Source organism: Taudactylus pleione, unplaced genomic scaffold, assembly GCF_031769625.1.
Source record: "Taudactylus pleione unplaced genomic scaffold, aTauple2 ptg001846l, whole genome shotgun sequence".
Lineage (NCBI taxonomy): Eukaryota > Metazoa > Chordata > Amphibia > Anura > Myobatrachidae > Taudactylus > Taudactylus pleione.
The window spans coordinates 6,070-129,703 of NW_028286243.1; the positions used below are offsets into that span (position 1 = coordinate 6,070).

Sequence of the window (123,634 nt, forward strand, 5' to 3'; positions counted from 1 at the left end):
TCAATCGTTCATTATATCTGCTAATGGATAGGCCCTGAACGATGACAGATGCACACTCCCGCGGCCGATAAATCGCATCTATCATCTCTCCAACATGTTGGTCAATTATCGCATTTAGCTGTACGATATTAGCAATATCGTGCAGTTTATATTCGGTAAACGGCGAAAGATATTAGCAGCAGCTACAGAGAAAAAAATCCACTCCCTGAATGATGTCATGCGATAACGTTCGTTTGCCAAAGTCTGTCATGTACATGACAGATATCGTTCTCAAGGGATATCTTTTGTCTTTCATCGCTCAGAAATACATCTGCTAATGGATAGGCCCCTTTAGTGCACACTAACTAATGCACCTGGATTTGCAGAGGGGCACAAATGGACTTCATTTTGTACTATGGCTTTCTACACCCATCCAAAAATAGTATCAAGTCTACTATCCCCATGTTGCAGAGAAGCAATCACACACACTCCAATGAATGTACTGACACCGAGAGAAACATGATGTCCTCTTATGATTGATGTAAGCCATATAAGAGAGTCTAATCATAGCAATATTTCATGATAAAACAGTGATAAAATGGTCAAGGGTTGACTTTGGTGCACCACTTCCACCTCTCTGCTGACCTAGGTGCACATGTAACTTTCCGAGGCATGTCACAGGAACGGAGAGGAGGTATATGCCTTCAGGTGTCACTTTTATATGTTCAGTGCAGTTGATCATTGAGCCAGTCCTTCTCACGTAAGCTATACGAAGCTCCCACATAATTGCCACCCAGTATAACTTAATCAGTATAAATGCACAAAGTCCAGCAAAGAGCGTATATTACTATAACAATCGCTATGGCACGCTGGCACTTTCTGAGAAATTCTAATATTCACCTAAAGGCTCATTTACCAGTTCACAAAGGAACCACCAACATCCCTAGTCCCTTGTGAATAAATAGGTTGAATATTGCTTTTGCCCTCAAACTGGCCACCTACACTGTATGGAAATGACTTGTATTTTATTTATAAACCACCTCCTATATTATATTGGAAATCAGATGGTAATACGTTAATTATCAGCCTGGACACACTGTACCTGGGTTCTAAAGACACCAGTTACATAAGCACAGCAGGCTAGGAGCGATAACACTGCCATAGATTAAAATCAATACAAGCCACTGGCAAATGACTGTGATAAAGCACTCTCTAACACAGCGCGGCTTTTTAATATTTTAACATTATTCGCCTCTCTGGGGGAAACGTTGGCTCTTTGTCCTGATTTTAAAAAGGTTAAGATATGGGCAGATGGTCCATTACTTTCTTTTTGTGCTCAATGCAAATTAGGGTTTCAAATCGGGTCCCCAAATAACCATAATGTAACACATTTTAATTCCAAGGCACAGAGCAAGCCTGTAACTGGGTTTATCCCATGCTATAAATCGTGCAGTGCTTTAGGCCTCTGAATATTAATGCAGAAAAGCAATTAAAAGTAATTTTTTTTAGGAACACAGGCAAATTGCTTAATTGTCAGTGCAGTTTGTTTGCAAAGCTGATCTACAGTGGCAGAAAGCACTTGGTGGAAATTTATGGTCAGTGGAGACAGGATCCCTGATACAAAGCCTTCTGGGTAAAAGTCTCCACACTGCTAAGGTTGGTGGCGCAACACAGAATGAGTACTCAGACGTACCTGGCCATCTGCTTATAGGCTTCCTCAGCCACGGCAAATATATGAGGATCCATGTCGCCCATGTTTTGCCCGCTGTACGCGTAAATGACATCTTCGCCATAAATTTGCAACTGTTCATATGGGTTAATGGCAACTAGCACAATACCTAAAAGGGAAGGATGATATCAGTATAAAAAGACTGAGCAACACCTGCGACATTTATATCACTTCTACCATGAATATTTATAATCACAAACGAGAGCAAAGATGCCAATGTGTTGGGCATTACTAAATTAATGTGGTCAGGAATTATGGCTATATGCTGCAAAAGTTGCCAGGGGCTGCTGGCACATGCTGGGTACGGTTGGCACATGTAGGACAAACCCACCTAAAACATTTTGCTCAGCATGCCTCCGTTTTTTATATATATATATATATATATATATATATATATATATATAAGCTGGCTGCTGTCTTGGATAACCGAGCAAATTTGCGCAGCTTGTGTGCCAGAGGATCTATTACTGGTCGGTAAAATACTAAGGACCACAATGAATGCGAAACAATAGCGGGTGTCATTGTTTTCATAGGTACGGCCACTGGGTGAACATCCACGATGTGACAATACCAAGACCTAGATGCTAACAAAATGGCCGCTCGCATTTAAATCTATAAACAAAACTACGTAGGGAAAGGGAAGTTCCACAAACACACCCTGGGTCATTTGTGAAGAGTATTGCTCAGTAGAATTTTCTGTAGCTGGAACCAGCCATATGGAAATGAATCTGTAATGGAGATTCTGTTATGAGAGTTATCTCTCTGTAAAATAACATTCAGCTGCCTGGAGGGACTGGGCCATGAGACAAAGGCTCACTTACCACAGTATGTGTAGATGTGATTTGATTCTAAGAAGCGGACTTTGAGGTTGTGGAGCACAGCCGGCTCGTGGAGATAACTGAGAGCTGTCAGGTCATTTTCTCCCACCAGAATGTCAGGATTACGCAGGTGAGGCAATGGGCGGGTGGCTGGATCCACAGGAAACTCCAACACCTGAAAACAGATTACATACTGTACATTAGAAAACACAGGACCTGATTCAGACCTGCTCGCGAGCACCGAGCACTCGCAAGCGGGTCGATGTTGCCCAAGTGCGCATGCGTACGACGGAGGCTGCTCCGTCGTGCGCATGCGCGAGACCCGAATAACGACGGGGTAGCCGTCGTTATGGGTCTCGCACCAAAGGGGGCGTGCTGTCGATGGTAAGTGAAAGCGCGCCCCCTTTGGTGGGCATGCCGGGGGCGTGGCTGCCCAGACGGAGGCGTTCCCATGGGAACGCCTACCGTCTGGGTCCGGCCCCACTGACATCACTAGTGATGTCAGTGGGAGTGTTTTTTGGCTCTGATAGAGCCAAAAGCACTCTGGGCTTGCGGCCAACGAGACCCTACCGCAAGGGTCTCGTCGCAAGCCCGATGTCGCGATGGTCTTGACCATCGCGACCATCTTTTTGGCCGCTCGCATAAGCTGTGGGTGGTCACCCACAGCTATGCGAGCGGCCAGGAGGCCTCTCCAATTTCAGGTAGGACGGCCCTGATTCAGAGTGAGTGCTCTTGTCAGAGCGTCCGGCTCTGAATCAGGCCCACAGTCTCCATGTATTTTACTGTACAATTAATTACCTACTATTTGCATGACATTGAACTAATTCAATGTTCATTTTGGATCCACACTTTGGGGGCCATATCCTTCACTCTGATGCAGCTCTAAGCAGAATTATGTCCAATACATAAAATCCCTTCAAGCCATTCTATTATTTGGCTGCCCTACAGAAAGGTGCAGCTTATCACTAAAATGTTTTACATCTGATTGGTACAAAGCCAGTCAGAGAAACAGTGGGAGATAAGGATGGGAAGTCAGACAGAAGCCAAAATCTTTATTGGTCTCAATGGCCCAGTAGTGCGACATTGCCTTCACAAAGTAGCTTCAGTGCTCCAGTATTGCTACTGTCTATGAATAAACCAGTAGGTTGGATCATAAATAAATCAATATTGGTTCTGGTCACAAAATGGCTGCCCCAACAAGTGAAGTTATATGCTGCATCCAGCAAATAAGCCTATTCCACCGCGTGAAAAAGTCACACTAACTGCTGTAAGATTTTATTTCACATGTATTCCCAATTACAAATGATGGGGGACTGGTTGAATTTAAATAAAACTACAAATTACCCATTCATGGTTAATAAACTCTGGTCTGTAGTAATAACCAACAATTCATGTCTGGATAGCAGCATCTCAACATTAAATTTCCAAAGTTAATCATTGTCATTAGTAGTTTAGTCACTGTTCAGTCAAGCTCTGAGTTGCAAGCCGTGTTTCTTCTTCTTCTTTACTCCCTTTGAAATACAGTGTTTAGTTAGTCACATGCACTTTGCATATTTCACTGGAAGATCGATTGTATTCTTCTGTTATATGCCTTGATTCAGAACCTGTTGCTCAGCTTTTAATATTGATCAATCTTTCTTAAAATTACCCTGTTACTTGCATCTAAAACTTAGTCTTATTTCCTTATTTAGTGACTTCATATTTACTGATCTTAAACGCCTTTCCGGTGTCACTTTCCATGTTATCATGTATGAGTTTCATTGTATGCTGGTGTTCATCTGTAAGCCTGGTTTTTACAAAGTGTAGTATTAATTCTGCTTCATATCTTGTTATTATGAATCAGGTAGACTACACAGAAGTATAGCTACTGTACAACCAGAGCCGGTCTGGCCACCTGAAAATACCTGCATGTAAAGAGAGGGGGGGCTGTACTGCAAGGTGCTAGCAATGCCGGGGACAGTTCGCGTCACGAGTCCTCACACTGTCAGTTCCTGCGTCTTTTGCATGTATTGCTTCAGCGACTATATGCACAAGCCAATACAAGCCCTTCTAGGGTGTACAAGCAAGTGTCTGAATGTGCATGGGCTGAGAGGCCAACTTTGAGCATCTTTAGATGCACAAATACCGATTGTTGCATCTAACTTGGAACAGCCACATTCTAGTTGCAGATTCCCCGTCATAGTATGGCCTCCAATGTGAGCAATTATATGCCTGAGTTCCCAACCACTTCAGTGACACGTCTGTAACTCCCATAGCACGTCCATAAGATGGACCATCTCCATGTGTCCACATAGCCATCTCACTGACACCTACAGAAAAGCCAAATACATTTATAAGACATTTGTGAGAACGTGCATCTAAATCACAAGTGCGCACGGACTCTGGATGCATCCACAGTGCAACTTAGACACATGCTCAGTGAAAAATAATCTCTCAACTAAGACCAACATTGACATTGTGTGCGACTCAGAATCAGGCCCCTTATGTCCTTCTTTATGGAATCTAGAATTCCACTTGGCAAATCTCAATTGGTATAGTTTTTATTTAAATATAAACAGTTTACTTGTCCTAATAGATTGGAACTTTCATGCAGCTTCTGTAATGCAATCCACATGCCCTTTGCTGGAGTCTCGCATATTTATACTGTTAATGGTACTAAGGGCCTCATTCAGAGGCGGTCGGAGGATGCAAGCGGTCGCTCAGAAACTGGGCGGCCACTTGCATCCTGACCGCCCGCCTCTGTTGCGGTCGTTAGGCTGTGGGTTAAAACCCACAGCTCTAACAACCGCTAGGGTGATGGTCGCGATGGTCAGAGACCATCGCGACCATCGGGGCTTACGACGAGACCCTAGGGTAGGGCCTCACTTGTCGTAAGCCCCGGAGAGCTTCTGGCTCTGTCAGATCCGGAAGCTCTCCACTGACATCACTAGTGATGTCAGTGGGGCCTCCCCCCAATGGTAGGTGTTCCCATGGGATCGCCTCCGTTTGGGCTGCCACCCCCCCGGCCCGCCTTCCAAACGGGGCGAGCTGTCAATCAACATCGACAGCTCGCCCCCTTTGGATCGAGACCCGCTACGACCAGCGCTGTCGGTCGTAGCGGGTCTCACGCATGCGCACGACGGCGCCGGCGCCATCGTGCACATGCTCTGTGGGGGGCCATCGACCCGGTCCGAGCGCATCGGTGCTAACGACCGGGTCTGAATGACCCCCTAAAAGCACTAACCACACAATTAATTCTAAGACCTGACACTACATTTCCAATATACTTTGTATGTGTCTTTACATATTAGCGTCTCTCAGTGCAGGGATTATGGTTTTGATCCAATCAGAGTTCTATGTGGCAGTTGTACATTCTACCCGCATTTGTGTGAGTTGCTTTAAAGTAGGTGCGCCAGTTTACTTCCACACTATAAAGACATACTGGTAGTTTAACTAGTTTCTGACATAAATTAGCCTGTGTGTGTCTGTGGTATGTATGTAGATTGTAAGCTCCTCTTGGGCAGCGACTCATGTGAGCAATTACATATTTGCAATAAAGCGCTGCGTAATATGTATTCACTATATAAATAATGGTGAATATATTCAGACTCATGTGCAGGAGTTACCACCACTTGATAACCCAAGTCCAGTATAAATCTGCTCTGTGAAATGCAGCCTGGAGTCTGTTTATTTAACAGTTTCTGCAAGTTTCCAAAAGCAAAGCCAGATTACACAGTGCAGAAATAAGAATTTCCTGCAAGAGCCCAGGGACAGATCATTATGATTTATTTGCTGCAGTTTATCTACATTGCAGGAACAGAAGGACTCTCTGACACTGAGATGTCTATGTATCAAAGGTATAGTCCTAGACTGACAGTCTTCCTGTTCCCTTTCGCTGATGTGCTGAGTTTAAGGGAAGATAATACACCTCAAGGGCACGCGGGATACATTCTGACAACCTAATTAATGAAGTATGAAATAGAGACCAACTACAAATGTGCTGTGATATCACAGTCACTGTTAATCAGAATATTGTTATTTATAGGCTCATAACGGTATTTTATTTGTAAGGTGTACAATGATTCACACAAATAAAGACAAATTCTTGCCATGAGAGAAGTTTTAGCTGTGATAGCTGCTGCCGACATCACAGGTAATAAGCTTGGCCTAGGGTAAGACAGGCATCATGTGCCTCAATGTCGTCACTGGTTCCGAACGCATTGGTTGGCTGCATTTTTAGAAATATTAGTTCAGGATCGGATAAGCATTCATTTATAGAGTTCAAACTCCCCTTAAAATAGATATATCTCTATCTATCTACCAAGTATGTATAATGAACATGTGTGGGGGGTGGAGAGCAATATGGGGGAGGTTCAATTAGCTACGAGATTTACCATGAGCCTTTAGCCCTTGGGTTTAGAGCCTGGACCTATTCAATTGCTGCACCCCAAGGGGATGCAGTAAGGATGCCGGCGGACGGGATACCGAACATCAATATACAGACACCGAAATCCCGACGCCCGTCAGAATGCCGACACCGCCATCCCAAAGAGATCAAGATACAGAAATCGGCATCCCAACCGCCAGCATCTTGATGTTAAGTATGCGGGTTAGGGCTAGGCCGGAGATGGGGGGGGGGGTTTAGAGACCTCCCGGGGTGGGTTAGGGTTATGCCCCGACTGCGGAGGGTTAGGTGCAGGTAGGGGGGGGTCAGGCACCACCAAGGGGGGAGGTTAGGGTTAGGCACCACCCGGGGAGAATTAGGTTTAGGGTGTGGGAAGGGGGGGTTAGGTTTAGGCACCACAGACGGGAGATCAGGGTTAGGCACCACCAGGGGGAGGGTTAGGCTACTTACTGGCCCCTGTTGGGTTCCTGAACATCGGGATGCCGCTGTCAGTCTTCTGACCGCCGGCATCCCGACTGCCGGTCAATGGTATGTATTCCCGCCCCAAGTGTGCACTTAACGTGGATTTCTGTTCACACCCTCCTGAGGTTCGAACAGAAATCTGTGTTAAGTGGACCCTCGGGGCTTACGGAGCGCAATTATTGCATAGCTCAGGGTACTTAAACCGGATCGTGGGACATAAGGCACTTAAACCGGGAGTGAAAAAGCCCACTGTAAGTCTTGCAGCTAAATGAATTCCCCTCTACTTGTTTAATAGTGGCTCTGACTCATCGCTCACAGCAAGGGGGGGGCCCTGATTCGCTAGGGAAGTGGGCGGGATCAGGAGGTGTGACCTACAGTCCTTGGAGTGTGGGAGAACTCCCCAGACTTTCCCAAACATCTAGGGAGGGTTCACAAATATGTTACAGACACATATCTTCACACCTTTTATCCAGGATTCCCTTATTCAAGTCTGTTGCAGAGCGTGTCTAACATGTTTTCAGACTGTGCATGCGTCACAACAAAGCGTACGTAAGTATGGGTGATACAGAGTCAAACACATCTCCACTTGAGACTGAAGAGGTGTAAGCCTGCTGGCAAGGGTGGGAGTGCGGGGTAAGACACAGGACATTTTTAAATGTGTTTTGGTAACTTATAAGCGTAGGCTCCAACGTAAATAAAAATCACTAAATAACACAACAGCGATGGACTCAAGGTAACCTCATCAGATAAGTCCCTAACACTATGGGGGGGTTCAGGTTTATTTTTAATTTTCTAACACTTTCAACACTAAGCAGCCACTTCCACTTACCTAACACCTCAACACTTCACTGCTATTTTTTGTTTTATTTTGTGTGATGCCCTGGGGTGGGTTGGCCGGGATTATTTTGGGGTATCCCACGCCCCAGACATGAACCCCCATAGTGTTAGGGACTTACCCGATGAGGTTACCTTGACGCTGGTGGGTAAGCTCATAATTTTGTCCAAATTTATGCCAAAACCTCACATATTATGTATATTTATTAATGGTTGTATGGTGGATCTGGTCTCTCCTTTTTTTTTCTCTATGTTGTAGTGTTGTCTCAGCTAGGTAGCACGTAACATTATAAAGAGCTAGGGTGTGCAGTCCAGGCCCCCTTCCCCAAAAAATATTGAATATATTATGTGTATGTATACACATGAAGGCCGAGACTTCTTCAATCTGGACTAGCACCCCGCCCACCTGCTTCTGATGTTTTTAATTAGGGACCCATCATTTAATGACTGCACAGTGTATATAGCAAAGCCACAGGTAAGACCTATATGCATTTAGTACTATGTAGCAACTGAAGGCCCCCATACATCAGAGACTGATTGCAGCAATCGTGCAATTTGCAATCGATTGTGTATAAAAAGCTTTCCCTTTTTCAATCGATTGTGGCAATTCTGCAATCGATTGAAAAAACAAGAGATATGGTAAGAACTTACCTTTGTTATCTCTGTTTCTACGAAGTCCATAGGGTCCACAGGGTGACCTTGGGGGGTATAGCTGGATCCTGGATCCTCGGGCACCACAGAGTTAAAGCTTTCAGCTGCTCCCAGGATGCACTTGGGTCCAACCTCCCCTATACCCCGCCCCCGAGCCACAGGCACCTCAGTTGGTAAGCAGCCCAGGCCGGAGGAGGAGACGAAACAGAGAGAAGGAAGACTGGAACACACAAGAACCATACTCACAGAAATGGGAGACGGAAAACCGGTGACCAGTCACAGAGCCCATATGAAGCCAGGTGCGTCAGGGCGGGTGCCCTGTGGACCCTATGGACTTCGTAGAAACAGAGATAACAAAGGTAAGTTCTTACCATATCTCTTGTTCTCTACTTCAGGGTCCATAGGGGTCCACAGGGTGACCTTGGGGATGTCCCAAAGCAGTCCAACTAAGGGCGGGGACGCTCCTGTGCTGATAGGAGAACCCGGCGCCCAAAGGATGCATCCTGAGAGGCAAAGGTGTCAAACGCATAGAACCTCAAAAAGGTCTGAATGGAAGACCAGGTGGCCGCCTTACAGAGCTGAACAGCAGAGGCGCCACGGCTAGCAGCCCAAGAAGGGCCCACAGACCGAGTGGAATGAGCCTTAACAGAGGCTGGAACAGGTAAACCCTCCTGCATATAAGCCTCAATAATAACAGAACGAAGCCAACGGGCTAGAGTCTGTTTGTTGGCAGGCCAACCCCTCTTGTGAAAACCAAAGAGGATAAACAAAGAATCCGACTTCCTCACAGTACTAGTCCGGTCCACATAAACCTGGAGTGCACGGACAACGTCTAAGGAAGCCTTCCCAGCCGAAAGATCAGGCGACTGAAAGGCTGGTACAACAATTTCCTGATTAATGTGGAACCTGGAAACCACCTTAAGCAGGAACTCAGGACGAGTGCGAAGCACCACTCTGTCCTGATGAAAAATCAGAAAAGGGGGACGACAAGAAAGCGCCCCCAAATCTGAAACCCTCCTGGCAGAAGCAATTGCCAAGAGGAAAACAGTTTTAAAAGTTAGCCACTTGAGCTCCACTGACTCCAAGGGCTCAAAAGGCGGACCCTGTAAGGCCCGAAGAACCACCGCCAAATCCCACGGGGCCACAGGTGGCACAAAGAGAGGCTGGATTCTCAAAACTCCCTGGAAAAAGGTGTGTACGTCCGGCATAGCAGCGATCCTGCGCTGGAACCACACCGACAGAGCAGACACATGCACCTTCAGCGAAGAAAGACGTAATCCTAAGTCCAAACCCGACTGAAGGAAAGCCAGAATACGAGAAACCAGGAACACCTGGGGATCATAGTTTCTGGCCTCGCACCACTGAAAGAAAGTGTGCCACACTCTGTGATAGATCCTCGCGGAAGCAGGCTTGCGCGCCCTCAGCATGGTGGTAATAACGGAGCTAGAAAAGCCCCGAGACCTCAGGACGGCTGTCTCAAGAGCCACGCCATCAAAGATAGTCGACCCAGATCCGGGTGAAGACAGGGCCCCTGAGACAACAGGTCCCGCCGTTGAGGTAGGAGGTACGGAGCGTCGATGGACAGGCTCCGCAGATCGGAGTACCACGGCCTTCTGGGCCACGCTGGGGCCACCAGGATCAGTGTGCCTCCGTCCTGTTTGAACTTGCGCAGGACCCGAGGCAGCAGAGACATCGGAGGGAACAAGTAAGCCAGTTGAAACAGCCATTTCACCGACAGCGCGTCTATCAGACTTGCGCCTGCGTCCCTTGTCCTTGACCCGTACACAGGCAGCTTGTGATTGTGACGGGACGCCATCAGGTCCAGCTCTGGCAGCCCCCACTTGCCCACGAGTAGTTGGAATACCTCTGGATGAAGCGACCATTCCACGGGATACACGTCGTAACGGCTGAGGAAGTCTGCCTCCCAATTGAGGACTCCTGGGATGAAAACTGCCGAGAGAGCTGGAAGATAGCGCTCCGCCCAAGCCAGGACGCGGGACACCTCCGACATCGCAGCTCGACTGCGAGTCCCTCCCTGGTGATTGATGTACGCCACCGTGGTGGCGTTGTCTGACTGCACCTGAACGGCCCTTCCGTGAAGAGCGGTGCCGGACAACTGCAGGGCTCTGTATACTGCCCGCAGTTCCAGGATGTTGATGGGAAGAAGCGCTTCCTCCGCCGACCAACGACCCTGAAGTGACAAGGAGCCTGTCACCGCCCCCCAACCCCGGAGACTGGCATCTGTCGTGAGCAGAACCCATTCCGGGATCCAAAAGGGGCGCCCCTCTAGGAGATGAGCCGTCTGCAGCCACCAGGCTAGGGACAGACGCACCTCCGAGGACAACACCAGCATCTGAGAGCGGATCCTGTGTGGCAATCCGTTCCATTCCGAAAGAATCAGCCCCTGCAGGGGCCTGGAATGGAACTGGGCAAACTCCACCATGTCGAATGCCGACACCATGGACCCCAAAACTCTCATCGCTGAGTGCACCGACACTCTGCCACTGCTCAGACAACTGTGAATCCGCAGCTGTAAGGAGGAGACCTTCTCTGGAGTCAGAAAAATCCGTTGCTGACGAGAGTCCAGCAGGGCCCCCAAATGAACCATCCGCTGTGATGGGATGAGGGAGGACTTCTTCCAGTTGATCAACCAGCCGTGCGCCTGTAGACAAGCGACCGTCAGGTGGAGATGCTGGATCAGTACCTCCGGGGAGCTTGCCAGCAAGAGGAGGTCGTCTAGATACGGTAGCAACCGTATTCCCTGGCTCCGAAGATGAGCCGCCATGACCGCCATCACCTTGGTAAATACCCTTGGTGCCGTGGAGAGACCAAAGGGTAGAGCCCTGAATTGGTAGTGGTTGTGGAGAATAGCAAACCGCAGAAACCGTTGGTGCGATGTTGCTATAGGCACATGGAGGTAGGCGTCCTGGATATCCAGGGAGACCATATAGTGCCCCGGTTCCATCGCCAGAATGATGGAACGCAAAGTTTCCATCCTGAATTTGGGAACCCTGAGAAACCTGTTCAGGGAATTCAAATTGAGGATGGGGCGATGAGCGCCATTGGGTTTCTGCACCAGAAACAGCGTAGAGTAATACCCCATCCCACGTTGAGACTGTGGCACGGGTATAATGACCCCCGTCGTCAACAAGGCCTCTATGGCTTCCTGAACCTGCAAGGCCTTGGTTTTGTCCTGAGAAGAACTTGTGCAAAAAAACTGGCCAGGCGGCCTGTGCCGAAAAGACAGGGCGTACCCCTGGGAGACCACTTCTCGCACCCAGGCATCCGTGGTGGTATTGTGCCAGCACTGGGCGAATTGAAGAAGTCGGCCTCCCACTCTGGGGTCCCCCAGAGGGAGGCCCGTCCCATCACGCAGAAGGCTTATCTTCTTGCTTGGAAGAAGGGCGCCTAGCACTCCAGGCTTGCTTCTTTGGCTTTGAGGTGGTCTTGGGTGCAGACTGCCTCGGGAAGGACTGACCCTTTGCCTTGCCCTGAACCCGAAAGGAACGAAAGGCCGAGCTCCGGACCTTAGCAGGTGTAGTAGCTGAAGGGAGGAAGGCTGACTTGGATTTTGCCAGGGTATCTACTATTTTGTCCAGGTCCGGACCAAATAGTAATTCTCCATTAAAAGGTAAGGCCTCCAAGCCTTTCTTTGAATCCGCGTCTGCTCTCCAAGACCGCAACCACAAGGATCTATGAGCAGATCTTCTCCAATGTAGGAGGCGGCATCTCTCATCTGTCCTAACAACGCCCTCTGGACGTCCGGAGCTTCATCCGTAAACGTGTCCTCCAAGGCGTTGGCCCACCCCTCAATGGCCTTGGCCACCCAGGAGATGGCCATGGACGGCCGGGCTACAGCCCCTGAGAGAGAATAAATAGACTTTAGACAAGTCTCCACCTTCCTGTCCGTAGGATCCTTCAGCGAGGATATAGACGGCAATGGCAATGATGAGGCGTGTTACATGGGAATCGACTGCAGGCGGAGTTTCCCATTTCTTACAATGCGCTTCCGGGAATGGATAATTGGACGCCAAGCGTTTCTGTGGCAGGAAACGCTTACTGGGTGTCTGCCAGGCCACCGCCATGTGATCAGTCAACTGATCAGACAAGGGGAACGCTGCAGAAGTAACCTTAGCTTTTTTAAAACTAGGATACCTCGACTTGGGAGCGGGTGCCTCATCCTCAATCAGAAGAATGGCCCGCACCGCCTTAACCAGAGCCCGCACATTGATGGAAGACTTAGTGTCTACCTCCTGGACTGAGGCATCTGAGGCTGAGTCATCCTGCACCTCACCATCATCCGAGGACCCCTCAGAATCCGAAAGATGCGCAGCCTGCGCCATGACTGAGCGTTTAGACGCCCTGGAGGGCACGTCACTGCGCAACATCGACTGAAAAGCCGAAGATGCTGCCGCCAAATCTTGGACAGTGTGGGAAAGCGCATCCACCCAGGGTGGAGGAGCTGCCACAGGACCCTGAAACGGCACCACAGCCTGCTGTGCCACAGGGGTGGACTGAATATACATTGGCAACCCCGTATAGGGACCAACAGGCTGAGACCCCGGGGGAGTCTGCAATAATTGTGGGACACCCGGGGAATGGGGGATGGCAGGCAGAGGCAACGCCCTAGTAGGGGCGGCAGTCGGGACCAACAGACGGTCCGCGATGGACACCAGCACCTGGGAAAACATCGCCCATGGTGGCTCCTGCGACATGGGAGGTTTAGACATACCAGGGAGCGCCTGGCACCGTCCGCACAGGCCGTCCTGTTACAAATCTTCCCTATCCACTCCTGCAGAACAACGCCTGCAGGAGAACAATACCGGAGCCCCGGAGTGCTCAATCTCCTCCTCAGACATGACTTAGGAAGAAAACGTGCGCACTCACCAGTGTGCTGAACAACAGCCCACAATATGGTACTGTGTAGCACACAACTGTATGTGACGGACCTCACAAATAAGTGATCTATATAGGTGAGGTCAGTAGAAACACCCTTCCCCCGCACACCTGTAGGGCTTGTAGGAGAAGGAAAGGGATAGGTATAAGCTGACAGTAAGTAGAAAAAAGACACAGACAGGCAGCACTAGCAAAAGTCACATACCATGCAGGAAGATATACTCACTGCACCTTTCCACTACAATCAACCTCCCAGATTCAGTGTCTGGGAGGGCTATAGTGCTGTGTACACTGTCCTTTTGCAGGGGAGAGGTACACAGGGGGACCGGTCCGCGTGCTCCCTGAAGATCTGCGCTGCCAGTAAGAAAATGGCCGCTGGAGACCTCAGAGGAGGAGTGGCCCGAGTAATCTGCAGCTCAGCGACGCCAGACTCCGAGGTGAAAGGCGCGCTGAGCTGAGGGGAGGAGCCGCTAGACAGGGAAGGCTTCCTCCCCTGGCTAGCATATTTAACCCCCAAGGTTGCGGCATCCCGCTTGCCGCTTAATTTACCCTGGTGGTCTAGTGGTCTGGCGGGGTATGCCTCCGATGGAGGGGGGGCCCACCGCCACCGCTAGCGCCCCCGGTCTGTCCCCTAGACCGGGGGCATGGGACTGCATTTACAAGGAATCCGCGCACCGCCAGCGGTGCGCGGCTTACCTTAATCTCCCCGGCGTCTTCCGGCAGCAGTCCCGGGGGAAGCCAGAGTCCGGCTAGTACAGACTCTGGCTTCCCCCGCCGCGATCCCCAGTTCAGTGCTGGCGTCGCGGCACCAGCAGGGAGAAGGAGCGGCAGCGTGGGCGTCAGTACAGACAGCCCAGCGCTGCCGCTCTGGAGAAAAAAACTCTAGTCAAAAAAATAAATAAATTTAACTAAGTTAAAAAAGCTTTAGGGGGCTGCACCTGCAGCCCCCCCCCCAGCAGGGTGACCCGACACCGGCCGGGCACCATCTTAAACTGAGGTGCCTGTGGCTCGGGGGCGGGGTATAGGGGAGGTTGGACCCAAGTGCATCCTGGGAGCAGCTGAAAGCTTTAACTCCGTGGTGCCCGAGGATCCAGGATCCAGTTATACCCCCAAGGTCACCCTGTGGACCCCTATGGACCCTGAAGTAGAAAGGGAAAGCTTTTTATACACAATCGATTGCAAATTGCACGATTGCTGCAATCAGTCTCTGATGTATGGGGGCCTTCAGTTATGGGGTGAATTTTGGGGTGTGGGGCCCCTTGAACTGCTCTGGTTGGACTTCTTTGGGACATCACTTAACATTTATTTTTTAACACTTTATATCACTCTGTTTTTTTTTTTATTTATGTTACATTTGACACATTTATTTTTCATTTTGTCTAACACTTTCAAGACTAAAAGCAGCCACTTTCACTTACCTAACACCTCAACACTTCACTGCTATTTTTTGTTTTATTTTGTGTGATGCCCTGGGGTGGTTTGGCTGGGATTATTTGGGGGTGTCCCACGCCCCAGACATGAACCCCCATAGTGTTAGGGACTTACCCGATGAGGTTACCTTGACGCTGGTGAGTAAGCTCACAATTTTGTCCAAATTTATGCCAAAACCTCGCATATTATGTGTAATTATTAATGGTCTCTCCTTTTTTTTCCGTAAGGGCAGTGCCAGAAGCATTTACTGAATTTTATAGGGAATAATGGAGAGGACATATGCTGGATACATTTAACAGGGCTTTCAGAAATTGTATTAATGAGGGTCAGTGTCCCTTCTACATCTGTGTAACCGCAGGAGCCGTCTTTTCACTAGAGGTATTAGAAATGACTCAAATTAAAAGTGAACATTGATTAAACCACAGGTTCTCAAACTCGGTCCTCAGGACCCCAAACAGAGCATGTCTTCAAGGTCTCCTCACAGCATCAAAAAAGTGAAATAATTAGCTCCACCTGTGGATCTTTTCAAATGTGTCAGTGAGTAATGACTACACCTGTGCACCTGCTGTGTGACCTGCAAAACGTGACCTGTGTGGGGTTCTGAGGACCGAGTTTGAGAACCTCTGGATTAAACCAACCATCAGAGTACATTAAGTATGATTCATTGTCAAAAAGGGGTTATCTAACAATATTAAATCTTTAAGCAAATTCCTTAAGACCATATCCAACATCAACCCATCCCAATTCCCCTCCTTTGCACTATTTAACCAAGAGTGTCCTGTTTTTTTTTTTGTTTTGTTTTTTAGAGGGTCTTGTCTCCCTCGTTGATTCTCTCTCTTATCTTTCTGGAGAAATGAGCATGGAAGTCTCCTCTGATAATGACCCATCTAGAGCACCCAACGAGGAACCAGTGAGAGCACTGAGGCAATACAAATAAACTGCAACAAACTTAGTAGATTAATCTACTTATGAATGTAGTTGGTAAGATCCAAAGTGCAGTCCTCCTCAATTACAATCCAACAGGGGTCCAAGATCATTGTATGCGGTAAATGTAGGATAACTGTATCGCTTGTCGAGGTCATGGGAGAATACACTTTTAAACTTATCCAGGACGATTTTCAAAACAGGCTCCTATGACTGAGCTAGTTTTAATTTCCTTCAGTACAGTATACGCATACTAACGAATGCTAGTGAATGTTATTTCCAACTTTGAAAATGCACAGAAAGTTGTCCTTTCTTTTACATTGCTTTTTTTAATTTTTTTTTACCTTAAGTCTTAAATCTTCATTCCTGACAACCACACCTGAAAGGAAGCAGAGAGAGCTGCAGGAAAGCATCGGACTATGGAACGGGGGATTAATCCAGTGTTGTATCTGAACAAACAGGTTTTCCAAGTCTTCCAGCTTAAAGTCATAGTCACATTCTTTCCCAAGTCTTTAACTGTGTCAGTTAGCATATATATCATCATGTAGCACTTCAGAACCACGTCATCGCTTGTGTAGTCAACTTGGCTGTTGTAGGTTCTTCAAGCAAGACTCAAACTCACAAAAGGAAAGATTGCCAGGCCATTGAGATGTATATATTTTACCGACAGATGCACTAACAGCTTCCTCTGGTACTTGCTCAATGTTTGTGCATGATGCTATATTGGTTAATGACAGCACTTGAAAAAAAAACTCTTCCAGATTGAGACTGTGATGAGCAATTGAAGGCCGCAGACCTAGGGGCATCCGTCCAGGGCCGCAGCCAAAATGGTCGCTTGAAAATTAATCATTTTAGGATAAATCGGTTGAGGGCAAGGGGCTAGCCTATTTTTTTTCCTTTACTAGCGATTCTACCTACATCTACACTTTTGCAAGGTTCGGACACCCTTTTATACAAAAATAAATCAATGATAAATAGTATTTGAAATAAATATGTGAGGTAAATTAAAAGTGAATGTCATGAAAAGACCATATACAAACAACAGCACCGCTCTTCATAATTATTGGAACTGTGCACAAGATCCCCATGTTCCCAGGAGATAATCGGTAATAACAGAGAAACTTCTATTTAGTGTCCTGTCAATTAATTAGGAGTAGATCTTGAGAACACAGATTGATCAGCTCACAGATAGACAATTTCCCAGTTTACCTGTGCACTTAATGTTGGCATTTCACAAGATGCATTATCCTGAATAAAAGTCTAGAAGTATAAGCGTCACTGTTATTACTTTGTACAACCAATCCCATCTATCATTCCTGTATATTATAATTTGGTGTCGCACCACCTGGATCACTTAGAAGTTAGAACACATTATTAATGAGTTGCACCCTCTTTTTTTTGTAGCACTTTAATGGATACTTCCCCAAGATTTCAATGACCTTACATTACTGACATGTCATCTCAGTATAAGGGGTAAATTTACTAAGATGGGAGTTCTATTGAGAAGCGATGTTGCCCATAGCAACCAATCAGATTCTACTTCTCATTTATCTAGCACCTTCTAGAAGATAATACCTTGAATCTGATTGGTTGCTATGGGCAACATCACTTCTTAATAGAACTCCCATCTTAGTAAATTTACTCCTAAGCATTTATTCTCTGGACACCTGAGGTTTGTGATATCACTCTTAATGGTGACTATAATGAGACCCTAATGGTGCATACACACGGTCAGATTTTTCCTTCAGATATGAACGATAACGATTTAAAAATCGTTCAGTCGTTCATATCTGGAGGAAAATCGTTCATATCTGACATGCCTGAACGATGGACGATCAACGATGCACGTTCCCGATGGTCAGATAACGATTTCTGACATCTGATGTGTTTGCAGTCAGACTTGGACGATTCCATTCATTTTAATGCAGTCAAAAATCGTTCAAAACTTTGGTAAAATCGTTCAAATCGTTTAATCGTTCAATCATTCATCTGACAAATCTGACAAGTCTGACAAATCTGACCGTGTGTATGCTCCATAAGGACCTGTGAAACTGAGGGATGGGCATGATATGGTCAGGTGTAACCCCCCTTCCTCCAAGTTATAAACTGGTAGATGATAGAACAGATCATTTTAGAAATCACTGAATAAAGGTCAACTCCCCTTAAAAAACAAAACGCCTGATTGCTGATGACTCCGTCACCACTGCCAAGGGATTTCATAGAGGAGTATCTCCGTGCTGTGGAATGCAGATTATAATGGTCTATCCACAGTTCACTGAACTGGAGCCACTTCTAGAGAGTAACTGACGCATTCCACATTATGGAGATACCCAGTCTTTGAATATCCTCCCCTGATAAGGGATGTAGGAACAGCAATGGTGAATGTAGTGTTTAGTAGACGTTAGCAGTCATCCGATAAATAGAAAAAGTCTGAATCTTTGAAGAGGTCACAGTTGGGATCATTTGAGAATATTTCAGATCCCCCCCCAAAAAAAAAAAAACAATGTTCTTTTTCTCTGCCACGATGTCCGCATTATTTTACAACAATTTACTTACCGATTCATCTTCGAGTTTTAGATGCAGACTTTTATCCCCTTCTTTGTAATCCTTGATAATTTCTGCTGATCTCCAAACTTCATCTTGGTCAGGGATCCAGACCCGGGTATACTAGAAAACATCAACCGAAAACATGAATATCAAGCTTTCATTCTTGCTGCAAATATGACAAATAGATACAAAACGTAAAAATAAATAAGTAAAAAGGTAGCAAATGCAGGAAGATACAATGTCAATTTATTTAGATACACTGCATTATTGGCGGCTGGATGGATGATTTATTGATTGCTTTTCTAGTTCTCATTATCACAACCTATAATAATAGCTTCCACATATATAATTAGATATTTGTAAATCATTGTAATTTGTATGATCTTCACTTCATCCACATCCAAGGGCCAAATTCAGTTCGCTGTGGTTATTGGAAAATTGACCGCATCTTAGCTTAACACTGTTACCACGCAGTAAGTAAACCCACTCAATTACAAAACGCTTATCCTGGGGGTCGTGCATTAATTCTGCTTGGTGCAGCCGCATTAATAATGGGGAAAAGTGGGAAAAAACATTGGATGACAGTATAAAAGGTTGTTAGTGGCCAAAAACAAAGTATTTGGAGTAATGGTTGATTTATGCATATGTTACTATCAGTGGAAGTTCTTATTTTTCAGCATCTTATGCCTGTAAAGTCATTTTAAGCTACTTAGGAAAAAAAGAAAATTCAATAATACATGTAACTCCCAGCTGCAAGCTTAAAAACACCTTTACCATCAATTACCATTATTTTACTTTTTGCCAAATGTCAACCCAAAAATTAATATGTTGCTATTGGCCAAACTATTCTATTTTAAAAATTATGTCATCATTGGGAGCCTGAGGCGCCTCAGAAGTTCCGAACCAAGGGTCTGATTCAGACCCGCTCGCATGCAAAAAGGGGCCGGCCATGTAAAATCCCTGATCGCAATGCAAGGCTCAAGGACGCCCTTTTTGTCTTTGCGAGCGTCGACGAAGCGATCGCAAACTAGCTTAATACCGCCCCCTCTACTCTCGCAGAACACGTCATCTCCAGGAAGTGTATAAGAACATCGAGAACCATCGGAAGCCCTCGCAAGGCTTAAGGTAGCCCTAGGCGCCCGCAAGTTCTGCGAGTACTCCAGTCAAAAATCAAGCTAGGTGACGTGTACAATGACGTGTCTTTGTAATTATGGACGGCCATTAAGTGCCGTTTTGACTCCCCCCATTTACAAGTACCTTCCCCTGTTACCACCCACAAACGGCACATTCTGTCACTCAAATCTCAGAATTCACTTCCTGCTCGCAGTCCGTTCGAGCGATCGAAGAGTGATCGCAAAGATACGGCCGCACATGCGCAAAATGGACCCGACGCATGCGAGGTAGCAAAACATCGACAGCGTACGAGCGAACGGATGCTTACGTCCGGGTCTGAATCAGTCCCCAAGTCTCAACATTTTTACCTTAAAATAGGGATTTGCCCCTACTTTCACCTGCTCAGGGGCTGCAAACAAAAACCTGCATTAAATCCCACTGAGAAGTGAGTTAAAAAAGAAAGTAAAGGCCCCCATACATCAGCAATTGCAAATTGCACGATTGCTGCAATCAATCGATTGTGTATAAAAATCTTTCCCTTTTTCAATCGATTGTGGCAATTCTGCAATCGATTGAAAAAGGGAAAGATTTTTATACACAATCGATTGCAAATTGCACGATTGCTGTAATCAATTGCTAATGTATGGGGGCCTTCAGTTGCGGCTGCTCGCGGTAATGGTTAATGTGGCTTCAGCCCTAAGTGTTAAGTTACAGCAAACTGTCAAGTGCTGCATCAACACGGCTGAAAGGCACGTCAGGAAAGGTCATCAACAAATCACTATAACAAATGCAGGAAATAAAATTGTGGCAGGTTTACCAGATGTCGTTGGTTGCATTTCTGTAACCTCCCATGTGCTAGATACGCGATGAAGGATAGGGGCTCTCGGAACAAGTGCACATGTGCAGAGCTAAAAAGCAGCAAAGTCCATTAGCAAAATGGGCTTGTGAGTAATTCTGCGTCAGCCTCTTGATTGGTTGCTATGGGTAACATCACTGCTTCCCCATGCACCGTATTCATACACGCTCAGGCACAGTATGTCTGTAGTATTCGGCCCAGGAGTCTCTACTGTGTCGCTTTACAAATTCAGGAGCCCTCATCATTGAGCCGCTCGAGCGTCACAAGTCCAGGTGCCATAGGATTACAGTGATTGGGATTGGTGAATTGTGACACGTATATAATGCTTACTTTTAGACAAGAACACAAATTACAGCCTCCCTTTCCCATTCATTATCAGTATATGATCTCTGCCTGTGCACAATGTATCTCTCCTCATTTCCGTGCCGAGAACAATTAATTCTGGGCTCGATTCAGAGATGTACGCAATGCTGTTGTTTATGATTTGAGCGATTATTTGTAAACTGCGCATGCGTCAAGGTACATTACCGTAGTCGTACGCAGCGCGTGACAGTCAGTGAGCATTTGGAGGAGGTAACGGGGAGTGTCGGCAAAGAAAGCAGGATTATCACGACCGTTTCGCTGGCATGTCATAGGCTCACTCAAATGCGATAATCGAATAATCTGCGGCTGATGCTGCATCTTTGTACGCAGATGCTTGTTTTTTGCAAAGCCTACGGTGGGCGGCTCAATGCATCTCCCGGTTCCTGCCGCATTTGCATAATTTAGCATAACATCTGCATACACATTGGCAGCAGCGGTGGCGTTAGCTTAGAACTCTCAATCAGGCCCTCGGTAGTGTCTGCCACTTATCTGAGAGATGATAATATGGTCCCAGTGATACGTTACAAACAAATGACAAGAAATAGGTGTTTTCCAAGAACTTGCAGAATAATAATAAAATTTAAAAAAAAACGATTTAAGTAAATATTTCTATTTCCACCCAGTAATTTGTAAAATAAATAAAAAAAGGAAGAATATACAATATTAAAGCTGTCTATCGGATAATGTATGGACTCATTCAAAGAGACGTGGCCTTTTGTTCCAAATTCTAAACAAAGCGACTTCTGAGAACTCCTTGACGCACAGCCTACTCCATTACACATACCATGGCCTTTTCTTCTTTGTGAGTGAAAGTGGATTTCGATGTACAGCAAGGATGTAATGGGATACAATGTATCCGGTCATTGCCAGTGGCATCAAGGAATCTCAGATCTTTGTTACACCCCGGCTACAAAAAGCCCCGATACTTGTAAAGAGGACGCGTAGTATGCACACCGTGTAGTATACTAGCCAGGAAATGCTGTAACACTGCAATACGTTCAGGAAACATTCACTCTGAACACCAAACAATTTCAGTCAATTAAGTTTGATAACATGACCTAATGATGGACCAGTGCGGTTGAACAGGAGCGCCACCCAATATAGGGCGCACCCCTCCCATCGGCCTCCTAGCACTGATTGGATGCCGCACGCATGCCCACGGCATCCATTCAGCTACGCAGGGACCGCCGCGCTCTGCTTAGCAAAGCAGAGTTGCGGATGTGGGGGTCCCCAACCTCCTGACCGCCTGCGGGACACATTGTGCCACAGGCAGTCGGGAGGTTGAGGTGCCCATTGCCGCAGTTATGCTTTGCTAAGCACGGTGTCCATTCAGTGCAGGGAGACGGCTGGGGGCAGCCCAGCTGCTGACTGATGCGAAACAGAAGGCGTGCCATACGGGCAAGCCCCTAAGTAATGTCATCTAGGGGGTGTGGATGAGGCATGGAGAGTAACGGGTGCCGTCCTGTTCTTGCACAGGGCGCGGCTCCTCCTTGAGCCGGCCCTGATTTACAGATCACTATCGGGGTGACTAGTGCACAATACAACCCATGAGTTCTGGTGGCTAGTATACATTACAGACAGGGCTGGATTAACAATATGTGGAGCTGCAGCTCCCAGCCTCCCATGAAAACAGGCCCACAGGATCCCCTGCAGAGCACAGTGACAGTGTTGACAAGAACAGGTTTTCATGTCACCACCAACAGCCCAGCACATTATCCTCCTAACCGGCCACAGCATCGTCCACATGCCCCTCTTCCCCCCGAATCGATCACCGAGGCCACCCAAAGCTCCACCCCTACTTGCAGCAAACTCCGCTTCCTGGTTGCCCTAAGCTTCGCCCCTGGTCTTCCGAAGCTGTGTTCCCAGTGTGGAGCCCCCTTGTCACTCTAAGCTCCGCCTCTTATCACGGTTAGCCCCATCCCTGGCCATATGTCACTGTGTCACCAGTGTGCTAGTCTCTGTGGTCTCGCTAAGCTCTGTCCCTGGTCACCTGGCAAAAAATGTGCCACTATTGTGGGAGTCCCCTGGTCCACTGGCAAAACCCTCCTGACAGCCATCTGGGAGCAGCAGTACCTGGCTACCCTGGACCTTGGACCAAGTACAGCATTGTAACTCTGCAACCCAGGAGGGGTGAGTGGTATATTTTTCCCTACTTGGTTGTATTCCTAGTAGTTGTCTGCAATGCAGGCAGCATATTGTGAGGCCTGATTCAGAGATGTACAGAATCCCGCTGGTTTATGTACATCTCGGATGTTTGTGGGTCTGCGCAAGTGCAGAACGAGTCCTGCGTGATCACTCGCAGTCGTCCCCCCACAGTCGCAGCATGATTGACATGCTGTGGCATTTGGGGTACTGAGTGGGGGTGGCAACCTGGACCGTTCTACAAAACAGGGGCATGTCGTCTCATTTTGTAGGTCTGCTGATGCCAGGCTCTGTGTCCAAGAACGCAGAAGTCCTGGCCCCGGCAGAGGAGTTCTAGTGGCCAGTCTAAGTAAGCTTTGGCTTACTCATATGGCCGATGTATGCAACCATTGCGACCAATGATCACGATGGTGATCCGATGCTGCGTATTCGGATACAGCACCCTTCCTGCTATATTACAATATTTGAACATCACTGCTGCATCCAAAGACGCAACAGGAATGCTCACTGCTTACATCTCTGAATCCGGCCCTCCGGTCACTATAGCATAGAGATACAGTACACCGCACTTTACATATACTGTACATTTGGGACCTGTGAGAAGCGTATAATTCACCAATAGGATGCTACAGGAGCTTCTAAACACTGTCTCACCCCATTGAGTGTGTGGACTTTTCCCTTTTTTAACTATATTTTTAAAAAATTTTATTTGATTATTTTTTATGAATGTTATATATCATTGTGTCGTAAGTGTGTAATTTGTATACCAGTATTAGGCCATCCGAAACATACATTTCTATTTTTTATTTCCCTTTAAGATCTACAATTACTTCTATGGGTCATATTTACTAATTATCAGGTTTCAGACCCAATAACTTATCATCACTATTTGCGGTAATAAGAAATTAACTTTCCCCCAAATGTACAAAAAAAAATCACAAGCAGGGGACAGGGGCTCCAAAAAGGGGCTCGACCCTGCGATGTGTAAAGAAGGGAAATGATCACACAAAAATAATTATTTCCCTTCTATATCCGGGGCCGTCCTGCGCATGCACTGTCAGCAGACCACGCATGTGCGGAGGCCATTTCCAAGGTGGCCTCTCCCTGTAATTTTTGGCCATAGGATACTATAGGATAAAGCCATCTGGAGATGCCGTTATCCTATCGGGGCAAGCTCCAGAATGTGAAAGGTAAATCGGACAGCTTCACAGCCACATAGAAACAGATCGGGCCTGCAACTGCTGTCGGAATTGGAAGGACCGCAGCAGATATTGAAGATACCTGCTGCGTCCCCTCCTTCATACATTCAAGGGATCCTTAATATTTGTGGGTAGCTCAAAAAAAACTGGTGTTTTCAAGGAATATTCTCCAAATATTATTTGATAAATAAGCCCCTACATCCTTTAATGAACTACTCATAATTTACCTATGCAGTGCCCCCAGTAGTGGTCCCCCCTATGTAGTTTAAGTTTAGAGCATATCCCTCTAAAATTCTACTTTATTAGCAGAAGTAGTTCTGGTTATGTGCTAGGAACAAGGGCTCAATTCAGACCCACTCGCTAGATGTGTTCGCACGCAGTGAAAGTAAGCAAATCCGCGATAGCACGGCAAGGCATTAGTACGCCCATTATGTCTTGGCCTGCGATCGCGCTGTGTATGCAGACGCCCACCAGCCTGTCTTAACACGCCCACTTTCCCACGTCATCTCCAGGATGTGTATGCAACCATCGATAACATCGAGTACCATCGGAAGCGATCGCCGCACTTGTGGTTGCCCATACCCTACCGTAAGCACTGCAAGTGCTTCAGTATATAAAACAACCATGTGACGTGTACTATGACGCTGCGTCTTAATTATGCACGTCTCTGAAATTGCGTTAAGACGCTCAGGCCCGCCTGCATTCACACCACCACTCCCCCGTTTCCATCGACCATCCCGTCACCGCCCACAAACGGTTTCTCCTGTCACTCATTCTAGCAAGCCGTCTATGGGCAGTGAGCGAACGCTTCCTGATCGCATGGACTAGTTCACGCACTGCAATGCATACGCAATCGCAGATTGCAAACATCATCTGGCTGCGTGCGAACGCAGCCTAGCGAGCGGGTCTGAATCAGGCCCTTAGATTACTCTACAATGCTGACGTTTGTATTCAAGCAAACCAAAGGCGACTACTATCCAATGGGTGGAGGGCAGAGGGTGGGGGTGCCAAGCTGAGACTTTGCCTCGGGTGACAGAAAGCCTAGCTTCATCCATGTTTGCATGTTTGTGTATATGTAATATATATATTTCAGTTCCAGGCCCTTGTGGACATTCATTTGGCACTGATTACAGACTTCCCTGGTGACAAGTGTACAATACAACTCATGAGTTCTGGTGGCTAGTAGACATTACAGGCCAGTGGCGTAACTAGGGCATTTGGAGGCCAGGGGCGTGGCTACTGGAAAATGGGGGAGTGTCAAATAGGCACCACCGTTTCTCGTCACTCTGGGAACTTTCCTTTCCATTCCATATGCACCTTAATGCCCCCAGTAGTAGTGCCCCTCTTGCAATGCCCACTGTAGTAGTGCCCCTTATGTAATGTCCCCAGTAGCAGTGCCCCCTGAAACAGTGCACCCTTATACAGTGCCCCCAGTAGTACCACATATACAGTGCCCCTTATACAGTGCCACTAGTAGTTATCACCCTATGCAGTGCCCCCAGTAGTGCCCCCTATACGGTGTCCCCAGTAGTGGTCCCCCCTATACAGTGCCCCTTATACAGTACTCCTAGTGGTCCCCCTTATATAGTGCCCCCAGTAGTGGTCCCCCCATGCAGTGCCCCTTATACAGTGCCCCCAGTAGTGGTCCCCCTATGCAGTGCTCCCAGTAGTGCCCCTTACACAGTGCCCCCAATAGTGGTCCCCCCTATGCAGTGCTCCCAGTAGTGCCCCTTATACAGTGCCCCCAATAGTGGTCCCCCCTATGCAGTGCTCCCAGTAGTGCCCCCAGAAGTGGTCCCCCTATACAGTGCCCCCAGTAGTGGTCCCCCCTATACAATGCCCCTTATACAGTGCTCCCAGTAGTGGTTCCCCCTATACAATGCCCCTTATACAGTGCTCCCAGTAGTGGTTCCCCTTATACAGTGCCCCCAGTAGTGGTCCCCCCCTATGCAGTGCCAACAGTAGTGGTCCTCCCTATGCAGTGCTTCCAGGAGTGGCCCTTATATAGGGCCCCCAGAAGTGGTCCCCCCTATACCGTGCTCCCAGTAGTGGTCCCCCTTATACAGTGCCCCCAGTAGTGGTCCCCCCTATAAGTGCCCCTTATTCAGTGCTCCCAGTAGTGGCCCCCCTTATACAGTGCCCCCAGTAGTGGTCCTCCCTATGCAGTGCTTCCAGTAGTGCCCCCAGAAGTGGTCCCCCCTATACCGTGCCCCTTATACAGTGGTCCCGGTAGTGGCCCCCCTTATACAGTGCCCCCAGTAGTGGTCCTCCCTATGCAGTGCCCCTTATACAGTGCCCCCCAGAAGTGCTCTGCCTATGCAGTGCCCCTTATAAAATGCCCCCAGTAGTAGTCCCCCCTATGCAGTGCTCCCAGCAGTGCCCCTTATATATTGCCCCCAGTAGTGGTCCCCCCTATACAGTGGTAACCCTATGCAGTGCCAGAGCCCCTTACATATAGGACAAAGACACACACACACATACAAAAAAACACTTACCTGAATTGCCACTCCTGCGCCCACCGCTGCCCACTCCTCTGTCCTCCCAGCCGCTCTGCACTATGGGAGAGACGACATGACGTTTCTCCCATCACCTACGGCGGGAGCTGGAAGGTGGAGCTCATGAGTGAGCTCCAGACCGGCTCCGGTAGTGGGCACAACAGCCGATGAAAGTCAGACTCTCATTGGCTGCCAAAACAAACACACCACCGCTGGGTAGTACGAGTACTACCCAGCGCCGGTGTTTGTTACTGTGTAGTTCGGACCTCAGTGTCCTGGACCGAGGCTGGCGCCCAGGTCACGTGCCCTGCTCGACCCCCCTAGATACGCCACTGTTACAGACTTCACTGGTGGCTAGTGTGCAATACAACTCACATATTCTGGCAGCAAGCATACATTATAGACTTCCCTGGTGGCTAGTGAGCAAACAACCCACGAGTTCTGACTGTTGAATAATACAACCCAAGAGTTCTGACTGTACACTAGCCAGCAGACCTCCCTGGTGGATAGTGTACAATCCAGATTCATTTTCTGGAGGCTATTTAACAATATAGCCTTCCTAGTAGCTAGCATACAATACTATGGAGTCTATTTACTAAGCAGTGTTAGGAGACAGAGTGAAAAGTGATAAGGTGCCAGCCAATCAGCTCCCAACTGTCATCTCACAGGCTGTGTTTGAAAAATGACAGTTGGGAGATGATTGGCTGGCACCTTATCACTTTTCACTCTGTCTCCTAACACTGCTTAGTAAATAGACCCCTATGCCTTTAAATGCAAAATAAAAATGTGGGTTCAATACCCAGGGGACAACCAAACAGTGTTGCCTCGAATGACAATGAAAAGATAACTCTGCCTGGCAGATATAAAGTTCATGGTGAAAAACCCAGAAGACAAACAAAAAAGGTAAAACATTGCATTTAGTAAATGGAATGGAAATGGTGGAAAATTCCTTTATGTTGAGACATATTTTCAATGCTGAAGTCCTTCAAGTACTGTAGAAAGAAGTGTCTAGGAGACAGCATGGATCAGTGCATTTATCAATTAATGATCTGCAGAAACCAGCAGGTATGGGTCTCTTATTTCACAAATAGAGAGCAATTCATACAGAAGGTCAAATGTTATTAACCTCTAAATCTATACGACACCAACCAGCCAATTCCGCTGTCAAAACAACATGCACAGAAATAAAAGTAACTTGAATATTATACAAAGTTAATAAAAGGAATGGGGCGGTTAGCTATCCCAAAGGATGACATAAAACAGGTTGGCTAGTGAGTTGCAGAGGAAGAGAGATAGAGCTAATAAACAGCGTGAAGTCCTGAGGAAGCCGCATTAATAATGTACATTGTATCCAGCTGCTGGCATCCAACCTGGCACTTTCAGGAAACTCAATGCGCTTGTAACAAAATAAATACATAATCCGCAGCGGACCTACACACTGGGCTATGGCAGTAAGGAGCCCCCGCCATAGGCTGCTATCACACATTTACTAGACATCACTTCCTAGGTCACTGTAAGGATTCATATATTCAATAAATTGATTTTAAATAATCGTTCCTTTAATCTTTACTGATGGCTATCCCCCTCACTTGTGATACGTACGGTACATTATCATAATGTGCTCTATAATGTGACTGTAATGTGCTTTACTGCCACAATACAGCATATTAGAACATGCACTCTGTTAAAGCGTAAGGGAGGGTGCGGGAAACTGAAAATGGGTGATTCTGTGAGCATTTCACAGCCAGGGCTTGTGAGATGTATCACCTTGGATTATTGTTGGACATGGTGTCTGTTTTCAGGACATACGTGCTAAAGTATGGTGAAAATACTGGTCATTACTCTGGGGGGTCCGCTCATTACATACAGAACAGTACCCCCCCATAAGCTATAAGCCAGCATAAACTGAAAAACATTCCATAAAACTCATGAGAATCTTATTAAAATACCTATCGCTTCCCTCCAATCTGCATGAGTGGGTAAATTTGCCACCCCAAGCTCCCCTCTAGCCATGTACTAGGGCCACGTGTGTACCATGCCTGACAACTGCGCAATTCAGGAGAAACCCTGTGAGCGCTTCAGTTTCCCTTGTTCTCCAGGTTCATATGCTCCATTACCTTTTGTCCAATCAGATTCCAGCTAACAATTTTTGGAGAAGCTTCCTAAAGCAACCAATCAGCTTCTAGCTATTGGCAACTTCTCCACTTGTCCTTTTTAGAAGAGAGAGCGTTGATAATTTAAATACTATGGGGGAGAATGATCAAACCTTTTAATAAGGAGAAGTGGATGTGTTCCTTATAGCAACCAATCAGATTCTAGTAATTTATTTAGCATATTTTTATAAAATATCTATAATCCGACTGGTTGCTATGGGCAATACCTCCACCTTCCATCTTTAGAAGGTTTGACTTTGACAAATGTCCACCTATGTGAACCAATACAGCAGTCTCAAATGAGCATAAGGTTAGGTCTAGAGTGGGGTGCTGCAAGGTACCTCTGACGTCACACCCACGTGACCCGCGACCAAAGGGGGAGGGGAAAGGATCCGAACGGGGGACCAAAAGTGTCCCCCTCATGGGCTCGCTTCGCTCGCCACAAAAATATATTCCCAGCTATGCCCACGTGGATGGTAACAATGGAGCAGTCCGGCCCTTCTGCAGAGGTCACGTGGCTGCGACGTCAGAGAGGTCCCTTCTCCAACTAGGATCTAGCAGCAACCATGAGCATAATCAGGAAGGGGGTGGAATTGGACACCACCCCCTGCGTTCTCCTCCCATCATCTCTCCCCAGCTCTTCCTCTCTGGCTCTGCCAGTGCCTCTTCTCTGAGGCAGTCCTAATGTTCTTGCCGCCAGCACCAGGGTCTTGCATCAGCATCTCGTGACCATCCCTGATGCACCGAAAACCCAGGGAGGAGAGGAAGAGCTGCCCTCAACACGCTGCGGTTCTAGCATGGACAAAGTATTCAGGAGAGCAGACATGATCTGGGGAGAATTACTTCAGGGTGGCATGACTAGTGACAATCTATATGTAGCCCCCTGATATACATGGTCTACCTCTCCCTGCCACCCATTGCCTCCCCCAGTCACCCACTGCCCCCACAGTCACTCTCTGCCCCCCACTGCCTCCTCAGTCACCCTATCCCCCTGTCTCCCCCAGGCACCCACCATCTCCCTCGTCACCCTCTGACTCTCCCTGCCACCCACTGCTTCCCCCAGTCACCCACTGCCCCCAACGCCTCCATAGTCACTCACCATCTCCCTAGTCACCATCTGCCTCTACCTGCCACCCACTGCTTCCCCAAGTCACCCACTGCCTCCCAGTCAACCACTGCCCCCCACTGCCTCCACAGTCACCCTCTGCCCCCCACCGCCTCCACAGTTACCCTCTGCCTCCACAGTCACCCAATCCCCCTCTGCCTCCGGCTACCTCCCCCAATCAAGCATCATCTCCCTAGTCACCCTCTGCCACACCCAAAATCTTTACAGGGGGGTATAAACTTAACATTCGTAGGAATGCATAAAAAAAAAGCACATGTGGTGTGTAAGAAATGAAGTGATCACATTAGCGGTCACTTCAGTTCTCGTTTTGTGCTGCCGCAGTGCTACTATGCATATGTGGTCTGCTGACCGCGCATGTGTGGCGCCCATTCTGCGGTAACTTGCTGGGGTGCTGTAATAATTTTTACTGTCAGACGGGACCCAGGGCAAAAAAGTATTGAGAACCCCTGCGGCAGAGTTTCAAAACACCTGATAACACCACATACCAGGTTTGTCACAAGTCCTGTAAGAAAAAGACGACATTCTGACACATTGACAAATAAAATGACCACAATACTATGGACACACAGCTGCTCCAAGCTCCTGTAATTCCACATGTAACACTAACTGCAGGGAACAGTCGCACTGTAATTACACTTTTCACACTACCAGGGAATTATCTGCTGTTACTAAGTGCTTTATTTAGCGGCTATGTCATGGATATGCAAACAAACAACAACCAATTAGTGTGGGATTACATGTGCCGCTACCTACACACTCATTACAGGAGCCAATAAAAGGACACACATCAGCACCCTCTATTTATGAGTGGGGTGCTCCCTTGCCAATGGTGGAAGAATTCTGCACAGGAAATGTAATCCCAGCGAACACAGATACAGTAGCTCAACGTCATGCATCTGGCAATCACTGGCAACAATATATTGTGCTATATTCAGCCTTTCCACGCAGAACAAGATAATATAGGAAGGATTCAGCACTCACAGGATATGGGTAGAGATATAAAAGTACTAGAATTTTCAATAAAAGCCCCACCCCAAACTTAAAATATAGCCTAGAGTTGAAGCTCTAGATAAAGATAATACAGTTACGCCTATTGGTGGTACGTTTCCCCCGATTTACTGGTTCCCTCTGAATTTATCTAGTGGCAAAAAGCTTATTCTTTTGCAGTTTCTGTTTAAAACAAAGCCATCGGTGGTACCAGCACTCCCAGTAGACAGCTTTTAAAAATAATAGTGCAACTACATTTGCACTACAATAAGTGTCGATACAGATTGTTAGCTGATAACAATAGGACAATGATAATTATTACATTTTTATACATTTTTACGTTTTGGGTGATTTCCATGTAAATTTAATTCAATCAGCATTTTGACACATCAGGGGAGAGGCACGCAAGTGACATAACTTCTTTAAAAATAAACAAAAAAAACATTCAACTACCTAAGGAAGTCCATTAACTATTTGTTTACTAAATATAGGCGTACAGCTCACCAGGAACAAGTGACATCATTAACTGTACAACCTATAGGCTAACCAGGATCCAGAGACATCATGGGTTTCCAGATAGCTGTAACCCCGTGACATCACTAATAGCACAGCCTGCTTATCAGCTCATCAGAAACCAGTGATATCACTAAAAGGAAAGCTTTTGTAATAATCTTCCAAAGAATTTGCCCATTGTAAAACCCTTCTTTAAAATTGCATCATTTTGTAAGGAGTCAGTTCAAATTTTATCTACATTCTCCTAATGCTTTTGGATATAGGGAGAGAGAACGTCTTTGGCAAATGAACACAATCTCACTGACAAAACAGTACAGATGGTGTAATGGTTAGCGTTACTGCCTCACAGCAATGAGGTCATGGGTTCAATTCCCACCATGGCCCTAACTGTGTGGAGTTTGTATATTCTCCCTGTGCTTGCGTGGGTTTCCTCCGGGTTCTCCGGTTTCCTCCCACACTCCAAAAATATACTGGTAGGCTAATTGGTTCCCCACAAAAATTAACCCTAGTGTGTGTGCGGATGTGGTAGGGAATATAGATTGTAAGCTCCACTGGGGCAGGGACTGATGTGAATGGCCAAATACTCTCTCTGTAAAGCGCTGCGGAATATGTGTGCGCTGTATAAATAACTGATAATAATAATACATTCCGAAGGTCCATTTTCTGCTTTCACAGTTAGCCCTAAAGACTGCATGCTAATAAAGGACTATACTAGTTCCCTTTTGGTCACTGTTAATGAATATTACCGTAAATTAAACATCTCATAAAAGTGCTGTGATCGCCTTACGAGTCTTGTCATCTGAACTCTATCTTTACAATGGAAGTTAAGCTGTTTGCAGTGAAAGTATCTGTGATAGACGAGGAGCGTTAATGAGGTGTAATTAGATCTCCTTTTACAGCTTGAATTAAAATGAACAATTATTATTTTTCTGTGATTTTTCAGGCTGGCTGTGAGGGTAATGGAGGCAGACTGAAGGCAAAGTATGAGCTAGTCCAGGAAACTGACACTTTCACTTACTCTTTGAACAGCACAGAAATAATATGGTTTGGTTAATTGCTTGCCTTCCCCCTAACAGCGCACAGACAGAGAACCTGAAAAGTGTACTAGAAAAAAATAGAAGAAAAAGTCAAACTGAGCATTGGGTTAGTAGTAAATACAATTACAATAGATACAATAAAAAAAGGACGCCATCAGTCAAACATTTCCAGGGAAAAAAACCTTAAGACATGGGATCAAAGGAAATTAGTGACAGTTAGCAGTGAAACTTTTCTTATGTCATCTAAGTGAGTTATACCACTTTACACCTAAATTCCGGGTCTGACCCGGATTTGGAACAGTGATCCAATCCGGATCAGACCTGGAATTTAGCCGTCGCCAACCCAGGATATTCCCGAGTCAGCGCCGTTTACACTGTAGCCGGGTCTGCAGAGACCCGGCTTTTCCGGCGTTGAAGTGAACGCTTGGAGATAACATCAGCTCCAAGCGCCACTGAAGCCGGACCAATCAGCCGGCATGAGGAGCGCTCCAGGTCAGCGTTACCCGGATCGCGCCGTTCACACTGCAGGCTTTCACGGGTTACTCCCGTGTTAAACCCTGCTAGTTACCTGGGTTGGATTGCGTGTCACTCGGCCCGGGAATCCAACCCTGTCCCCTTTTACACCAAGGAGCTACCTGGGTTAACCCTGCAATAACCCGGGTTTTAGCTCCGGTGTAAAAGGGGTATAAGACACAAATTACAGACATGGAAAACTTAACACAGTTGGGACTGAATTACTGTACAATTTCCTTAGTTACTTAAGAACTTGCATTTAATATTATTTATGGCTAAACACAATGAAATTCATCTGAAATCTCCCTTTCCCTGCCATTGCAGGGCACTCTCACTCGTCCCCCGCCCAGGCAGGGCACTCTCCACTGTCCCCACCTCGGCAGGGCACTCTCCCCAGACCCCACCCCAGCTGTGCACTCTGCCCAGTTCCCACCTCTGCTGTACATTCTCCCCAGTCTCCGCCCCTGCTGTGCACTCTCCCCGGTCCCCACCCCTGCTGTGCACTCTCCCCAGTTCCCGCCTCTGCTGTACACTCTCCCCAGTCTCCGCCCCTGCTGTGCACTCTCCCCGGTCCCCACCCCTGCTGTACACTCTCCCAACCCAAGTTCCCAGACTGTTCTAGTATCACTGTAGAGTCTCAGGTCGCTCAGAGGGGGATGTATTGCTATGCAGGGGAAACAATCTGTTCAGGGGTGAAACACTGCATCACCTGCCTCCTAGTTCAGGGCCACGTTCTGCTTTTAGAAGAGCAGAACAAAATCCTTTTCTGAACATATGTAGGTCTGGAACATTTGCACAGAATCCTGTACTATGGACCCCTTCTTCCTTCCAGACCTTGTAACACGATGTCCATTGTTGTTTATGATGCTAGGTAGGTGTGTGTGTATTCTGGTTTAGATCACTGATTACTCATCTGTAGCAAAGAGCTTGCACTTAACTACTGTATGATGCAAGAGTAACATAACCAGCAACTGCTGGGCTATACATTGGTATAATTTACCCCAACTTAATGCATCTCGTCAAGCACCTGCCACAGATTTGAATATTAATTTAAAATACTGGTTGCAATTCCAGGTTATTACTGCAGATAGGGTCCCAGACTATAACAAAAAAGGGTATGTGGTATAGGGTTTCCATTATTCTGGGAGTTTCTTAGCTGATGCTTCTCCGGGTTACAGAAAATTACATTGAACAAGAGAACAGCGACCGGTGGAAATGACATTTGCGCTGCCGATAGCTGCACTCCTCGCTTCACCTGAAATTAGGTTTTTAATAGGAGCCATTTGAAAAGAACAGAACACTGCTCTTCAATACAGAACACTAACATTACATGTTTTACAGAACGCTAAAAGCTGTTACATAATGGGTTGCAGGAAAAAAAACAACATTTAATTCAAATGGATTTAATGTGCTCTGCCTGAGACCAAGCATAATATGATTAACAATCTCATGGCGGTGACTATCTTATGTGAATAAATGAACCAAACTTGAAGAACTTCACGTTTACCTGAAATCATTTTTCATTAATGAATATGGCAAGTGCTTATAACAAGCTATTTCTCAGAATACCCACTTAGTAAAAGTCTTGAGTTTGCAAATTTGGACAAGTACAATTCTCCACGTCCTAATCTTATTTCATGTAACGCTGTCATTCTATAATAAATATAATGTGTAGCACAACAAATGCAGCAGATAAACCCATGGGGGGTTCTGAAGTAGAACTGTTACGTTCCATAATGATCTATGTTCTAAATATTCTTGTAGTATAAGGAAAGCTGAAGAGTAGGCAACGTTTGGCTCTCCAGTTGTTGTGAAACTACAAAACCCAGCATGCTTTACTGGCTGATCGGTGCCCGGATATGCTGGGACTTGTAGTTTCACAACAGCTGGCAAGCTATAGGTTGTCCAGGCCTGCTGTAGAACAAGGGTAGGCAACGTCTGACACTCCAGCTGGTCTGGAACTACACATCCCAGCACGCCCTGACACTTTTTAGTAAGCCCTAACAGCAAAACTGAGACAGGTAATGCTGGGATGTTAGTTGCATAGCGGCTGGGGGAGGGGGGACCACACCTTGCCTAACCCTGCTGTAGAAAATGTGTGACTCTATAGGTTCTAGACACTGATTCTAGTTGCAGCACTGATTAGAATAGTTTATACTCAAGAGCATCAGTTACACAGCACTGTACAGTTCCAGTCCAAAGAAAACACATTGTCAGAAGCCAATTAACCTACCAGTATGTTTTTGAAGTGTTGAAGGAAACCAGCGCATCTGGCAAAAGCCCAGAAAAACACTGGGAGAACATAAAAACTCCACACAGAAAGGTCCCTGGTCTGAAACTAACCCATGACCAAAGCACTGAGGCAGCAATGCCACTTACTTCCATGGAGCCCTTAATGTATCACTTATACCCCAAAACTGGAAGCACCACATATGAACCATTGAGGTATGATACATTGTTCGGTGTTGACCGGACATGGCATCGCAGGTATGTTATTTCTATCTCTCTGCTCCATTACAGAGAGCGGAACCTTCTTCCACATCTTTAAGACATATTCCTATTGGGATCCAGGTGAAGGAGCCAGGACTGCAGTCATGTGAGCTGCTGTGAAATCACTGCCCATACCCCTGTATATCAATCAACCAAACAGCTTTCACTCAAGCTCTCCTGTCTTAGATAGAGAAGCACCTCCCTCTTAGAATGATGATCTGTTGCAAAAAGAAGGCACTGCAGAGGCACGACACCAAGACTTACATCATCACAGCCCCACCCTCACTGTATGATGGCGTAATTTGCGTCCTCCAGGATGACACAAAATTTGTTATCACAGCTCTGTCCTGCCCACTTTAGAAGGAAAATGAGTGATCTGGGAAGGTGGGCCTACTCCCTGACACTCAGCAAGGATGATTTAATTAGCCCTCTAGTTAGTTCATGTATATTATTCAGCTCAGTAATACATGGCATATGTATAGGCACCCTGGAGTCCATACATGCCTACCCTCCCGGTTTTCGCGGGAGGCTCCCGATTTTTCGGGTAACCCCCCGCAACCCCGGAACGGTAGGCATTTCTCCCACATTCTGCCCAATTCCTAGTGAAGTGGGCAGAATGAGGAGAATACCCGCTGCGATCGCGGGTCTCCGTGTAGAGGGCTGGGCTTAAAACATGACTCTACATGAATCACATCATTTGGCCCCGCCCCTATGCAAATTATAGCCAATCGCGACAATTTTGCCACGAGGGGGCGGGGCTTAATGACGCTAATCGTCAGGCCCCGCCCCCCATTGCCTCCCTCCTGCTTCTCTTACCCGGGCTTCTCCCGGGAAGAGATCTTTAAAGGTAGGCAACTCTGCCCTGGACATTGATGATTTTGAACACGCATAGTACATGTATATGTTCAACTGTCAAATCCCGTTTGTCACAGAGTTCTAGCCTCAATATTATTTCTTCTATTTTACCAATAAGACAAAAACTATCCATAAAGGTTAAGCTACCCATATTGTTGCCTGTTAACACCACACACATGATTTTACAATTAAACCATACTTGACTAACTCTCCCTGAAGGGTATATTACTAAAGTGTGAGTTTTTAGAAGTGGAGATGTTGACCATAGCAACGAATCAGATTCCACTTAATATTTATCTATCACCTTCTAGAAGATAATAGCTAGAATCTGATTGGTTGCTATGGGCAACATTTCCACTTCTAAAAACTCACACTTCAGTAAATATACCCCTGAATGTCAGGAGAAGTCCCTGAAATAGTGCAGAGCTCTCCGATTCCCTGAAGAGTCTATCAATCTCCCTGATGCCAAGGTGGGTGTGAGCAACACAGTGATGACATTACTCTCCGCCCACCACGGAACAAACACCAGGGGAGACGAATACGGAAGATGTGTGCTACAGGGAAATGGCCGCCACTCTCCAGTACACGGATGCCTACAAGAGTGGCTGTGTGCCCAAGGATGTGTGATGAATTACAGGCACCTGGTGGATTGGAGAGTGTCAAAGGGGGTCATTTAGGTGTCTATTCATGTACATTGGTGGTAGTGATAGATTTTTTTTATCGTTACTTTTCGTCCACTTAGTATGTGTTATGGCTGCCTGTTTAGCAGCTATTCATGTACTGCAGGCAGTTTTGCATGGTGTGTTGCCATATTGTGGCTTGATGCGATCTTCAATCATTTTTGGTTTCGTTTCCCTTAGTGTAGTATTGCAGTTTTTGTGATTATCTGCACATGCGCCTACATGCTCTTAATTTCAGTTTACTTTCCCCGTTTGCGCATGTGTGGGCGTCCCTTCCGAGGAGTTACTGGGCAATCCTTCATATCAAAACAGTACGTTAACAAGCCCACTGACAAACACAAGCGCTGAATAGATACAGCCGGCTAGCAAGCCGCAGTGGTGGCAATGCCAAAAAAAACTAAAGCAAAGCCCTTTACCGCAAAACAGGGCTTTTCTCTGATCATGAAAAAGACCCCTTAATGTCACGACCAGAGCTGTTATACCTGGCGAATTGCAGTCTCTACCTGTGCGGGTGATGTCGCGCAGTCCTACCGGTGGGGGGTGCTGGAATTTGGAGGTTGGCACGAGGTGCGCGTGGATGTCCTAAGGGTACAGTCCATGTGGTGACAGGTGAGACTGGCAGTGCTACGGCGCTGGGGATTGCTGGGAGCCGCCATCTTGGTTTTGGTCATGTGACCTGAATGGGCCAATCAGGTTAGAGCATTTTGTGTGAATTCTCAGCAGCCTATCATGCACATTCCCATGGTACTCAAGGGTGTTCAGCACGCCCTCCAGTTGCCAGAGCAACGTGTACACAGCGCAACCTGTGAGTGAGTTCTCTGTGCTCCTTAGCTCTGTGTGATTATTGCAGTCCCAGCAGTGCTCCGTTTCCTGCTCTGTCTACACCTCAGGCTGTTCCCGGATACCCACATCTACCCGGCTATATACCATTACTCACCCCACTGTTTGTGAATCCACCAGCTCTCTGGATTCAGAGCCCACTCCAGTACTACAGTCCTCCGTTCACCTCCATTGGACCTTTCGTTTCTCTGCCAGAACCCGTTCGCAGCTTCATTATTGGACTTTGTTTTTTCTGACAGACATTTGTTTTCAGCGTCACATCACTTGGACTTGTTTATTTTCTGCCAGTTTTATATATCTATTACCATTTCATGAATAATAATACTCCTATTAAACCTGCTGCATTCCAATACTACAAACCCGTTCCTGTTTCTTCTCCTGCATCCACCCCGAGTTCAAAAAATAATCCAGACCAGACACTTACATCTGAGATGTTAGAAAATAGCAGAGTACATTGCATTTGGGGCCTGATTCGCACGTAGCCTGCCGATGTTTGCAATCTGCGCATAAAAACATGCGATCGCCCTTTGTACACAGACGCCTTGCTTGATTGAGTGACAGGACGAGCAGTTTGTGGGTGGTAACAGGTTGGTCGATGAAAAGTGGTGGTGCGAACGCAGGCGTGTCTCTGCGTCTTAACGCCGTATTCAGAGGCGTGCATAATTAAGACGCAGCGTCAGAATACACATCACATGGCTGAATTACACACTGAAGCACTCGCAGTGCTTGCAGTAGGGTATGGCCGCCACAAGTGCTGCGTATGGATCCGATGTTACGTGATGTTACCGATTGTTGCATACACTTCCTGGAGATGACGTGTATTGCTAAGGGAAGTGGGCGTCTAAATACACACCATGATTGAAAGCCAAGACATAGTGGGCGTGCTAATGCCTTGCCATGCGATCGCGGGATTTACATACTTTGGCTGCGTGCGAGCACATCTAGCGAGCGGGTCTGATTTGGGCCCTTGGTGCAGAACTATGTAACTGCTTCCGGGCTCATTTTCAGCCGTGCGCATAGGTGTTGCTTTCGCAATCTCCCTGAAATGCTTTTTCAATATTAAAAAAGTATGAACTAAACTTCATATGTTCTAAAACCTTAATGAGGACAGTTGCTCAGAACACAATATCATGGGAAATCCATTAGTTGATAGAAGGTCTTTTTCCTCTAAGATTGAGGACCTGATTCAGACCTGCTCGCTCGCCCTGCAAAGACAGCCCAGAGGAATGAGTGACAGGAGAGGCCGTTTGTGGGAGGTAACAGGGGCAGGGCAGTAGTAAACGGGGGAGTGGAGTTGCGGACGCGGGCATTCCTAACGTTTTTAACCGCCGTTTCAGAGGCGTGCATAATTAACAGACAGCGTCATAGGACACGTCTCTTGCTAGAAATATACACTGAAGTGCTTGCAGTGCTTGTGGCAGGGTATAGCCAACCTCAAGCGCTGCGATCGCAACCGATGGTGCTCAATGTACCAATGGTTTCATGCACTTCCTGGAGATGACTTACGCCAGTGGGAGTCTTTAGACTGGCTGGTGGGCGTCTACAAACAAAAAGTGATCGCTCGCCAAAACAAAGTGGGAGTGCTTATGACTTCCCCTGCGAGCGGCTGCCTTGGTGTCACTTAGCCGAATTTCCATACGCTCGGAGCGAGCGATCGCATCTAGCGAGCGGGTCTGAATGAGCTCCTGAGGCCGAAAAAGTTTTAATAGCAATGAGTCTGAGATACAAAGAGAACATATGAATACTTTTTATTGTGAAATAAAACAATAACATACTGTTACCTCACAGTTATTGATGACAAGGTCTAGGGGTATATTTACTAAAGTGAGAGTTTCTAGAAATTGAGATGTTGCCCATAGCAACCAATCAGATTCTAGCTATTATATTCTAGAAGGTGCTAATTAAATGTTAAGTAGAATCAGATTGGTTGCTATGGGCAACATCTCCATTTCTGAAAACTCACGTTAGTAAATAAACCCCTTAGTGTTCTTACTATAGAATGCATTCTTGTTGAGCAAGTATAATAGTGATTGTTCTCTAATAGAAACTGGAAGACTTTTGTATACACGTCGGTGCACCTACTTGTATGGTTAGCGCATTTCAAGGTGGATGTCAAATTCTGTATCGGACAGAAAAATATGAGATATGGTAAGAACTTACCTTTGTTATCTCTATTTCTACGAAGTCCATAGGGTTCCACAGGATACCTTGGGGTATAGGTGATGACGTCAGGCATCGGGCACCATAGAGTTAAGTTTTCAGCCTCCCAGGATGCACTAGGGTCCCCCTCCTATACCCCTCCCCCGAGCCAAGGCATCTCAGTTACGTACCAAGCCATAGGCCGGAGGAGGAGAAGGAAGAGAGAGAAAAAAGATCTGGACACACACAAGAATCACATTCTCACCAGAGGGAGACGGAATAACCGGTGACCAGAGTAAACTCTATCTGCATCGTCATCACCTATACCCCAAGGTATCCTGTAGAACCCTATGGACTTCGTAGAAATAGAGATAACAAAGGTAAGTTCTTACCATATCTCATATTTTCTACATCAGGGTCCATAGGGTATCCACAGGATACCTTGGGGATGTCCCAAAGCAATATCCTTTAAGGGTGGGGACGCTCCTGTGCTGAAAGGAGAATCCGCCGCCCGAAGGAAGCATCCTGAGAGGCAAAGGTGTCAAACGCGTAATACCTCACAGGTATGGACCGAGGACCAAGTGGCAGCCTTGCAGATCTGGACTGCAGAGGCACCACGTCGAGCAGCCCACGAAGGACCCACAGACCTAGTGGAATGAGCCCTCACAGAGGAAGGAACCGGACGGCCTTCATGATGATAAGCTTCTGAAATGGCCATACGAATCCAGCCTGCCAAAGTCTGCTTTGAAACAGACCAACCCTTTTTACGGAAGCCATAGAGGACAAACAAGGCGTCCGACTTCCTAAACGAAGAAGTGCGGTCAACATAAATCCTTAAGGCCCGCACAACATCCAAAGTGGCCTCACCCACTGAAAGATCAGGTGAGTTAAAAGCCGGCACAACGATTTCCTCGTTGATGTGAAAACTGGAAACAACTTTAGGAAGGAAACCAGAACAAGTGCGCAGCACCGCCCTGTTCCCATGAAAAATCAGAAAAGGAGGTCTACAGGAGAGAGCCCCTAAATCAGAAACACGTCTGGCCGAAGCAATGGCCAGAAGGAAAATTGTTTTAGCTGTCAGCCATTTGAGGTCCACCGAGCCCAGTGGTTCAAACGGCGGTCCCTGGAGAGCCCTCAGGACCACAGCCAAATCCCAAGGCGTCACCGGTGGAACAAAAGGTGGCTGAATTCTGAGAACACCTTGCATAAAGGTTCGCACATCAGGGATTGCAGCAATCCTACGATGGAACCAGACGGACAGGGCAGACACCTGTACCTTCAGAGACGCAAGGCGAAGCCCATGGTCCAGTCCCGCCTGTAGGAAAGCTAACACTCTAGACAGACGGAACTCACAAGGAGCATAACCTCTCGGCCGACACCACTGGAAGAACGTATGCCACACACGATGGTATATCCTTGCAGAGGATGGTTTCCGAGCCCTTAGCATTGTTTGCACTACAGAGCTGGAAAAACCCCTGGACCTTAACATGGCCGTCTAAACAGCCACGCCGTCAAAGACAGCAGAGTCAGGTCCGGGTGAAGACAAGGACCCTGTGACAGGAGGTCAGGGCGTAACGGCAACCGCAGAGGAATGTCCACGGACAGTCCCTGGAGGTCTGAGAACCAGTGCCTCCGGGGCCACGCGGGAGCTATCAACAGGAGCGTCCCTTCCTGTTTGAATTTCCGTATTACCCGTGGAAGAAGGGAAAACGGAGGAAACAGATAAGCAAACCGGAACGTCCACCGGACGGACAGAGCATCCACCAGAGACGCCTTTTCGTCTCTTGTGAGAGACCCGTACACCGGCAACTTGTTGTTGTGCGTGACGCCATGAGGTCGATTTCTGGAAGACCCCACCTGTCCACCAGAAGTTGAAAGACGTCCTGGTGCAGAGACCATTCCCCCGGATGAACGTCCTGGCGACTGAGAAAGTCCGCCTCCCAGGTTAGGACTCCCGGGATGAAGACTGCTGAAATGGCAGGGAGATTGCGCTCCGCCCAAACCAGGATTCGGGACACCTCTACGAGAGCCGCCCGACTTCGGGTTCCTCCTTGCCAATTTATGTAGGCCACAGTGGTAGCGTTGTCCGACTGAACCTGCACTGGGTGACCTTGGAGAACCCGATGTGCCTGCTGGAGAGCACTGAAAACCGCGCGGAGCTCCAAGATGTTTATTGGAAGCTCTGCTTCCGCCCGAGTCCACATGCCCTGGAACAAGTGTGGACCCGTGACTGCTCCCCAGCCTCGAAGACTGGCGTCCGTTGTCAACAGGACCCAATTCGCCACCCAGAACGGATGACCCTTGTTGAGATGGGTCGTCTGCAACCACCAGGCTAGAGACAGGCGAACCATCGTCTGGGATTTTAGACTCTGAGGCAGTCCATTCCATTTGGACAGGATCAATTGCTGCAGAGGTCTGGAGTGAAACTGGGCATAGTTCACCATGTCGAATACTGACACCATGGAGCCCAGTAACCTCATCGCCGAGTACAGAGACACACGGTGATTCTGCAGACAACTGCGTACCCTCAACTGCAAGGCAGAGATCTTTTCTCCCGTCACAAAGATCCTTTGCTGTCCGGAGTCCAATAAGGCTCCGAGGTGCAGAATCCTCTGAGACGGGATCAGGGTGGACTTCTGCCAGTTTATCAACCAGCCGTGCCATTGCAGTACCGCAATGGTCAGGTCCAAGTGGCGTAGAAGGAGCTCTGGAGATCCTGCCACCAACAGAAGGTCGTCCAAGTACGGTAACATGTGGATTCCCTGCAGCCGCAGGGAAGCCGCCATGACCGCCATCACCTTGGTGAATACACGTTGTGCTGTCGCCAGCCCAATAGGTAATGCCCGGAACTGAAAGTGGGTATTGCGGATTGCAAACCTGAGGAACTGTTGATGGCGTAAAAGAATAGGGACATGCAGGTAAGCGTCCTGTATGTCCAACGAAACCAGGTAATCCCCAGGTTCCAGCGCCAGAATGATGGACCGTAGGGTCTCCATCCGAAACCTCAGCACCCGCAAAGACTTGTTGCTTTGAGGTTGAGGATTGGACGATACGACCCATTGGGTTTCTGCACCAAAAACAGATTGGAATAGAAACCCTGTCCCCTCTGGGAGAATGGAACAGGCACTATAACTCCAGCCTGGAGCATAGTGTGTAAAACCTTCCACAGTTCCATGGCTATGTTCCGGTCTGATGGAAGACCGTGGTGAAGAATAGAGACGGGGGCCTGTGCCGAAAGGAGAGGGCGTACCCGTGAGAAACCACCTCGAGAACCCAAGTGTCTGTCGTGGTAACCGACCAACACTGGGCGAACTGCAGCAGGCGGCCTCCCACTTTGGGATTCCCCAAAGAGAGGCCCGGACCGTTAGGCCGCTGGCTTGTCATCGGGCTTAGGGGCCGGACGTCTGGTACTCCAGGCCTGATTCCGGGGCTTGGCCGATTTTTTGGGGCCAGCCTGTCTGGGAAAAGACTGTGTCTTAGGCCTACCATGGGCCCTGTAAGGCCGAAAGGACGACGTACCTGAACCGGAAGGAACCGCTGCAGACGGAAGACATGCCGATTTGGCTGCCGACATCGTTGCTTCGATTTTGTCCAAATCCAGACCAAAGTGGACTTCTCCATTAAAAGGCAAAGCTTCCAAGCCCTTCTTGGAATCAGCGTCCGCCTTCCAAGATCGCAACCATAAGGTACGACGAGCAGCTACAGCTGCCGAAGAAATCCGAGACGCCAGGGTACTGATATCCAAGGCCGCTTCATTGATATAAGTGGCCGAGTCCCGGAGATTGCCTATCAACTCGGTCTGTTCAGCCGAACAGTCAGAATCGAGAGACGCCTCCAAACTATCAGCCCAGCGCTCCATAGCTCTGGCTACAAAACAAATGGCCATAGCCGGCCTAGCTGCCCCCGCAAGGGAATAAACGGACTTTAGGCAGATCTCTACCTTACGGTCCGTAGCATCCTTCAAAGAAGACATGGAGGGCATGGGCGATGTGGCACTTCGGACTAGGCGTGTCACATGAGAATCCACCTGTGGAGGGGATTCCCACTTAGAAAAATAATTATCCGCAAACGGACAAGCCACCGCCAAGCGTCTCTGAGGCTGATACCGTTTGCCCGGATGTTTCCACGCCTCCTCTAAATGGTCCACTAACTGACTCGAAAGAGGAAACACTGCGGCGTCACCCTTAATATCCTTAAAGAAGGCATATTTAGATTTGGACACCGGAGGATTTTCATCCTCAAATCACTAAAGCTGTGCGGACTGCCCGAATAAGTCCAGGAATATAAACCTTGGACCTAACGTCCGACTCTTTAGTACGGAGAGGTTCCTGGTCCGAAAGATCCAGAATCTCCCCATCATCAGACGTCACATCGTCATCCTCATAAGGAGCGGACAGAGAAACCACCGGCCGCTTATGTGGCCTCAACACAGACTCCCCTTGTAACACGTCCGACAAGTGCTGTACAGAACTTGTCAGAGAATTAACCCACGCAGGCTCCTGAGAGACCTGGGGAGGGGAAATAGGGAGACTGTGTGGTACCATCAATTGTCTCGGGAAACCCTGCATGGGTAACGACACCACTGACTGCTGGGACAATCCCATCTGTGAGAACGCAGGCTGCGGAGCTAACTGGCCCACGAGGGTTGTAAGCGATTTGGCGAAACAAGCCCAGGGCGGCTCCTGTACCGGGGCCGTGACAGTAATTGGCCGCGCCAATAAATAACACTGCCGACATAGCCCCTCCGCGCTACCCACCCCCTCCGCTATTGGTACCTTACATGTAGTACACATAAGCTGGAGAGGAAAGTCACTCTCAGACATGATGGTAAGTATGTGACCCCTCTCACTGATACTTGTTAGTATAGTGTGAGACCACCCTGCAATCAGCGCACCGCAAGGGCTTTAGCAGAAAAAGATCAGGGACAGTGAAATGGCTGACAGTAGAAAATGAAAGTACAGGCAGCAGCGCTAGCAGAAGTCACATACAATGCAAAGAAAATCAATTCCTGCACTATCAGCGCTGATACTCAACTACGCAGACACGGAGCCTGGTAGGACACAGCGCTGCATACACAGACCTGAACCCAACGGAGGAGAGGTATGCTGGGGGACCCAGACCGCGATGCCACCGCTCCAAAGCTTCCAGCAGCGTTCACCATGCGTCTTGAAATATGGCCACCGAGGAGCATAGAGGAAGCCGGCCTGGGGGAGGAGCGCTGCCACAGGGCCAGTCAGCACAGTGCAGAGAGGGCTGTGTGCAGCGGGGGAGGCGCCGGCTGTGTAAAGGGAAGGCGCGCTCCCCTGGCATGCAATTAACTCATGGGACGCCGCAGCACTACCGCTCAGCTGCGGTCCGCTGTCCCAGGGGGGGTAGTGGAAGCGCAGGTTAGGTACCTGGCTCCACGCTGCAGCCAGTTCCCAGGGAGCCCCCTGCTTGGGGACTGGACCATGTTTCAGCAGGGTCCCACCGCGGGACCCCGCTGCTTACCTGCTGCCCCCTTGGATCCGGCCATGATCCCAAACATCTGAGGTCACCGCTAGCTGTGACTCCAGATGCTTACCAGCATCCCCGGATCGGTACCGGCGTTCTGGTAACGGCGGGGGTGTAGGGTAGACAGCATGGACGTCAGCACTGACTGTCCATGCTGTACTTCCAGATGTGCAGCAACAGCTGCATTGAAGAAAACTTCAGGGGCTATTCTTAGCCCCCCTCTAACAGGTGCATCCGACTCCGGCCGGGCAATAAACGAAACTGAGATGCCTTGGCTCGGGGGCGGGGTATAGGAGGCGGACCCTAGTGCATCCTGGGAGGCTGGAAACTTAACTCTATGGTGCCCGATGCCTGACGTCATCACCTATACCCAAGGTATCCTGTGGAACCCTATGGACCCTGATGTAGAAATCAATCATTACCAGGTTTTATGAGTAGACGTGGAAATGCTCAACCGTGTCCTCCACTAACATTCGGGTTGGGTATGGGAGACCGGCTGTCGGGATGCCGGCTGTCAATAGACCAACAGCGGCATCCCCGCGCACCCTAACCCTCCTGGTTAGTGCCTAAACCTAACCCTCCCCCCTTAGTGCCTGACCGCCTGGTGGTGCCTAACCCTAACCCTAACCTCCCACCCCCGCAGCCTAGCCCTAACTCCCACATGGTGCCTAAACCTAAAACCCTAACCCCCCCCCTGTACGCGGCTACCAGCGAACCCGGGCCGCTATACTTACAATTAGGATGCCGGATGTTGGGATTCCGGCGTCGGCATCTCACCTGTCGGGATTCCGGCGCTGGTGTTGTGGCCGCAGGTCGGGATTCCGGCGCCGGTATATCGCCCGCCAGAATCCAGATCATAGGTAAACTGACTACATCCCCTAACATTCATGTACTAATGAAACCCCCTTTATTTGTTTAATCGATCGTCATATCCTAAAATAAGGATGGGGAGACATCGCTCCATATAAATCCTCCTGCAAGTGGGTACAGCCCCCATAAATGCACTTTCTGCACCAATATCTCATTTAAATAATCTCATCCCAAGAAATGAAATCATGTTGTTGCATATTGGCCAAAAAGCTATACACTTAGGGTCTCATTCAGACCCAAGGAGGGAAGCCGTCGCTCGGGGTCTTGCACCAAAGGGGGCGTGCTGTCGATGGTGATTGACAGCACGCCCCCTTTGGTGGGCGTGCCGGGGGCGTGGCTGCCCAGACGGAGGCGTTCCCATGGGAACGCCTTCCGTCTGGGTCCGGCCCTACTGACATCACTAATGATGTCAGTGGGAGTGATTTTGGCTCTGATAGAGCCAAAATCACTCCAGGGCTTGCGGCAACGAGACCCTACCGCAAGGGTCTCGTCGCAAGCCCGATGGTCGCGATGGTCTTGACCATTGCGACCATCATCATGGACGCTCGCATAAGCTGTGGGTGGTAACCCACAGCTATGCGAGCGTCCAAGAGGCCACTCCAATTTTAGGTAGGCCGGCCCTGATTCAGAGCGAGCGCTCTGGTCAGAGCGTCCGGCTCTGAATCAGGCCCTTAATCCAAACTCGGCAATCCGCCTTACTGCTCGAAGCAGATGGTGCAAGCCCTTCCACAGGTATCACCACTGTGGCCCAGAATGTGCCTATGACATGACATAGGCACTGCGGGTTTACACTTTAGCACAGAATTTCTACTGCCATGGTGGCGCATTGGAGCTTGCCATCTTACTTTTGTGCCCGAGATAAAGGGATATACACCGACAGGTCAGAGCTCACAAGGAGCATAGGCAGAACAGATAGCTATATAATAAACATGTATAACAGAGTTTTCATTCTTTGTACCTAGGACCTCATTCAGAGACGGTCGCTAAGCTGCTCTCGCTAGGAGCAATTTTCGCACGTCTGTGCATGCGTCTAAGTCGCGTGCGCAAACTAGCATCTGCGATGTACTATCGGGCGCTCGTAGTACACAGATAGGACGCTACTTTGAGTGACAGATTGCGCCGTTTGTGGGTGGTAACAGGGGAAGGTGCTTGTGAACGGGGGAGTGGTTGTGCGAATGCAGGCGTGTCTGACCGGCAGAACGGCGTTTAATGGGTGTGCATAATTAGCAAAGTAGCGTCATTGCACACGTGACTTGGTTGTATTTTAGCCTGAACTGCTCGCAGTGCTTGGGGTAGGTTAGGACAACCCCAAGCGCTGCGAGCAGCTCCGATGGCCCTCGATGTTCACAATTAATCCGACACTTCTTGGAGATGACGTGTGCTGCGAGTGACAGGTGGGAGGTTTTATAGTAAAGCGTACGCTAACTGCCGTCGCTCACTAGGACATAGAAGGCGTCCTTACAGCGCAAAGAGCGATCGCTTAATTTCCATACCCGGACCCTTTTTGCAAGCGAGCGATCTCATCTTAGGAGCGGCTCTGAATGAGGGCCTTAGTGCCATTCTAAAGATATTAATTGCAAATGTTCAGTGAGATACAAAGGTCAGTCATGGTAGAATAATAATAATAATAATTATAATACATATTCTAAAGTACCAGAAGCTAAACCAGGGAAAAAAAAAGACCACTGACCCAGATTAATTTTTTATTTGTGCAAGTGCACCTACTTCTCCATGTAAAGTCTGCCAACTGCTACCTGCTGGCACTTGCATTGAGCCCGAGTTGGCACAAGGCTGCCCGCTGACTGTGACTTGACTCTCATCATACCTGCGTTTCAAAACACAAACTGACAGAGTGACAGCATCTGGCTCAGATAACAAATTACATCTGCTGTCAGCTCGTTTTCTCCTAATTACAAGGAGGATTCAGCAAAATTCCCCAGATGCGGTGAGGAGAGCTACAATATTATGGCCGCCTGTTGTGTTGCAGCCACTATTTCCAATCCCTCTCTCAATTGCTCATTGCTTAACTGGGTGATTCATTATTGTAGGCACATGGTGAGAAGGCCTCATATGATCTGCATTTCTTACTGGGATTTTGCTATAGTATTAACCCCTGAATGCATTTTGACGATATCTATAGGGGTTGGCCAGCCAAAACGTTTAGTAAAAGCTGTGTGTACAGAGAAATGCTGACGCTGGTCTTCAGCAGCTTTTCAACTGCTGCCAGCAAAGCAACCAGACAAAATCAGAGACGAAAATCAGAACTCAGCTGTGGGACATTATGGAACTTTCTGAAGTTGGGGGTTCCAAGAAACTTGCCTGGTGGACAAAGTACTATCTGTTGTCAGAGAGGTGTGCAGTGCACATGGGTGCATGAGTCAGGAGACCCTGTGCTGTTTGGGCCATACTTGCCCACTCTCCCAGAACTTCCAGGAGACTCCCGAATATGGGGAAAGTTCTCCTGACTCATGCAGCCATCACTCTGATGATGTCACTGTGGCCCTGCCCCTAGTTACGCAATGCAGAGAACCACTGCAAATCATTATGGGGAGGTGGGGCTGTGATGACAGAGGTTGCAGCCCCGCCCCCAAACCCCACCCACCAGGACCTCAATCCCCATGGACCTCTTGGATCCCAACATTCTAAAGATGGCAAGTATACTTTTTACCGTGACCTGTGGGCCACACAAACAAAGCCACATTAAGGGGGAGGAGTTTTAATAAAGCACTGTTTTGCCACCGCTCACCGTACGGTCCCTAGTATATATAGTGATTTCACTATTAATGCGGTCAGGGCTGGATTAAGGGCCACATGGGCCTGAGGCTGAAAATTATTATTATTCTAATTGTTAGATTCAGAGGAGGTGTGACCAGTGCTGTGTGGGTGTGGCCAGTGCTGTGTGGGTGTGGCCAGTACCATGTGGGTGTGACCAGTGCCGTGTGGGTGTGTACACCCCTACATTATCAGCCCCAATGTCCCCCTAAATAAATAAAAGTAGAAAAATTGCAAAAATAGAAATACAATTATAATACTTATTTATGGCCGACCATGTAGCCAGCTGGGCTGTTGGTCGCCATCATGCTGTCATGATAAAGGACCTATTTTTATGTGCAGGCCTGGAGCTGCAGTTACATCCGCCCTATTGTAAATCTTGCCTTGAATACTGTTAAAACGGGCATAGCAACAGGCTGTAAAATTGGTTTATGGCCTCTTATCTACTGGATTTGTGTTTTGCTAGCATTAAATATGCTGGTTAAAGTGTATAACTAGATATGGGAATGACACTTTTGGTTTCCAAACCCATTCTCACTTCCCCTTTGTAGTCATGAATGTTAGTGCGCGGCAGCAATGTCAGAACGCTGCCTGCTCTACTGACTTGCGTTCGCCGGGCTCTTTCACAAGCTTTGGGGTCAATGACGTGTCCCCCAATGAAAACCCCCAACCTCAAATGCAAGAGCTGGTTACCACCATACTGATGATTATAAGTGTGACAAGAGGGGGCTTATGTAATAGGGTGCGAGCTGCAGCCGCTGCGGGAGCTCCTGTGAACCTTCCAGTATTTTTAAAGCGCCAATCATTTCAAAAGGCAAAACCAAATCTGGTTTTGCCTTTAAAATGATTGCCACTTTAAAAATATGGGAAGACTCGCAGGAGTTCCCACAGCGGCTGCAGCTCGCACACCCTATTACATAAGCCCAAAGAGGTGTCAATGCCAATGGCTAGCCCGACTGGAATATACTTGCTGGCCATATTACTCCAAATTTCATGAAACGTAGCCCGTTCCCCCCTGTAGTAAATCTGGTGCCCTTCCTGACTATTTTCTGTAAACAGAATGTTTCAGCGTAAAAATATGGACTGATGAGAATTCTCCAAACAGAAGTTGTACATCTAAATCCTTCATATTGCCGCCTGCTCATATAGGCAATGGGCCTATATAAGATGTGGGCCTTCTCATTCTGCAAATATATCGGCACTTCTGGCTGTGTGTACAGACGAACCCGCTGACCGCCCGTACACTTGCTACAAGGACCGCTGGTGACTGACATCTGAACTGGATGGGCAAATTTAAATGTCCGCCCAGTTGTGATGTCAGCGCTGATACTTCGGCTGAACAAATGGGAAGTGTGTATGCGCTTACCACTTGTTAGATGGGTCGGCCGTTTGGCCAGGCGTGCGCCCAGATTAACCCCTGACCCTGTCCTTTGTTTTAACGGTAAACAGAATTTTCAAACCTCTCTAGTGTCCATTCATCTGACAATTTCATAAGTTCGGGGAGGGGTGAGTATCTGATGAAGAGTGGGGGTCCGAGATAACATACCCCCTCCTTCCAGGCAAGGCGGGACAATGGCCACTACCTATAAAAAATACTGCAGAGCGGGGAGTTTGGGGGGGCGATTAAATTGTTAGCGCCAGTGGATGTCAGTGCTGAGTCCTAGGTAGGGAGTTGTCCTTAAAGTCACGTTATTTGGACTTTGCGTACCAGTTGTCCATGAGTAATATACAAGTACATGGCAAGTCCCTGAATTAGCCCAGCAATGATACAAAATGATTACATTGCGTCAACCAATCATATTTCTTACGAACGCCTCTCAGCTGAACAATGGGGGCAATCTCTGATGGGAAAATAACTGGGACAATTTTGGCCATCCAGGGGTTGGAACTAAAATCACATGTACAGTAGAATTTAGTTCTAGAGTGGTTTGGACAGACCCGTATTGTATATCAGCTGCTGCTTGCCGGATTGCTCATACGATACGTTGTCTAATCACTGGAGATGTAGGTCCATCAGCTCACCTGCTAAATCCGGTCGTACAGTGTTCTCCCCAGGCTGTTTTTTGTGGATGCACCACCCGGCAAGAATCAGCCTAGCACCCGGCACTTTGGAAGCCTGCGGTGGGGACAGTATCTGGGAGCTGTTTAAAAAGGACCAGATCCTACAGAGTTTGCAGTTTTTTCATAATCAGACGACTGAGCCTCTAATAAGAAGGAGAATTAATATATAAAATGTTATTTGAAATCATTATAAGGTCAAGGTTTAAAACTTTTATTATTGCAAAGGCCCCCACCCGGCTACTTCTTGATGCCACCCGGCTGGAAACATTTTCTGGGGAGAACAGTGTGGTGTATGCATTGCTTGCAGTATGAAAACAGAAACTATTCTGTAAATGGACATGGAGCACAATGGACATTTTTCCATACAATTATACAGGCAGCCTGTGCCTTATTCCACGCAATACAAAGTCAGAGATGGAACAAAATCTCTCCCTACGTCAAGTGCAAATCAGATAATGTATTATGCATCTCTCTCTCAGACACACAAGATAACATGTAACTAATCTCAGCACTTCCGCTTTTATATCTCTCATATTTAATCTTTGCTGCGGACATTGTTAAAAAGTAAATTTTACCTGGCGGTTATTAGAGACCAAGAAAACGAATTGACATTAATATGTACAAAAGGCTGTGTATTACAAAGAAATAATATACACTGGTGGACAAAATTGCGGAGACATTTTGAAATTTGAATTCTTCAACTTTGAATGCTTATAAAAACTGTTTCACTTCACACAGTGCAATAACTCATATATCAAATGAAAGGAAATTTAATGCTGAATTCAACACAATAAACAGAGGCCATATATTTGCATTACAAGGGAAGTTATGCTACTTTCAGTCAGACAAAGAAGCACACATGCGTGATATTCAAGAAGTGAATTGGAGTAACAGCTACTACCAGCCAATCGGAATCATCGTTCTGAGGACCAATCAGCTGTCGTTTATGAGCAGGTGCAAGGTCATGTTCAGAGGTGGGAAAGGTCAGTTTTGCCGTTTCATTTTGCAGAATAAAGTTGGTTACTGAAGTGCAATTATGGTTGGATGTTTGTGTGTATTGTTTAGTGCTATTGACGGTGTAAAAAATAAATACAACAATATCGTCCAGGCAAAGTGGTGACTGGTCACCCAGGAAGAGATCCAGGATTGTGGTGTTACGTGAAAATGGTCTTTCGTATGCAGCAATTGCGAGAGAAGTTGGTGGGAATGTGACAACATCAGGAGTACGAAAGTTTTGTTTACGCTATCAGGTAACATAATCTATACAAAACAAAGAAGGAAAAGGCCGGAAAATGTGCACAACAGCTGTTATGATAGGAGAATAAAACTAATTTGCGTCAGGGAGTGTTTTTGTCAGTGCAAGAACGGTACGGAGAAGACTAACAGAGGTTGGCCTAAAAAGTTGGATTCCCCGAAAAAAGCCATTGCTGAATAAAAAGCAGCGGCAGAAATGAATAGAGTGGGCAAAAGAACACATTGCATGGACAGAAGGTCAGTTGAAACAAGTGATATGGAGTGAAGAAACTAAGATATCAATATTTGGTAGTGATGGAAGAAAAAGTGTGAGACGTCGCATCGGGAAAGAGGTACATCCAGATTGCATTCAAGCAACAACAAAGAATCCTAGAAGTGTTATGATCTGGGCATGTATGACAGCAGATGCTGTAGGCCGCCTTTATGTCATAGATGGCACACTGAACAGCAGAAAGTACATTGACACCATCCTACAACCAAAACTTCTACCTTCTATCAGGGATCGTTTTTCAGATAATGCCCCATTTTTTCCCCATCAGGATTCAGCTCCCTGCCACACTGCACGGACATACAAAAAGGGGTTCACGGAGAATGACATACAGGTGCTGGGATGGCCAGGAAAGACCTGAACCCCATAGAACATTTGTGGTTCAGTTTGAAAAAACTGGTACATCTGAGGCGTCCATCCAATAAAAGATAATTGAGGCTATGATTGTCTCATGGCATCACATAATAAAGAAGGAAGAGCTCCAAACATTGGTTGTCTCAATGCCATGTCACTGTGCTACTGTTCTGAAAAATAAAGGATACCCAATGAAATACTGATAGGACAGTAACATCATAAGTACACAGGGATTTTCACCCTAAGTGTTGTTTTCACTGCATAACTTCCCTTGTAATGCAAATATTTGACCTTTGTTTATTGTGTTGAATTCAGCACTAACGGCCTGATTCAGAGCCACTCGTAAGCGGCAGCTCGTTCGAACCGAGCGATGTTTGCCCAACTGCGCATGCGTACGGATCGTTATACGTATGCGCGAACCAGTCAGTGCGGCCGAAATTCATGTGCTCGCAAAATAGCGAATGCCTGATAATATGAGTGGTAACAGGGGAAGGTGCTTGAAAACAGGGAGTGGAGATCCGATCGTAGGCGTGCTTAAAGGTCAAAACAGGCATTTTATGGGTGTGCATAATTAAAACAGCAGCGTCATTGACCACGTCACTGGGTTTTTTTTAAGCCAGAACTGCTCGCAAAATTGTGGTAGCAAAAACCAAGCACAAGAATAGCGAGCAGCTCATACCCTGTTCGATGTACTTGATTAATCTAATAAATAGTGGACATGACGTAGGATGCGAGCGGCCAGGGGGCGTAGTTTCCCAAAAAACGACCGCAAGTTTTGTTCGCTCGTTCAGACCTAGAGGCGTGAACAGACACCGCAAACAGCAAACGGTTAATTTGAATAGCCACCCCTATTTTCAGGACGAGCGAGCGCTAATTGCGTCCGGCTCTGAATCAGGCCCTAAATTTCCTTTCATTTGATATATGAATCATTGCACTGCATGAAGTGTAACAGTTTTTATAAGCATTCAAAGTTGAAAAACATTCAAATTTCAAAAAGTGGGCCACCAGTGTATATGAAATAACTGGAGTGTCTATATACTATGAGGTCGATTCAATTAGGAGCGAGCAGCACACAGTGTAAATGCCAGCAACAGCAAACCACCATGCTTGCACTATGGCTACTGTAAGCGTTGCATATGTGCGCGTTACTTTAGTGTGAAGTTGGCCATACACTAGACTATCTTTCATCCAACTAGTTGGTTGGTAGGAATGAAAATCTGGTAATGTATTAGCAGATTTAACTAACTTGTAATTGTCATTATCTCCCATAAATTACTAGATTTTCATTCCAACCAACCAACTAGTTGGATGGTTGGATGAAAGTTGGCCTGGTGTATGGCCAGCTTTAGCCAAATTGTATTGGCCCCTATAACTTAATATCCCGGTGCTCTCATTCACGCCTCTGCTCCTAGGAACTTGCGGGGCCAGTGATGTCGCAGCAGCTCAAATAAACACTTCAGAAAGCTATGAATGCAGTTGAGATGCCAGATTTATGATACAAATTAGATCAAGGACCTGTCCTCTTTACACTGTGCTCGGGAGGATTCCCCATAATTCATTAGTCTCTTGGTCTTTCCAGCAGATTAGGAAAGTATATGACCGCCCGATATAGCATTCCCTCACCGCATCCAGAAGCATGGTGTCAGCCACCTGATCTTCAGATTGCCCTGCACTGCAGGCATATCTCAAAATATGTCAAATGACGTATGGGAGCGCGCAATAGTGCGTACACACTTGAGGATACGCCGTTCTGATTCGCCTCAAAATGTCCAACATATCATCTAGTGTAGGGATGGGGAACCTCAGGCCCGGGGGCCGTATAAGGCCCCCGGAATCATTTGGACTGGCCCTCTGAGCTTTTTTTCTGTTTGTCTCATCTGGCTAGCAGGGTGCCTAGAATGGCACCCTGCAGCCAGAATCTATGCAGCAGTGCTGCCTGGAGCGTCCTTAGGATGCTTCAGATGGTCACACCGCTGCCCTTACAGCTCCCTGGAACATCTTCAGGATGCTCCAGGCATTACTGTAATCACTGGAACCGCCCCCGTGTGACATCACACCGAGGGCCATGGCCTGCAGCAGGCCCGTGAATAATGTTATATATATCCAAATGGCCCTCGGTAGAAAAAAGTGTCTCCACCCCTGGTCTAGTGTTAACCCAGCATTACAGTTCCATCACAGACAACCCTTAAAGCTAGCCACAATTTTGATTGGTGAGTTTTATTTGGTGAGCAATCTGACAGCCACTGTACTGTGATTACAACATACACATTTTAAGGGATATAATGGAAAAAGGTTTTGAATGAAGCTTCTCATCCCCATGTACTGGTTCATCATTGCAGGAATCAACTGCAACTGAATGATAACAGCAACACTGTAACAATCTGATTGGTGCAATGTGATTGTCTGTAAAGGGCTAAACCACACTATGGGGGCGATTCAGACCCGGACGCTAAGCTGCGCTCTCTCGCAGCCGTCAGGGGCCGGGTATGCAAATTCCGCGATCGCACGGTCTGGCTTAAGGACACCCTCTATGTTTTAGAGAGCGACGGCAGAGTGAGCGCAAGCCGGTATAAAGACGCCCAACTTTCTTTCTTAGCACACGTCCTCTCCAGGAAGTGTGTGATTAATCAGAACCATCGAGAGCCATCGGAGCTGCACGCAGCACTTGAGGTAGACCCTACCCCACCGCAAGCACTGCGATCACTGCAGGCTGAAATGCAACCAAGTGACGTGTACAATGACGCCTCCATGCTAATTATGGACACCCATTAAAGTCCGTTTTGATGCCCAGACATGCCTGCGTTCGCACCACCACTCCCCCATTCACAAGCACCTTCCCCTGTTACCACCCACAAACGGCGCTGTCACTCAAAGTAGCGCTCAGTCTTTGTTCAACGATCGCACAATTCCCGATCGCAATGACTGGCTTGCGCACACGGACTGCGACTTATACACATGCGCAGACAGGCGACAATCGCCCATAGCGAGGGTTCGTGGCTTAGCGTCTGGCTCTATGATCCTACTTTAGCTTATGTAGATGTAGTAAATAGGACATTTTGCCTTTTATAAGCCCACAAGACCCCAAGCCCTAAAGACAATTTATCCTTTTTACTACGTCCTACAGGTCACGGTTTCAATGGAAGGTGTGTTTGCCTGAAAGCACAGCTATGTGAAAAGCATGTTTTACACTACGCACAATATAACTATATTAGGCCCTGCTAAAGTGTACAAAGATCAGTAGCATTTACGTAACAGGTCTCAAAACCAGCTTGGCTAGATAATAAAATGTATGTTACCATAACCCCCTTTTAGAGATAGATCGTGCAATTTCCAAAACAACTAAACACCCACATTATTTTATGATTTCCAAAATAGCTACAAAAACACAGATTGCTCAGACTTTGCCCCAATTAATGTGATGCTATGAAGTGCACGTTACCCATAGCAACCAGTACTGCGAATATATTTTCTGAATCGTGCAAGACATTAGCAGCCAATAGCAGCCTAAATACAAACATAACTTCCACAGGCGAACGGTCCTTAATAAATAGCTCAGACATTGAACTCTGTGCCTAATTGGGCTCTAAAAAAAGAGAAGGACGGCCCTGATTCAGAGCGAGCGCTCTGTCAGAGCGTCCAGCTCTGAATCATGGCCCTGGACAGTCTGATAAACTTCAGGGGCCTACGGGCAGCCCTCAAACCTTCAGAAGGGCCGCACATCGCCATTATGCTCAGCAACAAGTTAAAATAATACATTTATTGCATATTTGCCGAGTCCCAAATTTGCGTCAGAGTTGGCCAGTCTGCAGGTGCATCGATTTGCGTCATTCTAGCTCCGCCCCTCCCCTGAAAAAGCCGCAAACCGCGACTTTAAACAGCTGGGTGACGAAGCCATGGTGATGATAATACAGTGCAATGCCCCCATCAGAGAGGGGCATCAACTCCGGGACTCTACTGGATGGCTTTCTTATACAGTCAGCAAGTATGATCTAATTGTAGAAACACACACCTATATGGTAAAACATATTAGCAGGCATTTTAAACAAGTGTTCCAAGCTGTAGCAAACAAATCTGACTATAAAGCAGAAAGGATTTGGGGGCCACAGATGGCGGCTCGAAGGACCGCCTGCAGCCCATCACTGGTCTAGTAACTATAAACCAACGCGCAACAGAAGATTGTGGCATATAGAAATCACTGCCAATGTACAGTACTCTGCTATACATAATGTTATTCCATTCCTTAGATGCAATTACTTTGCAGCAGTTGTAAAACTCAGTATCGTTTATTGCACAGGTTATAAAATACTGATATTTGGTATATTAATATTGGTGATATATGACAAGTATGTTTAAAAATTCTAAATTAAGCCACGAAACATGGAGATGCTATGACAAGCTGCCAACTATGCTCTGTTATATTAACATGCTTCACTTATTACTACGAGAACAGGATGATAATAATTAAACACTTTAGGACAGGAGCCTATATCAAGTATTCGGAATCGGTATGAAATCCCGGCACTCGGGATGCCTGCTGTAAATATACCGATAGCTGCATCCCGATGCTCAGGATGCAGACAAGGGTCCAGTAAATGTGTTAACTGCCCCACTTTCTTCCCCTAAACCTCTGTTCCTACATCGTAATGTTAACACTCCCCGCCCCCCACTCTAACCCTCCCCGTTAGTTCCTAAACCTAACCCTCCCCCCTTGGTGCCTAAACCTAACCCCCCCGGGGTTCCTAACCCTAACCTTCCGCTCCCCTAGCCTAACCCCCCTGTGATGCCTAAACCTAATACCCCCCGCAAACTAACAAGTCCCGCTATACTTAGGATCTGCATCCTGGCTATCGGGATTCCAGCATCGGGATGTTCACTACTGTCGGTATTCCAGCGCCGGTGTTCTGGCCTGGTAGTGGCATTCCGGGGCCGGGATTTCTTCAGCCGGTATGCTGGTTGTAGGTATGTTGACTACATTCCCAAGTATTCATATGGATAAAACATAAATTGTACCCTGTGCAATGTAACAAAACAATATGCAGCACAAATCAAACCAACACATTATTATTATTATTATTATTATTATTATTATTATTATTAGCACAGTTTTTTATTTTTTTTAGCCTATGCACCCACAGTTTAGGCTAATTATTTAGTTTACATTTGATACAAAACTAGCTGGGATACCCAGCGTTGCCCGGGTTGAAGTCTGGACCCTGAAGTACACCTGCTTTTTTAACATTGTCCTCGCCTATAACCTGGATAACTATGTAAATGAGGAGTATATGACAGTGCAGGTAGCGTATTCTCATACCGTTTGGAATGGTGAATATCAGGAGCAGACTGACTTACAGAACAGAAATCAGTATAGCTTCCAACATCACTTGTTTCAGAAATCACTGCAGAACAGAGGGTGTGATTCAGTTACAGACAGATATGATATCGCAGCTGCTTACTTGTTCGTAGCTGCGATAGCTGTAAACTGGTAATGCAGCAGGAGGAGTCATGCCTCCTGCATGCATTACTGATCCGAGCAGCGTCCAAAAGACACATCATCAGATCATCTGCGATCCCTTCGGCCCGGCTGAGTGACTATGGGGTCCCGCAAGTCAGCCGCCGCAGATGAGTAAAAGAGGCCTGGAAATCTCCTGACAGTCTGCTGTAGGACTGCGCACGGGATTGCAGATCTGTACTGCGCATGCGCAGATTCCCAATAATCCTGAATCTGCTGTTATCCCTGTCACTGCGTCCGCAGCGGAATCACCCCCTGACATCACTCTGGGCGCCTCAGCTTTTACCACTGAAGAGGCGGCACTGGGGTGCAGAGGTGTAGGCATCTTCAGACACTACAGTTCTGCATGTATAAGGAAATACGCTAAACTCATAGAACTCTCAACTCTGCAGCGGCCGAGCCCCAGTCACTGTAAATGCAATAAACATTCACTGTAATGGACACGACGAGCAAGTAGCAAAGGTTAGCAGTGGTTTAATAGTGCAAGGGTTACATCTCCATTCACGTTGCAGCGTGTACACTACCCAGTCTATAGAAGTAATCACTCTGCAACAGAAGAGCAGAAAGACTTGGATGCAGGACATGTTTCAGGCAAATGGGAATTGTACAGAGTACTGCGCTGAGGAGCGGGGGCGTATAATGTGATCTCCTCCAGGAATCGCAGCTTCTCTGCAAAACTTTACACCTGATCTCAGAAATCTTTGTGGGAATATGACTCATGTAAGTGCGGATATGATTCTGGTCGGGCACCCGGCTAAAATAAGCCTGCAGAACAATAATTGGGATCAGTGTGTGTGTGTGTTTGTGTGTGTATATATATATATGCAGTATCACCAGAGGTGGCACTGGTGAGCAACAGATTCTGTGTGGGGCAGGGGAGATCCGCCCACACAGAGTACAAAAGCATTGTGGGAAGATGTGTAATGGCTGCCATATGACCAGAGCCCAGGTGAGGCTGCTGGTGGACATGGCCAGACAGTCCAGGTGGGGCTGCAGTGTGAGTGAAGCAGACTAGGTGGTCAGGATCATACCTGCAAGGAGGCAGGCAGATCCATATACCTCTGACACTGTCCTTGTGAGAGGCGATAGCCAACAAGCTGAGAAAGCTATACCAGGCCAGGAGGCCAGTGTCCAGTCCTGCATGTGGCTGGAAGGACCACAAATCTCAGGGACTGTGAGAGACTTTCATGCAGATTAGCCTCTTAGGGTCTCGTCAACCTTAAGCCCCAGGGAGCTTCCTGCTCTGTTTGAGCAGGAAGCTCCCCACTGACAACACTGATGTCGTCAGTGGGGCCGCCCCCAAACGGCAAGCGTTCCGACAGGAACGCCTCCGTTTGGCCGGGCACGCCCCCGGCCCGCCCAGCAAACGGAGCGAACCGTCACTCAACATCGACAGCTCGCCCCGTCTGCTACGAGACCCCTAACGACGGATCACCCGTCGTTAGCCGGGTCTCGCGCATGCGCACGACGGAGCCAGCTCCGTCGTGCGCATGCGCACTGGAGCAACATCGACCCGGTTGCGAGCTGTTAGAGCCAACGACCGGGTCTGAATAAACTCCAGAGTGCGCTGTGGGAGTCACTATTAGTTGTTCTAGATTAGAAGATGCAGCAACAAATAGATTTAAGTTTTTTATACGCCAGTAACAATGTCGCGATGCAAGTTTGTAAACTTTTTGTATTAAAATAAACATGCAATATTCCGTACAATTAACCATGAGACTACAGTTCTGGGTGTCAAGTAACAGATTGTTTCTGGGTCATAAAAATGCAAAAAGATAGCTAAAAAATATTTACATCCTGATATTTAGAAACAATCCACATTTGTGGCATCTAAATTTGTTTGTTTTATTTTTTTTTTATGTGTGTGACATAATATTATACTACCATTATATTTTACACAGCTTTATTATAAATGTTCTCACTTATCTTCTTCCTGTGTAGTATTTTATGATTGAGTTCTATATGAGCTTTTTATAGTCTTAAGTCTTCTCTACGTCAAAAAGATAAAGGAATGACAGATACCCAACCTATGACACAGATGGGTTATACCGCCAGGATTTATGGCACAAATAATCGTTCTGCAGTATTTCCATCATCATATAAAGAAACATGGACTCTGAATCACATACAATAATGGGGTCACTATATTCTACAGATATGTAGGGGAATGTTTTCCTTTATGTTCAGAACTGGAACTTTGGGGGCCTCAGAGCCAAGTTGTGAGAGCGTCACCGAGTTTTCGTCCTATGCGCCCCTCACTTAACCAGCTGGTCACCCAGTTCCTCTACCTTTTGCTGTGATAGGCTCTGAATTTACTACTCAGAGATAAACAACATCAGAATTCCCCTCTAAAGCAGAATTTCATTTTGGATTCCTAGAAAGCGGGCTCGGGCGCACGGCCTTCTGGGGCATCTAGCGAAGTGCTGGGGTCACACAGCCAGTTCCCATGAGAGAACACTATGGCCAAAATGTATTAGTCTCCATTTACATTCATATAGGTTATAAATGTATAATCTATTTGTTGATGTTCTAGTTATTATTACAACATTGTACTCTGGCTCATAATAATAACTGACGCATACATAAATTGTACATTCAACATTCACAGCAAAGTAATTTAAATGTTTGTGAAGACCATTAAGTTACTCATAGACAGGGACAGAAAGAGAATAAGATTAATGAAGAATATTGCAACATAAATCACAGACAGATTAATGTTGGGCTGACCCAAACAGGAAAGACGACCTGATCTTCTGGATAGCCATAAGCCACGCATTTTAGCTCTATGTAACTGTCCTGTTTACTCTCAAATGAGGCTGAATAACAGGAGCGATCAGCTGGCTGTTTGTGAGTGACAGCAGGATTTGCTAGGTCATGTACACTAATGTACACTAACATGCGGACGTGCTGCATTCCTACATAACCATCTATGTAATATCACTATTGTCCTAATTACTCTATTTATTAAGCAGAGAAAAGCCAGCTCTCCAGTGTTCTGGAGAATCTATCAATGGCTACTACCGTGCTATTTCTGGCGGTAGCCCCTGCCGGCAAAGAGATTTGCCGGGTGTCTCCAGTTAGCCTGGCAGCATCAGTGGTAGCACTGTAAGGGGTAAATTTACTAAAGTGAGAGTTTTTAGAAGTGAGTTTCAAAAGTGACGTTGCCCATAGCAACCAATCAGATTCTACTTAACATTTAACTAGCACCTTCTAGAAGCTAATTGTAAGAATCTGATTGGTTGCTATGGGTAACATCACTTTTACAACTCACTTCTAAAAACTCTCACTTTAGTAAATTTACCCCCTAAGTGTGCACTTTTAGGCCCTGATTCAGAGACGCTCGTAAGCGGCCGCTCGTTCGCATCGAGCGATGTTTGCCCAACTGCGCATGCGTACGGATCGTTATACGCATGCGCGAACTAGTCAGTGCGGCCGAAATTCGTTTGTTCGCTAAACAGCGAATGCCTGCTATTTTGAGTGACAGGAGGAGGCATATGTGGGTGGTAACAGGGGAAGGTGCTTGAAAACGGGGAGTGGAGATCCGAACGCAGGCGTGCTTAAAGGTCAAAACGGGCGTTTTATGGGTGTGCATAATTAATACAGCAGCGTCATTGACCACGTCACTGGGTTATTTTAAAGCCAGAACTGCTCGCAAGATTGTGGTAGCAAAAACCAACCACAAGAATAGTGAGCAGTTCCTACGCTGGTCGATGTACTCGATTAATCTAATAAATAGCGGACATGACGTAGGATGCGAGCGGCCAGGGGGAGTATTTTTCAAAAAAACGACCGCAAGTTTTGTTCGCTCGTTCAGACCTAGAGGCACGAACAGACCGCAAAGAGCGAACAGTTAATTTGAATAGCCACCCCTATTTTCTGGACGAGCGAGCGCTAATTGCGTCCGGCTCTGAATCAGGCCCTTAGTTCTCTATTTAAGAACGAGCCACTAGCTAGTGCTACAGGGGTTATAAGCTTCATTCAATGTTTTGTAAACAGTGGTAAGCTTAGCTAACAGCTGTTTGTGACTGTACCGCTTATGCCATTTACAGATGGCGCTCCCGATACTGTCGCCATTACTAACAACAGGGACCTAGCTAAAGCCTTTCCGGCTCCAGAGTAGCTTTCCTGGCATCACTGGGAGAAAGAGCAATGCACGTGCATAGACAGACATAGCGCATGCGCATTACTCATTAGTCTGCTGCTGCCAGCGTTCGATTGTCCCCAACGCAGTAGGGGATGGCACAGAGGCGGGGAAACACCTCTGGACCCCGCCGGCCAGGTTAGCCATGATGTTAAATACCAGCACCATATTTCTGTGATAGCAAATGAAATATGCCTCCGGCAATTAGGAGCGTTATTAAAAAAAAAGGAGTGCTTATAGATGATTATTGTATTCATAAAACTATATCATGATGCAAATATATTCCCAAAACTGATTAAAAATAAACAAAAACAAACAAACAAAACACACATACAAACATTAGCAGATGTAAATACCAGGCCATCTGGAGGTTTTGTTAATCCAGCACATTCTGCTTGTAAACCATGACAAAGCAAGGATCACTAATCCCTATCAGACTGTCTGCAGCTCTGAGCTAAAATCTGTAGCAGCAAAAGCACCAAGAACAAATGTTCACATTACATTACATCTCCAGAATGAATGAAGTTTTCCTAATGTGACAGTGCAGCAGGGAAGCGACATTTCTACGTTTGCCAGGAAAAGGAAGCATTTCACGAAGAAGGAAGCAGACGTGCGTTAGACGAAACACAGGGCCTGATTCAGCAAAAATCGCTGATGAGATCGCGTATGCAGACGGACGATTGTTGCACATTGCTCATACATCGCAGTGTGTTCGCACGAATGCCTCACTGCGATTGGGGCTGCGCAGTGCCTATGCAGACCCATCGCAAAGTGATTGACAGGAAATACCGTTAGGGGGTGGTGACGGGGAGGGCATGGGGGGGGTTGGAGAAACGCAGGTGTGCCAGTGTGCTTGAACGCCGTTACCGAGGCGTGCATAAATTAGCCAGTACGATGGCATACGCAGCCTGAGTGCTCACTGCGTGCAGGATAGTTAGCAATTTATAAGTGAGGTCAGTGGCTACGATGTACTTCGATGTTACCGATGTTTTGGCTGGATTGCAGGGTGTTACGGATGTGCGAGAGGGGAAGTGAGCGTCTGCATGTTGTCCGTGCGAGTGCTTAGCGATTGCAGGGCCAGCTCTAGGGGTGTTCGAAATGAGCGGTCGCACAGCAGAACAGTAAGTTCCACCCGTGGGCCGAAGTGGCCCGCGGGTGGTTAAATCGGGAGGTTGGGGACCCCCCCACTGCCGCAGCTGTGCGGTGGTGCCGGACCCCGTAGACTCTGAAAGGATGCTGCGCGCATGCGCGTGGCATCCATTCAGTGACGGGAGAGGGCTTGGGGAAGCCCAGCTAGTGAGGCTCCTCCCAGCCTGACGTTATTTGGAGGCGGACTCGCCTCCTAATAAAGTCACAAGGGGGTGTGGCCTATGGTAATTAGGCCACGCCCCATTTCGGACGCTATAGGGCGCGCTGTAGGAGGCTGGCACAGGGTGCTCCGACCCCTGGAGCCGACCCTGAGCGATTGCACATATTAGCATACTTTCGCAGCAGACCCGAGTAGGCGATTGCACACCCAATCGCATCAGTGATCCTCGCTGACTCAGGCCCCTAGAGTTCCTGCATGCCAGCCTGTCCTATTCCATGCATAGTAACCGATGGGCAGTATACAGATTGATACATGCTGGGCGATTACACTGGGCACTGCAGGTCCAGGCTGAACACTATGGGTTTGTTTTGGGCATATTCATCCCGAATAATTTTGTACATCACGCTGGCACACTGCTCATGTTTTTATTATTTTGTACAAAATTGTGGGCACCTAATTTATGGAGAAATTTTCTGCCTTTGCCATACACAGAGCGAGTACAATGATTAGTTAAGAATGAGGATTCCATTTATTAAAATGAGAAAAGCTAATTTTTCCGATGTTTTCACTAGAGAAAGGGATCATCTCACCTTTCCCCAATGTATCATCTAACTCCGCTTATCTCCATCCCCATAGAGACCTATGGCTTCTCACAATTTATCACGCGACAAAAAGACTCCATCTGAATAACCTGCAAATCACGGCGCGCATGTGCCTAAAATACCCTATCCGAACTAGCAATCTATCTGGGATTTGTCAAACGTTTATCAGGACCACAGAACCATGCGACCGGCCAGTCTGCAGCTGCCTGTGCCCTGGGCATAGATCACAGAGATTGGCTCGTGCCCGAGGACCGTTAGATTTAATGACACTGTAAGCCATGATTAGAACAATGGGTATGGGCACTGCGGAGGAAGTCGCACAGCTGAGCCCATTTCAAGCTGGTTAAAGCAGCCAATCTACACTATTTTACTAGACTGCTAATATGAAGAAGTGTGATGACTTCTACACACTGTATATTAGCACATGACGCCTTGGGTATAGCGAGCGCCACATTCATCCCTGCATGACTCTATTAAGAACAAATCATTTGAAAGAGCAGCCAAATGTCAAGTTTGAATTTGCTGCCTAAAGCTGGCCACACATCTAAAGATTATCTGTCCAACCAGCCAACTAGTTGATTGGTTGGAATGAAAATCTGGTAAGGAATACAATCAGCAATTTGCTCCCAAACGCTGGAAAATGGACCAAAACTGCTGTTTGTACAAATTGTTTAGATCAAACATTTAACAAACTTGTCTGACCGACCATTTTCTTCTGTTTTCTGGCATTTAGGAGCAAATTGCTGATCATCAGTTACTCCGATTCCTTACCAGATTTTCATTCCAACCAATCAACAAGTTGGCTGGTTGGATGTAAGTTGGTCTAGTGTGTGGCCAGCTTAACTCTGCAAACTGATATATTGCTGGATGAATTGTCATGCTGAGCAAGTTTTGGAGAGATGAGGGTTACTGTACAGCGGAATAACGCAGGACCAGCACATGTCTAGAAAGCCAACAAGCTCCCCTCCCCGGCTATTGTGGCCGGCAGCATACAGCATAGAGACACCGCATCATCCCTACTGGCCATGCATGAGCCGGCGATGGCCATTAGACATTGATAAATAGGGAGAATCCCTAAATCCAGCAAAAATGTCTGTTTTTGAAAGATTTAGGGATCCTCTCCCTAACGCACTATGGTCCTGATGCAGCAAGGATCGCAACTGCTAATATTCACGCATTCGTCCGATTGTTGTGTACTGCGCATGCATCGAACTGTGCGTGCGCAACCCAGCCACTGCTATCGGGACTGCGATCGCAGTGACTAAGCAGACGCATCACAGAGTGATTGACAGGAAGTGCCGTTTGTGGGTGGTGACGGGGAGGTGGGTGGTCGCAGAAACGCAGACGTGCCAGTGCGTTTGAACGCTGCTGCATGGGCGAGTATAAATTATCCACTGTGATGCCGTACGCAGCTTGTGTACTCATAGCGTGCAATGAAATAGCAAATTCTGAGTAAGGTTAGAGCTTGTGCAAGTGTGCGTCAGGCTGCGATGGTACCGATGGTTTTGCAGTCTTGCTAAGGATAACGGATGTGTGTAAGGTTAAGTGGGCGTCCTTATGTAGTGCTGCGACGGCATAGCGATCTTAATGGATTAGCATACTATCGCAGTCAGACTGCGTGCGTAATCGCTATTGCGATCGCAGTTGCGATCTGTAATGAATTAGGCCCTATGGTGTTTCTTTGTCAACATCATTGCTTACGTATTTAAATAGTGCAGTAGCTATTAGCAACCATTCACTGACTGATCCAAGCAAAAAAAACATTGATTGGTTACTTTGGAATATTGCACTAAGCAAGTTGCGCATATGTTAGTAATTTACCACCAATGTATTTTTTTATTTATAGAAACTGCTGAAATAAGCTGCCTCATTCATTAGACAGTGCCGTTTGCTAATGCCTAAGATTAAGGCAAATGTTAAATGAAAACTTTGCCTATTGTGTCAGGATGATCTCATTTTAACACCATTAAATTTTACTAAAAAATATTATGGCACTAAATAATACATACAACTGTTTAATATAGTTTTATTACATTTTGTATACTTTCAATGTTTTCCTCTTAAATGACCCGAACATTCTGTGACAGTAGACAGGTATGATCTGTATGCTGTCTGATTTATAATGTATACACGAGCAACTAAGACGTGCTATTTCCCTGGCGCTCTATACTGACTGCACCCGTCAGTATCCATTTTCTGGATGATCAGCTACATAGTATTACTTATCCCAGGGGTAGGCAACCTGTGCCACGCCAGCTGCTTTGGTACTACACATCTCAGCATTCCCTGCCACAGTTTTAGGAGGATCTGACACAAACAGTGTCAGAGCATATTGGGATGTGTAGTCCCACAGAAGCTGGAGTGCCATACGTTGCCTACCTCTGACTTATACAATTCGGTATAGTGGATGTACTGTCATCCTCAGTACTGTACCTCGATAGCTGCACAGTACAACTGCCTCTACCTGTAAATAATGGACACACCTCCTATCATGCATATCTTATGTGTGTTAAACATGAGACTGGAAATATTGCTGAATCCTAACAATCATTTCCACTGCTGATATTAGAGTGCATACTGTGTGCCAGTTCTGTACAGAGTACCCCCCCATGTACTGCATATACAGCGCATCCGGAAAGTATTCACAGCGCTTCTCTTTTTCAAGGCCCATACCATCCCTACAGTGCAGCATGGTGGTGGCAGCATCATGCTGTGGGGATGTTTTTCAGCGGCAGGAATTGGGAGGCTAGTCAGGATATAGGGAAAGATGAATGCAGCAATGTACAGAGACATCATGGATGAAAACCTGCTCCCAGAGTGCTCTTGACCTCAGACTGGGGCGACGGTTCATCTTTCAGCAGGACAATGACCCTAAGCACACAGCCAAGATATCAAAGGAGTGGCTTCAGGACAACTATGTGAATGTCCTTGAGTGGCCCAGCCAGAGCCCAGACTTGAATCCAATTGAACATTTCTGGAGAGATCTGAAAATGGCTGTGCACCGACGCTTCCCATCCAGCCTGATGGAGCTTGAGAGGTGCTGCAAAGAGGAATGGGCGAAACTGCCCAAAAATAGGTGTGCCAAGCTTGTGGCATCATATTCAAAAAGACTTGAGTCTGTAATTGCTGCCAAAGGTGCATCAACAAAGTAGTGAGCAAAGGCTGTGAATACTCATGTACATGTGATTTCTTAGTTTTTTTAATTAAATTTGCAAAAATCTCAAATAAACTTTACACGTTGTCATTATGGGGTATTGTGTGTAGAATTTTGAGGACAAAAATTAATTTATTCTATTTTGGAATAAAGCTGTAACATAACAAAAAGTGGAAAAAGTGAAGCGCTGTGAATACTTTCCGTATGCACTGTAGATTTACGCATCTTGTAGCAGAACATCCATTAAAAAAAAAAAAAAAAGTATTCAAATGCTTGCAGCCAAGACCATATTATGCAAACTTTGTGCTCAACCTGTGCATATCACAAAGGTGAGATCATTGCAGACTCTACAGCTGTATAGATGAATTGTATCCGCCCCTGTCAATTCTCAAGTTTCAGCGCACGTGACAAGTGCAAACGGCCATGACTACAATCCAGGGAAGAAGTTCACTCCATTCTACATCCACAGAAAATGGTAACGCCTAACTGTTATCACATGTAACACAGTAAAAACAGGATGAAAGTTTGCAGAAACATGGAAATGGTTATCAGTGGCCTGGCCTGGCCTGGCCGGCATTACACACGAGATGGGTGGCGTTTTCTGTGACACCACACCCAGTAGACTGACAGCGTGCCCCAGGTGCTGTTAGCTAGACATGAAAGTAGGGGGTGTGGTCACCATGACTCAGGTACTGTGACACCCAACACTCTGCACGTTGCTATTTCTAGCCCCGGCCAGGTTCTGTGTAAACGTATGAGGTAATGACAGATTAGAGACTTTTGAAATGATCCTGTACAAGAGCCAAGAAATGTCACGCAAGTGTTTACGATGAGTACATATGGAATAATACAAATAGCTGCCACTCCGTTCCTCATTCAGTGAGTGAGCAGACAGGGCCGCTACTGGGTTCCCAGACACCCGCTGCACGTGGTCAGCACAGCGCCATGAAGCTCTGCACGGTACCTCACTGCGAATGCGTGAGTGAGGCACCACGGCGCATGTACAGCTCCCTCATACTCCCGAACAGGCCTCAGAAGGTGAGACCGCACTCGAGAGCCTACGAGCCATGAAAAAGTGTCACCGCAGGCTGGTGGGTCATCCCAGTACAGCAGCGCACTCCTGACGATCTTACCGAGCTTACCGCGTTCCTTCCCTATATAGAAGTACGCAGCGTCAGACCTTATCAGCACAAACACAATATTAGAACAGAGCTCTGTAGCACAAGACCAGTGAATAGATGAAGTTAGCCAACCGAAAAACGGCGCTGGAACAATTGTGTGAGAGTTAAGAACTATCAAAGCTTTCTATTATGGTTTGTGACTGCCCCACTCCACCCTAATGTTCCCTTACATGTGACACCAGACATCAAACTCCCAGGATGAACCTCCAAAACCCTACTAGTTGTGGGCTTCACATTTAGCAACACTCTTTCACTTAGAGTGAAAGATACTCGCTGGTACTTGGTCGCCGTCAGGTAATAGGCACATAAGGGAAAAATATATCAAGCCTTCTTAAGAGGACAAGTAGAGCTGTTCCCCATAGCAACCAATCAGCTTCTAGCTATCATTTTAGAGAATGCACTAGATAAATGATAGCTAGAATCTGTACAAGAATCTGAACTCCGGGTCTCACAATGGGTGGGAGAAGGTATGGTCCTATGTTGGTCATCTGGCAACTACCAGGGAGTACCCAAAGGCTGATACAGGAGCATGTGCAGACAGCGGTCCTAGCCCAATGTGAAAATAAGAGCATCAGAACAGAACAGGTTCATAAGTGACTGGAACTATAATAGGCACAGCCACGACGAGCTTCTTTTTTAACTTTATAGTAACCTCAAAACCTATTTGAGTATTTCCTTATCTCTATCCCAAGCATGTTTAAATTGTTCTACTGTATTAGCCTCTACCACCTCCAATGGGAGGATATTACACTTCATTCATTATAAAGTGCAGGGAGAAAAACCAGGAAGCTCCTAACAAGCTTGGGGGCAGCAACTGGCGAAGAAGAAAGAAGGAGGAGTATATGCATCCTGACACCAGGGCTGTAAGCGAAACAGAACCGGAAAAACAGCCTCAGGGCTCAGGCATTAGTCCAATAAATTGTAGCACCCGGCATAGGGCCGTATTTAATTACCCGCAACAAGTCAGTTTCTGCGGAAAAGTTTCGCCGGTGATGTTATTTCGCCATGCGAAAAGTTTCCTCCGTATTCAATTCCAAAATCTTTTCACCGGTGAGGAGACTCAATGCAATGGGACCTGAGATACATTTTTGCCTATGAATAGGTGTCGAAAAAAAGTGCAGAATTGGGGTTTTGGGGTGCAAAGCTGCGGAAACCCCCCCCCCCAACCCTTGGGAAGGCCCCCAAAGGTACACTGAATTAAAAAAAAAAAAAAGAAAAAGTCCTTAGATCACCCCAAAAGAGTACTTTCGTTTTGGGGATGAAAATGTCCAAAGTTGGGGGTCAAACTTAAAAGCTAGCGAAATAGACTCCAGGGAGGTCCCCCAAATATGCCCCCAGGTGTTTTTAAGTTTGCAGGTGCTTGCGGCAGGTGGATTTTTTAAAGATTTTTAAAACTTCAATTTAGCAACTTAAAACTATGCTAGCACCCATTTTCAGGTACCTCAAATTTGCTTGGACTACTTAAAAAACTGCAAAATCCTATTCTTCACCACTTCTGCAAATGAGCTAAATAGCAGCTATTGAGAGCATTTAAGTACCCCAAATACCTTCAGCAGGCCTATTCAGGGGGTAACTAGAGTGAACCCCAATGTCAGTGCATCTTTTGGGGGGTGTCAGGCTGATTTCCCCAAATCTAACAGCACTTTTCGCATATTACAGTTTTGTTCGGGTCCAGTTTGTGCCGATTTCTAGTTGAATATGGGGATAAACGGGGACGCACGCGATACTTTTTCGCATTGAAAACCAGCGAGGTCGGTGAAAAGTACACCAGGCAAAAAGTACGGGACCTTTCGCGGCTAATTGTATATGCCCCATAATTGTAAATAGAAAATTATTGACTGGCGATATCCTTTATAAAAAAAAGTAGGCAGAGATCCCAGGGACAGAATAGCAAAAATAAGGAAGAGAATAATACAGAACGGTCATTGATCAACAGCAAAAGGTACAAAGCCAGTGGCGTATCTATAATGGGTGCAGTGTGTGTGGGGCACACGGGCCCCCGGGTCTAGGGGGGCCCCGCACCGCACACACTGCACCCATATTATTTTAGACTTACCTGTCCATGGTCCCACGTCGGGTGTCTGCGCTGCTCAGAACACAGGAAAATGGCCGCCGCAGCCATTTTTCCGGTTTTCTGCGCATGCGCAGTAGACTCCGGGCACTAGAATGTGCCCGGAGTCTACTGCGCATGCGGAAAACGCCAGAAAAATGTCTGCCGCAGACATTCTCCGGCGTTCTGCGTATGCACTAGTGTGCCCGGAGTCTACTAAGGCTTCGGTGGCTGGCTAGCCGCGTCAGTCGGCTGCAGGCCACCGGGGAGAGAGGAGGGGGCCCCGCACGGGGAGTGCACACCGGCCCCCTCCTCTCTTAAGACGCCCCTGTACGGAGCGGTCAAACACAGTCAAGACAAAGAACCATGACTAAGCCAATTGTGGATTCTTATTCACAATTATCATTTGGCTGCATGTATAATCTAACGGCGTGTATCATATTTTTGCTGTACGACCACTGAGAATGCAGTAATAGGAGCATAAGAATAGCAAGCGTTTGTGTGGATGATGTTTATGTGCTTTACTTAAGGCACAAGTGTAAAAGTAGTGGCAAGGAAACATATGGTCCCGGACGGCTTAAGCTGCCCAGACAGACTACGAAAGCAGATGGACAATAATAACAACTAATTTGTGTGGAGTCGCTGGGTGAACATATATGTACTACAGTTAGATCTATATAGTCTCTAGCAGCAAACTGAATATTACTTGTCTGCAAACACAGTGCAAGGTGTGCAGACGGGGCCCGGGTCCAGTGTGGCCCACTGCTCATTTATCTTCTGCCTCTGGTACCTGTACCATTTTTTCGGCTTTATTCCATGGCCCTTTAATACTTCAGACATAATCACCAGAAATATGGCGCCAGCCCCATATTTACAAAGACAATGCCAGAAAAATGATCATGCACAGAAGACTTTTGCTACCCTGCACATGCAGCATTTTTTTTCAGGGGAAGAGGACCACGAAAATCTGCACACAGCAGTGACGTGCGGTGAGGTCAGTGGCTGGGGGAGGCACACATGGAGATGGGTCTGAGGGCTGGGAGCCTGTCACACCCCATACTCACTGTAACTCTCCCCTCACTACACTCTGGCTTCAGTGTCCATTGACTGTCATACCTGCATCACTGGGTCTTCTCTTGCTGCTGATGACTCAGCTCCGATCTCTAAACACTGCAGGCAATTCCTGGTTACATGACACAACCAAGGTGTCCATCAGTGCTCGAGGCATGCCCCCCCCATACTCTGAGGCATGCCTCTATTAGCTCTCTTTCTGTGCAGCTTATGGTCTGTGGTGTGGCCCCGCCCACAGGTCTGCAAGCAGTGTCTAACTATACAGAAGCGAGGCTGAGCTGGTGCTGCATCATCTCTAATCTCCATGCAGTCCCAGGGAGCTCCCACAAAGCTGGTGAGTGTGAACTATAAAAATTATTACAATAAACAAAGAAGATGTTTATAACTTATATAGCTCTGCCTTCCCTGACTGCACGTCCCTGGCACACAGCTCCCCCCCCCCCTTAAATCTGAAAACACCTCATTGTAAATGCAACAACACATGAAATAGTACAAACAGCATAACTGAATCATAGAAAAAGCACAGGGACAGTGGCAGTTAGCATGATTCCTTAACAAAAAAAGAAGACGCGGAAATGTATCTTGTCCCGGCAGCTTCCCTGATGCGGACTACAGTGCTGCCTTTCCGCATATGCTAAGGTCCAGCAGGTACTACAAGGTGGTAGGACACCTGTATATATAGTTTTTTATGAAAGTTATTTGACACAAATTCAAATTGTAAGGCTTTCATATGTGCTAATCATCAAATACCGACAGCGGAACCCCGACGGACCTAATTCCGAATGGGGCCGGTAAGTAACCTAACCCTAACCCTCCCGTAGTGGTGCCTAACCCTAAACCCCCCTAACCCCCCCCTCCCTGGTGCCTAACCCTAACCCCCCTTTCCCTACTCTAACCCTCCCGGGGGTGCCTAACCCCAAGTCCCCCCGGGGGTCCCTAAACCTAACCCCCCCACACCCCGCGGCTAGACGCTAAGACACTCGGCTTACCTTTGTTTGGTAGGCTGGGTGTCAGTATTTTGTAGTGGGGCTAATGATAGGCGTCAGGATTTCGACGCCTATCTTTAGTCCCCTGTCGGGCAGTCAGTGTCGGGATATCGAAAGAACGGGATAGCGCCCGACGGTATCCTGACTGCATCCCATAACTACAACAGGAATAGCTGGAAGAGTGAAAGGCTAATAATAATGAAATTATTTGTATTATGTTTAAGGATTTCTTTACTAAACAACAATTTTACAATATAAAGGTTTATAGGTCAATATGTTACGCTCCCATAAGTGTTAAAAAAAATAAAATATCTACTTGCATGGCTGGTTTTAATGACACCGTGTGTACAGAGCAGTCACATATTATATGCACCATGCCAGCATTTCCTGTGACATTGTAAATACTGTCCGACACATTAATAGTACCACATATATACCGATCTCTCCTAATGACTGAGATTGAGAGAGCAAAATGTAAAAACCTGGCTGCACAATTTCCCAATGCAAAGCTCTGGATTCTAGTAATGGTAAAAATCCAACAAAAAGTAAATGTGTATACCGAGAACCACAGGCACAATATAAGTGTGCTAATTTTGAGAATGAAAACTGCACAAAAAAGAATAGAAATGACTCCTCAGAAGTGCACTGACTGGTTATTCCAATGCTGAATAAATTAATTAACACTAATACATTTGATTGAAATGCATTAAAAGAAATCTCTTCCGAGACAATAGTCTTATGTGGAAAAATAATAAAGGCAGAATAAAAAAAATAAACAAATAGAATAATTGTAATAATATGGTCTTGGGAGAGATTTATTTCAAAGCAAATCAATACTGTATTAAATGAATTAAAACAAATGTATTGGAATAACCGGCCAGTGCGCCACTGAGGAGTCATTCATTTTTCTTGTGTGCAGTTTTAATGTTTATGGTTCCATTAGCGCCTCCAAACGGATATTTCAATCAGCAGTCGAGCTTATTACTTTATTACTTATCCAATACCAAATGGTACGATTGCTTTCCCCTGTGTGTGCTCATGTTTTGGAGAATGCCAGCCCTAAACAAAAAGGGTCAGTTCTGCAAATGCAAGAACCTGCCTAATATTTTCTATTGGTTAGGTACACTCAGTAGGGACTCTTTATCCTGATCTGTACCTGCAACCGCTTCCCAGGTGTTGCTACGCAAACAGAACATGTCAGTTGGATGAAATATATATGTACGATGGATCTTAGATGTGACTTGATGGTGTGAAGTGCTGGTTTTAGTTGCTGCACGGGGAATGAGCAGAACAAGTCTAGACCCGTAGAGAGATCAGGTGCTGGCACAATTCAGAGTGTGCAATGCAGCAGAAGATGTTAAGGCCTATCCTTGCGACGAGTTTTCTGGCTTTGCTGGATTACATATATCAGTGGTATAACAAACACAATGATGGTACAGTCGTGGGCACCCACTGAACAGTATTTTCGTTTATGACTGATATAATAATCTATAATCTAGTCCACGTGGTCTCATTTGAGATTGGAAAATTAGATGTGAAGCGTAGTTTTGTTCAGAGTTAAGGTCTTGAGCGAATGAAAAAAGGTCCAAACTCCAATTTCACACAAAAAAACCTGTTATAAAACACGTGAAGCGACCAAGGGGTCTATACTAAGACTGTACTGTGCTCTTGATTGTGATGTCACTGTAAAAAAAAATTGCACTTTTTTTGGTGCAAGAATGAATGTTAATTGTCAGCTCTTTGGTTCATTTTACAGAAGTGGAGGTGTTGCCCACAGCAGCCAAACAAATTATTTGGGGGAATTCAATTGTTTTTATGGACGGCGTTATTTAGTGGGCGCCAGACGTAGTAATTCCATTGTTTTGGACACCTATTAGTTATCTCGCTTGTCGCGCCAAAAAGCACCTGGTTTAGCGGCGTAAAGTGGCTAAAAACTCTGAAGGCTGTGAGCAGAATTGTGTACACCCGCAGCACTCTCACCCGCTCAGAGCAACAATTGAATTGCTCCATTGGGCACTCATTAATTAAAGCTGCAATAAAAACAATTGAATCCCCTTCTAGCTGGCAATTTGTTAAAGGATATCCGCATATTCTAGTATGTGGGCTATTCAACAAGGTGGTAACTCAGGAGACATGGATATCTGTGGCAGTCCCTCTCTTTAAAATTGCAAAAGGAGTTCCCATAGCCTTCTAGGGGGAGAGCAAAAACGCACAATTTTCCAAATTTCTGATAGTACCAGTAGCACAGTTAGTGAATACCATCTTTGGACAGCGTTAGCCATTGTAGCCTATAGGCTACACTTTTACACAATGGCCACGCATGTTCCTGGGTGCCCTCCCGTTATGTTGCCGCTGAGTAAAGAACACCGTCTAGGGCCCGTATTCAATTAGAGGCGAAAAGTCGGAAAGGTTTCGCCTGTCCGCCTCCTTCTCCTGTTTCAGAGGCGAAAACTTATCGTGCGCGTTCCCGCTTTTCGCAATATTCAATTTCAAACCACGCGAAAACGGAAGTCAGCGCATGCGGAACAGGAGGAAAGTACTGTCATACCCCAAAAAAAGATGCACTAACATAGGGAATCAATGTGCCAGTGTGAATTACCCCTAATAAAAGTGTTTGGGGTACTTTAGTTTAAATAGCTTATTGTTAAAGTATATGCAAAAGTGGTGAAGAATGGCATAAAGCAGGTTTTTTTGGTGAACATAAGTACTCCTGTCAAATTTTGGGACCTTAAAAATGGGTATTAGCATATTTAAATATTTCTAAAGTGAACTTTTAAAAAAATTTCAAAAAAGCACCTGCAGTCCCAAAAACACCTGACCCATCCTTGCAGATCCCCCAAGAAGTCTATTTCGCTAGTTATTATGCTTGTCCCCCCACTTTTTACTTTTTTGCCCCAAAAATTAAAGTACTTTTTTGGGGTGTTCTTAGGTTGTTTTTTTTTTTTTTTTGCCAGATTTGTCCTTTGGGGGACTCTGCCAAGGGTCCTGGGTGGTTTCCCCACATTTGCACCCCAAATAAAGATTTGGCATTTCTTTTCACCTGCTATTCATAGGCAAATCTTTTTCGCCTGTTACATTGCAATGAGTTTCCGCTTAGACGAATTCCGTCTGGAATTCAATTTGCAGATAAGTTCCGAGCAGGTGAAAAGCGCCAATAGGCGAAACTTTTTTGCCGATTACGGCTTTTCGCCTCTAATTGAATACGGCACTAGGAGTGATGTTTTCGCGATGGAGCTCCAAGAGGAATCACAGAATAATATATAAAAGAAAAAAATTTCTAAATAGCCCTGATATATAAAGATTGCTGATTTTTAGGGCCGTAACACTACATAACACTGATAATAATAAATAGGGCCCTGGGTCACCTATCTCTATCAGCACACAGTTTTTGATAGCAGACTGTGGTTGGGCACTAAAGGATGAAGATGGGGAATCATTTCGGCAGCGCCAGCTCCTCACTTGCGATCAAGAGAACCAAATCTTATCTCGAATGGCAGGTGGGCGGAGCCACAGCGTGTAATTAACAAATACCAAAACCGTGGCAACATCTCCTTCCCCCAAGGTGCCCAAGCCACACCCAGATCCACCCTACCACATGCATGATAGATGCCCACACTCCTATCTGGGTCTGTGAACTGGGACAGCATTGCCAAAAACAGGGACTGCAAAAAAGGTTCGCGTTAAAGCGTGAGGCCTCATTTACTGTCTATTATCGTAGGATTATCAACTTCATCACAGGGTTTGAGCAAACTATATTCTATAAAAACACATTCTCATAGAATGCAGGCGTGCTTTAGACGCTTATTGGCTCTTGCCTTCAGTTAAATAAATGCTGCCATTTAAACAGTCTGTCCTGAGTTATTCATTAATATAAAAACATTAAAGTATCTTCCAAGTACTCACTTCTTCTCTCAGCATAACCGCTAAAATAATCCTGTCACAAGGAATTAGGACGGAGAATGCGGACGACACAACAATGTATAAAGAAATCCATGGGCATACACATTTTTGACACCCGGGAACCAAGACCACTCTGCAATCTGGGCGGAATGTGTGTGACCGCTGTACGTTCTCCGCTGAATCACAGACGCTGTTATTCTGCTCCATTTAGCTGGAAGCTCCTGTGACAGCTGCATTATCTGTGTCAGGGGCACTTGCCAATTCCACATGTTTCTCAGCTAGTCCTGGAAATTCCTCTGTTGCTTATGATACTTTGAAACGATAAAGCTTAAGGACTATTCTCTGCCTAATATACAGTATTTGATCATCCACGATTCTACCCTGCAGTAAAATACGCAGGAAGAAAAGGACATTGTAATTCTCTGTATGCGTACTCACGTATATAGGGCGTACAGCATCTAAAAATACAACAGAGTGTAATTCACGCCGGTCTTAGGGCCTGTGCACGGGTGTTGAACGACGTGTACACAAAACCTTGTACTTTGTCCTTTTCATTCAGGAGAGCATTGGGAGAACGTTCTCAAAGCTTCCTTTGCAGAATAGGGGCATACTCGGTTAAGGGTGAGGTTATGTCAGAACTTCGCGGAATGTGCTGCTGTGCCCATTGGGTATGAGGTACTTCCCATTGCTATCTGCGCGTATCCAAAGAAAAAAAATTCCCCCAGTACACTGAAAAATAGGCCTGTCATCCTACACAATAATAAAATGCAGATGAGGCAATTGCATACACTTGCAAACATTTGGTAAGCCACCAGCCACGTCAAGGCACCTCTGCTCTGGTTGTCCTACGCTACATAATAATAGCACTACTTTGGGTCATATATTCATATATTTCTAAACTGAGAGCCAACTCACCTGGAGGCACCCCAGGATCCCCCAATATGGCACTACAAGGATCAGCATACCCACCAGCTACTGATCCCACCTATGCCTCTCAGAACAGTGACACACAGAATCTTGATGGGTCAATAAATTGATTGAGAAACTTCCATTCTGTGTATAATTGGTATTCAAGAATCCGCCTGTATTCTGTGTCGCAGAGATCTCTGCAACAGCGACACCCGCAACACGCTAGAGTAGCCGACATAACTACTATAGGCACCTATGGAAGGTTGGCATTGCGGGGTCCTTCTGAAATGGCGTTGCCTTGGCATACGCACGACTCAGAATCTGGTGTAACGCTATCAGCACACGCACGAGACGGTCCTCTCCCATGCCTATGCCATATTGCCGCGCAGCTGGCACACAGAAACGCACATTCAACAGACAGAGAAACAGGCGAAGTCCGGAGATATGCAAAGAGGCGTATATTTACTACCGTCCAGGTGCCGTCTGCTACAACTCACAGCTTACGGCCGCATTCGGACCAGACTAATTCTTAGCGGGAAAATATTGGAGGGAAACCTGGCTGGTCTATTGCTTGCGCCCCATAGATTGTGTGCAGGCGAGATTTTCATCCCTGGATAAATGGGGTAGTTATAACTGAACCATTTGATTACATTCTGTAGCATCATCATTAAAGTACATTTACTAGGATTCCGGAACGTGTTCGCTGCAATCGTGGTATTAACAATTGTATGTAAAAGCCTGAGGTAGAATATCTCCATATGTATTTCGGTTTCATGATCTCAGAGATGCAAAGTTCCCTCGTTAAAGTAATAATTTTGAAGAAAAAAAAAAAAGCCTAAGCATAAAGGTGCATACACACAAACAACGATTTTTTGAACGATCATTGATAACGATATCGTTTATCGTTCAATCGTTGAAAAAAATCGTTCACTTTCTGAGTTAAAACGATGTAGTTTGTAGTTTAGTCAGACTGACCAACTCAACAATTTTCATTAAGGAATATGCAAAAATCGTTTGTAGTTCAAAACTATCGTTCATTACACTTTAAAAAAATCTGACAGATAATCTGACTGAAAATCGTTCATAAAATCGTTGGTAACAAAATCGTTGTGTGTGTATGCAGCTTAATTGTTGAAATGTACCAGTCATCTCCAGCAGAGGCCGCCATTTTGCGAATGGAATGCAGTCTATCAACACACTAAGGACCGGTGACATCACTGAGGCCCTGAGTGACCGTGGTCTTTTTGCTTTCTGATAAATTTGCAGGCTGCATTCTCGGGAATATTGATTAAGCCCATAAAACCGAAGCCTACACTTACTCTAAGCAACATTAAAGCCAACCACCTTTTACCGATTTCCCAAACGTCTTTTACCCTAGGCATGGTGTAGGAGATATTCATATATCAAAATCATTATTTCCCACATGGGAGTTAAAAGGTTTTACACAGTGGATATTAATAATTGAAGAAAAGCCTGGCAGAGCAATATTCATGAAGACAAATTATCTCCCATTAATTCACTCCTCTCAGGGACAGATTTGCTGTGAAACTTATAACAAGCAAGTCAGCGGGCCCGGCATACTTTGATAAGTGCAGCCATTAATAATGAATGCAAACATGGACCCCATCTACTTGTCCGCGCAATTAGGGTGCAGGCGCCACTTGAAGTCAACTTGAAATTTGTGATATCCTTATGTCCTCATTTTCTCTGTGCATGCGCAGGCGCAGTGTGATTTGGTTGCTTTGAGAATAATTCCATTCAGTTTGATTGAAGGAAGTCATGCCGGAAAATGCAGTAATCAGAAGTGTGCCCGTCTCCCGGAGATATTGGAGGAGCAACCATTGAAGACTTTGTGGTGCCACGAATCTCATAATTACTAACCTCCATCACCCCCCACCCAAATGCATCCAACCATTTTTTCATTATTTTAGTAAATTTGCCATCACCACCTCACATGGTAAAGATTACATCTAATCCCCTTACAATAAAGAACCCGTCCTATGCTCAAGGTGATGCCATATTTCTTACATTAGCCACTGATGACCCCTAGTTATCTTTATGCTTTCTGATATGAAGTCTGTAAGATAATAATAAAAAGCTTCTTTCTTTTCCTTTTACCCAAATAAACTATCCTACAGCAGTTATCGTAATCTCTCTTTAAAAATGTAACTTAAATTCCCTTCACTAATGCCACTTGTTTAATGCTCTTAGCCCAAATTATATTTTTCTCTAATACCCCTTTTACACTAAATTCCTGGGTCAGACCCGGGACATACCCCCTTTAGACCACGGGTGCAGTGGAATTGGTCTGCCGGCCATTAAAGATGACATCTCCAAGCACCGGAAAATCCGGAACTCTCCATACTGTAAACGGGACCAGAGTTGGACGGCCTGGGTTACCCGTTTACACGGGTCATTCCTTTGTTAAACCCTGCAAGCGGGTTGGGTATGGATTGCCGGTGGTCGGGATACCGTTGGTCAGAATACCGACAGTGGAATCCTGACACCCATAGATAAGTATGCTAGCACTAACTCCTACCCCTAACCCTTCCTCCCCGATGCCTAAACCTAACCTCCCCCCCAGTGTCTAAACCTAACCTCCCCCCCAGTGCCTAAACCTAACCTCCCTGCACCCTAAACCTAACACTCCCTTCCCGGTGCCTAAACCTAACCTTCCCCTCCACGCACCCTGAACCTAACACTCCCTCTCCAGTGCCTAAACCTAACCTCCCCCCCAGTGCCTAAACCTAACCTCCCTGCACCCTAAACCTAACACTCCCTTCCCGGTGCCTAAACCTAACCTTCCCCTCCACGCACCCTGAGCCTAACACTCCCTCTCCAGTGCCTAAACCTAACCTCCCCCCCAGTGCCTAAACCTAACCTCCCTGCACCCTAAACCTAACACTCCCTTCCCGATGCCTAAACCTAACCTTCCCCTCCACGCACCCTGAACCTAACACTCCCTCTCCGGTGCCTAAACCTAACCTACCCCTCCCCGCACCCTAAACCTAACCCTCCCTCCCCGGTGCCTAACCCTAACCCTGCACCCTAACTCTCCCCTAACGGTCGATACTTCCCTTCGGGATGCCGGCAGTCGGGACACTGGTGCGGCTAAGGATTATGTACTTGCAACAGTATTTGTTTAAAAAAAATATTGTTACAAATAATTCCCATGTGGGGATCTATCTATGACGAGTGACTGAGCTGCAGCATTTAACATTTTCTATTTACCAACTCTTACATTTTTTTACTCCAATTTTGTGCAGTATTTAACAAGTTTACCCTGCCGGGACGGCTCTTACGTACAACCGATGTCCCAGGGAAGAATTTAGTAGCTGCGATACATTAGGTAACAGTCTTTTGCAAATGCGAAAGACTTCTTCAATGGCGGCTCAAAATGTCCTGAGCAATAAACCGCGCACAGTAAAAAATGTTTAGAAAGCAAAGACGAGATCCGACTTCTTAAGGAGTTCAGATAAACAAAATGCTATCCTGAATTTAAAAATGGCCCAAGTGCTCAGCCCCAAGTGTGTGTTATGGAGACGGCACTAGTAATACGCGTAAAGAAATGTAATGTATGGATTTCTCCAGCTAAATTAGCTGCAGAAAAGGCTTTATTTACTTGGGTTTAATAAATAGACCCCTGGATGTGGTACCTCCTGAATTCCGTAAATTAGACCCCTTATGCGATCAACTACGAAAACGGGGCCCTCCTGCAAAGTTGTTATTGCTTTTACTGTTAGCTTAGCTTAATGTTTCTGACACTGACGGGGGAGATGTATCAAAACTTGGAGAGCGATAAAATACCAACCAATCAACTCCTGTCACTTTACAGGCTGTGTTTGAAAAATTACAGTTAGGAGCTGATTGGCTGGTACTTTATCTCTGTCCACTTTATCTCTCTCCAAGCTTTGATACATCTCCTCTTTAATGAGAGAAATCGTAGGGATGTGCAGCCTCGGATAGGTTCGAGTTTGCACGTTGAGTTCGGATTTTTCCCTCCAAAAAAACGGAACTCAGAAAGAGGCAAAACGTCATCTTACATGGACGAACATCATCATTCCTGGACAAAACGGAACTCAGAAAGAGGCAAAACGTCATCTTACATGGACGAACATCATCATTCCTGGACATAAGTCCAGGAATGATGATGTTCGTCCATGTAAGATGACGTTTTGCCTCTTTCTGAGTTCCGTTTTTTTGGAGGTAAAAATCCGAACTCAACGTGCAAACTCAAACCTATCCGAGCCTGCACATCGCTAGAAATAAGTATTGGTATCTGCCACGTTTCTCTGTGCTAGAAGATATCTCCTGATCTAGCTTTTCCCTGCTTGATAAATTGATACTCTCCTTATATCAGAATGCTACAGAGAAAAGGGTACCACAGGAGACCGCCATTAATTATTCTGCGGTTTACCCATTGTTACAATGTGAGAAGCAGGGAAAGGCTCCATCTCTGGTGTTTTTCCTGGAGACAGGGCCGATAGCCACATCATAAATTGCCCTTGGATTTCAGCACTCTCATGTAAAACAATGCTGTCCCGCTCTATAAGCCTCTCTGCTTCTCTGAGCTGATCAAAACTCTACGTTTCATAGTTTCCGTGGCTCGATATCGACCAGGTTGGCTTGCATGCACGGGCGATGGTCGATATCGATATTGACCATCCGTGCCCGCGCATCAGCCATCGTTTGAAGGGGCCAGAAAGTGGCCGATTTGAACGATAACGATAAATCGATATCATTCAAATCGACCAGGGAAATCTGACAGTGTGTATGCACCATTAATGGCACATCAGATCTTTGTTACATGAATCAGCAGAGTTCTCCCTCCATTTGGTTTTTCTACTACGTGTCTTGTATTTCATTGTATTATAGAAAGTAGTACAGTTGCCTTCTAAAATGAATATCAATATTTTTCCTTTGCCAGAACCTCTAATGCAGTTTCCAAACCTCGGCCCTCAAAGGGCCATACTTGAGCACAGTTGACTTAATTAGTACCTCAGTTATTTTGATTAAAGCATCTGTGCTCAAGCATGGATAGCCTTAAAACCTGGACTGTTAGTGTGCCTTGAGGACCAAGGTCAGAAAACACTGGTCTGGTGGTTTTGGGGTATGTGTGGCCTCATTCACATCAGTCCCTGTAGCAGTGGAACATATAGTTGGCCCTCCGAACCTTCATCTGTGGCCCTCAGCTCCTTCCCGTTTCATTATCCCATTTATTTGTGATAGTTTGTAATACTTGAATAAATGGCTGCGGATATGTTATTACAGGTAGGTGTGTCGCTTTCATTAAATGTATTCTCTCTTTTAACTTATGACTGAGGGCCTGATTCAGACATGGACGAAATGGCGATTTTTATGCAGATCGAGCAATTGTTTGCCATTGCGCGCAGTGATTGTTCTGCGATTACGCCCACACAGAGGATCCATTCGCAAAGTGCGTGACAGGAAGTCACCATTTGGGGGAGGTAACAGGAGGTGGTTAGAAAAACGCAGAGGGGTCATTCCATGGTAATTCACGTTACAAAGTGACCTAGCAAGTATATCAGGGGCGTATTTATAACGGGTGCAGGGGGTGCGGAGCACAAAGGGCCCCTGGGTCCAGGGGGGGGCCCGCACCGCACACCCTGCACCCATAAAACTTACCTCTCCCGAGTCGGCTTCGGTGTCTGCGACTGCAAAAACAGCTGGAAACTGGCCGCCGCTGCCATTTTCCCGGTGACCTGTGCATGCGCTATAGACTCTGGGCACACTCTAGTGCCCAGAGTCTATGAGTGCGGCACTGGCCGCGCACCGCTCATTGCGCAGCCGGCCGGAGAGGTGGCGGCCCATGTCGGAGACTGCGCACGGGCTCCCTCCTCTCTAGAAACGCCCCTGAAGTATATGCGTGGCTATCCACAGCAAAAGGAATTGATGCAAAATGTATTTTATTTAGAAAATAATAAGATAGATCATGCTGTATACAGGAATTGCTAATCGTATGCTACGTCACTTTGTGAGTTACCATGCAAATGACGCAGGCGTGTCTTACCGTTATATGGGCGTGTACAAATGACCCATCGCAATCTTCTATACAGCATGAGAGCTCTATGCGTGTTAGGAGAGCCGCAGCCGCTGTATTTGACACAGGCCAGGCCTGCCGCAAGGGCTGCATGGCTAGTGAATGTGCGTCGCTGTTACCGATTTATACGCTGGTACACGACGGAGGACGCAGATGAGAAGGCAGCAGTGGGCGTCCCTATGCCCGGGTAAGCTTTGGAACTATTAGCATATCTTCTGCGTTCCGTGTGAAATGGCAGCTGAGATCGTATTAGCGCCCATCTCTGTACCAGGCCCTGAGTTACTAAAGGCAACGTGCGGCCCTTTTGAAGGCCAGAGGGTATCTGGTTGCCCGTCAGTCACTGCTGCAGCTTTATTGTGCCAAATTCTGTGTGGATGGTTAAACCAGCCCATCATGGGGATCTTTTCTGTCATTTCAACTTCTAATACTAATTACATTTTAGTATAATCGTTAACACTAAGTGGCGCACAGCAAACCCCATGTCAGGACTCCACTGATGCCTTTTTCTCTATGTATATAAGGATTGTACACAGCCATAACCCTCACAGACACCTAGCTCTTTCCTGTGGTTCCTGAACGCGCTATTTAGTTACACATTCGCTGATCTGACATTACTTTCATCCAGCATCGGATTTCCTATTCATCATTCCTTCTGTGTATACTCCGCACAATGAGCACAGCAGGCACCTGGGGCCACGGGCCGACGGCCAGCTCAGCAATCACAGCTCTGCGCTGATTGCAGGTACGTACACAGCAAATCCCTGACGCGTGTTGGCTTCATTACCGAACCATCCATCCTTGGAACAGCGTAATAAGCATAACCAAGTACAACATCAAGACGCCGTGCCGGGGGGCAGGACGCTGGCGTGTGAAACTCAGCTAAAGTAAAAGCATTGATAAGTCCCTTTTCTCCACTTGTGCAATTGTCTCTTCTAATGTGCTGGAATCAGCAGAGCAGAGGACGGCTGGGTGGCAACTTCCACACTCACATCTTTCAGCTGACGAGAGATCGATATGAGCCAAGAACTCCATCATTAGCGCTGCGCTGTAATATTCCTGTACCCTTCAGCGTTGGCCCTTGTCGTCTGCAGATGCTGCACTATGCACAGAGACTAAGGAGTCTATTCAGCAAGTAACATTTCACATCGATCATATGTAAATGAATATTTCCGCATGATTTAAGTATCCCAGCTATGCAGGAATGGGTTAACGGTAAAGATAATGCATTTATCTTCTCCGTTAAAGCCCAACTCCTAAAACATCGCACTGTAGAGTGGAAGCCATTGCTTTCTATAGCATTTAAAAATTTCTGCTATTCAGGTAGCGGAAAACCGCTAAGAAAATCCTTATTTCTGCCGAAAACTGCAGGGAAAGACGGCTCACAACCAATCAGTCCCTACAGAGAGGAATTGAATTAACGCGCCTATCACGAGGTCATTTCACTTATGGTGCATACACACGGACAGATTTTTCCTTCAGATATGAACGATAACGATTTAAAAATCGTTCAGTCGTTCATATCTGAAGGAAAATCTGACATATCTGACATGCTTGAACGATGGACGATCTACAATGCGCGTTCCCGTTTGTCAGATAACGATATCTGACATCTGATGTGTTTGCAGTCAGACTTGGACGATTCCATTCATTTTAATGCAGTCAAAAATCGTTCAATCGTTCAAATCGTTCAAAACTTTGGTAAAATCGTTCAATCGTTCATCTGACAAGTCTGACAAATCTGACCGTGTTTATGCTCCATTAGCGCGGATATACGCGCTCCCGCTCATCTCTCAATCCAATTGTAAAAAGTGGCCGCTTGGCAATTTAAAATATGGAGAAATCAGCCTGTACCCCAAAAAAGTGCAAACTATTGGATAACAGTATAGTGGAAAGGCAAAGTAATTGGGACTCTTAAAAGGTCTCAAATGGCTGATTTGGGCATTTTTATTACATTGAGAAATAAAAAATATAGAAAACAGTGGTTTTTAGCAAATTAAGGCCCTGATTCAGAGCCGGACGCTCTGACCAGAGCGCTCGCTCTGAATCAGGGCCCACCTCCATTAATATGGAGCATCCTCCTGGACGCTCGTATAGCTGTGGGTCACCACCCACAGCATATACGAGCATGCAAAATGATGGTCGCGATGGTCTTGGGTTTTTCAACCGCAAGGCCAGGAGTGATTTTGGCTCTATCAGAGCCAAAATCACTCCCACTGACATCACTAGTGATGTCAGTGGGGCCGGCTTCAGACGGTAGGCGTTCCCATGGGAGCGCCTCCGTCTGGCAGGCACGCCCCCGGCACGCCCACCAAAGGGGGCGTGCTGTCAGTCACCATCGACAGCATGCCCCCTTTGATGAGACACTCCGAGTGAAGGAAAGTCCTTCGCTCTTCGGGTCTCGCGCATGCGCACGACGGAGCTCCCTCCGTCGTGCGCATGCGCAGTGGGGACCATCGATCCGCTCGCGAGTGGGTCTGAATGAGGGCCTAAATTCTCTAGATTAACATGGGGTTCATAAAAATGGCAGTCAGTTGTTTTTTTTTTTTATTGTCAATGTAGACCACTTTTAAAAATGTATTAAAACCTCTTTAACTCCAACCTACAAGCGTAAAAACATCTGTCCCATCAATACAGCACCCCCATATAACTGTACCACATTAATTGTCACATTATTTTGCATTTTGCAGAATATCACCCCAAAAAATTATATGGAATTATAGGCCAAATTAAGCTAATTACCAGGGGTTCTGAACCAAGGGGCTGATTCAGAGCCGCTCGCAAGCGGCTCGATGTTACCCCCCAGCGCATGCACCGCCTCCGGTGTGCGCATACGTGAGACCAGACCAGCGACTGCAGCTCAGTCGCTACGGGTCTCGCTACAAGACGGGGCGGCTGTCGATGGTGAGTGACAGCTCACCGCGTTTTGTAGGTGGGATGCTGCATTAAATCCAATGGTAAGTTAAGGCCAATTATTTTGCGCAGCTAATTGAATATGCCCCTAAGGTCTGGCCAGCTGTCATTTCTTGTATGTTGAGAATTTTCTTGCAATTTACAAAAGTAAAAGGTTGCATGGTCAACAACCACGCATGCTAGTTTAGGCATAGCACGCATCAACACCACCCAAATGGTAATTAGGGGGTCTATTTAAGAAGTACCTCCCCAAGAAGAAGACTTTCTAAAAGGCAGTGCTCAACTCGTGACCCTCTACAGCGGCCGCAAGGTAAATTTTACAGTTCACCAATCCAGCAGCAGCTTGTAATAACCTGAGACAGCTTTCACCAGCAAGAGACTTTCATAAATAGGCAAAAGCCCATGAATCCTGCAGAAATATCCTGTTTTTGGAGGATTTAGAGCCTTTAGCTTTTGATAAATAAACCTCTAGATCTCTAAAAGGACACTATGGGCCTGATTCAGAGCCGCTCGTAAGCGGCCGCTCGCTCGCTCCGAGCGATGTTTGCCCAACTGCGCATGCGTACGGATCGTTTTACGCATGCGCGAACCAGTCAGTGCGGCCGAAATTCGTTTGTTCGCTAAACAGCGAATGCCTGCTATTTTGAGTGACAGGAGGAGGCGTACGTGGGTGGTAACAGGGGAAGGTGCTTGAAAACGGGGAGTGGAGATCCGAACGCAGGCGTGCTTAAAGGTCAAAACGGGCGTTTTAAGGGTGTGCATAATTAATATAGGAGCGTCATTGACCACGTCACTGGGTTATTTTATAGCCAGAACTGCTCGCAAGATTGTGGTAGCAAAAACCAACCACAAGAATAGCCAGCAGTTCATACGCTGGTCGATGTACTCGATTAATCTAACAAATAGCGGACATGACGTAGGATGCGAGCGGCCAGGGGGCGTATTTTTCAAAAAAACGACCGCAAGTTTTGTTCGCTTCGTTCAGACCTAGAGGCGTGAACAGACCGCAAAGAGCGAACGGTTCATTTGAATAGCCACCCCTATTTTCTGGACGAGCGAGCGCTAATTGCGTCCGGCTCTGAATCAGGCCCTATGTCCGATATATGGATAACAAAATACTAGTAGAGAGATGGAAAAGATGCTTGTGGACAGATTTTGGACTTTGCAGAGGGCACATGTACTTGTTTTGCAGGAATGTGGGATGTTTTTTCCCATGACAATTTTTTGGTGGGTGTTACGGAATAACTGGGTCATAAACATGGAGATGGTAATGAATGTTGTCTTCGCAGCATAGTAACTATTTACACTCCAAACAATAATGATGACATCTGCGTGGCTCTTATCTGTGCTATGTCCTCATTGCTGAGTAATGCACGCCAGCACATTGGTCAGTGGGCTGTTCCGTTATTCTGGACCTAGGCTACAAGACATTTAATGATGGGATCACCAGCATCATAATCACACTCGTCACTCTTTATACCACAACCAATTAATGCACTTACTAGAAATATATTCTCTCTTATCTTCAACAACACTATTATTATCGATAACTTTCATTACTGTTTAAAAAAAAAAAAAAAGCTTCATATCCTGATTTTGTTTTGTTTTTTAAAGCCACTCAAACCACAACATGTTATTTGCTTAATTTTCCCAGATATAGGGAAAAGCAAAAGACATTCTATGCTACTTCGCAATGCAGGTTACTACCTCTTCACCTGGGGATGTAGTTACTTACCTAGAGAGGTCGGGAATTCGACCCGCTGGGCTGCTGCTGTCGGTATTTGATCCGGCGGCTAAACAGCCGCCAGCATTACATACCGATACCCCTTGCCTGCTGTCAGTTTTCTTTGGGACTCGGCCACGAAGCCAATGTCGCCATACCCCAATAGTGAAATATCTATTTCCACTAGGTCACACCCTCAAACTTGCAGGAGGGTTCCTGGGATTAGGCAGTCTACTGAAATGTGAGGTTGGGAGGCCAGCTCTCACCCGATGCTCTGCTTAGCAATGCAGATGGTGAATAGATGCTGTGCACATACGCACCATGTCTATTCAGTGGAGAGAGGGACTGGGGGCACGACCAGCAGGTCCCGGAGTGAAAATGGGGGGGGGGGGGGGTGTTGCCTTTCCATGAGGCCATACCCCTTGCTGCAAAGCCACACGCTACCTTTTACTGTACCTAGCGGAACGGATACCAGCGATATCTGTAAACTGCCCTTTGTCCACAGAATACAATCGCATACCGCCCATTCATACAAGGCCCTCAACAAAGCTGCACAACCAACACGCACATCTCCCAACTCGATCCCATCTGTGATCTGAGCCTACCGTCCACACTTATTACCTGTTCCCATTCCGATGCTGTTCTGGCTTCACTGACTGGATTTCCTTCTCTAATAACACAAGATATACTCTTAACCCCCAAACCTTCAAGTGTTTCGTGAAAACTCACCTCTTAAAAATTCCTGAGCTACCCACATAACTTCCGTAAGTAATTTTAGGGTTAGGCTTTGGGGGGGGGCGAAGGTTATGGTTAGGCACACTGGGGAGTGTTAGGGTTAGGTTTAGGTACCAAGGGGGGGAGATTTAGGTTTAGGCCAGGCCTGGCCAACCTGTGGCTTTCCAGCTGTTGTGAAACTACAAGTCCCAGCATGCCCTGCTACAGTTTTGCTATTAGGGTATGCTAAAACTGTTGCAAAGCATGCTGGGACTTGTAATTTCACAACAGCTGGAGAGCCGCAGGTTGGCCAGGCCTGGTATAGGTACTAACGGGGAGGTTTAGGGGGAGGGTTAACATACTTACCTGACCCCTGTTGGGATACAGAGCATCGGGATGCTGCTGTCTGCATTTTGACAGAATGTACCCTAACTGCCGTTATCTCATACCGATTCCGTGTACTATTAGCTAATTGAGACGCAATATATTCTGGAAAAAGAACTGAAGCACGGGCATTGCTACCCAAGACGGAGTGTCTAAGGGCCTGATTCAGAGCCACTCGTAAGCGGCAGCTCATTCGCTCCGAGCGATGTTTGCCCAACTGCGCATGCGTACGGATCGTTATACGCATGCGCGAACCAGTCAGTGCGGCCGAAATTCATGTGCTCGCAAAATAGCGAATGCCTCCTAATTGGAGTGACAGAATGAGGCGTATGTGGGTGGTAACAGGGGAAGGTGCTTGAAAACGGGGAGTGGAGATCCGAACGCAGGTGTGCTTAAAGGTCAAAACGGGCGTTTTATGGGTGTGCATAATTAAAACATCAGTATCATTGACCACGTCACTGGGTTATTTTTTAGCCAGAACTGCTCGCAAAATTGTGGTAGCAAAAACCAACCACAAGAATAGCCAGCAGTTCATACCCTGTTCGATGTACTCGATTAATCTAATAAATAGCGGACATGACGTAGGATGCGAGCGGCCAGGGGGCGTAGTTTCCCAAAAAACGACCGCAAGTTTTGTTCGCTCGTTCAGATAAGGTGTGAGCAGACCGCAAACAGTTCATTTGAATAGCCACCCCTATTTTCGGGACGAGCGAGCGCAAATAGCGACCGGCTCTGAATCAGGCCCTAAGTCCCTCCATATGTTGCAAATAGCATAAGAGTATGAGGACATATCCATAGGACAACTTGTTACATGACTGAGGGCCTGATTCAGAGCCGCTCGTAAGCGGCCGCTCGTTCGCTCCGAGCGATGTTCGCACATCTGCACATGGTTCGTAATGCGCATGCGCCAACCAGTCAGTGCGGTCGGAAATTGTGCACTCGCAAAATAGCGAGTGCCTGCTAATTTGAGTGACAGGATGAGGCGTTTGTGGGTGGTAACAGGGGAAGGTGCTTGAAATCGGGGAGTGGTGATCCCAACGCAGGCGTGCCAAAATGTAAAAACGGGCGTTTTAAGGGTGTGCATAATTAACAAAGTAGCGTCATCGGCCACGTCACTTGGTTGTCTCTTAGCCTGAACTGTTCGCATGATTGCGGTAGGAAAATCCAACCACAAGCACTGCGAGCAGTACATACGCCTTTCAATGTACTCGATTAATCTTATAATTAGCGGAGATGACGTAGGATGCGAGCGGCCAGGGAGCGTCTTTACAAAATAGCGAGCGCATATTTCATTCGCTCGCTCAGACCTAGAGGCGTCAACAGACCGCAAAGATCGAGCGCTCTATTTAAATAGCCGGCCCCTTTTCTGAACGACCGTTCGCAAATAGCGTCCGGCTCTGAATCAGGCCCTGAGATCACAGTCGTGAACAATTTTTCCAAGTTCACAGCTGATCGATACGCAGGTTACATTCTCACCAGTATTGTCTCAGCGCAGAAAATGGCTCTATAACAGGTAATATACTCATCACGCAGGCCCACAGTTCTTCTGTAAAGATGAAGCATTATGTTGTGGATGATGGGGGATCAGATTATTTAGAAGAAGAAAAGAAAAGGACAATTTTTCCGAGGCGTGGGATGTGTTATTTAACTAATAGCTTTGGTCTCTGCGCTCAGTGACTCAGATTTTAATAACATCTACGGCACCATGTGTGGAATTTTCATGCTGTTTAATTACAAAGGAGCTGTAGCGCTCCCGCCGTGCAATGTTCCACATCGCAGACACCGGGCCGTGTGACAAAGGATCATATTGACCGAGGAAACAATCGCTCCTCAACAAGACTGCAGCTATTACCTGCTCAATGCTTCTTATCAATCTTATTGATTCTCAACCACGGGAACTGCAGCAAGGCCAGACACAGCCAAGTGACTTAGGGAAACACAAACTCTAAACCAAGTGACTCTAAACAAAAGTGTTCTGCTTTCCTTCATCTAGGACCCGATTCAGAGCCGCTCGCTGGGATGCGTTCGCACGCAGCCAGCCGATTGCTTCCATTCTGCGCATGCGTACGCATCGCAATGCATGCGCGCGAACCAGTGCTCGCTGCACATAGACAGCCCGGTAGAGTGAGTGACAGGAGAAGCCATTTGTGGGTGGTGACAGGGGCAGGCCACAAGAAACGGGGGGAGTGGAGGTGCGAACGCAGGCGTGCCTGAGCGTGTTAACGCCATTTCAGAGGTGTGCACAATTAAGAGGCAGCGTCATGGTACACGTCACTTGTTTGAAAATTACACTGAATCACTCGCAGCGTTTGCGGTAGGGTATGGTCAGCCACAAGCGCTGCAATCGCATCCGATGGTACACGATGTACCGATGGTTGCATACACGTACAGGAGATGACGTGCGCAAGTCGGCGTCTTATGAATAGGATGGTGGGCGTCTGCATACACTATGGGCGGAATTCAATTGTTTCCAGTCCTCATTGTGCCCGACGGAGCTATTCAATTGTTGCTCCTGTCGGGCGCGATCAGCTGCCAGCGCTCCATTGCAGCTCACAGCCGCAGAGGGGTGCGAGCAGAAATAGGCAAAAAGTGACCTGTTTGGGCACCCAAGTGGCACTTTTCGCGAAAAGCTGGAACAATTGAATAGCGGCCCGTGATCTCCCGTCACTTTAGACGGGAGATCCGGGCAGCGAAAACAATTGAATTCCGCCCAATGTGATCGCACGCTATGACATAGTGGGCATGTTAATGCCTTGCTGTGCAATCGCCTGCCTTGCCGAAATTTGCATACGCATCTAGCGATCGGGTCTGAATCAGGTCCTTAGTACAAAGACGCAGATTTATACTACCCAGTTATATAACAAAACTTACGGAGTTTCCGGTCTCCATTTTTCTGCTTTCTGTGAATTTCCAGGTGGGGTCAATGACATCATACAGGTCAACCAGTAGCATAAGATCTATTCTCTCTAGTTAGGCAAACCCCCTCCCCTCCCTAATTTCTTGTATTGTATCATAATTATCATGATAAATAAGACTGACAGGAGGGAGGTAAGGAGATTGTGTGGCTTTATTCATTTTCAGAGTTTAGTTTTCAAACAGTTGGCCTACCACATCTACTAAGATCTGATCGCGACTGAGAAAAAAAAACAGATGGATGGGGCGATTCATTGCTGGTCTAAGCTCTGTGATTGGTAGATGAAGCCACTGAGCGTGGCCACATTAGAAGCAAAGTACTGCAGTAAAAATAAACGTAGACATTCTAAATACTTACATTGGACAATTACACAAGAAAGAAGATTAGGGTGTCCACTCGCCCTACAATTTTAATAAGCAATAAGGCAGTTTTAGATCCTATTTATTGCTGTGTATGAACCATCAATAACTGAGCAACGTATGATCTGGTTTAATCATATTCAAATCAGGACGGATAGTAAACGTTAATTAATAAAGGATTATCCTACGGATATCCAATAGCATAAACAATAGCATAAGCATGCACAATGACCAGGATGAATTAGAACGCGCAACTCATTGCAAATAACCAAGAATATGAGTAAACTAGTAAAATGTGTATTTACAAAAGTGTATTAGAAATCTCTCCCAGACAAGTCTTTGGGAGAAATTGAGTTTGTGCAATTTCTGTGCAGCGATGAGAGACGTTAACAGGGGTTTAATGCTACACTCACACCTGTATTCACTTTCTCCAATGTAGCAGCGACTTCTGCCAGTTGTGTTCTACAGCTTGCCATTTTCGAAAATACAATGGTAATCCCATAGTAATCACTAAATGCGGGTGTGTTCTATAAGGTATCATGATAAATAACTGACAGGATGAAGGGAAAGAGTTTAACAGGTCAGACACGAAAACAATGTCTTATATACCCAAAAGGCTTAATTTTATTATAGTCTGTAATACTCTTGTCTGAGAAAACGACTGTGATGTGGTTTGTGGGCCTACTGTATATTCAGGGCCCGATTCAGAGCCGGACGCTATTTGCGGACGCTCGTTCAGAAAAAGGGTCTGGATATTTAAATTGAGCGCTCGCTCTTTGCGGTCTGTTGACGCCTCTATGTCTGAGCGAGAGAACGAAACATGCGATCGCTATTTTGTAAAGACGCCCCTTGGCCGCTCGCATCATACGTCATCTCCGCTATTTATTAGATTAATTCGAGTACATTGAAAGGCGTATGAATTGCTCGCTATTCTTGTGGTAGCATTTTCCTACCGCAATCATGCAAGCAGTTCAGGCTAAAAGACAACCAACTGACGTGGTCGGTGACGCTGCTTTGTTAATTATGCACACCCTTAAAACGCCCGTTTTGACAGTTTGGCACGCCTGCGTTCGGTTCTCCACTCCCCGTTTTCAAGCACCTTCCCCTGTTACCACCCACAAACGCCTCATCCTGTCACTCAAATTAGCAGGCATTCGCTATTTTGCGAGCACACGATTTCCGACCGCACTGACTGGTTGGCGCATGCGCATTACAACCCATACGCAGATGTGCGAACATCGCTCGGAGCGAACGAGCGGCCGCTTACCAGCGGCTCTGAATCAGGCCCTCAGTCACCTGAGTGATCATTTTTTCACTATTTTTAGAGATGGGAAATGTGTTTCAGGAGGGATAACTTTATATATTAGCCTACACCAGGCTTCTGAATATTCTCTCTTCCTGCCATTTTTTCAGAGAAAACCTTCTATATGTATAGAGGGGTTATTAATCCCCACCTCTATCTGAACTCGCCTTTCGCACTGCAGGAAGAGGGTCTGATTCAGAGGGGCACACAGTGTCGATGACGCACGCAATTTCAGTCTGCGCACTGCGTCTGCACACGCATTTTCAGTCTGCACATGCGTTCAGACTGCGCATGGCTGCATTTTGTGTGTAAGCAAACTCGCTAGGGCTCACCTGTTAGCACAACCAGTGCCATGGAGTGCACATTTACTATAACACTGCAATGGACAGAGACAGCATAATAACATGGGTACATTTATTATTTGGAAACCAGACATCAAAGAAAGCTTTGCACAGAATGTGGGAGTGTCCAGGGTTAAAGATGTATTTTGAGTACTCTGGAATGTCAGAAGAAATATTTAGGCATCGGCAACAAGCCTCAGGCTACCTGACCCATTTGAAAGTGATTTGGTTTGAATGCGCAGTGACATTTGATGACATTTGTAAAAGCACTTTAGATTCTGGAGTCATGAATTGGACAAAGCAGCACTAAAGCATTATTTTACCAAGACTGAGACTTAGGGGTATATTTACTAAAGTGCAGGTTTTTGGAAGTGGAGATGTTGCCAACCAATCAGATTCCACTTTATCTAACTAGCATTTATCAAGCACCTTCTGGAAGAGAATAGGTAGAGTCTGGTAGGTTGCTATGGGCAACATCTCCACTTCTAAAAAACCCGCACTTTAGTAAATATTCCCCTTAAAGAGCATAAAAAAAGAGGTCCAGAGACATACTCGCCTACCCTTCCAGAATGTCCAGGAAACTCCTGAATTCAGACAACCCTCTGCACTCCATCCACTTCTGCAGTGTGGTCGGACAGGCCGCGATGGCATGATTCATGGTGACATGTCGACTGCAATTGCCCCTGGATCTCCGGCGACAATAACCCACAAAGTCGGCAACTATGTAACCTGCACTGAATACAATGGCTGATCATTACAGAAAGGCCTCAGCACTGCAGCCCCCGATATTCGGGATTTCCCTGAGCTGTAATTCTGCATGTAACGTAGGAAAATGAGTTTTCCAATGAGTCTAAAACAGACAGAGGATAATGGGGTTCAGCTAAAATTTGCCAAGGTATTGGAACCTTGTGTGACCTAGGGGGATTTTACAAGAACACTTTTCATAGTGGATCAGCGTGAGTGTATCTACAGCTGTTAAAGGGGCTTATAAACAAATGATCAGACTTACAGACATTTATGATTCTGACTACCTGGACAAGATTCAGATAGTATGTTGTATACTGACAAGACTGGAATCCTACGTTCTAGATTAGGTAATAGAAGTCACACATACAGAAACACAGGGGGTGTGGGGGCAGGAGGCCAACCTGAGAGAGAGTTGCCAGCTCTTGCGGGGGACTCCTGGCCGAATCGGGAGAGTAGGCAACCCTGCTAGTACACAAGGGCAGAGGTTCCCAAACTCCGCCATTACAGTCCAGATTTTAAAGATATCCATTCTTGAGCCCAGATGGTTAATCAAATTAACTGAGGTGCTAATTAAGTCACCCATACTCAATCATGGATATCCTTAAAACCTGGACTGTAATGACGGAGTTTGGGAACCTCTGCACTAGGGGATGGGCTTTTATTAGCATAAAGTCGCAGACGTGACTACTGCAAAACACCCTAGAGCAATTCAGTATCAGACCCAGAGGCTGCAGAATACTATACAATGGTTTTGAACATCAAGTACATTTAATAAAACAAGAGTCTTGACAGTGTATACTTCTTCCTGTACCAGCCAATCAGGTTGCTGCTCTGGGTATTTTTTTGGAGCCCGGCCTGGGGTCCATTCGCCAAATCAGTTTTCTATTTCAGAATCCTGGTGGCAGCTGTACACCAGTGACTGAAGGGGAATAAAGGCATATGTCAGTGTCAGCCTGGCCCCAGGCCCCGTGAAGGAGTTTGAAAAGCAACATATTAACAAACAATCTGTTCACTGTATCACGCTAGAGGGTGACCCACTTACAACACACCAGAGATTCCAGGTCACTCGTACGACTGCTATTATGAACCGGTGGGATGCAACGGAATTCTTCCTAAGAGCTTATGTTTATCTGAGAAGAGGAATTACACAAGAGAATACCGCTAGGTGCACAGCAGCTGCTCCGACCCAATCATCCAATCCGACTGCTCTGCACGCCATAATCAGCCCTGGGTGCTGCATCGGATGGCTGCATTGACACAGTCGTGCCCATTTATGAAAGATGGCATTTGCAATGGGATCTGGGCATGACATTACTGCCCATGATCACATTGCAAGATGCAATTGTTACGCCGGGATGTATCATCCAGGAGACGGAGGGAAAGGGGCTCCGAAAGGAGAGCGTCCCTGCGATGTGCCCGGAGTGCTGTCGGGACTACTGCACATGTGCAGCCGCCATTACCGGGGGGAGAGGGTTCCTATGGAAACCTCTCCCGGTAAGTTTTGTGATGTGTAGCCCATTGGCTACAAAGGGCTAATGCCATCTTCACAAGGCCTTAGCTGTGGGGCCACTCTCCAGAATGCACAGCATCGTATCCCCCATAGAAACCTATGGGGGAAGCGGCCGCCTGCGGGAATGGACGGATCACAGCAGGTATCGGAGATGAGCAATGAGAAATGGACCCCAGTGTAAAGTAATCGGACTGACCAGCCGATAACCGACTGATCTGCCCACAATTGTCTGATACTACACAGGGAGCAGCTTTATTTCACAGAAACACAGGGGGGGGATTCCATTAGCGCTGGACTTACTGCCGGCTCTCAGCTCCCAGGTTAAGGAAAACACAATGGAGCCTATTTATGAAGCGGAATAAAGGGCCTTTTTCTCTGCCATCTTCTCAGCTTCTCTCAATTTATCAAAAGCTTAAATCAGAGATTCCTTTAGCGCAAATCTCACCGCTCACTGTCATCTACAGCAACCTCTATGGGGAAGGCGGAATCTTGCAATTCATCCTGTGATGGCATTACCTATAGAAGCCAATGGGGAGGCTCTGCGTGAAACCGCTGTGCGAATGCGCGCCCAGCGCACATTTTACTCTAGCTCTTTACTTGAAGTGTTAAGAGAAAATCATTCCGGAAGACCAAGGGTTTTTGCCAGGCCTAGCATGATAAATACCAGTGGGACAGCAATCCGTTTGGCTGCGTTATGCGGCAATACAGATTGTTAGTACTAGATATTGAAAAGTAAACCCCTAAGGCCGGGATGTACTAACCGTGCGATGTACAGCCCACTACTAACATATGTGATTAGTATCGCAAAGGGCAGCTCTTGCGATAAGAACTGCCCTTTGCGAAGCTGCCGATGCCGGGTGAGAGGGTCTCTTCCCCCTCCTAGACCCAGGAGCTTCCTCTGCAGGAAGTCCTGGGCTGCTCCTCCTCCTCCTTCCTGCACCCAGAAGAAGAAGATTAGGAGAAGGAAACGGGGGACCCAGGAGGAGCCCGCAGGAGGCTGAGGTAAGGAGGGCGGCAGGGAGAGGTGCTGGGCGATGGGGAGCAAGATACGGTAAGAAGCCCATAGGCTTCAATAGGGTAACAGCAGAAAAACCTGGCGTTACCCTCCGCATCGAAAATCGGGTGGCCGGGACTTAGGAGCTCATTCAGAACCACTCACTGAGATGCAAACGCTCACTGCTGCCGATAGTATGCAGTGTGTATGCATTGTGCGCATACCTGCGCAAAGACAGCCCAGCACAGTGACAGGAGAAGCCGTTTGTAGGTGGTAACAGGGGCTGGCCAATAATAACGGGGGAGTGGAGGTGCAAACGCAGGCGTGGCTGAGCATCTCAGCGGCGTGTTAGAGGTGTGCATAATTATAAGACAGCATCATAGTACACGTCACCTGGCTTGTGTGTACACTGAAGTGCTCGCAGTGCTTGCGGCAGGGTATGGTCATCCTCAAGCGCTGAGATCGCATCCGATGTACCGATGGTTGCATACACTTCCTGGACATGACGTGCACAAGTGGGCATCTTAAGACAGGCTGGTGGGTGTCTGCATACACTATGTGATCGCTATCTAAGAAAAAATGGGCGTGCTAATGCATTGCTGTGCGATAGCACTGCCTACGCAATTTGCATACACATCGTGCGAGCGGCTCTGAATCAGCTCCTTAGTCCATATGAAAATGTGATAAAAATACCGAAAACTGTGTTTTTACCGCATTTTTCCTTTAGTACAACCCGGCCTAAATTTTTTCGGATGTCTTTGTGTGCTGGTATCTAGAAGGAATAAGGATTAACTATACTTGCCTACTTTTGAAAAAGCATTTATGGGAGATTGTGAAAGCAGCACCTATGAGCGCAGCGGTAAAGTGGGCGTGTACTGCTACATCTGAGGGGTGTGTCATACATGTGATGGGCGTGTACTGCTACATCTGAGGGGCGTGTCATACATGTGATGGGCGTGTACTGCTACATCTGAGGGGCGTGTCATAATACTGACTTACATCCAAATGTAAATGAGCCCCAAAGCGGTTAGTAAGATCTACTCATTAATGACAACACACCAGGGACGTGCAGTCAGGGTAGGCAGGGGAGTGTCATACTCCTTCCCCTATCAATTCCCTGTCATGCTCCAAAGTTCATATAAAAACTGTGTTTTTATACATGTGTGCCTCCCTAGCCATTGACCACATCACTGCAACACACTGATACCTTTCAGACAATGATGTAGCCATAGGGGTCATTGTGACTTATAACCAATGCAGGGAAATTATACTAATGATGCCAGTTGATATATATATAATGTTTGTTTGTTTTTTTATATATAACAGCGTCATAAGGGGGGTAAGGTGCAATCAGGGAGATTGCTACTACTTCAGGGACTCTCACTGACAATCAGGGAGAGTTGGCAAGTACGGGGTTAACCGGTTAATAGCAGCATTGTGGAGCCATTATAACTCCTTACCGGTAGATATCTTGCAGGGACTTAGGGGTCCATTTACTAAGCAGTGTTAGGAGACAGAGTGAAAAGTGATAAGGTGCCAGCCAATCAGCTCTCAACTGTCATTTTTCAAACACAGCCTGTGAGATGGCAGTTAGGAGCTGATTGGCTGGCACCTTATCACTCCGTCTCCTAACACTGCTTAGTAAATAGACCCCTTAAAGCCTAGAAAGTTGGCAGAACACAGGGATTGCTGCAGCTAATAAAACTGCTTCTATAACTGAAAACTGTTAAGGATATGGCTATTTTACTGCATGTCCAATGGCCGGGCTGAAATAGACAGCAGCGTAGCTTTGTGGAACTATCAGCATTTTCCGCTAAGACAGCTGTGTTCCACTGATAGGTTAGGATATAAATTTACCTCTGCACTGATTAAAACAAGCTAGCCTGGCTGCAGTCTATGCTCGTCCCACAGAGTATAATTATATATGCCGTCACCAAGTTTTATAAGGATATTAAAGAAATATATGAGCGACTTCAGAATGGGGAGTAACACGGAAAGTTGCGCCTTGTCCATACAGCAACTTCCATACACTGCTGCAGACTAGATAGTTTGCATATGACCAGGTGGGTCTGGGTCCTGGAGGAGGCGTGTCCAAGCTCCCTGCTAAAAAAATATATATATATACAAGCGCTGCACAGGAGGGTACCAAGCGGCCCTGACACAGGGGCAGATCCAGGGGGCACATCATGCAGGCAGCAGCCTCCCTGGACCCTCCGCAGCCTAGCACAGCAGCAAGGAGGGAGGGCGGAGGGGTGCTGACAGACCCGGGCCTCTTTCATAAGCCCGGCTATTAGTACCCGCTCCCGCCCCTCTCGGCACCCCTGCACATGACCTATTTTGATTCATGCAATTGGGGAGAGGTGGGTAGGAAGAGGAACCTTGCGCCATTCTGGTATCTCCTGGCATGCATCGGATACTTATGTAGAGGAAAGAAGGAAAAGGATGGTCTCTTTGTTAGGCGCACTATAGAAGTTGGTATGTAAAATATAGCCTTTATTTCATTAATTAAAATATTGTACCATACCAGTGAAATATTAAAAGCAATAATTCCTATATTAAACATAATATGAAGTAATACAATTTGCAAAGTTGTGAAATAAACAGATTTAAATTTCTGATGTCGTCGTGTCCATTTTCCAACATTTCAGGTTTAATAACCCGTCTTCAGGGACATATACTGTATGCACACACAGTCACCTTACTAGTACTTTGACTAGATGAATATACACAAACACATACAGTTGAGCCACATTAATTATGACCACCTCCTACATTTGACATCAGCAGCGCATAGCTCATGAAGCACGTGCCGTGCGCTGGCTTGGTGGGTATATAAGGTGTGCCATAGGCCATCTGCACGAGCCATGCACTGGCTTGGTGGGTATATAAGGTGTGCCATAGGCCGTCTGCACGTGCCGTGCGCTGGCTTGGTGGGTATATAAGGTGTGCCACAGGCCGTCTGCACGAGCCATGCGCTGGCTTGGTGGGTATATAAGGTGTGCCATAGGCCGTCTGCACGAGCCATGCGCTGGCTTGGTGGGTATATAAGGTGTGCCACAGGCCGTCTGTACGAGCCATGCGCTGGCTTGGTGGGTATATAAGGTGTGCCATAGGCCGTCTGCACGAGCCATGCGCTGGCTTGGTGGGTATATAAGGTGTGCCATAGGCCGTCTGCACACATATCACTCGTTGCTGTCGTGGGTAAAAGGGCTTTCGGGCCAAGGGTGGCAGTATTTCTGAAGCAGCGCAGTTTGTGAACTGTTCGCCTGCTGCTGTGGTGAAGGTGTATCATGACTGGATAATGGTACCATCGCGAATAACCGACGCGGAAACTGCGGAGCACCGCGTGCCGTTGATGCGAGAGGCTGACATCGGCTACGAAGGTGCATGAGGGGCAAACGACACGCTACAGTAGAGAAGCTCACCGTCAAAATGAACCTGGGGGCCACCGGACGTGTGTCTAAAATGACAGCTCATCGAACCCTGCTGCGTATGGGGCTCCGAAGCACACGGATGGTCACAGCAACTATGCTAACAAAGGTGCATATGCGGAAAAGGCTTCAATTTTCACGCCTGTATAGGATCTCCGCTGTTTTTGTCATTTAGTGCAATACTTTGCTCTTAATAATCAGCCACACGTCATTTACTAACGTTAACCATGGTCTGTAAATACATATTTCAAAGTATCTATGAGTGCCAACAATGACAGCTGGGTGCAAACCATTAGAGCTGATTGTCACCAAATTTAGGTTGTACAAACTGCAGAGTTTTGAATGAATGGACGACAGGCACATCGGGAAGCTAACGGTGAATAAGCCCCTGATCCCGGAGATATACTACAGTAGCAATGTAGCCAAAAGAAATGCAGGTTCTTTAATGAGATTTGTTCTATAACCAAGACACTGCCGGCCAACAATACTCTTGTCGCCTGGAGACAGTAGCTAGCCTTAAATTGCTTTTAAATCAGTGACCTAGCAAGAGTCCAGTCAATATTGATTTGAGGAAGGAATTACAGTATAGCAAGGCATTGCTTTATCCATAACCACTGTATACCAATAAAGGTAATCAGTGACTTGTATAATTATTGCTTCACTACGAGGGAGCCACAGCAAGTGACATCACTTACTCCTACACCCGGCATGCAAATGTGCATCTTAGTTACACTAGTATTTCCATTATAGGTGACACCAGAAGGACACAGACATTATACTGGATGCAGTGGCGGATCTAGACTTTACTTTTAGGGGGGGGCGGTTTAAGAATTAATACTCTATTTATTACAAAGGCTCCCCCCAGCCCCACATTTGCACCAGACCCTCCCCCCCCAACCCCACTGATATACTCCACAAAGACAGACTGACAGCACTCTTCTGAAAAAGTAACAGGCAGGATAAGACCCCCCCTCAATAATAATTTGCCACACAAAGGCTCCCCCCAGCCCCACATGTGCACCAGACCCTCCAACCCCAATGATTTGCTCCACAAAGACAGACTCACAGCAGTCTTCTGAAAAAGTGACAGGCAGACGAAGACTCGAGCAGAGTGTCAGCCCACACAGGCCAGTGACAGTCTGCTCCACTGCTCAAGTCAAAATGGCGCCCGCCTCGACGGATCCCAGTGTCCTCACTGGGCATGTCAGAAATCAAATACTGACCTTGCGCATGCAAGGAGGACAGACGTGGAAGAGGTTATTACATCAACAGTCTACTCCACATGGCTTTTCTGCTGCCCATCTGAAAGCCTTCGGGAGAAAGGTCAGAGAGGTAAGTTTAATACGTGGGTGCAGGGTGTGTGCGGTGCAGGCCCCCCTGGACAAACTTTATAGACAATTATAACAGTTGTACATTAGTTTCGTTGTAAGCTATTAAGAAAAATAAACACAACCTTGAGTACAGTTAGTCATTGTAAGAGCATTTAGGAGGGGTATTCAATTAGGTGGGAAAATTCCCGTACTTCTCGCATGCCGGAGTTTCCGCCGTCATCACTGATTTTGCATGTGGAAAAGTATCGCGATTATCCCCGTATTCAATTCCAACTCAGCGAAAACGAAATACGGCGAATTCGAAACCAGCGAAAAGTCTTGTCAGATTTGGGGAAATCAGCCTGACACCCCCCAAAAGATGCACTGGCATGGGGGATCACTATAGTTACCCCAGATTAGCCCCGCTGAAGGTATTTGGGGAACTTAAATGCTCTCAATAGCTGCTATTTAGCGTCTTTGCAGAAGTGGTGAAGAATAGCATTTAGCAGGTTTTTTTGCAGAAAATAAGTAGTCCCAGCAAATTTGGGGTACATGACAATGGGTGCTAGCATATATTGAAGTTGCTAAAGTGAAATTTAAATAAAAAATCCACCTTCCGCAACCACCTGCAATCTTAAAAATGCCTGGGACATACTTGGGGACCCCCCCCCAGAGTCTTTTTAGCTAGTTTTTAAGTTTGTCCCCTAACTTTGTACTTTTTCACCCCCTTTTTCAAAGCCATGCATTGACTTTCCGCACCAGCGACAAGTCTTTGGAATTGAATACGGGGATAAGTTTTCGCCTGGCAAAATGACTCACCAGTGAAACTTTTCCACTGAAACTGACTTTTCGCACCTAACTGAATACCCCCCTATTTGTCAAAGATGCTTATGATGGATGAATACAATTCCCACCTACTCTCTCTACTGCTTTCATCAGATCATGTAATATGGGAATATCACCAGGGACTATTAAGATGACCAGACAACACATTCTGCAGCGTTTTACTGGGAGGATTGCAATACTGTTACTCCGGGTAATAGACATTGCAGCTTTTGACTATTTAGCCGGCCCTCTTCCACTTCAAACTCTGGGCCCCATTTAACAAGGAACCTAAATACCAGCGGCATATTTTGTTCAGTATCGCAGTGCTACAAATGAATATGCCACTGATATTCATCATTACTTACCTGGCCGGCGAGGTCCAGCAACATCCTCCTTGTTGGTGGGGTCTTCAGCTCATCTGCTGGCAGCCTTTTGCTGCCAGCCACGGGCTACTCTGCCATGTACATGCGAGGATGGTTGGTCAGCGCAATTGTGCATACCAGATTAACCCGGCAGTGCCAGGGAGGCTTCGCTGAAGCCAGAAAGGCTGCTGGGGGGGTCCCCAGCTGCCGGCAGTGGTAATCAAAGATCACAGCTGTTTGTTAAATACAGAAAGGATGACAAGCTAAAGGGGTTATACATTGTTGGTAAATGGGGCTCTCCCATTCTGTGTTATCTTCTCTGCAGCTGTTAGTTCTGTGCAGGATACGCAAAGTTCTGATACGATGCAGCCAGCTAGGTGATGATGTCACAGGGAAGATATTGCATCCATTGCTGTCATTGCATGAGCAGTTCAGTAATTGCTAATGGTCTGTAATATCCAGGACCATACCTGTTGTTAAAACGTTGTCCCAGAAAATTTCCTTATTTTTTTGTATTGGCCAACTGCACAATAAAATTCCTATGTATGCGCATGACAGATTCATTTCTTACCACCTATTCCCAGTACAGGCTTTAGATGTTTCCGCTTATTATTAAGGCATATTCAGAGAAGCTTCTACAATGGAATTTCTGGTAACAAAAGAAAGACGCCGGTCCGTGGTCAATCAGAACATGGGGGTGGGGCTTCGTGTGTGCTGGGGCGGAGCTATGCTCCGTGTCCCGGAACTTGTCTAAGCATAACCAAATTTTTTTTTTTTACATCGATGGAAGGAAACCATCTGGTTCTCCCCCATCGATGGCAAAAGCATTCCACATAGGTCATAAACCATCAATGATTATGAATCATCGATGGGCGATGGTCATACCTAGTTTCCGCACTTGCAAACAGTACCTCATCCCGCCCCCTCCTCACGGTCCGATCTCGCCTGGGGCTGCGAACAAAAGTCAGCAGGGCTGGAGCTGCTGGGAGTGTGGCATAGAGCTAGGTGAATCTAAATGAATTGACTCCATTATGTAGAGACTGAATCCAAGGAACCAGTTCAGTGGGTGTTTGAGCACCCCCAATATTTGTGCTACTAACCAAGTCTGTGCACTGCATTTAGCAGTCATATAGGGGGAGAGGTAACCAGGGCACCCCCAATCTGAACAAGGGGGGGGGGGGGAAATCAATCCAAAAAATTTAGGATTTACAAATCACATACCCCAAAATATAGTAGCTCTGGAGTTTTACAGTACAGTCTCACCATCACATAGTTTGGGGTTTCAACAAATTACTAACCCTAAGTGTTTTACTAATGATGTAAGATAAAACATATACTGTATATGAATGGTGCTGAGATTGCAAGCTCTTCAGTTCAGTGACTTATCCTACTCCTACTCCAGTTCAGTCATCAACAGCATTTACATTCAGTTATTTATTTGGGCAGCTAGTATTTATTTGTAATAGAATTTATTTATAGAAACGAATAGATCAGTGTAGAACAAAATGTGTACCAATATTTAGTAATATAGAGGAAATATACCAAACAGAACTAACAAAAAAACAGTAGATAAGTTAAAGGAAGCTACGTAATAAGGTAAGACTTAACTTACTGTTATGTAAAACACAATAGAATAGAATAAGAATTACAAAAAAACATGTATATGAAGTTTCCTTCTACTTGGTACTTATTTTTACTAGTTTTACTGTCTTCTAATTATTGCCATTTTATCTGTAGTGCCGCACAAGGCAAAAGACAATAATCCCTGCAAACAATACAAAATGCTCAAGCAAGCAGCGCAAGGGAGAAAAAAAAAATGAAACCACTCCAAGTAGCCATCAACACCACAATTGTTTTTGCACGCCCTATCTCCGGTCTAAGGCGATGGGGCGATATTCAATTGTAGTGCCGATCTGGCACAAGTAACTGGGCGCCTATTACTTTCACACGTCACGCCCAAATGCACCGGGTTTAGATCTGTAAAGTGGCTAGAGCTATCTAAACTAATGCAGTTTGGGCGCCAGACTGTTTGCATATTTCTGCCCGCCACATCAGGAGGGTGTAAGCAGAAATAATGGGCGCCCGCGACACTCTCGTCTGATCGGCACAATTGATTAGCTCTGTTGGGCATCCAAAGAACGACTCTGAATTGCCGTAGTCGCTCAAAAGTTGCGTATGCAGGCTCCTGCGCAGTTGGTAAAAATGGAGAGATCTGTCGGTAGGGCGGAATGGCGTGCAATTATCAATCAGACCCTAAGCAAATAACAGTTATTGACAGTGACACTCAATAAAAAAAAGCATTTATTCCCCTATCGGTTACTGCATTTAGTAATAAATGATCCAATTTATAACATATTATTTAAGAACAGAGATTACAGCAGAACAACATATAAACAGATATACAGTGTGGTAAGGGCCCCGCCGAGTGGGGTTTACAATCTTTCATGTATCAGATTATATACGCGAATGACATTAACATTTTAGAACATAATGGTGGCTACAAGCCCATAAGGGACCATCCATCCCATTTGTCTACAGATTTTCAGACGCTATCAGCTGAAAAACTAATTCGCTTCAGAATGGTGTGAATGAGCCCTCAGCAGTTTTATCCTTGCGTCTCTGACAAAAAGATACGTCTTACCATGTCATGCAGCAAACATAACTAGATGTAAGGTCGTCACCTGAACACAGTGATGCGAGACATCATGTGGGATACACCAATATGGGATCCGGTCTAAAGATCTAAAGTAAAAATGTAGACAATGTCTAGATAGACAACAGATGTTAGACAGTCAAAAGGTCGACAGGGACAAAAGGTCGACATGAAATATGGTCGACATGTTTTTTTTTTGTGTGTTGTGTTGAGTGTTAGGCACCTACCCTGATGGTTAGGGTTAGCAACAGGAGGGAGGGTTAGGGTTAGAAAAAAAAACAAAAAAAACATGTGTCGACCTTTGACCCCGTCGACCTATTGACTGCTTAACATCTGGTGTCGATCTAGACATTGTCTACCTTTTTACTGTAGATCTTTCAATCCACATTCCACTAATATATCAGCCTAACAACTCATTTGGAACTAGTGACTTCTGTGAGGCACGAGGCACCTGCACCTCGTATATCGGATGCAGAAATATTTGATTCAATAGAAGGCAAAAATGGCTGCTTGCAAGGCGTGTAAACAAAAACTCCACTTCAGCGTCTGGTCAGAGTCCCAGCTTCAGGTAAAAATTTACCCAGGCAGCTTAGCAACACCAAGCCCTGAGGCAAACAAGGAATAGAGGGACAGTCACACAAGCGGTGCGTTTTGTGTAAAACGTCTAATTAATTGGCAAGCAGCATTAGGGAGGCGGGGGAAGGTAGTAGGACACCTCCAAGATTAAACCTGTTCTACAACAAGAATTCATTATGAAAGCAGCAGTTATCCAGTCCAAACCCTATACTAGAGAGAGAGACTGTACAATGGTGTAGACAGAGGTAGATGAATGATCAGTGATCCCTGGCACTAAAGTCGAAACTGCCTTCAAAACTTCCGCTTTCACTGTGTACACCTGCGTTTCAGTGTCCCACCTGGTCCCTGCAGTTATTGTTGTAGCCGGCATTCATCGCCGCTCATAGACATTCTCCAGTGATCGCTCTACGGCGTGTCTCAGTGTGACAGCAGCAATCAGACAGCTGCTCCAAGCCCTCCATTTATAGGGGCTCACCCGCCTGAGAGGATAATCTTATTAAATTATAATCCTTTATATCGTATCCTCTAGTGGCCTTTCCACCTTCTGTTTCGTTTTCTTAAGGCCCCCATACATCAGAGATCGATTGCAGCAATCGTGCAATTTGCAATCGATTGTGTATAAAAATCTTTACCTTTTTCAATCGATTGCTGATTGCAGAGATGCCACAATCGATTGAAAAAGGTAAAGATTTTTATACACAATCGATTGCAAATTGCACGATTGCTGCAATCAATCTCTGATGTATGGGGGCCTTTATTCGCGATACGTTCCAATCGTTCCTCCTGACTGAACAGCGCCGCGGAATATACTAAAGCAATAGACATAATAAATAGTCTACTGCAGCAGTATAATTAGTCCACGATCAGCAGCAGCTGATAAAGCCGATATGAATGACTGAAATGCTCTCTGTAAAGCGCTGCGCAATGTCTGTGTGCGCAATATAAATAGGCCCAGCTGTAAATGCATAAAACGCCGTAGCCGTGTCATAGAGCCCCATTACGTGACCTGTTCCTGTATCCAGCATACAAAAACACATTTGCTGGAAGAGCTTGCAATTTATTTTATGCGCCTGTCATGCTGTGAGATATACTTTGCAACAAAGGAAACTATTAAAAAAATGTGAAAAAAAAAAAAAAAAAAGTCCTAAATGACTACAATCAGAGGGACCTTATCTATAGAGTAGACGGTGGGTCTAAAACCTATGAAAGGGAGATAACCCCTTAGGGCACTGGCAACAGGTGGTCCTAGGGATGCATGCGGACCCCACAAGCCATCACGAGGCCCCAGAAACCTTCCTGCTTTATGGTCAGATTTGTTTCCTATAGCTTTAACCCTTGTTTAAAATGCTTACCGATATGTTATTACAGATAGGAGCCTCTTTATTTGATTAGACATATTAAGTGATTACTGAGATAAAGCGGGAATCCAATTATCTGCAGGGTTTACTCCCCACGTTATGCTACAGAGATGGACTTTTCCTCGCAGCTTCAGGAGCTCCAAGGAAAATTCAGCGAATATTTTTCTAATTAAAAAAAAAAAAAAATCACGCATTTTATCCTGATGAAAATGGCACTTTGCATGTGTGAACAGCTAAAGCTGGGTCACACATGTACAGAGGTATGCATCACCGGACGGCGAGGTGGTATGCATCACCGGACGGCGAGGTGGTATGCATCACCGGACGGCGAGGTGGTACGCATCACCGGACGGCGAGGTGGTATGCTGACATATTATCGTCAAGGAGCAGAGAATGAAAAAATATTTTATTTGTAAAGTTATAGAAGATTTTATTTTTCACCAAAAACAAAAAAGATTCGGAAATGAAAAGCCACCGTCTGCAAAAGTGCCCTTTCTGCCACACATAGCGAAGTCCCAATGTCTAGCTTAGGACGGACTACCCCTTTCACATTGCAAATGCCGGGTCGCACCCAGGATTTGTACACGCGTCCATCCCGGGTGTGTCCCGGCTGACATCACTTTCAGACTGGCGGCCCGACACGGCAATAATGCCGGGTTGATGACGTCACCGCCATCACTGCTGAGCCAGCGCTTGGGAGATGAGATCCCAGCGCCGGCTCTTCCTATGCAGTGAACGGGACACACTGAGCCGCGAACCCGGTTGAACTCGTGTTCGAATATGTGGTAAAGCATTTTTGTGAATCAACTTCCCTTTGGTCTAATACTACGGCTCTGAAATAAGTAGTAAACATACCTCAATGGGAACCATAAAAAATAGGTACTTTGCATAAATTCCTGCTGAACAAACCTTAATGCCTCACAACAAGTTTAAGGAAGTATTAAAAGTGCGGCAGCGTTAAACCCTTCAAATCCAAGACTGACTTCTTACATTGATCCCAAACATCAAAAGGTGTTAATCCCTAAACAACTCCACAACCCCACAGACATAACACCACAGAGGGAGCCAGTGTATAAGAGGGCTCAGACTGACTATCTTCAGGGCAGGCAGAAGCCGAGCAGATTACACAGAATTTTAAAACAATACATACTGAACAAGAGCCCAGTAAAGTAGTATTAGCTCCTTGACACGTGCGGCCGGTACATCCACAATGACTAATAGTTCCCGGTAAAATTAGTAAAACTGCATTTTGCAATCACATAGTACATGGTGCAATATAATCTGTACAAACATTAATGGAAATAGATTGCTGTCAGTGTATCAAGGTATTATCTGGAGTTGAGAATATACAAAAGAGTTATTGGAAAATGAGAAAAACAATAATTAAAAAAAATATATAAAATAAAATACCCCAAATATTGCTATAGAAATGCATAAGGTTGTTTAATGAGTAATAATAAGATAATGTTTGACACTAAACTGCAGTATTCAGACCAATATACTGATATATACTGTCCTGTATTCAAAAGTGCTCATTAATACAGTGTCAGATAAAAGAATATTGTATATACCCAATAGCATGTAAGCCTATATGCAACACCTTATAGCAGTATATTAAATACATATTTCAGATGCATGCAATAAAAGTATCAATGGCTATTCCCAGGATTAGGCAACCTATAGATTTCTAGCGGCTATTCAACTGCAAGTCTCTACCAGGCCTGCCATGCTGGGATTTGTAGTTCTACATTCTCTGGATAGAAAGAAGGTACCTTAAATTCTAATGGTAAATGTTACAATGTACTTTTCAATACAGCTGTAATGATCACACAAGTTCTGCCATTTGCACACCTATCAATCCCAGCAGGTATTACAATAGAAATAGGAGTGTCTTTAAATTGTATTTTATATATACCTATGAGACGCAATCCAGCAAGTGATGCAAGCCAGCACAACACAGAGGCTCAATGCAACCCAACCATGTAGCACCATGTGAATAAACTTTATATTACAAAGTTTATATTTTAAATATATTTATATTATATTATTATTTATATTATGCAAATGAGTGAGACAGGACACTGTCTATACTAGCAGACAGGTGACAGAGGGATATACATATTCAAATCAATGCAAGTTACTTCCGGAGTGTCAGAAGCAGGACATCAAGGTGTTGTGTCTGACCTAGTATGTGACCAGTATAGCCAGGGGCTGTGTATTAGTGTCCCTAGTGTGTGACCAGTATAGCCAGGTGCTATGTATAAGTGTCCCTAGTGTGTGACCAGTATAGCCAGGTGCTATGTATAAGTGTCCCCAGTGTGTGACCAGTATAGCCAGGTGCTGTGTGCTAGTGTCCCCAGTGTGTGACCAGTATAGCCAGGTGCTGTGTGCTAGTGTCCCCAGTGTGTGACCAGTATAGCCAGGTGCTGTGTATTAGTGTCCCTAGTGTGTGACCAGTATAGCCAGAGGCTGTGTATTAGTGTCCCCAGTGTGTGACCAGTATAGCCAGATGCTGTGTGCTAGTGTCCCCAGTGTGTGACCAGTATAGCCAGGTGCTGTGTATTAGTGTCCCCAGTGTGTGACCAGTGTAGCCAGGTGTTGTGTATTAGTGTGACCATTATAACCAGGTGCTGTGTGTTAGCGTGACCAGTATAGGCAGGTGCAGTGTGGTAGTGTCCCCAGTGTGTGACCAGTGCCCACTGGGATCAAACTCAACATAGAGTTAGAGGAGCCCCGGTGTCACTCACCCGGGAGTAGAGCTCATACACCGACATGCTGATCCGGGCGGCGGGTTACAGGCTCTGTGTATCTACATGGGGTGATCTCCCTCCGCAGCAGCAGCAGCCGGCGACCTTTAGCTCCTAGTCCCGGCAGCAGAGTGACTCCAATCCAGTCCCCGGCAGCGGCCGCTCCACCCGCCGCTCCCTGCTCAGGTATATGGGAGGGGGGAGAAGGAGGAGGAGAGCACCGGTACTGCACACTCTGTATCCAACACACACCCATTACCACCCACACAGGACTGCACACCGGCTACCGTGCACACACAGGGCAACACATACCACACACACAGGACTGCACACCGGCTACCGTGCACACACAGGGCAACACATACCACACACACAGGACTGCACACCGGCTACCGTACACACAGCACCACGAAGCACGAACTACACACAGCACCACATTCTGCACACACAGTACAAAACACCACATACTACACACACACACCACTACATATTACACACAGCACCACATTGTACGCACACACACCACTACATACTACACACAGCACCACATTCTACACACATAGTACAAAACACCACATTCTACACACACACACACCACTACATACTACACACAGCACCACATTCTACACACATAGTACAAAACACCACATTCTACACACACACACACCACTACATACTACACACAGCACCACATTCTACACACATAGTACAAAACACCACATTCTACACACACACACACCACTACATACTACACACAGCACCACATTCTACACACACACCACTACATACTACACACAGCACCACATACTGCACATACTACTACACACAGCACCACATTCTGCACACAGTACAAAGCACCACATACTACTACACACACCACTACATATTACACACAGCACCACATCTGCACACACAGTACAAAGCACCACATACTACTACACACACCACTACATACTGCACACAGCACCACATTCTGCACACACAGTACAAAGCACCACATACTACACACACACCACTACATATTACACACAGCACCACATACAACACACAGGAGGGTCACACACCCTGTAACGCTGCTTAGGAGGGAAACACACCCCGTAACACTGCTCAGGCGGGACACGCACCCCGTAACACTGCTCAGGTGGGACACGCACCCCGTAACACTGCTCAGGTGGGACACGCACCCCGTAACACTGCTCAGGTGGGACACGCACCCCGTAACACTGCTCAGGAGGGACACGCACCCCGTAACGCTGTTCAAGAGGGATACACCCCCCGTAATGTTGCTCACACCCAGTAACGCTGCTCAGGAGGGACACACACCCTGTAACGCTGCCCGGGAGGGGCACATACTCCTGCCCGGGAGGGGCACACACCCCGTAACGCTGCTCGGGAGGGGTACACACCCCGTAACGCTGCTCGGGAGGGGCACACACCCCGTAACGCTGCTCGGGAGGGGCACACACCCCGTAACGCTGCTGAGGAGGGACACACACCCTGTAATGCTGCTCAGGAGGGACACACACCCCGTAACGCTGCTCAGGAGGGACACGCACCCCGTAACGCTGCTCGGGAGGGGCACGCACCCCGTAACGCTGCTCGGGAGGGTCACACACCCTGTAATGCTGCCCGGGAGGGGCACGCTCCTGCTCGGGAGGGTCACACACCCCATAACGCTGCTCGGGAGGGTCACACACCCCATAACGCTGCTCGGGAGGGTCACACACCCCGTAACGCTGCTCAGGAGGGTCACACACCCCGTAACGCTGCTCAGGAGGGTCACACACCCCGTAACGCTGCTCAGGAGGGGCACGCACCCCGTAACGCTGCTCAGGAGGGGCACGCACCGCGTAACGCTGCTAAGGAGGGTCACGCACCCCGTAACACTGCTCAGGAGGGGCACGCACCCCGTAACGCTGTTCAGGAGGGATACACACCCCGTAATGTTGCTCACACCCCGTAACGCTGCTCAGGAGGGACACACACCCTGTAACGCTGCCCGGGAGGGGCACATACTCCTGCTCGGGAGGGGTACACACCCCGTAACGCTGCTGAGGATGGACACACACCCCGTAACGCTGCTCAGGAGGGACACGCACCCCGTAACGCTGCTCGGGAGGGGCACGCACCCCGTAACGCTCCTGAGGAGGGACACACACCCCGTAACGCTCCTGAGGGACACACACCCCGTAACGCTGCTGAGGAGGGACATACACCCCGTAACGCTGCTGAGGAGGGACACAAACCCCGTAACGCTGCTGAGGAGGGACACGCACCCCGTAACGCTGCTCGGGAGGGACACGCACCCCGTAACGCTGCTGAGGAGGGACACACACCCCGTAACGCTGCTGAGGAGGGACACACACCCCGTAACGCTGCTCAAGAGGGACACGCACCCCGTAACGCTGCTCAGGAGGGACACGCACCCCGTAACGCTGCTCGGGAGGGGCACACACCCCGTAACGCTCCTGAGGAGGGACACACACCCCGTAACGCTGCTGAGGAGGGACATACACCCCGTAACGCTGCTGAGGAGGGACACAAACCCCGTAACGCTGCTCAGGAGGGACACGCACCCCGTAACGCTGCTCGGGAAGGGCACACACCCCGTAACGCTGCTCGGGAGGGTCACACACCCTGTAATGCTGCCCGGGAGGGGCACACTCCTGCTCGGGAGGGTCACACACCCCGTAACGCTGCTCAGGAGGGTCACACACCCCGTAACGCTGCTCAGGAGGGTCACGCATCCCGTAACGCTGCTCAGGAGGGTCACGCACCCCGTAACGCTGCCCAGGAGGGACACGCACCCCGTAACGCTGCCCAGGAGGGACACGCACCCCGTAACGCTGCCCAGGAGGGACACGCACCCCGTAACGCTGCCCAGGAGGGGCACGCACCCCGTAACGCTGCTCAGGAGAGGCACGCACCCCGTAACGCTGCTCAGGAGGGGCACGCACTCCGTAACGCTGCTCAGGAGGGACACGCACCCCGTAACGCTGCTCAGGAGGGTCACACACCCCGTAACGCTGCTCAGGAGGGACACACACCCCGTAACGCTGCTTAGGGGGACAGAACATAACACTGCTCTAGAGATAGGACGTTCCTCACTGTCACTATCCATATGCTAGCTTTCTACTGCTCCCCATAATCAGTAAATTCCATGCAGAGACATTTGCAGCTTGTTGCTCCCTCTAGTGTCAGATAAGACTGAAAGGCTCGTTCACCATTGTAAATCGGGCCAAATGTAATAGGGTGAGAGTTTGGCAGTAAACTCTCACACTTTTTAAACTCTGCCAATGTACATGGAAACTCGCGTGTTTTCAGACTAAAAAAACTCTCAAGATTGAAACTTTCATGTCACCCTTAGGCTCAGTTATGTGGTGGCTGACAGGGCTGTCCTTCTTTTTGTCCACATATTATTTGCTAGGCAAAACCAGTGCTAATGACTGCCAATCACACTGACTAAAAATCATTTTATTTGGTACTGGAACACCAACCCGAGGCACCCCTGCAAGTGCCCTGAGGCTCCCACCCTGGAGGGGTAACACTGTGGAACTTTTCCTGTAACTGACTGTTGTTCTAAATAAACATCGGCAGTCCTCAGTCCGGCACCGGAGAGACTGTGCAACCATCCGCTGCTCCACCACAAGTGAATTGGTTCAACAGCACAGCTTCCTAAAGGGGCCTATCCATTACATGATTTTTTGAACGATCCGACCAAAACCCCCTGGTTTTGGTTGCTTCGTTAAAAAAAATTGTGTTATGGATAGGCTGCAAACGTCCAACGACGCTCACTGCCGCGGACGACTTTTGAAGTCGTCTGTCGTTCCAACACGCTGGTCAATTTCTGCATATTGCTGAACGACTTCAGAAAAGTCGTTCAGTGGATATGCAGTGACCGACCAACGTCGAACGGCAAGCAACTTTTTGCCGCGAAGCCACTCCCTGGACACTCCTAGCAGCCGCCAGTCATCTACTGGACCCGGAAGCACGCAGCAAGCAGACGCCGGGGGACCCACTGACCACCAATGTTTATGCACTGGGAGGGATAGGGATGTCGGTGGTGGTCAGCAGCCATGCGGGGGGGAGGGGTGGCTGTGTATTGCATCTAATGTGCACTGGGGAGGGGGGCGGCGGTGGTCAGCATGGGTGCACCGGGGAGGGGGGCGGCAGTGGTCAGCATGGGGGGGACCCACTGACCACCAATGTATATGGACCGGGGGGGGGGGGTCGGCCTGCAGCCATGCGGGGGGGGATCCACTGCCCCACCAATGTATTGCATCTAATGTGCACTGGGGAGGGGGGTGGTAGGTGGTCAGCATGGATGGATGGGGGGACCCAGTGCCCCACCAATGTATATGCACTGGGGGGGTCAGCCTTGGTCAGCGCCCATGCGGGGGGGACCCACTGCCCCACCAATGTATTGCATCTAATGTGCACTGGGGAGGGGGGTGGTAGGTGGTGGTCAGCATAGGACTGAATAGAACTGTATAGTGGCACTACTGGGAGTCAGCACAGGGAGCACTGCCAAGGGTCACCACTGGGAGCACTGCCAAGGGTCCTTACTGGGAGCACTGCCAAGGGTCCTTACTGGGAGCACTGCACTGTTTATCTTTTTTTTTTTTTTTTTTTTTAATTTCCAGATGTCCAGTCTAAAAAAACAATCATTTTGGATGGGATTCATTGAAATGTACCAGGCCAATGAGTGCCTGTGGAAGGTTGCCAGTAAGGACTACGCAAACAGAGACATAAAGAATCAGGCACTGAATAAGCTGGTGATCTACAGTCGACGCTTAGAATGTGATGCTGACGTTGATTGGGTAAAGGCGAAGATCCAGAGCTTGTGAACAGTGTTCTTAAGGCAGCACAAGAAGTACAAGGAAGTGCAACGTTCGGGAGCAGGTGCTGATGAGGTCCAGAAGCCCAAGCTTTGGTACTATGACCTGCTCGCATTTGTTCTTGAACAAGAGCCAAAGACACGGTCGCGGTGCTCGCTGGAGCCAAGGGTCGAGGAGGAGGACGACCTAGGAGAGGAGGAGGAGGCTCAGGGCCAGGTAAGCTATTAAAAATGTCAAAATGTAGTTGAAGTCAGTTGTTTTAAATTAACAAAAATGTCAACTGATTGAGCGTCTGACTTTTTTACATTTCCCTTGGGTTTCTGATTTTCCATATAAATTATAAATGTTTTATTAAAAATGTATTAATTAATTTTCTTTTTTTCTTCTTTTAATTCCAAGGTCGACGTTCTCGACATGGATCGCGAACCTTCAGGGAGCCCACAGAAGTCGTGGAGTTGGAAACGGAGAGGCCGACTGTGTCAACATCACCTGCTGATCCTCCAGCAAGGAAGAGACGTTAACCGGCTTTTAGGATTCCCGCCTCTGGGCCGACAAGGACTGACCAATTTATAAGACACGCGGAGGAGGTTTTAAAGGTACCCCCGAGTGCAAATCAGGCTTTTGGAATCAATGTCGGCCACGAAATGGATAAGATGACTCAGCCGTCCCCATCAACCTATGGCAAGTTCTCCATCCCACCTTCTACACCGGCATATCCCCCTCAGCCAATTCTGCCTTCTCCGTCACATCTCCACCCATATGCTACGTCGCGTAGCCCAGCGCCACCATCTCCCTATCCTGACACATCGGGGAGTGCTGTGCTCTCCTCATGGATGAGCGCACAAGTTGCACTCCAGGCCGACAAAGATTTTTCCAATTGTTAAATTTTTTTATTCTATGGGTGTTTTTAAATTGTTCAGTCCTTTTGTCTTTGGTTTTTGTTCATTGGACTTTCCCGAACGTTGTGACATCTATGAACTTTTTGTGCTCAAAGAACACTGTTTGCAAGTTTGTTTTTTTCCCTTTACCTTCTTGACGTTCGCATCACGTTCAATGGTGTCGACTGTATTTCCCTACGTTTTTCAGTGCCTGATTCTTTTTGTTTGCGTAGTCCTTAAGGAAGTCATTGGTCTGGTACAATTGATGAATCCCATCAAGAATGATTTAAAAAATTAATATAAAAAAAGTTTATATCTTAACAAACTGTATTGTGTTTTTATTTTTTAATATTAATGTTTATTTTAAAATGTATGGGGTAGGGCTACTGAGGTTGTTGTTTATAGCCAATTGATAAAGTTTTGCCTGGCTGTATCACAATAGGAGAAGGCTCACGTTTGTTATTAACATAGGCGTCCAAATAACGACACCCATCTTAATCACAATGTCAGAACTACGATGGACAACACATCCTACAAGGTAAAGTCCCGTTAAGGGGTTTAGTTTTAGGAATTGTTTCGGGGTTATGGTTAAGTTTTGTGCGGGTAGGGGTAAGGGATTACGTTAAGGGTACAAACACTACTTTGGGAGGGGTAGGTTCTTGTTGTGGGAAACTTTGGTTAGCGTTTAATAAAGATTTTACGTTTGTCACCCCTATGAGAAGGTTACGATGGGTTGGGGCTGAAGGTTATGGTGGGTACACATGGTACGACAGGGAGACAGTCAGATAACGATCGTTATCTGATCATCCTGCATGTGTTGGATGATCGTTATCAATCATCCAACACATATTGCAAGCCCCACTATAGCGGTCCGCAATTAACGATCGCGGGTCCCTATAGTAAACAAGCTACCCTGGTCGATATCGGACTACGGACGATGGTCGATAATTCCATACGTGGCCACGCATTGACCATCGTTTGCGGGGGCCAGAAGCTGTCAGATTTTAATGATAATGATAGGATCGTTATCATACAAGTCTGACAGCTTATCTTACCATGTGTACGCACCATTACGGTTTAGAATACAATAAACAGTAGAAGTTTTTCATCATTCCTGCCAATAATAAAACAATATTTTAATTACATTATACACATTAAAAAAAAAGACTTTTTGTTTATAAGTGAAGAATACAATCAATACAAAAAAACCCATCAAGGATACACCTTCTTTAATGAATATTCACTCCATTCATTAAAAATGTCCACTCCCTTGTCTCTTCACCGACAATCCTTGGTTGTTGGTCTTTAAAGATATTGGACCTCATTCAGAGTCTCTCGTTAGGGCACGCTCGCTCGCTGGGAGCGATATTCGCACATCTGCGCATGCGTATAATTCGCAGTGCGCGTGCGCAAGTCATTCGTTGCGATCTGATTTTGGTAGCTTGCAAGCCACTATCCGGTCGCTGCTTTGAGTGACAGTGTCGTTTGTTGGTGGTAACAGGGGAAGGTGCTTGTGGACGGGGGTGTAGATGTGCAAACGCAGGCGTGTCTGACCGTCAGAACGGCGTTTAATGGGTGTGCATAATTTGCAAAGTAGCGTCATCGCACACGTGATTTGGTTGTCTTTTAGCCTGAACTGCTCGCAGTGTTTGGGGTAGGTTAGGTCAACTCCAAGCGCTGCGAGCAGCTCCGATGGCCTTCGATGTTCACGATTAATCAGGCTCTTCCCAGAGATGACATGTGCTGCGAGTGACAGGTGGAAGGTTTTATAGTCCAGCGTACGCTAACTGCCGTTGCTCACTAAGACATAGAGGGCGTCCTTACAGCGCAAAGAACGATCGCTTGATTTGCATACCTGGCCCCTTTTTGCAAGCGAGCGTTCGCATCTTGTGAGAGACTCTGAGGTCCATTGTTCACAAAGTCTTTCATGTTTGTGAAAGATTTTTTTACATGAAAGACTTTTTGTTGACAGGAAAAGTCTTTGCTCTTTCATTAAAAAAATCTTCTAATGGATAGGCCCCTTAACAGCATGGAGCCATGGACCGGGGAGCCTGTTACTATCAGTCGCCCACCAGCTGCTCAGCATCCGGCTCCCGATACAGCTACGGACCGGGAAGCCTGTTGACACCAGCCGCTCCGCACCCGGCTCCCACTACAGCTGTGGACCGGGAAGCCTGTTGACACCAGCCATTTGGCACCCGGCTCCCACTACAGCTGTGGACCGGGGAGCCTGTTTATACGAGCTACCCACTAGCCGCTCGGCACCCGGCTGCCATTATAGGATGCAGTCAGGAAGCCGACGGTCGAAATGCTGACTGCCAGCTTCCCGACTGTCAATTCCGACGCCTGTCATTAGACCTACGCTGGGTGCCCGATGCCCGGCATATCGAACAAGGTAAGCTGGGCGCAGACAGCCGCAGGGGGGAGGGTTAGGTGTCAGGGCTCCCAGGGGGACTTAGGGTTAGGCACCCCCTGGGAGGGCTAGGTTTAGGATAGGGGAAGGGGGGTTAGGCACCCCCCCGGGAGACTTAGGTTTTATGCAGCGGGAAAGGGGGATTAGGTTTAGGCACTTAGGGGGGTAGGATTAGGGGTACTTATCCAAATACGCTGTCGGGATCTTCACCCCTGCTGGGCTTCCACTGTCGGGACATGCGGCCGGCGGTATTACATACTACGCCCGCTATTACAGCTCTACCACGATCAGGAGCCATCGCTGCCGGCTGACGGGAGATCGGTACAGCCGCCTCAGACCCGGTCCATGCATTTGGCTCCACACCAACCTAGACCCCTGATCTAATCATCCCTCCACCCGGTGATCACATCGGGTAGCCACAGGTACACTCCAATACACCAAGCTTACCTGTAACATATGGGGGTTCGTGCAGGATATACTCTCCGGGCTACATTGTAACAGCATAGACCCTTCTTATACACCAATTACCTGGTCCCTTTGGGTGATCCAGGACTACAGTACGGGATTTATGTGCTGGATATATCCAATACCTCCTAAGGTTGGTTAATAAAACTCTGGTTGCCGAACAGGACATAATTTCTTGCCTTCCCTGGTAATATTAGCACTTAATTAATTTTTATTACTGGAGACTTCAGGAGTTAACCACAGCTATATGCAGATATATCACCTGCTTAATATACCCCTCAGTGTTTAGATTTTCTACTATTGAAATAGTTTCATATGTCTAAATGTGTAGATTTTTTTTTATACATCTTATGATAAATAAATTGTCTTTTATTATATTTTATACCATTTATCTCCATAAATGGCCGTACACACTGGACGATTTCTATGAACGATAACGACATCTTTGAACAATATATCGTTCATATCGTCCAGTGTGTACGTACTAAACGATGAACGATGTGCGCTCCCGCAGGTCGTTAAAGATGTCTTTTGTCGTCTGTACATGCAGCTCAATTTTTATTATGTTGTTGACGATATAGTGCATCTCGTTCAGTATGTACGGGACGAACAATGAACAATAAGGAAGTCTTTAGCCACTCCCTGGAGCCCATCTTTCTTTAAAAAACGGTAAGTACAGTGCTGCCAGCAATGTACCCACATTACTGTCCACCAATGCCCCCTCTAGCCACCAATGTTTATAGGCCGCCTGTTACTACTGCCCACAAATGTATATAGGCTGCCTGTCACTACTGCCCACCAATGCCTCCACTTGCCAACCAATGTATATAGGCCGCCTATCACTACTGCCCACCAAAGTATATAGGCTGCCTGTCACTACTGCCCACCAATGCCTCCACTGGACAACCAATGTATATAGGCCGCCTGCCACTACTGCCCACCAATGCCTCCACTGGCCAACCAATGTATATAGGCTGCCTGTCACTACTGCCCACCAATGTATATAGGCCGCCTGTCACTACTGCCCACCAATGTCCCCAGTGGCCACCAATGTATATAGGCTGCCTGCTACTACTGGCCACCAATGTATATAGGCCATCTGTTACTACTGCCCACCAATGCCTCCACTGGCCAACCAATGTATATAGGCCGCCTATCACTAATGCCTACCAATGTTTCCATACTGCCTTGGAAATAATTATTATCTTAATTTAAATATATTTTATATTGGTATTCAATAAATAGAGATATAATGGTTTACAAATGTATTTAATAGTGCCAAACTCAGGTATTGTAGTCAGGCAGATACCCTGTAATAGACTGTAATTTTTCCGGTGACTAGCAATGTGTACAGGCCACATGTATCTACCCACAACACTGCCCAGTAAGTAAGACCACTTTTCATTTTTTTTCTAAAACTATTTTTGTATAACGTTTATACGATGATATGTTTCCTGGATTATATGTTTATATTAAAGTTTTGTTCTCCTAAATTTTATTACATAAATGGCTGGGAACATGAACAGAGTTCTGGAATGGATTCATTGATTTGTCCCAGGCCTACGAGGGCCTCTGGAGAGTCAACAACAAAAACGACTCCAACAGAGAGAAGAAAAATCAGGCACTAGAGAAATTGGTCTTGTTCAGTAGAGGCCAGAAGAGTGATGCTGACTTACCCTGGGTTAAGGCTAAGATCCAGAATTTCCAAACTGTCTTCATGAAAGAGCACAAGAAATATATTGATGCACAATGTTCAGGAGCTGGGGACCGATGAAGTCCGTAAAGCATCTTTATGGTATTATGACCTACTCCTGTTTACCCTGGAGAAAGAGCCCAAGGAGCTCATTGGATCCAGACATGCCTGAGGTCTTGGAAGAGGAAATGGAGAGTTAAGATCTTCTCTAATTAGTGTTTTTGTAGGGTGACCCCTTTATTGGGTCACTAGGGTTGTATGGGTAAAACCTTTATCCTCCTGTGGGGCTCTTTTTTCTATTATTGCTTTTTCAGTATGTACTATAAGCAATTGTGTTTGAGGAAATAATCATCTCTTTTCAAATGCAATGGTACCTTTGGATTTAACTATTGGTGTTTCTGTGGGCTATTATACTCATATAATTTATATGTATATTCATTAGGATCTTGTATTTTTTGTAAGTTATAGTCAGTTTCCTTGAGTAAACTTTCTCTAATATATCTATAAAAAAAAATTATTTATTTACTGTTGGTATATATCTATCTATTTATTTTTGTATTTAAAAAAAAAATTCTGAGTGCCCAAATTGAGTAATTTAATGAATAACTAAAGAGATCTTGATTCCTACAATCTATGGGATATGATATGAATTGTATTAAGTATTATATATGTTGTTAGGCCATTAGAAAATTCTGCTAATTAAATGATTGTGTCCTGCTGGACAAAGAACTCTGTGATTTGCAGCCTTGGATATATAATCCCATCCAAATGAGGAGGGACTCATCTTGCTTTTTGAAAAAACCTCTATTAAAGAGGAGAAACGCGTCAAGGTTCACATGTTTCTTTTATTGAACTGCCTAAATGCCCTGAATTACCAGTCTTTCACCAGTTAACCTTCTGCTGTTGCTGCTGGGGGCATTTATCCCGGATACGGAACACTGAAGTGTGGGAGCGGCTTCTATTGCCGGTCGTGTCCTCTTGCTACAGCCACTTCCAACCAGCTGAGGCACGGCGTTTGGGCTGCAACCATCTGCATCGCATTGCTGTAGCTCCACCCAGGACAAGCGGCCGCGGCATCCACACCGGCAAATACCTACCCGGCAGCCTATTCCTAGCTGTCTGCCAATCCGCCCAGGATAGACGGTCTAGTTTCACTTACCTCCCAGGACTTTGCTCCATACCCAGGACTGATCTAATTTGAGTGGTGAGTGACCGCAACAGCACTGGGGATCCACAGTCATTCCTGTAACTGGGAGAGAGACGCTTGTGTTTTTTAATTTGCGCAAAGAAGCATTTACTTTTTCTATGGGATTCTTTTTATGTTGAACCATCAACTCCTGAATAACCACGGTCAATCTATTTATTTTGTCCCATAAGGAACAGCACAAGACCTTTACTAGTGGTGTATTTATGTAGAGTGTTACACTGTTTCTGATATGTAACTTTTATTGTTGATTTTAGGAACTGCAGTTCTAATATTAGACTCATTGTTGTGTTATATATGTTTTAGTGATCTCAGGTGCAGACACATATATTTAATTTACTATTACATGGTTTTCTGGGGTTATTAAGGCAGGAATCCCCTTGTGTCAGCTGCCAGTGATTTACTGATGATCTCTGTTTGAATCTAGTGCTCCAATATTTCTTCTTTCACATATTGTCTGTCACGACTGCCCACCAATGCCTCCACTGGCCAATCAATGTATATAGGCCGCCTGCCACTACTGCCCACCAGAGTGACCCATAGTGCAAACACACCCTGTTTTTTAATTTTAAAGTTCACACTAGTACATCTGGGAAGCACTGAGAAGCGTGGAGAAGTGTGCGAGTGGATAATTTGTCCGTGTTAACCATTCAGCTGCTACATCTAATTTTCTATAATGCACTTGATAAATGTTACCTCTAAGCTGATTGGTTAACATTAACAACTTCTCCACTGGCTCACTTCTCCACTCTTGACACTGGTTTTATTTTTCCTTTCCTCCACACTATTAAAATAAAATAATTGTGAAGTCCGCTCAGCTTACTTGGAGTTCCAAAGTTGAAAAGATCTATTTGCACAAAGAAATCAGTGTTCTCCCCAGA

The 123,634-nt window shown here is 46.6% G+C and overlaps 1 protein-coding gene across 1 annotated transcript; it reads right to left on the reverse strand.

Annotated features, from left to right (window-relative positions):
• Positions 1-1,672: 1,672 nt before the first annotated feature.
• Positions 1,673-111,515, reverse strand: LOC148436263 (unconventional myosin-Vb-like; the record flags this gene model as incomplete). The annotated part of the gene is made up of 4 exons (XM_088465105.1): positions 111,263-111,515; positions 18,665-18,775; positions 2,530-2,701; positions 1,673-1,817 (listed from the first exon to the last, which is right to left on the reverse strand). Coding segments are annotated over exons 1-4 (455 nt in total), but the record flags the coding sequence as incomplete, so codon positions are not given.
• Between the last annotated feature and the right edge of the window lie 12,119 nt (positions 111,516-123,634).